The 144,179-nt window shown below is 41.3% G+C and overlaps 1 protein-coding gene and 1 non-coding gene across 3 annotated transcripts; one reads left to right on the top strand and one right to left on the bottom strand.

The window, feature by feature from the left end:
- The first annotated feature begins 36,557 nt into the window (after window positions 1-36,557).
- VRK1 (VRK serine/threonine kinase 1) lies at window positions 36,558-116,967 on the top strand. 2 transcript variants are annotated; one of them, XM_031454286.2, is made up of 13 exons: window positions 36,558-36,651; window positions 72,228-72,392; window positions 77,638-77,693; window positions 85,172-85,241; window positions 86,187-86,274; window positions 91,035-91,143; window positions 91,263-91,355; window positions 93,357-93,489; window positions 94,302-94,422; window positions 94,720-94,778; window positions 98,425-98,603; window positions 111,815-111,905; window positions 116,518-116,967. In XM_031454286.2, exons 2-13 carry the CDS (start codon window positions 72,233-72,235, stop codon window positions 116,547-116,549), a joined length of 1,191 nt encoding a protein of 396 aa, XP_031310146.1. In that variant the 5' UTR covers window positions 36,558-36,651; window positions 72,228-72,232; the 3' UTR covers window positions 116,550-116,967. The 2 variants fall into 2 exon arrangements, with proteins under 2 accessions (XP_031310146.1, XP_031310147.1); XM_031454287.2 differs by having other exon boundaries at window positions 111,818-111,905.
- On the bottom strand, window positions 73,180-73,281 carry LOC116153793 (U6 spliceosomal RNA). The gene has a single exon (XR_004137672.1). It is a non-coding gene; the product is annotated as a U6 spliceosomal RNA (small nuclear RNA).
- Window positions 116,968-144,179: the final 27,212 nt, after the last annotated feature.

Below are 144,179 nucleotides of genomic sequence, written 5' to 3' on the forward strand. Positions count from 1 at the left end.
GCCACTTATGCAAATGTCCCTGTGACAAATGCATTCTAGGGTGCTGGGCCAGGAAAAATTGGTTCTCCTGACGTACAGGCTGGATCCCACCTATGGACAGTAAGCACCCCGTGGGCGCCATCCTGCCCCCCGGACGCCAGGTGTTGGGAAGCTCAGAGCAAAGTTTCAGGCTTCAGTTCTGTATCATGACCTAGGCTGGCGTACCTTCCTGCTTGATCTGACTGTATTCTGCTTTTGTTGTAAGCTGCCTTTTCGGAAATGGAGTGGGGATAAAGCCCAGTGCTTAAGTCAATCTGTAAACGGCTTACAGTAGCTCCTGGCAGCCTTAAGTAGAGTTGGCCCACGTCTCCTGAACACCATTTCCCAAACTCTATTCCACGACATACGGAGGTCGCGTGAGATGTCCCAAAGCAGAGGCATGATCACAGCTGGGGGCATTTTTCTGTCTTCAACTCATTTTAAAGTATATGTTAGAAAAATACTAAGCTTTTTGGTAGCACGGTTCTAATAATCAAACAAGAGAGGTTGGTTGGGGTGGTTATGAGTCCCCAGGCGCAACTTGACCTGGGAAATGACTCCAGCTCTTTGCAGCTCAGTTTCTCCATCTGCGAAATGGTACTAACTGTAGTATCTGACCAAGAGGCTTAGAACAATTTCTGGCACTCGGGAAGTCTTTGACTGGTGGTAGCTTTCGTTTCTCAGTGAGCATCTCCCTTTGGGAGAAGCGCTCCTGCACCTGACCCTCGAGGAAGTCACGTGACGGCTCGCGTGTGTGTTTGCTAGCGGATCGGATCGTACATTTCGCCTTCCTGCTGTCAAGCTGTGTGTTTTCTATTTGAAAATTGCCGGTCTTTGTTATGCATTTTATCTCCAAATTTTAACATTTATTGGTGCAATTATTCACTGTTTATATTAAGCATATGGATCAAATTTTGATCATTTCTCATCAGAATTCTTTCAACTGTGAGACCGTTTTTTTTTTACTATCGACTTTAAGCGATACTGTGTGAGCCTCTACGGGCTCCCTGACAAGACAGTACAATTTACATAACATCCCGTGGTCAAACGTGTTTGGGAAGCACTGCCTGAGGTTATCCTTCAGTTGTGTATGGCCCCTTTGGGCAAGATTGTTATGTGAAAACTCAGATGAAGCACCAGCCAACTTGGTCCTTTGAAACGTCACCACCCCTTATGATGAAAATTTGATTTATATAAATTGTGGGTGTTTTTCACATGGGTAATAGTTCTGCCCATCAACACTAGCTTGAAAACAATGTTTGTGTCTGTATCATTAGTTCATTCATTCGGTGATAATTTACTGAGTCTCTCCTATGTGCCAGGTACCATGCTAAACACTGGCGGCGCTGGGTTCTAACTTCTGGGTTCTAGATCTGTGCTGTCCAATATGGTAGCCACGAGACGCCTGTGGCTAGTGAGCATTTGAAATTGTGGCTGGTCTGAAGTGAGCTGTGGGGCACATGCTAAATTCACACTGAACTTCAAAGACAGTATGAAAAGATAAGCAAAATATCTTTAAAATAATTTATTTATTTGTATTTACTATGTATCAGAAATATACAGGGGCGAGGGTGGTTGAGTGCGTGCACAAGGTCCTGGGTTGAATCCCCAGTACCTCCATTAAAACAAACAAACAAACAATAAATAAATAAATAAACCTCCCACTTCTCCCCAGAAAACACAAAAAAATTCTAAGAAAAAGAGATGCAAACACACAGACAAATAATAAACAAAAGATATATTATTATATATAATATATAGTTAAAATTAATATATATTTAGAAATTAATGTTGGTTACATGTTGAAATGATAGTAGTTTGGATACATTGGGTTTAATAAAATGTCTTATTAGAGAGAGTTCCATCTGCTTCTTTTCACTTTTTGTTTCAGCATGGCTACTGGAAAATTTAAGATCACAAATGTGGCTCATATCTTATTCCTATTGAACAACGCTGGTCTAGAAGATCCAGAGACAGGCAGTTGGTTCAGTACAACACAACAGGAGGAGTGCTATAATATTCCAGGTCCTTCTAGAGCTGGAGCCTGACATGGAGAGGCCTCTCTAAAGGCAGGATGGAGGGATCAGCAAAGGCTCTGAAATTGGGGTCAGGAGTCTGGAGTTGGGATTCTGGGAACTGAGAGTGAACACAAACATGTTGGGACCAGATGGTGGTTTGAGGGTGTATTTGTCAGCTTTTGCTGTGTAACAAACAACCACAAGACCACAGAGACATACAACAATATGCATTTGTTTCTCACTCACTCCTCTGCAGATTGGCTGGGGTGCAGCTGATTTAGGCTGGGCTTGGCTTCTCCCCAAAGACTGGGCTCAGATCTGCTCCAAGGGCATTCATGCCAGGGGCCCAGGCTGAAAAGTCCACAGCTACTTGGGGAAAGCTCTGACAAGATGGTATAGGAGCAAGAGGCAAATCTCACTTGTGCAGATGATTTGAAACCCTCAGCTCAGTCACATCTAATAACATCCCATTAGCCAAAGCAAGTCACATGGCAGGGACCAAAATTCAGGAGCAGGGAAGTACACCCTGCCCGTGTGGGCCATGAGGCCAAGGAGAGGATGATGGCCAAGCCCTACATCCACTGGACAGAGAAAAATATGCCCACGGAGAGGGGAGGTAAGGAGGCAGTGAATTTTGTTGAATAATAATCTAATCTATCAATGGGGTGGAGGCACGATTAGAAGTAGGGTAAGGTTCTAAACGCTTGTTACCAAAGAAATAGAAAACTCATGGTCCATGGGTGGGGTGACCATAAAATTTGCCATCTAAACTGAATACTTGTGAGAGTGAAGGGGAGGGGTGCTATTCATAATTATACTGGGACAATAGGGAGAAACTAGGACTGTCTCAGGAAACAGGACATATGGTCGCCCCAAGTACAAGTCAAATCCCCAACATTGATGTATTTTGTTTTACTGTCATCGCGTTTCATTTCAGCTTTCTTTTCTTTTTAAAAATAAATTTGAAGATAAATTAAAGCTTTCTTTTCTTTTTAAAGATAAATTCTCATGCTCAGCAGGGGCCCAGGCCCTGTCTTTGGTCTCACGCATGATCAGATCACCTGGCTGGCCTCTTGGGCATCGGGCGTCAGAGCTGCAGTTCTGGGAAAAACACGTGCAGCTTGCTTTTGACGCTCAGGTCCCTCATGGGTGGCGCAGCAGATGCCTCGGGCTGCTGTAACAATTACAGCACATCGCGTGGCTTAAACAGCAGAGATATGTTCTCTCTCAGTTCTTGGGGGCCAGAAATCTGAAATCAAGGTGTCGGCACGTTTGGTTCTTTTGGAAGGCTCTGAGTGAGAATCTCTCCTAGCTTCTGGTGGCTGCCCCCTAGTCCTTTGCGTTCCTTGGTTTGTCGCTGCTTCTCTGCAATCTCTACCTCCATCTTCACGGGATCTTCTCCATGTGTCTCCCCAAGTCTGTGTATCAAATCTCCCTCCCCTTTCTCTTATAAGGTCCTAAATCCCAGAGGAGGTCCCCTCGAGATTGACTTAAAGACCCCTGCAAAGACCCTATTCCCAAATACAGTGACATTTGCAGGTACTGAGGGGTTAGGACCCGGGCATATCTTTTCTGCGGAGCACAATTCAACGCTGTGCAGGTGGATTTCCAGGGAGGGCAGTGGGAGTGTGGGTGGGTGGAAGGCGTGTGAGGGCACACACAGCACAGCTGGCTGTCCCTTCGGGGAGCGGGGGCTGGGAGAGCCCTGCAGGGGAGAAGCCCCTGAAGTGGGTCTTGAAGGCTGAATGGAGTTTGGGGGAGGAGAGAGAAGGGAGGGTAGCAGGTGGAGGCCCGGCCAGGGAGGGGCTCACGTGTCTTGGCTCCCCTCCTCTTCCCCATCGGGGTCAGGTGAGCTGGCCTGATAAGGCCCAGCCCCCAGGGACCAGTGGGGCAGGCGCCCTTCCCAAGGAGGTGTGAAGTAGGAAGTCTGATGGGAATCCCAGCCAGAAGTCCTTCCCCGGGAACCAGAGCAGGAGGGAGGAAGAAGGAGCAGGTGCTACCAGGGTGAGAGCGAAGGTCAGGAGCGCAGCATGGGTCCCGGGCAGGATGGGGTCCTAAGAGGGTTCCTCCCACAGCCCCGCCCCAGAGCTGAGTGTGGAAACCAGCTCAATGGGAGCTCTCTGCTTTCTGTCCCCAGGCGGGGGCAGGGGATGGTGTGGAGCCCGAGAGCATGTAAGTCTCCTATTGGCACAGGATTAAAAGCACAGGAAGCCCTCCTGGGGACAGGAGGTGTTGCTCATTCATTCATTCATTCATTCGGCACCATTTCCTCAATAACCCCATGTGTACAGCCCTGAGAGAGGGAAGTCCTGACTCTCAGGGACTCTGGCGTTCGAGATGCTCCCACCCCAGCCTGGAGGCTCCCAGGCTGGCGCAGCTTTGTCAGCGGAGAGCCTGCCTGCTGCTCTCACCGGGAGGAGATGGGGGTAGAGGGTCCAAATGGCATCTTTCTGGAACCCCAGGGACAGGGTGGCTCTGTCCAGTGGCAGCCCTGACATGGACACTCCCGCACCCCCAGGGTGAGCGCGGGGGTGCTCACCAGCCACGGGGCTCTGCTTTTCCCATTGACCAGTGAACCTCTTTGCCCCTTGCCCTTGGGGAAGGACCATGTCCTGGTCTGGTCCTTTGTGCTGACGAGCCGGCAGGCTCTTGGTGGACGTTTAATGCGATGATACGCACTTAAAGCAGCAGCCTCTGCTTCGGGGCCCACTGACAGCACAAGGAGACACACATGCATGTACACACGCACACACACACACAGCCCACGGGGTCTGGCAGATGCAATTAGCCTCTGGGTCCCTCAGAATTAGATGCAGGTGGCTAATTGTCCATGCCAGGAGGCGACTGCGGGCACAATCAGTCATGTCTCTTTCCCCGCTCGGGGCTCATAATGGGTGGGGAATCTGAGGGGTGAGAGAAAATCCGACGGGGCCCGGCTTCTCCCTATGCCTGGGCGGGGACCGCCGGCTTTGGTGGCAGTGCTCACCCTTTGGGCCTGGGGAGAGCTAGGGGAAGGTGAGGGGGACCGTGGCAGCTCTTTGGAGGCTTGGGGTCCTGCAAGGTTCTGGCCCTCCTGTCCCCGTGCCACCAGCACACCAGAGTCCGTATGTCCCAATCCATAATTGTGCCAACCCCTTGCTTTGGTGACTCTCATTAGGGTCTTCAAAGCCCTTTTACACACGCGCTTGCATCCAACAGCCACACAGCTGGGGTGTGTGGTTATTACATCTCATTTTACTGATAAGGAAATGGAGGTTCACCTGGAAATTGGCAGAGCTGCTGTTCGAGCCCAGGCCTGGGATGCCCACCCGGGAGCTGCCTTCTACTTTATCTTGCTACCTTTTGTCCCCCATCCTTTCCTGGGGGGCCGGGGGAGCAGAGGGGTGGCTCCCCAGGGGCCATGTGGCAGCTTAATGCAGAGTAGGCCGGGGACATTCCCAGTGTGAAAGTGTAAGCATCGAAGGCCTTCCCTGTCCAAGGCCTGCTCAAGGAGCCACGGGAGATGGAGGTGGAGCAGGCGGTCTCTGCTGCTAAGGAGCTTGCCACCAGCAGAGACAGCAAGATACGTGCCTAGTGTCCATGACACCAGCGCGGGCTCGGAATGCTGCCCTACTCGGCCCCCTAACTTGTGCTGTGACTTTGGCAGCTTCTCATTGCTTGAGCTGCTAAACTAGGGGGTTAAGCCGCAGTGGGGTCTCAGGCTGTGTCCAGTTTTTCCAACTGATGTCCAACAGTGCAGTGATGGGGGAGGGTAAAAGCTGGGGGAGAGGGCGCACCAAGAAGTACGTTTGATGTGGGCTTGAGAGGCAGGATTTCAACAGAGAGGGGGGATCAGCCGTGCATCCTAATCCAGGCTCTGCTTGGAGTCGTCTTTGTGTCTTCAGGTGGCGGAAATGTCATCTAAGGGCTTCTACCTCTGGCCTTTCATGGTAGTTAGTCTGCAAAAACGTCCTCCTGATAAATCATGCCTCCTGGTATTCACGCCTTCAATGGGATCTTCCCCTTAAGTCTGGGTTGACCCTGAAACTCTCCTGTAACTAACAGAAGTGGCAGAAATGATCCTGCCTGACTTCTGAGGCTCAAGTGTTAGTGTCCACCTTCTCTTGAAATGTTCACTGTCAGGAAAACCAGACACTATGGGAAAAGGCCAACTGTCCTTGAGACCAAGCTAGTCACACTGAGAGGCTGCACGGAGAGAGGTGCCTGACCACCCTCAAGGTGGTCCAGCTACACCAACCCAGCCAACGGACACGTTAGTGAAGATGCCATCTTACACATCCAGTTTGGTTGACATCTGAACGCAACAAGTGAGACCCACCTAGCTGAGCCCATCAACCCACAGGACCAAGAGGATAATAATAAGTGACTATTTTAAGCCACTACATTTTGAGACAGTTTGTCATGCAGCAATAGATAACCAGAACACATGCAAGATGCAAAAGTCCGGGGAGGTCTAGTTTCAGGTCTGGCTGGATCCAGGGGCTCAAATAGTGTCTCTGGGTCTTGTGTTTTTTCTCTTCCTCATGTCTTGCTCTTTTATGTGCTGCTTCTTTCCTAAACCACTTCTTTCCACTGATATTTCTCAGAAATTCCAGGCTTGTGTCATCCCTGCCTGCTTCCATTCATATTAGTGGACAGACCTGCCCTTTCTCGGCTATTACAAAATTCCTGGAAATACATTCCATTGGCCTAGTCATGTGATCTTCCTTAAATTTCCCTAATGTGGCTGGAAGGGAGGGGTGTGGGAAGGACTTTCTTTGCCTCTAGAACTGGGGACTAGGCATCAACCTAACCCAAACTGTGGCCTGAACCCAGGGGGTGACACTTCCTAAGAGGACATTTAAGGGGGCTGTTGCCAAAGAAGGGAAAATGGACCCTGGGTAGACATAAATAGATGTCCATTCCTCTGACCTTGTGTAAGACACTTAACTTTCCTAAATCTTTGTTTCCTCTGATTTTAGAAAAATTCAGGAAACAATTCGTGTCCTGCCCAGCCCACTGAAGGGCTCAGGTTGGAGGACGGCATGGCAGAAAGCCTGTGAAAGCTGGCCCCAGTGTCCACCTCAATGAGTGGCCATCAGCCCTCTTAGCAACTTGCAGGTGACTTCAGAGCTGAGCAAAGCAGGACAAGCTGTGGTTCCCAAACCCAGATCCTGTCCACAGTGAGGAAAGACACCAAACACAAGTCTTCCAGGAGGCAGGAGGTTATGTCCTCAGACGCCCCTCTTGCAGGAGACCTTTATCCCGGGTCACGCATTTCTGTGCATTTGCAGAGTTTGGGTCATCTGTGAAGTCCCTGAGACCGAGGTCTCAGCTTGAGGTGAGTGGGGAGAGACTCTTAAAAAACCAAAATGTGTTCTGAGGATGTGAGGCTGCGGGACCTTCGCTGGGAGGAGGGGCTTTCCCCCGGAGCCAGCCAAGTGCTTGGAGACAACAAGGGGGTCCTAATCTAGGCTGTTCCACTTCACTTGGGGGTGTTTCTCTCTAGACACTGCTCTCAAAAGGCCCTGAACACATCTAAAGAAAAGGTACTGTTACATTTTAATTATATTTTACAGTATAAAAAATTAAAAAGATGAAATGCTGGGAGTTGAGATTACCAGCACTCGAAAGCAACGCAGCTCTTGAGCTTCTAAATCTTAAAGTCTGGTGGGCACCAAAATGGTATGCATTCATTAATCTACACGACACGCCTTCATTCATTCGCCCAGCTATGCGCCCACTTCTCCGTTCACTCAACCATCTGTCTGCTCATATCCATACAAGCCTCTGTCGGAGACAAGCTCCAAATGCATGGTAGAGGTAGAGAGAAGTTCTCAGGGCAAGGAAATGGTTAAAATAAATCAAAATAAATTCGGAGTCGGCTCTGGTGCTTATTCTTAATGACACACAGGAAACTATAAACCAGCCACGCTACGTAATTGACCACTAAGGATTTTTCGCTCTCAGTCAGTTTGAGATGTACCGAATCCAATATCATATCAGTGATTTGATTTGTTAATAATCAAATTGCAAATACCTTTTCATTTGGCTTCAAAAAGCCAACAGCCATTCGGAATAATTTTTATGGGTCTTGGAATGCAATATAAACTTAAAATACTGTGTTTGCAAGTCCTATTGGCATGACCGTATTATAATTTATATTGGCCTATTTTGATGTACAGTGGCATAATGAAACTTTAAAAAATATATTCTGCAAAGCTGCATCTAAACCCAAGCCGGCAGTGCAGATTCATGTAAGAACATCACTGGGATTCTTTGCATATTTTCTTAAGGAGATTTCTGGAGAATAACTATTTTACTCACTAAACCTTTTCCTTAAGCAGGGATTTCAAAGCTTTTCTGTCACCTTTCCGGGCCTGCTGTTTGATTCTCCTCCTCCTGCCCCTTCTCCTCCCTCCTACGCGCCCCCCACCCCCACCCTACTATTTGCAATTTTGGGGGCATGTTGTGTGCGTACCTTTCTGTATTCAGTTTTCTGTTCCCTCTGTCTGTAATGTCCTTCCTCTCTTCTTGGCTTAGGGAAGATCTCTCAGACATTCTTCAGCTCCTGGCTAAAATGCCGTTCCTGCTGGGGATTTCTCTGACACCCTATGAAGCTATCATTTCCATTCTCCCACAGCAGCTTAAAGAGGACTCTATTATAGCACTTGACACAGTGTGTTATTGTTGCTTACGCTCACTAGGCTTTTGAGTTCCTTGACATCCCAGCTGTGATGTGTTCAATACAAAAGCTCCAGTGTCTTCCACCCTGTCTGGTGTTTGTGGAATGGTGCTGCGGCTAGGTGGCTGAATGGATGGACAGATGGATGGATGGATGGATGGATGGTTGGGTGGATGGGTGGATGGGAGGGGTGGGTAGATGAATGGGTAGATGGGTGAGGTAGGTGGATGGATAGATGGGTGTATGTATGTATGGATGGATGGATGGTGAGTTGGATGAATGGATGGTGAGGTGGATGAATGGATGGATGAGGTAGGTGGATGGATGGATGAGTGAATGAGGTGGATGGGGTGGTGGATGGATTGATGGATGGATGGATGGATGAGGTGGATGAGGTGGGTGGATAGATGATGGATGGATGGGGTGGGTGGATAGATGGGTGGATGGATGGGTAGATGGATGAGGTAGGTAGATGGATAGATGGGTGGATGGATGGATGGATGGATGAGGTAGGTGGATGGATAGATGGATGGATGGATGGATGGGTGAATGAGGTAGGTGGGTGGGAGGGAGGGATGGGGTGGTAGGTGGATTGAAGGAGCAGATCCTCCTAGAGAATAATGCTTTCTCTGGCATTGGAAGCATTCAAGCACAGGTTATAGAGAGACTTTAGGACCTAGATAGGTTGTTTGTACAAACTAATCTGTTAGGTTTCTTCCAATCAGAGAGCCCCTTATTCCTTTATAATCCTGTAAGGCTTTGCCTCTCAGCACAGAAATGCTTATTTTACTTTTGGTGCCTTGGAAAAGAAATCTTTGTTTCTCTTGTAAGAGGGGTGTGAGGCTCCCAATTATAGCTGAATGAGACAGAGGGGAAGGAATGTATTTACTGAATGACTACTGTATGCCAAGCATGGTGCTTGGCATTTTCCAGTCATTTTCTCACTTAATCTTCATGATAACCCTATGAGGAACTGTTATCTCCATTTTGTAAATAAGGGGTTGAGGCTCAAAAAGGCTTGATAAGTGGTGGAAAAGTGACTTAAAACTGATGTCCTCCTGGCTCGGAAGCCTAAATCCTGTCCTCTGAAACATGATCTCCAGTGGCAGAAGGAACTGTAGATAAAGGGGCACGTTTAGAATGTCAGCTTCAGGAAGGTTGCTTGGACAACCTTGAAGAAGCATCATAGTTATTACAAGGAACTTATCTGGTGCGCAGGAAATACAGCTGGTCGTGTTTGGCACGTGATGCTTCTTGCCTATCCTATTATAGGTTTTGGGGGAAGGGTGTGGTATCTCATTTAGTCTTCTTATTAACACGGCTGTCCAGGTTGATATTCTGGAGGCACTGCAGAACAGGGGAACCTCCCTGGACTAAGACCCCAGGGACCTGAATTTTTGCTCCAGGTCCCACATGGATTAGCTGGATGATCACATGCACGTGAATTATTTGCCCAGGGCCACTGAACGAACAAGTAAAATTTCTAAACCTCCATCCATGCCCTCCCAGGACCACTGCCCCTCCCAGATGACTCTTCAGTTTCCCATGTATCTCTCTGGTCCTTTTTACTATTATTTACAGACATCTACGATGCATGTGAGAATATTTAAAATTTCTAAAAGCATAAGTAGGATCATATTTGTGTACGATTCTGTGACCCAGTTTTTGCAGCTGTCTTGAAAATCTGCTCTGTTAGCAATTTCAGTTTATCTCATTCTTTTTAACTTCCTTGTACTATTCCAACAGCACAGAGCTACGATCATTTATGCTCCCATGTGGATGGACCGACAGGCTGTTCCCAGTGCTATTGTGGACATGCTGATGATGCAGGCTCCCATGCACATGTGTACATATTTCTCTAGGATGGAGCGCTAGAAGTGGACCTACTTAGTTAAGGCTGATTACTCAAGAGTTTTGATGGATGACGTCCATAGGGTCCTTTCTCAGTCTTACCACGGACACTCCAGCCAACGGGAGAAGAGAGGACTTTCTCTTGCTCTCTGACCAACACAAAATACACACAAAAAATTAATATTAATTTTTGTTTTAGTTTTTTTAGGTGAAAAATGATGTTGCATTGTTTTAATTTTTACCTATTCTATAATAATGATGAGAATCTTTCATATATTTATTTAAGTGAATTACTTCATATTTCATCAGTGAATTACCTGTACACACATCCTATTTTCTGTCAGGCTTTCTGCTTTACTTTGTGGGAATTATCTTATAAATTCATTTATTTAACAGATATTTATGTATTTGACAGATATTCCTTGAGTAGCCACTACGAGTCGATGCTTGCCAGAGCCATAACTAGAAGACCCAAGACCCCTGCCCTCCAGGAGATTACATTTTGCTGGGGGGTGGGGGAGACAGGCAACGGGCAGATAAACAAGCATATGATACGGTATGTTCCAGAGCTGTGAACGTTATCCTAGAGAAAAACAAAGCAGGGAAGGAAGAGAAGGACGGCCAGCGTGGGATGGGGAAGGGTTGCTATTTTTTAAAAAAAAAAAAGAGTAGTCAGGAAAGGCCTCATCAATAAGATGACATTTAAACAGAGACCCGGCGGTGCGGGGAGAAGAACGTCCCAGAGAGAAGGAGCAGCACGTGCTGAGCCCTGAGGTGGAAGAGCGGCAGGGCTGCTCAGGAATGGCCAAGGCACCAGCGTGCTGGAGCCCAGGGAGCGAGGGGAGGGGCCACATCACTTAAGGCACTGCACTGGCTTCACCACAAACGGGGAGACTGAAAGAAACAGAAATGCATCCTTCCACAGTCTCAGAGGCTGCAAGCCTGAAATGAAGGTGTCGCAGGACCCCGCTCTCCCCAGAGGCTGCAAGGGGGAGTCCGTTCCGAGCCTTTCTCTTAGAGTCTGGTGGTGCTGCGGTCCTGGGCGTTATTTGGTGTGTAGGGACATCACTCCAGTCTCTGCCTCCATCATCACATGACCTTCTCCCTGTGTGTCTCTGGGTCTCTGTGCCTGTTTTCCCCTTCTAATGAGGGTACCAGTCATGTTGGATTGGGGCCATCCAAATGACCTCATCTTAAGGTCACATTTTGAGTATTGGGGGTTAGGACTTAAACCGATCCTTTTTTTTTTTTTTTTTTTTTTTAAATGGAGGCACTGGGGATTGAACCCAAGACCTCATGCATGCTAAGCATGCGCTCTACCACTGAGCTATACCCCACCCCTACCAACCAATCTTTTTAAGGGACACAATTCAGCCCGTAACAAGCACCATAGGTCAGGTATTAATTCACTGTCTATTATAATTTTGTAAATCTTTTCTTTAGCATATTACTTATATTATAAATTATAGTGCTTTTTCATCTTACAGAATTTTAAGATTTTTTTTGAGGGAGGGTATCAAGTTTGTTCATCTTTTCTTTTTTTTAACATTTTTTATTGATTTATAATAATTTTACAATGTTGTGTCAAATTCCAGTGTAGAGCATAATTTTTCAATTATGCATGAACATATATATATTCATTGTCACATTTTTTCCTCCGTGAGCTACCATAAGATCTTGTATATATTTCCCTGTGCTGTACTGTATAATCTTGTGTTCATCTTTTCTTTTATGTGATAATATAGCAGTTGCAAATTGACAACCAGTGGATTGCATTTGGGCCCCAAGAATTTTTTGATTAGCCTGCACAGTGCTTTAGGAGTTAAAATTTTGGATGCCTTTAGGTGGGTCATGCATCCTTTTATTCGCCTAGACTCCACTATCCTGTGACAACTTCACCCCCAATGGATTCATGACTCTATAATCTGCCAGACCCATGAAAGATGTGAGTTTGAGATCTATTCTTGGTGGCTCCTGGGTGTCATGCCTTGCTTAGGAAGGTTTCGCCCATTCGGCATTCTAAAAAATGTTCTCTGCTGTTTTATTTCTATGCTTTCATGTCTTAAAATTTCACTCTTAGCTGTTTGATTTATCTTAAATTGATTATTGCGTACAGTTTGAGGTAGGATTCTAAAACTAATTTCTAAGTGGGGAACCAGTTATCCCAAAGTCATTTATTGAATAGTCCATGGTTACCATTGATTTAAGATGCCATCTTTACCACAAGGGAAATTGTCATTTATACAGTGGTTCTTTTTTTGTGCTGTCTATCTTGTTTCATTAATATATTTGTTTATTTCTGTGTTGATGCCATATTGCTCTAGCTACTATAGCATCTTAAGATGTTTGATATTTTTGTTTTTCTTGGACACTCTTTTGTATTTTCTTTTACAGATGAACCTGGAAATCAGCTTACTAAGTTCTATAAAAATTTCATTGGGAATACATAACATTTACAAGTTAATTTAGGGAGTATTAACATCTTTATAGCAGAGTTCACCATCTTAAAATAGTATGTCATTAATGTTTTTAGTTTTTTTTTTCCACATGGGATATGCACATTGCTTGTAAAGTTTATTTTTGTGTATTTGTTGGTTTGTTTGTCCTTGTTTGGCTTTTGGTGAATGAAATTTTTTCCTATGTATTTTCTAATTGGTCATTGTTATGTATGGAAAATCTTTTCTTTCTATCTTCCAGCCACTTGTCAAAATATCTTAAAATTTATAGTACTTTTTTTAGTAAGAAAAAAAGATAATAATAATGCCTGCATGTAGTGAAAATTTTAGTCTTCCTTTCTAATATTTATTATTTTATTTTCACCTAATTTCTTTGGCTGATACATCCAGAAAAATGGAAAAATGTGGAGCATAACAGATGACAGCTATCCTTTTCTTGTTCCTGACTTTAATGGGGATGCTTCTCTGATTCATCATTGGAAATTATGTTTGTTGTGATTTCTGGTGAGTACTGTATGAGTGAGCCAGGGTAAGCAGCCCTGGGCTGGTTCTGCCAGTCTCCTTAGGTATCTTCCAGACTTGCTCTGGTCCTTATCACTTTCCAGCCAGCTGGAAGGGAGATATGGAAGTCTAGCAGAAACAGCTCCTCTTTAGAGCAATAACCTAGCAATTGTAGATGTCATTTCCACTCACATCCTATTGGCTTGAACTTAATCACCTGATCACACCTAACTGCAAGGAAGGCTGGGAAATGTAGTCTCTGGTTTAGTGGCCATATAATGGGTACATTACAAAAAGGGAGAAAGAGAGAATGGATATGGAGGGGGCTGGAACTATCTGTGTCACAATACTCTTTAACCACTTAAATAAATCTCCTTCTATTTCTAGTTAACAAGCAGTTTGTTCTATTTTTATATCCAGGATTTGGTGCTTGATTTCACCAGGTTATTTTTTAACAACCTTTGAGGTGACCATATGATTTTCTCCTTGAACCTGTTAATGAGGTGGACTTCCTAATGCTGAACCATATTTGCATTTCTGGGATCCCACCCTACTCCATCAAGTTGCATTATTCCCTTCACAGACCATCATTCATGTTTTATTTAGGATTTGCTTTTATATTTATAAACTATACTGGCCTACTTTTTTTTTTTTAATGTGTGCACTATTCTTGTTTTTAGGGTCATGCCAACCCACAAGGATGAACTAGGAAAATTTCTGTCCTTTCCCCCTCTAAGTAGTTGATCTGTGAAACTATTTTTTGAAGATTTGGGAGAATTAGCTCTTCACATCCTCTGGCTTGGTGGTTTTTTAGGGACAGATCCTCAGCTACTATGGCAGGGACTACTAATTGTCTCCAATATCTGTTCTCTCCTTTCTCTCAGATAAGAGAACCTTGGATTTGTAGCTGGGTATAAATGCCTGGAAGGAGACAACGTTTCCTAACCTCTCCTGTGGTTGGATGTGACTAAATGCCAACGTTCAGATTGTGAAGGATTTCAGAATTCCTGTCAAGGAAGTGATGCTGTGTGACCCTTCTGGCACGTGCCTTTACAGGTGGGAGTGTTCGCCTTCTTCCCTCAGTGTGCTGCCTAGAAGGGGGACCCAGGGAAGAGTCAGCCTGCTACGAGCTGGGATGGAGATCGATACAGCAGAAAGAGCCTGAGTCCTTCGCGCCGTGAGGCTGCCACACCAGCTCTGGACAGTTGTGCAAGTGGAAAGTTGACTTCTCCTTTGTTTAAGCTGCTTATTTTGGGTTCTTGCTGCAACCACTGCCTCACTTAATTAGTATAAACCACATTTTCAACAACTTCTCTTTTAAAAAACTGTTCTCTTCATAATTATGCTTTGTTCTCATTTCCATTATATATTTGTTCCCTCTTTTTCTGCCTCTCCCTCATCAGGATCTTTCTGGCCTCTTCTGCAAACCCACCAGGCATGATCCTCCCTCATGGTATTTGTACTTACTGTTCCCTCTGCCTGGAATGCTCATTTCTGAGTATCTGCTGCCTTCCTTCTTTCCTTTCTTCTTCCCTCTCTCCTTTTCTTTTTTCTTTTCTCCAGGTCCTATTATGTGAGACACCATATAATATGACCCTAGGAAACTATTTAAATGGTCACCGCTGGGGGTGGGAGGCCCCAGAAGGCACACTCATCTGCCTGCGTTCAATGACACAACATCTTCCAGCCCGAAAGCAGGTCAGCCTTGGCTAACCAGGAACGGAGGAGGGGCAGTGGGGAACGCAGTTTCGGTTAATTCGGCCATCTGCCTTACTGGGTGTATGGGTCTGCTGGGGCCAGCATAACAGAGCACCACACGCTGGGTGGCTTAAATAACAGGAACACATGCTCCCCTCATCCCGGTTCTGGACTCCGGAAGTCTGAGGATGTGGGCCCCAGAGGAGGTTTGCAGGTGCCCTGGCCTTGCTGAGAAAGGCTCAGGGCCCCGGGTGTGCCGGCAGCGCTTCGGTGTGTGAAGACATCTGAGGTCCAGTTGCCTCAGAGGCAGGCTGCTGAGCCCTAATCCTCTTTCCTAGACCCAGCTATCGTGCCACCTTCTGTTGGTCAAACACACCCAGTACATGTCCTGAAGGAGGAATGCTTCTAGAAAAAAGATCTGAGTGAGAACACTCTCTCCTCGGACCCCAGCACCAACTTCAGCACTTCAACTAAGTGCGTAAAATTCCTTCTCTTGAAGGACAAGAACTCTGAATGCAAAACAAACAAACAAAAAGGCCCTTCTCTGAACAATCTGCACATTTTCCCAGGGCTTCTCATACTCACTGTCGGGAATAAAGGCAAAGCTCTGGCTTGAAAAAAAGAGACCAAACGGGGGATGGTGGCGGGGTGGTCACGGCCCCACTACCTAGGAAGGTCGCACATCCAAATTTGCAGCGTCTCATGAACCTGTTCTGTCTTTTGAGAGTAGCTGACACGGATAAACTGACATACAGCAAGGAACTAATAAGTAAAATGAGGTAAATTAACATAAATAGCGATTCACAATAGGTCTCCGTTTCACAATACTGTCTACGCACAAAGGCCTCGGGTTAGAGCACTTATGTTGAATTTGTTACTTCAATGAGAATCACGCGTGCAAGGCTTGAATAATTGAAAATTCCCAGTGACAGTTCCGACGAGCAGGGTTTTCCAGCCTCTTGTGAGTGACGAGCGAGACAGTCTCGCTCAACCCCGTCCTCACGTGAGAGGGGGATGCTAGCCAGCCTACCTTTCTTCCTCCGAACAAAAGCTGTGATGGCTTTGTCAGGTCCCACTTGGAAACACAATATCAATCTTGCCTTACCCATATTGTTGATGGGTAGTGGATATTCTACTGTAATTATGTCAAAAATGAAATATTTCAAAATGTGATTGGCAGGCTGATTACAATAATGCATGTGATTAAACCCAGAGCCTGCTTGTGTCACGAAAAGGAGAATGTCAGTGGCAATTAACTATTTTCTTTAAAGTTTGCCAAGATTTCTCCTGTTTTTCACTGTGCTGTTGTGAAACAGCCCACCAAGGCTCGTGGTGGCGGGCATACTTAGCAGCCTTCCTTAGAGGACCCAGTGGTCCTCATCGGAGGTCCCGATGAAAGGAATCCTCAACTCCTGCCTCGTACAGGTGGACTTTGCCAGCCTCAGGGGCTGGAACCAAGGCCAAAGACCATTCAGATTCTCTCTCCCTCTCTCTCTCTTTCTGTCTCACTCTCTGTCTCAGGAGGTCTTGGTGTCCATTTCTCTCTCTTTCATCATCTCCCTTCCCCATCTTTCAATTCAGAATCCTCGGAGGAAGGGCCTTATTCGCCCCTCTTGGGTCAGCTACCCGATCAGACGCCCGGCAGGCTGCCATTCTGTAGGCTGCGGCCCCTGCCTCTCGCCTCCTGCCCGCGGCACTGGCCACAGAGGGGGCGCTTGGTGAGCAGGCCCCCTGCCAGATGCGAAGGAGCAGTGGTCGCAGCTGCCTACGTGCGACCTGGGGCCGGGCTGGGGTTCGGTCCTGCTCTCATTCAGTTCAACAAACACTTTCAGGGCCTGGGCCTCTCCGGGAGGGCCTGGCGAGGATGCTCACTCTAGGCATCCAGGACTCTCTTTCTCCCTCTGGGAATGGCTCCCCTCCCCAAGGCCTCTCAGCCCTGCCCCTTCCGCTCAGAAGGGGGAGGGGAGGCTGAGCTTTGGCTCTTCCAGGTGGACTCCTATCCTCTGGAGGAGACGAATGGCTCGCAGTTCCCCCAAGTGCCTTCCCCACAGGGAGGTTTCTGCAGGCATCACAGCGAGGGCTCAGATTTGACTCAGGAACACAACTTGCTGCAGAGATGATCGTGCCATGGGAGTGAGACACCGACTGACATGGTGTTGTTGCTAGGCTCCTGGAATTGCATTAAATTCTCATTAATTAACGAAACCCATCTACTAGTGATGTTCTTATTTATGCTGTGTTCTTCCCCAAATGGGCCACTGTCCGCATGACTTCAGAACTGTGGCTAAATGAAGCAACACCTGCTGGGGCAGGAGACAGGGTGAGAATGAACAATGAAATAGGAGATGTGCCTGAGAAGAGTGTGTGTGTGTGTGTGTGTGCGTGCAAGTGCACGTGTCTATGCACACTACTTCCTCTCTTTTAACAGGATATTTTAAAACGAGATGTGACTCTGAGCTTGTCCAGTGTTCTGGGTATCTCTTACTGCGTACTGAACCAGCTCTGAATTTAGTGGCATTAGCCAACAGCCGTTTCATCATATGCACAGTTTTGTGGGGTAGGAATGGGGGCAGGGGCGCAAGACAGCAGGTCCCTGCTCCACGATGGCTTGGCCTCAGCTGAGATGACTTGAACAGCTGGAGATGGCTGAGCAGCTCAACCAAGGCTGCGCTGCTAGAGCCTCAGTCCTGGCCCCTGGCTGTGTTTGCTAGGACTGGACTAACCACGTTGGCGTTTACACTCACATATCTGATGCCTGGGCTGGGACGACTAGCACAGCTGGGGCTGGCTGGGCATCTCGCTCTCAATACAGGCCTCTCCAAGTGGCTAGCTTGGGTTTCCTTCCAGCATGGTGGTCCTAGGAGAATTGGACAGCTGGCCCCCTTCCAAAATGAGTATTCCAAGGCTAGGTGGAAACTCCAAGTGGTTTTTTTTTTTTTTTTTCACAGAGAAAGTCTTGAAATTTAATTAGAACCCAAAAATTCAAAATGTCAATAACTTTTCATGCTGGAAATTGAGACAGCCATGCGATGCGGGAGCTGCAGAGGGATGGGCAGTGGCGCACGGAGCCTGGAGTCTTCCCTCTGTGATTCCAGACCCCTGGCTTCCCCGTAACTCAAAGAACTGAAGCTGACTGAACTGGCTTCTGATGGCAAATACAGCATCCCTTAGTCTTAGAATTTACGCAGTGGACCTTCTCCCACATTCTATTGGCCAAGCAAGTCACTAAGGCCAGTCCCAATTCAAGAGGAAGGGAAATTATCTCCCCCTCTCCATCAGAAGATTGATAGAATTTGCAGCCATTTTTAAGCTTTAAGACTCATCTAGCTTTCCAGCCATTATTTAATATTCTAAGTGGCTTCTCCAAGCCCTTCTCCATGGGGTCTCAGAACTAACATTCTTAACTACAAGTCTAACCATGTCACCCCCCTGCCCCTTACACATACGCACAAACACACACACACTCACAATCACAGAGGTCTTCAATTGTCTGCAAAGGATACCTAAGCTCCTCGGCATGCGGGGCTCAATACATTCTTCCTAGTCTGGCCTCTACTTACCTCTCTACTCCTCTCCACTCATCCCCTATTCTCCAGCATAATTTAATGACACTAGTTCATTCATATCCATGGGGGAATTGGTTCCGGGACCCCACCCCGTGGATACCAAAATCTGTGTATGCTCAAACCCCTTTTATATACTGCCCAGTCAGCCCTCCACATCCATGGGTTCTAGATCCAAGGATTCAACCATCTGGATGGATCCAGAATCTGCAGATGTGGAGACCCGACTGTACCTGTAATTCCAGAAGCCCTCTTGTCTTCCTCTGGGGCCTTGGCATGTGCTGCCTGTGCAGCATTCCTTCTCCTCTGACCACTTCCTCCAGCAGCAGCTCATCTTTCAACAAAGCCCCCTGACGTCTACCCAGCCCCATCCCACCCTACAGGGTGCACCTTTACCTTACGGACCTTGTCACTCTGCATGGTAATGACCTGTTCATGTCTCCTTCTTCCCTTATAGACAATGAGATCCTTGAAGCCAGGAGCTGTATTTTTTTGGGGGGTGGGGGTTGTCTTTGCCTAGGAGAGGACACGGAAGCAGAGTGCATTTTGTGAACGTGGAATGAATGTAGGAGCAAGTGCTTTGAGAACTGGTGGATGGCGTGGCCTGAGAATTCACATTACTCCTTGAGTGGAAGCATATGAGGTATTATCAGCAGGAATATCAGAGCTAAGAAATAACTGAAAATTCTGTTTCAGCATCTGGAAGCTTAACACCCTGCTCCCCAAGGGTGTTCTGCCTTCCCTTGGTGCTGTGAAATGGTGTTAGAGGTCGCTTGTGGGGAAGATGTTCTGTGGTGGAATATGTTTGGGAAACCCAAGACTGAACAAAATTTTAAAATTTCCATCTGACTGTAGGAGTTAAGTACACCGATGAGCATTGACAATCTCCTCATAGAAAGTACAGGATGCCATGTTTCCCAAACTTCACTCTGGAACTCTTCTAGGACCACTGGTCCATGGTCCCGTCTCTGGGAAACGTTGTTCTATTATTCTGGTCTGCCCTGTAGCCCCTCTCAGGGACTACTCCTGCCTTTACCCCCTGACCACCTGGCAGTGGAGCAAAGGCCCCTGGACTCCAGATATTGGCAACTGTCAATTACCAAGCGATGCTAATCATTTTTCTTTTCCATGTCAGGTGATTGGGCTAAAAGGTCACATGGAACCGGGGATGGAGGCAGCCATATGGGCTCACGCACAGCATAAAGGACAGTGACAGTTCTCCTGTTCCCTCATTTTTTCAAATTGAAGCACAACTGATGTATAACATTATGTAAGTTACAGGTGTACAATATAGTGATTCATAGTTTTTAAAGCTTTTACTTCATTTATAGTTATTACAAAATATTGGCTGTATTCCCGATGTTGTATGATATATCTTTGTAGCTTATTTTGTACATAATAGTTGGTATCTTTTAATCCCCTACCCTTATATTGCCCCTCCCTCCCTCTCTACACTGGTAACCATTAGTTTATTCTCTGTAACTGTGAGTCAGCTTCTTTTTTGTTATATTCACTAGTTTGTTGTATTTTCTAGATTCCACATATATGTGATATCATACAGCATTTGTCTTTCTCTGTCTGACTTATTTCACTTAGCATAATACCCTCCAAGTCTATTCATGTTGCTGCAAATAGCAAATGTTCCTTCTTTTTAATGGCTGAGTAGTATTCCATTGTGTGTGTGTGTGTGTGTGTGTGTGTGCGCACACACACACAATGGAATGAATGCATGTGATACACACACACACACCACATCTTCCTTATCCATTCATCTGTTAATGGACACTTACACTGCTTTCATATCTTGGCTATTGTAAATAATGCTGCTATGAACATTGGGGTGCATGTATCTTTTTGAATTAGTGTTCTTATTTTTTTAATTTTTTGGGGTATATACCCAGGCGTGGAATTGTGGGTCATATGGTAGTTCTATTTTTAGTTTTTTTGAGCAACCTCCAAACTGTTTTCCACAATGGCTGCATCAATTTACATCCCCACCAACAGCATATGAGGGTTTCCTTTTCTCCACATCCTCACTAACATTTGTTGTTTGTGTTCTTTTTGATGACAACCATTCTGACAGGTGTGTGATAGCTCATTATGGTTTTGATTTGCAGTTCCCTGATGCTTCATAATGTTGAGAATCTTATCATGACAGATCTGTGACATATTTGAATGCCCCTTTAAAATGAGGAAGTGGAGGCTTGAGAAGTGAATGACCTGCCCACGGTAAAGCTAAGAGATCGGTGGTCTCCACGCTCCAAGTTAGCTTCTTTCCACTGCACCTCTGCTCTCAATGAGACCCCAAATCCTTCAGTTATTAGAGAATCGGGTCAACCAGGGACAGGGAACCTACATTCTTCGAGCGCCTATATGTACCAGGCTTCTCAGCACCTGTAATAGACTGGCCCCTCCCAAGAACACTGGGAGCTGGTGTTATGGAACTTACATTACAGATGAGGTGACCCAGCCAAGGACACACACTGGAAATAACAAAGGAAGTTAGAATTAAGCTCCATGGGCTTAATTCTTAATTTTGGACGCCTTACATGTCTTGGCTTGAGCCACGTGCCTGAAGAAGCTCGTTGCTGTCCAACCAGACTGGTTTTGATACCTGCAGCTGGACCGAGAGAAAGAGCAGCCGTCTGAAACGGGTCTTACGCACTAGCTGGAGATCCAGGCCTGCCGTGGGATTAGCTGCTGCTTCCAGAGGAGCCCTCTGGGGAAAAGGATCAATGGCCAGACTGGCAGATCTAGTAGGGCTTTTGCAATAAAAGCTTTTCATGCCTCTTGTTCAAAGCGTTTAAGTGCCTTTTAGATCACAGACTGAACCATCGACATTATAAAGCGGAACCTTTTAATACCAAAACACACTTCCAGAGTAAAATTCCATTATGGGAAAAAGCATTTCACAGCACCAGGCTAGATGACAATTCTCTCACGTGTAATAGGATGTATGAAATGTTTGATGATAAACAGAGTTCCTCAGCATTGTAGTAAGACGATTTATACCACTGTGTGTGTGTGTGTGTGTGTGTGTGTCTGTGTGTGTGTGTGTGTGTGTGTACACATGAGAAGTTCCGTCTCATTTTGGACACCGGTTTCTTTATCTGCAAATAGTGGGAATTGGACCTGCTGGGCTCTGAGGAGCTTCCTGCTCTCAGATTATACGGAAAAGCCATTTTTCCATTCTTGGTTTCCGTTTCCTCATCCTTAAAATGAGGGCTTTTGAATCAATCTGGAAACGTAGTTGTAAGTGATAACTCAAAGTGGCTTAAGCAAAAAAAGAAAAAAAAAAGTGACTATAAGGGCTCATGTCACTGAAGATCTCAGGAGTGTTCTGGGTTCAGGCAAGGGTGCGGTCAGAGGCTCCAGCAGCGTTACCAGGACTCGATTCCCTTCTGTCTCTTGGCATCGGGGTCATTCAGGCTCCCCCTTTGTGCTCCCCTCCCTTTGCCCCAGGTTCATATGCTCCCTGTTCGGCCACGCCAGCAGAAGGAGAACTTCTTTCCCCCAATGTTTCCACCTAAACCTCTGGATTGAATCTCATGGGCCCAGATTGGATCACAGGGATAAATTGTCTATCCCTGAGCCAATCACCATTTTCAGGTACAAACTACATCAATTGGCCAGGCCTGTGCCACATGCCCGCCCAGAGTAGAAGCTGGGAGTGAGGTCAGCCCGTTCTGACTGTAAAGTGAAAGTCACACAGGATGTTTCCCCATTGGCCTTGCGGAAGTTGCTGATGGAGGAACGGCGGGAGGATGTCGAGAGAATGAAACAACAGATATCCGTCTGGGGTGGGAGCTAGCTCTAGCTGGCTCCCAGGCTCACTCAAGCTGTAGAAGCTTATGGATAATAAATACTCAGTGCCTGCAACACTTTTGAGGTTATTAAATCCAACTGTTTTTGCTTCAAGTTAAAGAGACTGAGGCTCAAAAGGGAGAAGTGACTTGCTCAAGGTCACCTAAGTCTTCAGTAGCAGGCCTACAAAGAAAATTCAGGTCTCTTACCCTCTTCTCCACGCTCCTGAGCCCTCCTCTTTGAGCTATGCAGCCAGGGAGGCCTCCTGGAAAGGGCGGATCCAGGGGAGTCTCTTCGCAGAGTCTGGTTAGGGCTTCGCTGTTTATACTTGCTTCCGCTGATAGCAACCCTTTGACACAGTCAATGCAGGCTGTTTCAAGTTGGCTGATGCCTTCCAAGTTTCCTTACACAGAGTCAGGAATCTCAGATGTGATTTCCGATTATGCTACTGATTTGCTGTGTACTCTTGGTCAAGTCACTTAACCTCTCTGGGCATCGATTCTCAATTTGTAAATTTACCTTATATCAGAGGTCCTGCTTCTCTCCCTACAGATACCTCTGGGATCTCTTGGGTTCCAGAAGGGGACCTAATACACTCTCCCACAATCAGGGTTTCCACGAAGGCTTGAGAATCCTCTCTCTGGAAAAGTTCGTATTTTAACAAAGGGGTTTAAGGATTACAATGGCTTTCTAATAATGGGAGTGTTTCCGGCAGTGTGGGAGGGCACATGCCTGGCTTTGGGGAAGACACATCTGGGTTCAGACCTTGACTCCTCACTGTGTGTGACCTTGAGCAGCTGGTTTAAACTTTTCAGTCTCTGTTTCCATCTCTGGAGAGTGGGGACCTTTGAGACTGGCTGTGCTTGGGCCAGAGCACTTCAATGTGGCAGCAGGGGACGTGCCTAGCAGCAGCTGGTGTCAGTGGGAAATTGTCAGCACAAATGACAGCCTGCTCTCTGTATTCCATCAAGATGAATCCTCATCTGTATTCCATGCTGAATTACGGCAGCGACGTCACCATGGTTGGTGTCGTGGGCTGAATCGTGTCCCCAACAAGATGTGTCCAAGTCCTAACCCTGTACCTGCGAATGTGACCTTATGAGGAAACAGGATCTGTGCATTTGTAATCAGGTTAAAGGTTTTGAGATGAGATCTTCCTGGGTTTAGGGTAGGCCCTAAATCCAAGGACTGGTGGTCCTTAAAAGAGGAAGGAGAGGGGGATTTGATGCACAAAGAAGTCCATGTGAAGACGGAGGCAGAGCCTGGAGTGATGCTGCTGAGGGCCAAGGAACCCTGAAAAATGCCTGGAGCCACCAGAAGCTGTAAGAGTCGAGGAAGTCTTCTCCCCTTGAGTTTTTGAGGGAGCGTGACTCTGTTGACACTTTGATTTTGGACTTCCGGCCTTCAGAGCTGTGAGAGAATATTCTTCTGTTCTTTTAAGTCACCATTTGTGGCAGTTCGTCGAGGCAGCCACAGGAAACTGATACAACTGCCAACCTAAGTTTATGATAAAAACAGAAACTTCTTAAGTCCTGTAGTGTTGACTCAAACTGCCCCTCTGACTATAAATTAAAAAACTCTGACTTCGGTCTTTCTCCCTCACTTTTCTCCCTCCCACCATTCATTCTCAGCATGTGCCCTGTCTCTCTGCTCAGGCTGATTACCCATGGACATTTCCCCTACTGAGCTGATTAATCAAAATACCGAGTCATTCATATCACACTTAGAAATTCCTGATCTGGCTTAAAAATAGTAACAGATACGCACACATAAACCCAGCTACAAACCAGAGTGATTATTGGTGATTTAATTCCCTCCCTGATCATAAGAGGAGGTGAAATTACACTGCAGGAATGCATTTTTAATGATATGTCTTTGCTAATAGAAAATATATTAATATACTATATGCGCATATGCTTTGGCAAGTCAGCCGCCCCAAACTATTCATTTATTCATTCAACACATTTTTATTGGGCTGTGTACCAGGCACTGTGCAAGCCCTCTGCTCTCAGGAATCTTTTGTCTGGTGCAGGAGAAAAACAGCTGAAAAATGCAATGACGCTGGATGTTGACTTTGGTGGCAAGTGCTTTATTTATGGTTCAAAATGGAAATGCTATATAAACAAAATTATAGAGATAGAAAAAGCTTACAACAAATATAATAATTAAAGTAAGGTAAAATAGGAAGGTGGATTCAAGAAAGTGGAGGAGAAGCAAGTATCTAACAGCTCACTTTCTCTCGTTTCCTGAGTCCATTAATTTTCAGATCCCACAATTCATCGATTCTGCTATGTTTTCTGTGTCCCTACATGCCTCATTTCTAGCCTAAATTCCATGGTCAGCCATTAAAATTATTACTTTATACAAATATTTAATTCTTCTGGTTATCTTAATAAAACGCTTTGACTGAGTACTGTTCTGATTTTATCCAAGCTTTATCCATTACATGTGTGCAACTGCTTAGCTGAATACGACTGGGGAAAAACACAAAACCACACTGATTGTTTTAATTTTACATTAGTGACCACTAACCTGAACAGTTATAATATCTTCCCTAAACCTACTGATGCTCTGATTCTCCTATTTATCACAGCCCTCTTCCCCATTTAAACCTATAAAACAGCTTTCATTTTTCTTTTTTTTAAATCGATTGCACTTCAATTAAAAAGCAAATAAGCAACCCATTTAAAATATGGGCAGAGGAACTGAACAGACATTTTTTCCAAAAGAGGAAATGCAGATGGCTCACAGGAATACTAAAAGTTGCTCAACATCACCAATACCAGGGAAGCACAAATCAAAGTCACATCATCTCACACCTGTCAGAATGGCCACCATCAAAAAGACCACAAATAACAAATGTTGGCAAGAGTGTGGAGAAAAGGGAACCCTTGTACACTGTTGGTGGGAATGTAAATTGGTGCAGCCACCATGGAAAACAACACGGAGGTTTCTCAAGGACCTGAAAATAGGATGAGTGCTTTAAAGGGAGGATGCTGGGTGCTGAGAGGGGGGAGGTTGAGGGCACGGGCTCTGGAGTCAGAGCCCTTGGGTTTGAACCCCAGCGCTGTCCCTCATTAGCTGCAGGTCTAAAATAAGCTACTGACATTGCTAGGTCTCCGTTTTGCAGGTCCCTGGTCCTCGGACAGATCCGTTCCTGTTCAGGCTTGGTACTTTTTGGGTTTCAATGGACAGCCTGAAATTAATCAAGCTCAAGTCTCCCTTGCAGTGGGCAGCAGCTGAAATCTCTGCCTCTCTTTCAGTCGTTCAATTGTAGCTTCCCTTTGGGCAGCTCAGAGCTTTGCTCATGCAGGTGCAATTCATTAATCACCCCAAGACTTCTGGGGCGTTTATATGGAGGTTTTAGGGCTGCGCCGGTGACTCCCTCCCTCCTGTGATCCCCGCCCCTCCGTCCCCAGTTTCCAACCACTCTGGCAGCTGAGACACCACCCTGATTCCTCCAGCTGAAAAGATTGTGGCTTTCTTCTGGAGTTCTAGCCACCAGGTGGCCTGTAGACTGGAGGGTGTCCTCAGTGGAAAAGTCAGATAAGCATGGATCTCCCGTGGTGGGGCTCCCTGCTTTCAGGGTTCAAATCCCCTTCCGTTTCTGCCTGCTGTGGGTTGCTGCCCTGCGGGAGGTGAGTATGACGGAGCCATTCTTTTTTTAATCTACATTCGCTCCTTGGGGTAATTCATCCGTTCTCACAGATAATCCATTGTAATTTCTAACAGGCCAACCACGTGCTCATGCTTCCCAAGTCTGTCTCTCCACCCTCTGAAATCTGTAGATATGGACATAAAGAAAAGGACCTTGGAGACCTAGAAGTTGGGGCCAGAGAAGTGGTGGCAGGAGACCCTGCGAAGGAGCTTTCAGAAAAGAAGAACAGAAACTAGGCAGAGTGGAGTTACAGAGACCAGGGGGAGGAAGCGGTTTAAGGCGAGCCAATGGGCAACAGCGTCGAATGCTGTGAGGAGGCCGGGTGAGATCAGAACCGAACAACGGTCATCGTAATTAGTAATGCGCGGTCACTGGGGACCAGAGCAAGGATGCTTTCGGTCGTGTGAAAGAGGCCGACAGCATACTGGAGAGGTCAAAGAGAGGGTCAAAGAGGAGACAGAGACTGGAAGACACAGATGTAGACGTTGGTGGCATGAGAGGGGCCGCAGCTAAAGAAGGTGCAGTCCGTGAAGGGTCACAAGACTAAGGTAGCCTTTTACAATTTCTCACGCGCCCCAAGCCACTTGCACCCTCCATGCCTTTGCATATGCCTTTCCCCCTGCCAGGAAGGTCCTTCCCATCCCTGTCTGCCCGATTCACATCCACTCATCCTTCAGAACTCCACTTGAAGGTCCAGCCTTACCCACAGCCACTCCCCTTGCTGGGTTGGGCATTTCTTCTTTCTTTCACACGCATACATATGTACGGTTCCTTCACGCCCTCCTCCTTTCCCTGTCACAGCTATGGGGGGTTCGGAATTCTATTAACTACCACTCCATCTCCTTTCCTCTGAGTTTTGCAAGAAACTGAAATATAGACACAGAATGAAACAGGTGAATATTAGAATGCAAACTTTATAATCAGTAAAGCTGGTTGGGAGAATATGGCTTGACCTGTGGATGAATGGGCTTCTTCAGACTCTGGCTTCAGATCTAAACTTTGGAGCAACTGCCCTCAGCCAAGCCATATGCAGTCAGATGCAGTGGGGTTCCCTGCCCCTTACATCTGTGGTCCTCAGCACAGTGCTTCTAGACCTGAGTCAGGAAGGCGGGGCGGGTCCTGACCTGAGCCTTCATATTCCTTGGAGGCAGGAGCAGGCAGGCAGGTCAGACAGAGAGACAGAGGATGAGAGAGGGAGAAGAAGGTACTCAGCCCCATGCTCGATTCCTTGTCTCAGTCTTACCAATCTCACAGGTCACTTCTAATTGGTGAGGAGTGGGTGGGAGAAGGGCTGAAATTCCTTTCTAACAGTGCTTCCCCTGGGATGCGGAATGGAATTTTCCTTAAGGGAAACTGAGGGTGGGAACAGCCATCCCCTCTCATAAGCAGCCACCCCCATCCTGTAACTGTCACTTCGTGTCCTTCTGTCCTGATAGAGTGTGGCCTCTTAGAGACAGCAGTCCTGTCTGGTTTATCCTCTCTGGAGATCCTCGCACAGCACCTGGGCCATAGTAGGTGCTCAGTAAACCTTTGTTAAACAGTAAATGAATAAACTTCAGTTAAACTACTGGATGTGCCAAAGGGCTCTGCACTATGTCCTGTAATCCTCTTAAAGCTGCTTCACAGATTTTTAAAACAGCCAAGGCCTTGCCTTATCTCTTTGCTAAGCTAAGACCAATGACAGTGAAAAGAATGATCAAGTTCACAAATTATCCTGTGGCTTACATTTTAATTCCCAAAGATAAATGTTCCCTTGGTTAGATCATGCTCTTTGCTGCTGTTGCAGGTGTTAGCTCATGAAAATACTGGCTGAGCTCAGCGACCTGGTGTGAAATGCAAATCCTGGGAAATTCAAGCATTCTGGTGAATTGCAGCCTGGGTTTCTTTGATCAGTGGTCACTAACGGTCTGCAAGCCAGCCACACCCATGAGAGGCAAAACAATTAATTTGTTTGCTAGACATGAGTATAATTTATCAGCAACCTGGTTATTCATTCTCTCTCAAGGTATTAACCAGAGCCATAGATGCAGAAAAAGAGGAGAGTGGAAAGTCCACTGATCTAGTTTTAGTAGGTGGTGTGGCGTTATCTTGGCCTTGGAGTCAGACCGTCCTGGGTATAAAACACCATTCTGTCATTAACGAGCTACAAATACAGTTAAAGGACCTGCTCTCACATGTTAGGTCATCATAATAAGACCTGGCTTTGGGTTGATGATAAGGATTAAATAAGTCAGCATCTTCTCAAGGCCTCCCATGACAGACGTGCAGTGATTTTTCATTCCTGTTCCCTTTCGCTGTGTTTTGGAATTCTGTTACTCTACACCCAAGCTTGACACTTATCTCAATGATCAGATTCCAGATTTCTGAAGATCCGGGGCCATGTGCTTTCTTCACCGTGTAATCCCACATCCCCTTTGACATGGAGGAAGAACACAATCTTTGACACCTTATAGTTTAGTTCAAATCCTGCCTCCATCACTTATTGGCTGTATGACTTTGGGTGAGTTGCCTAAATTCTCCAAGACTTAATTTCCTCACCTGTAAAATGGGCTAATAATGGTGCCTACTTCACAGAGCTCCTGGGAAAACCGAAGGAGATACTAGATATACAGTACTAGGGACCATGTCTGGCACTTGGTACCTGTTAAAATACATTAGCTGCTATTATTTTAAAATATTTGCCTATTAACTAATTGATAGGCTATGGTTTTAGCTAAAGCAAGGAGGTGGTGATGGTGATGATGTGTGGAAAAAAGGAAAAATGCATTTTCCATGCAATGACTATATTTGGCAACAAGTCTCTCCAATTCTCTTGTGATAAAAGGATTTTGTTTTGCTCAAAGCCCCTTTGAGTCTCATAATAATGCTTATATATAGTGCCTTTTGTCCTAGAATCTTGGAGCAGCCCTGAAATCAAAACATAACCAGAGTTGGATGGCTGCAAAGATAAAAGCAACAATTTGCTTTTGTTTTTGGAAAAGCTCTCATTCCTTTCCTAGTTTGCAACTTGGCAGCTGGATGTGAACATGTATGTGTATTTGACCTGGGTCTATGGCAAGCCACTGATGGTAAATGATGGTTGAGGCTTGGCTCCTGGAGATTGAGTGACGTGAGAGGTGGACCTCGTGATGTTTGGAAGGTGGGCAATAAGAGAGGGATGAGCTGAAGGAGGAGGAAACAACCTTTACTGAGTGCCTGCCAGGGGCCAGGAACTTTACACATGCTATCTCATTTAATCCCAACAGCTGCTAGTATTTGCAGATGAGGGAGGAAGCTCAGTGAGGTTAATAATTTATCCAAGGTCACACAGCAATTAAATGGCAGAGGGAGTTTCCAGACTTGGGTCTGCCTCCTTCACAAAACCCACACTCCTTTCGCATAACCACTTGCTTCTTTCTTTCTCTAAAGATGTTTGTCTTCACTTTCAAAAAGTGTGGAGTGGGAGAAAGGAGGAAAGCTGCATCGCTTGGGAGTTGGGCATGACAGATCCAGTGTGGCACGTGGGGAGTGGAATGAAAAGGAGCGATTATGTGGAGAGAAAGTCCGAGGATGCAAGCCCTAGATATCCTAGAATTCAATCCAATCTAAGACTCCATCAGTTCTAAAAGGCTCCATTATTTTATGTGCTACTAATTCAGAAAAAATAAAATCACCGCCAATTACAACTGGCATTGATTGTAAGATATACTCTGATTTCAGAGACATTAAAATGTGAAAAGCTTGCATGTTAGAACTGATACGGGATGCCATTGATCAGGGCAAGCCCTTCTCTTGTACTAGATGAAATTTAAAGCAGGACACAGGGACCGTTCTAGGTATTTTAAGCACAAAGGGATTTAATATAGGGGGTTTGGTACATATAAAATCGCTGAAGGGCTGGACTAGCAGGCAAAACTTGCCAGGGAAGCCACTAGCTCTGCCACAATCAAAAAGAGGAAGGATGAGGAAGTCACCACTGGTTCTGGAGAGTCTAGGAATTCTGAGAGAGTTCTAGCCACTTGCACAGTTAGAAGGCACACTGCCCACCACTCTCACTTCTGACACCAACTGCAAGTTTGGTGTGGAGTTCCCCAAACCACTCATAGGTTTTTTTTTTTTTTTTTAAATAGAGGTAGTGGGGATTGAGCCGAGGACCTCGTGCATGCTAAACATGTGCTCTACCACCAAACTATACCCTCCCCCTGCTCTCAGTTTTGATATTTTGCTAGAAGAACTCACAGAACTCACCAAAAGCTGTTATACTCAAGGATGCAGTTTATTGTGGGGAAAGGATGCAGGTTAAAATTGCAAGGGCAGAAGCAGAGGCCAGGAGGGTTCCAAATGCGGAGCTCCAGCTGTCCTCGCCCCATGGAGTTAGGACAGTGCTACTTTCCCAGTATCAGTGTGTGACAATCCACATGGAGTATTGCCATCTAGTCCAAACCTCAGTGTCCAGAGTTATTCCTGGGGCTCCGTCAAAAAGGTGTGATTCATTGCTCACATCCTGCTCTCAGACTCCAATCCCTCTGGAGGTTGACCAATACTGTGTGACCCAAAGTCCCCACCATAAATTGCATTGTTGGCCCTTCCAGCATGGCCAGCCACCACCATAAGTCATATTGTTGGACAATCTGGTGACTCAAGGCTCCCAGGCAAACAAAGACACCCCTATCAGGCACAGCATTCCAAGGTTTTAGAGATCACCTTGCAGAGGCTGAGGACAAAGGCCAGGGCTCTTTTTGGGCAAGGTGAAATTCTCTATCACACAAACTGACAACTGGACCTGCCACCCAAGGATCACAGAGCTCCTACTGCCACCAACACAACTGCCCTCTGGCCCTCACGGCATTGGACACATGGCACTGGAACCCATGTGTTCAATCCCAAGACTCCATGACCGTGTTGACACCTCACTTTGCCTCCATATCTTCTTTGAGGAATCTCACCTGGGGAACCTCATTTGCGTCCAGAGCCCTAAGACCTTGAGCACCTGGGAAATGTGGGTTTTGGCTGTGCAGTCCTGCAGCAGGAAGCGACAGTAGAAGGGGATAGAAAGGTGTGTGTCAGTAGACCACAGCTGCCACTCCCCCTGACAAGGGGGCAGAAAGCAACCCGACCACAGGCAGCACACATCATCCCCAGCTCGCAGAGTCTCCCCAACACCCTGTGAGACAATCCAGTCGTTCTTAGAGGCTCACACATTAAAATTTTCTGTACCACTAATCTCTCAGAACTTAGAGAAGACAAGCAGCTATGGCATCTTGAAAACCTGCTCAGGAGATGGAAACGTATGAAATGATGCCTGGTTGGTGCACTGGTGGCGAGTGGTTAAATGTTCGGTCTTCTGAATCAGTCTCAACCTTGGCTTAAAGCCCAGCTGTATCGCTTACTAGCTGTGTGACCTTGAGTCAGTTACTTATCTTCTCTGAGCTTCAATTTTCTCATCTCTGTAGCTGTGGGAGGGCTAATCTCACTCCAAGGGTTATTGTGACAATTTCTTGCTATGTTGCTTGTAAATTATTAGCACAATTCTTGGAAAGTGCTTAAAACTTAATAAATGTCTGTGAGTCCGTTTCTGTTTTGTAAAAAGTTCATTTGTACTGGGGGGGGGTGGAGGGATAAATTGGGAGTTCAGGATGTGCAGATACTAACTACTATATATAAAATAGATAAACAATAAGGTCCTACTGTACAGCAGAGGGAACTGTATTCAGTATCTTGTAATAGCCTATAATGAAAAGAATATGAAAAGGAATAAATATATATACACACACACACATACAACTGAATCACTATGTTGTGCACCAGAAATGAACACATAATAAGAAATCGACTACACTTAATAAAAGAGCTTAATAAATGGAAGCTGCTACCACCACCACCACCACCACCATCCTCCTCACCATTGATGCCATCATAATCAGGATGAAGGAAAGGAGAAGAGAACATTTTCCCAGGACTTTAAAACCTCATTCATCTACTTTTGACCTTAGACTTATCTATAATCATCAATTATTGTATCATTAAATCCAAAAGAACCTATTTCTTCTACTGTGGGCATCACTAGATTTGTTCAGCAGAGTGAGTAAGTCAGTGTTACCTTGTCTATGAGGCCTGGCAGAAAAATTTGCTTTTCTTACTGCCTTCTCACTGCATGGAGTCTGTGTGCTACCAGTTAGCTCTGGTCTCATTACATTTTCTGACACCAGCAGCTGCGATTGTCATCAGTATGGACTTGGAGTCAGCCAGATCGATTGGCCACTAGCAGTATGACCTTGAGCAAATAATTCCATTTCTCTGGGATTTTGTATCCTCCTCTGGACACTGGGGATTGTGTTACCCACCTCTCGGGGTTACATGAGATGGTTTTCCCAGCACATAATAAATGGTCATAGGAATCACAGTTACTAGGATCTGTGGACATGTCTGGCTCTCCCATTGGATTATAAATCTGTAAGGGCACCATGACTGGCACATGGTCAATGCAAAAAAGTCCTTGCTAAAATGGAACTAAGCACTCTGGGTCCCTGGGATGGGATGAGACATCAAAAGGGGATGGAGGAGTGGAAACCAGAGGCAGGGTACTCAGAGGACTTCCAAACATATTCTGCTCCGCGTCCCTCTCTTTCCCCTCCTCCCAGCAGGTAATAACTCCTTGGGTTGTTTTTAGGTGACCTACGCTGAGCAATGACACCCTAGCAGCTTTGTTCCAGGAAGATCAAAGTCCTTCTCAGACATTACCTCATTTACCGCCCATCAGCCTGGGGAGGCAGAGAACTTGTTGGCCCAGGATGATTGTTTCCATTCTACAGATGAAAACAACAAGGTCAAGGACGGGTGATCTGACTCATCCGTAGATCCAAGGTCTGCCGAAGCCAGCCGGGGAAGTACTGCTAGTGACTATCATGCTTGTCTGAACTTCACAGACTGGGTTTCTGCCATGGTCTTGCTACACCAACCTCCCCTCCTTTTCCCAAAGTGTCCCATACCATTGTTCCCTTTCTGTGCATTTATGCTTGGGTTACCGGGGTTGGAGGATTCTTGGAAATAAAAGAGTGCACATCTATATGGACCCCATGTATAGATGTTAAGCTAGTCTTCCCTTGCTAGGCAGCTGGAAAAATTTTTATTCATTGGGCTGAACCCACTCAGGGGTCACCTTGCTTCATCCACAATGACCCTTTGGCCAGGAATCCCTTTACCTGACTATGCCAGCATCTTGTACAAATCTCTATCACAGCACCAAAATTATTTCCCTAGAAGAATTATCCTCATGTACTGAGACTGAGCATAGAGGGGCAGTAAAAACCACATTTGGAAGTAGATTCAGGGGCCTAGAATCCCTTAAACTTTTTGATTTTTTTTCCTCTCTAAGAACTGAGATAGTGTATGTGGAAAAACACAGGACCTAACACATAGTAAGGTCTCCCCAAAATTAGTTAAACCAGACCCCCCGAGTTCCCATTGGTTAGCCCAATGCCTGGCTCACAGTAAGTGCTCAGTAAACATTTGTTTGCACTGTACAGATATTTTTGGAACATATGGCAGGACTGTACTCATGAACCTTTCCTCCCGACTGCAATTCTTTTTTTTTAATTGTTGAAAAATTATTTTTATTTTTATTTATTTACTTTTTAAATCGAAGTATAGTCAGTTTAGAATGTTGTGTCAATTTCTGGTGTATAGCATGTTTCAGTCACACATATACATACATATATTCCTTCTCATATTCTTTTCATCACAGGTTACTATAACATACTGAATATAGTTCCCTGTGCTATACGTCGGGACCTTGTTCTTTATTTTAAACTGGTAATCATATAGGCTCAAATATACTTTAAAAAAATCTACATTTTCCTAGTCCCCTCCCCCATATTTTATGATTTTTTCTTTTTTCTTTTATTAAATATAGTCAGTTCACAATGTTGTGTTAATTTCTTCTGTACAGCCTAGTGACTCAGTTACACACATACATATATTTCTTTTCATATTCTTTTTCACTATAGGCTATTACAAGGTATTGAATCTAATTCCTTGTGCTATACTGTAGGACATCGTTGTTTTATGATTTTGATGTCCTCTTTTACATCTTTTACATCTCTTGCTGTTCATTGTGGTTTTCATCACATTTCCAATTGTGATTATCTTTTTACTATAGATTCTTGTTCCTTTTCCAAGTTCAATTCTTCAATTCTGAAGCCCAGCTCTGGCAAGTCCTTACTGGTCAATCTTCTCCATAACCCTGATCTTGATACCAAGCTATCAGCACATAAAAATCCACTGAGGGCCTCCTATGACCCAGAGTTGTATCCCCACCTACAGCACCTCAGACAGGCAGCCTCTGGGATGGCAGCCTGGACTGATGTCCTGCCATGCTCTGCACTGGCAAGACATCTCAGCACATGTGAGTGATGTTGGAGCTGAAGTCAACTGCCTTAGAACATGGCTGCGTTTAAGTACAGTTTATCAGTAAGCCATCCGACTTGGGGGGAGGGGGCCATGAGTTCCAGAATAAATACACTCTGTTCTCATCTTGGGATACTCCAAGCATTTTTGCTGATTTAATTGTGCTTCAGGGCTGGCCAACTGTCAACCCAGCATGGATGCAGGGATATTTCTTCTGCATGAGGTTAGGGGAACACGGTCACAATATGACAGGTGAGCCCTGTTCCGAGTCTTCATAGTGTATGTATCTGTGTGTGTGTGTGTAGAATATCTTTCTTTCAGTGGATTATGGCCACAGATTCTTGTGGGAGAATTCCACACCCCTGAGATGTGTGACTCTTGAGACTTCGCTGCCGACAATCATTCACTGCACGCTCCCCTTGTGTGTGTGTTTCCGTCAGGGTCTCAATAAGAAGGAGATGACACATTGAAACAGGGTAATTCAAAGAGGGTTTATTTGCAACAAGAGTATTAGCAATGGTGTGAGGGTGGGATGGAGCAGTAATTTGTGGCACAGCAGCAGTCATTGTGTTATCAGCTGCGAGAGTCAGGCACAAAGAGAGGGAGCTGTCACTGCAAGCTGGAGGGGAGGGCCAGGAAGCAGTGGACTTCAGCTGAGGGCCCAGGCCAACGGGAGGTGATCTTGCCAACAAGGATCCAGCAGAATACTCACCTTCAGCAACAATTTTCTTTCCTTCCCTACTGGCCAAATCCTCCAGAAGCCAGGGGCACAAGAACCTAGAAGTAGTTTGTACAGCTCAGCCTCATGGGGCTGAGGGCAGACTAGAGGAGTATCTGGAGCACGTGAGGATATCTGGAGGGGCAAATGTGAGTCGTCAGACACAATACTGAACTGTCCAATGGACAGAGTCATTCCGGGTTTTGTGAGGACCAAAGGTCCCACAATCTGGGGGGTTCACTTTAAGAAAATTGTACAAAAATATCTTACCTTGGCAAATAAAAACAACCCCAAAACTGTCAACACAAAACTTTGAAAGAGACTTGTGCTCACGCTTCATTGATTCACTGTAAATCTCCCTCTGCCTATGGCTTTGGTGATTTTGACCTAGAACTGTGTCCACAAAAAGCTTACAGTCTCATGAGTGATGAAGGCTTAGACGATGCATGATAATTACAAAGCAAATGGTGGCAGGAGAAAATTACAGATGGAATACTATGGAAGGTTAGGCAGACATTGAAATAGGCTTTGACAGACATATAGGGCTTAGACACATGTCTGTGGAGGGACAGAATACTATTACTACTACTATTTATTGAGCATTAACTACGTACAAAGCACTGTCTCTAGGTTATCTCACTTAATTCTGACAGAAACAGGAAACGGAGACTCGTAGAGGTCAAGCAGTTTTGGTCACAAAGCTACAGAGTGGAAGAGCTAGAATCTGAACCGGGAGCTGTTGCTTCCACAGCCAGGCCATAGCGCACTGAACCAAGCTGCCGAGGGTTCCAGGGTGTGGACCAGAAGGTGGGAAAACGCAAGCATCAGCAGGCAGATACGCTCGGCCAAAGCGGAACATAGGACTTCTTTTGTATCCAGCTCTTTATCAACACACTTATTTAATTAATCAAGCTACTTTGAACAACAGCAATATTTATTTCGGTTCCTACGGCATTGACACGTACAGCATTTTACCAGAAGGATAGACTCAGGCTGTGGACCACATTTCCCAGAATCCCACGGGAGCACACGAACCGGGAGCGCCTTTTCCCTGTAAAAGACTCCACTTCCCAGCATGCAGTGGGAGCGCGGGATCGCGGCTCCCGGCATTCCTGGGGAGGCGGCGGGGGCCAGCGCAGGCTCCGCCCCGCCCCGCCCCGGGCGTTCCCGCTCGCTCCGCCTCTCCCGCTCGCCCGAGCCAATTGGAAGGCTCCATACTGCAGGGTGTGACGGGGCCGGCGTCGCAGCGAAGTTGCAAGTCGGCGAAAGCGGCGGGAAGTTCGTACTGGGCAGAAGGCGACGGGTCTGCGGCTCGGGGTAGGGCGCCCGCTCGCGAAGCGGTCCAAGGCGCCGGCTCCGAGCAGGGACCGCGGAGGGGGCGGCCGGGGGCTGGGCTGGCGCGGGGAGGTGGCCGGGGGTGGACTGGCGCGGGGAGGCCGGGCGGCCGTGACCTCGGGCGGCGCCCGGGGCTGCGGACTGCGCGGCTCGGGCGTCCTCTCTCGCCGGGTCTCCCTCAGGCCCCGCTGCGGCCCCGCGCTGTCTGCACCGGCCAGGCCGGTTCTCCGGGCTTAGTTCCCCCTTCTGACGGCCTGTAGGCGGGTCAGATTTGCGCGGCGCCCGGGGCGCTCGGCCCGGTCTGAGAGATGGCCTCTGTGGGCCGGCCTGGACTGCCGAGGTCCCTCCGCCGTCTCGGAGCTCACACTGTGCGGGGGAAACGGAATAGAAGCAAGCACGACAATTTGCAGATGCTGAAAAGCTCCCTTAAGATGAGGACAGGCGGCTGTGGGCCGGAGGGGTGGGGGCGAGGGAGGGCATCTCAGAGGAGGCAACGTCTGACTTGGACCTGAGATGGGGGAAGGAGCCTGCGCCCTTGGGGATAGCCTTCCAGGCCTGGGCATGGGGAGGAGGCCGGCCGGTTTCTAACCTGCCATTGTCCGCGGCAGGCCTGGTGGGAGCTTGCGCTTGAGGGCGAAGTTCAGGGCCGTCCAGCTCCGTGAGGAGTTTTATGAGGGGTATTCGCGCTCCTCTGACAGTTCCTCCTCTGTTCTCGCTCCCTGGCTGCAGGGTGGCACCCTACACTGGTGCAGCTGTAGTCAAGGGTAACAAGTAATTTTTCCTGCTGTCGACATAAGTTTAGGCTCTGGTCTCAAAACTCTCAGGTAATCTAAATTGACAGATAGCACCAGAGTAGGTGGGTTGAGAGAGAGGGAGGAGAGGTAGACACTTAGGTTCCTATTGAGGCCACCCATTTTTGTAACTTCTTTTCTACCAAGTTACCCCCCCCCCCCTTTTTTTTTTCCCTTGCTTTGTATTGCGTGTTCCTTTCCCTCCCCCATCTCCCCTTCTTGGAACAGCTTGGAAATACCAGTTGTGCTATTGGGAGGTAGTGGGTTTAGGGAGCTGCTGAAGAGCCTCATTAATTCTTTTTCTTTTTCTTAAACTGGAATTGCCCATCTGTTGACTCTGAAATTTGCAAGAATTAAAGTAGGGCAGCATTTATTTTTAAGAGTTCAGAATAATGGCACCTTACTTTTCACGATATGCTGAGCGTGATACTTTTGGGCAGAATTTAATCTACAATTTTAAAGCAGTTTCAGAGGGAGGCAAGGATTCGTTATATAATCATCTTATTCAGATTATGTTGATGCTTTCCGAAATGGCAAGTAGTAATTGGAATTAAGTTTCTGGACAGATAAGGTTGTGATCATCTGCTAGCTGTGGAAGGGAATGTAACTTAAGTGGTCACTTAACAAGGGCCTTCTCTACTCAAGTTACCATAGGTGCTGTTCTCTGTGCACCTCAACACTGCTAATCAGAGTCTGAGTTAGTGTAGTAAGACAGTTGAACTCGATAACAATAAACTTGTGTTAAGCATTACTGGCCATTTAATTCTAGTCTGTAGGACAAATACCAGGTTTAGAGTGTAATGGCTTCTTATGTTCAGTGCTGCAGAAATTATGAGAGGGTATTTGTTAAACAAATGAGAAAATGGAGGAATGTGTCAAGCCTAGAACCTGGCATATAGTGAGTTAGTAAGTGCCCAGGAAACGGTTATATGGAAAGCTTATGCTGAGTTTTATTCCAGGATGCAAGTGTATATTTTAAAAATAACAGTAATGCATTCAAAATGTTGACAGACCCTAAAATTAAATTTCTTAAATAGGCCAGCTTTTTTTTTTTTAAACTTGAGAACTAATGTGAAATAATAATAAATATATAAGTGAATGTCCCAGATGTCTAGGAAAGAAAAACAAGATTTTTATTTTGACAACTATGTTTTTTTTTTCCTTAAAGCCATCCCTAATAAGATATGTGCTATGAATAGAATTTTGATTTGAAAAATAAAACTTTGAAAGTATTTTTGATTTGATAAATAAAGCTTACTGAAAATGAAGCAAAGCTTAAAAACTTACCTTCTATCAAATGAAGGACGATTCATGAATTTATGCAAATGGGCAAATGCTGATATCTCCATATATCAGGCAGGGAACCTAATGGAAATTAAATGCTGCCTCTTTGTGTGTGCCGGTGAGGCTTTCATGGAAATTGGTCTTGATGGATTTTGAGAATGGATTGGTAACTGAGTAAGACTGGATAGTATATTTCAGATGGATAGGATATTTTCCATGCTTGCCAAGGTTATTTTGCAGAGTGAGCAGAAGTGGACTCACTTATTCACCAGACGTCATGTGCCTGCTGAACACCGGGAACTGTGCAGGGTGCAGTCTATTCTTGCTATTGTACTGTTTTGTCGAAGCAAGTTTTCTTTTAAATTAATAGAGATCGTTTTTTTTTTTACTTTGGTTATCTAGCATCCAGCACACAAGAGGTCAAGTATGTATGACACATTGGAAAAACTATACTCTTAGAGATAAAATGTAGAAAATACGAAATTTTTAATAAGGATGAAAGATTAATTTAGAAAGGTGATTGAATCTTGACAAAGCATTTAGCGTGGGGCTGCAACCAAGATGTGTTTATACTGTAGGATACGTTTGGCGCCTTTGACCAAAATTCCTGTGACTGTTCTTCCTTGCCATTATAAAGACATAAAGAGGGCCGTGCCCTTTGATACTTTTCCCCTTTAGCTTCTGAGGGATATTTAAATACCTAACATTCTGAGGTGGTGGTTTTGATGTAATTTCATACACTTACCCAATTATTCCTGCTCCATCTCTCCCAGTGTTTTAAATCTTTGCACTCAAACTCAAGTGCATTCCCTCATTCCTTTCTGGAAGACATATGGACAACACTTTAAGAAAGAAAAGCTCTCTAGAGAGCCCAGAGAAGTATGAAGTCTGACCTTCCCCCTGTAATCGGAGTTTGATTTTTAATATTCCCCGGTAAATACTGATGACAGGAAACTACTTGTAGTAACATTCTTCAGTACATTTATTAAGAATTTTGTTAGCCACAGCATTTTTTGTCAACTTTGTTTGAATTGTTTTATTTATTTAGTGTTCATGTAAGTTCATGGATTTTGATGATTCTTTGCAATAACTCTTCTCTCTCCATGGGTTCTTGCCCATAGGATAGGAACCAGTACTCTAAGATTTGAAAATTAGATGTTGTTCACACTGGAGGAGTATTAAACATATACAGACACTAAAGTGTTTATCAGTAGTAAGTGGGAAGATACACTAGACGGAAGTCATATAGTTAAACTGCAAGGTTAATTAATTTGAGATTTAGGAATGTTTTTATTTTGATCATATACTTTTTCAAAAATTGTGTACTTTATAGTAAGGACACATTTGTCTTATGGAGCTCAATATCCAGAAGGACATAGTGGGTCCCACAAGGGACTGAATGAGAACTGGACAGTCATTAGAAGCAAGGACAGCACCAACCCACTCTTTTTACAGCTCTGTAGTTTCTTTCTGTGTGTTTATGTCATTTGCTCTTTGCATACAGGCAGTCTTTCTGCTGGTTACATTTGGGTCTGCTCCAGATCTAGCTTCTTGTTTCAAGAACCCCAAAGAGACTTCATTATCTGATTATAAGTTGTAGCCAGAATTAAAAAAAAAAAAAAGTCATGAAGTTAGAAATCTTACAGCTGACTACAGCTTTATTTCAGATTAATTGCTTTTCTCAGATTGTTTTACCACCTAACAACTGAAGAAACGCCATTGATGATGATACTATGTATAAATGCGTTGTGATCACATTTCATAATACTAAGTTCTGGGAAGTGCTGTTAAGCTTTCAGTCTTCACAGACTGTGTGTGGAACATGGAGACACAGGAAGTTGCCGTTTCTACTGGCAAAGTTGCTTTTGTTTCACTTCTTATTGTAGTTTACTTCGATGTGGCAACAGAGATATCACAATACAGATTATATCTAGTTATAAATTCTTTGTTAGAGGTAATAAGACAAAAGAAGTATTTAGGAATCAGGAAAAAATTTTAAAAATTCATTTAAAAACTGGGAGGTTATATGTAAGAGTCTTAATCTTACTGGTTTTACAGGCTTTTAGAAAATATTGTAGAAAGTGTGAGATTTTCAAATTTACATTACCTCATATATTGCTGGTAGGAATGTAAAATGGTACAACTACTCTGGGAATTAGTTTTGCAGTTTCTTAAAAAGTTAATTGCACGTATGAACATATGACCCAGCAATTGCACTCCAGGGCGTTTATCCTGGGAAAATAAAAACTTACATTCACACAAAGACCTGTATGTGAGTGTTCATAGCGGCTTTGTTGATAATAACCAAAATCCAGAAACAGCCCCATGCGTCCTTCAGTGGGTAAATGGTCAAATAAAATGTGGCATAGCCCTGTAGTGGAACTCCAGTCATAACAAAAAGGAACAGACTGTTGGCACAAACAGCAATTTGAATGGGGCTTAAGGCCATAGTACTGAGTGAAAAAAAAAACAACAATCTCAAAAGGTTGTGTGATTAGGATTCCATTTACATAGCATTCTCGAAATAAAATTATGGAAATGGAGAACAGATTAGTTTAGGCTGAGGTGAGGGCCGGGTGAGTTGATGTGGCTAAAGGTGTAGCGTGATGGTGTTTCTCTGTGGTGACAGAACAGGACTGTATCTGGATTATTGTGATGGTAAGATGTATCTTCATCCATGATGAGCTGTCACAGAACCATATACACATGTACACACACACACACAGAATGTAAAAGCTGAAATTTGAGTGAGTTCGTGAATTACTAGCACTGTCTGTCAGTTTCCTGTTTGGTCGCTGCTGTGCTTGTGCACTGTGTGGCTCTGCCACGTTCTATACATGTTTTATTCACTCACGAGGGGCTGTAGGTTGTTTCTAGTAAAACATTTGGCTGTTGCACGTAAAGCTGCTGTAAACACTCATGTACAGGTTTTAGTGTGAATATAAGTTTTTAATTTTTTTTAGGATAAATACTCAAGAGTGCAACTGTTGGGTTGTAGGGTTAAGTATGTGTTTAACTTACTAAGAAACTACAGACTTTCCCAGACCTATACCGTTTTACAATCCTATCATCACTGTATGAGAGATTCATTTTCTCCACATCTTTACCAGCATTTGGTGATGGTGGCATTTTTTAAAGTCAGCCATTTTGATAGGTATGTAGTGGTATCTCGTGGTGGCTTTATGATGATGAACATCTTTACCTGTGTTTATTAGCCATTTCAAGGGGTTCAGAACGAGCCTCTCCAAAATGTGCCACTAGGGCATGTGGATTACCTTAAGCCAAAGACAGTGGAGACCCAAAAGACTCAGGAAGAGCTTTTTACCTCTCCCCTCAACTGCCTAAAAGAATTTAGGTAGGGGGCCTGGCTCAGAGAGACCTTGTTTCAGAGATAACTTTTATCTGAAAGACCTGTTTGGCCTCTGATTACCTGACATCTGATCTTACTGCCCCGTGAATTACCCTCCTCTCTTTTGAAGGCAGCTCCTGTCCCATTCCTTAGCTCAGGGTGGCATATAAGCCTCAAGTGCCAGACTTGCTCTTGGGTCTCATATTTTTACGGAAGTGTAATTAAATTTGTTTTTCTCCTGTTAATGCCTATTTAATATAATGAATACACCAGTCAAAAGAACCTGGGAAGTTAAAGGGAAACATTTTTCTCCCTACACATGCATAGCTTATTTGGTGATTTGTCTTTTCATATCTTTTGTCCATTTTCTAATTGATTATTTGTTTTCTCCTTGTTGAGTTGACTGTATCCTTTATATATTCTGAATGCAAGTTCTTTGCCAGATACGTGATTTGTAAATGCGTTCTCTCAGTTTGTGGCTTGTCTTTTTGTTCTCTTCCAGTGTCTTCTGCAGCACAGAAGTTTTTAATTTTGATGAAGTCCAACTTATTGATGTATGGATCCTGTTTTTGGTGTCATGCATGTCTAAGAACTCTTTACCAACCCCTAGGTCAGGAAGGTGTTCCAAGTTTTCTTCTAAATGTTTTACAATTTTATGTCTTACATTTATATCTATGAACCCATTTTGGGTTAATTTTTGCAGGGTATGTTGTTTATGTTTTGGTTTTTTTTGTGTGTGTGTCTGTGAATGTCCAGCTGTTCCACAACCATTTGTTGAAAAGACTATGCTTTCTCCATTGAATTTTTTTTACCTTTATCAAAAATCAATTGACCATACACTGTAAATTATATTCAAAATGAAGATAGGAGGAAGTGAATAATTAATTATGAAAATTAATACAGATTGGTGAAGGTATGACATGGCTTGTGTCTTGAAAAAATATGTGTAGATTTGAGAGGAAGTGAGAAAACATTTTTACATTTTAGAGAATAGCATGAGCAAAGCTAGGTCCTAGAGAAAGTAAGTAAGGACTGGCTGTTTGGGGGAGTCATGGGAGTGAGGGGGAGGAGAGAAGTAAAGCGGGGATAGTTGGCTCATGAGTGTAGAAAACTGCTGGCTAATTTATGGTTAGTTTCATTGGCCACTTGAGGTATTGTAGGTTCTTGAGCAGAAAACGGGTGGTAGAAATGGTCTTCAAGAGACGTTTTATGGCCATGTATGGCAGTAATAGGTTGGTAGGAAGACCAGGATATAGCCATGACCCTTAACTTGACTTAGCACTTTGTGTTACATCTACCAGAAAGCCAGAAAAAGTGGTGCCACTTCAGAGCATTAAGTCCTTAGTGTTTCCTAGAGAAATAATGGTAGATTTGCCACTGTCCTCAGTGACGGATACTGAGAACTCTGCTGGATTTTCAGATTCCCTCATATTAATGCTACTTTTAGTAATTTGTACATCTGGGAAGAAGAATAGTTTCTGTTAGCTCATTGTTGATGTGGGTGACGTTTCTTATCAGGCCTAAAAAGGGTCCATGATGTGAGCAACTGAAATGATAAAAACAAGGAGTTGACACATTGGTCCAATGAGGAAAAGTTAATGGCATCACTTTTATTTATCATGGCAAAGAAGAGACTCAGGGATTATGTAGTCAGTATCTGCTGATACTTGTATATGAAGAACTGTACAGAGAATGATGATGACCAGTTGTCCTTCAAAATCACCGAGGACTGAATGAGGACAAACGGATCAAATTGTAGCCAATGAGTTTTTAGTCTGAGGGAAGAATTTCCAGGCGATAAGAACATTAGATACTTCATGCCAGTGATCCAAAGGGTCTTAGATAGAATAGGAAACTAGATGCGGTTTAGGGACATTTTGTTTATAGTCAGGCAATGTGACAAGTGACAGCCCCCCAGTCCTAATTTATTAATTTGTGATAAAAAAAATACTCAGTTTCTGTTTTCTTAACACCCACTTCAGTTCTTGATTTCTTTCCCCGAACAAATTACAGTTTTTTTTCCCCTCTGTTCATCTTTGGGAATCTTATTTGGTTTCTGCTTTCTTTTTGTGCATTTAAAAGATTATCTTGGTTGTAGATTAGACTTAGGTCATTTAAAAAATAACCACTCAACAAAGAGAACTTACTTCATGTCAAACTACTAAATATCCATGCATTTCTGCCTTTAAATTTAGAACATGGAAAGGCATACCCCATTTTTACAAACATCAACGGTGACTTGTTGAGCAAGGGACTTTCCTGCATAGGTTACTATGATGTGTATTAATGAAAGAGTGGCAGCGTGAAAGTCTTTAGTGCCACCACTTCTTTGTCTTCACAGTACCTTTTCTATTTGATTTAATTTCTTTAGTCTGACTCTTTTCTACAAGTCTAGATCTTTTTTCCACTGAAATGTAGAGATTGACCAAGAATATTTCACTTGTGACTGCAACCCTTCAGTATTATCACGAAGGGTTTTTTTTTTTTTTTTTTTCTGCAGAAGAGCAAGCTCTTACAGTGCTGTGCAAGCTGCCCATTTAAAACTATCATTGCTTGGCACCTATGCCCTAGTGACAGTTTGACCAACATGTGAGCAGGCACACTGCCATCCTGACAGATGGGCGTGCGTAGAGGCAGCCAAGAAACCATGTATCTGCATCTAGTGTATTTGTTAAGGGCAGGATTCCCAGTCGGGGATGTTCAAACGTCTGTCCATCCTGAGCTTTCACGCCTATGGATAAAGGGATGTCATCATTAATCTCAGCTTCTGACTGAGATTCCATGGGTATATAAGAGCTTCTTGGCTCTTACAGAAGTAGGCAATTGGGGACAATCAGGATAATTGTTCTCTCCTTCATCATAGGACTACTTCAAATAATCCTGTCCTTTTTCTCCCAGCCAGCTAGGTTTGCAGTGAGTAAAAACCTGCTCAGACATTGTCCCACTACTTCTAGAATATGCGCTGTTTCATTTGTTTTCTCGAGTACAGAAGCTTTGAGGTATTTATGGTTTAGATAGTGATGTACGTACTTGGAGTCAGGTAGATCTGAGTTCAGAGATTGCTGTATGACAGGACAACCTAATTTTACCATCAACTCAAGGTAAAATAATAGCTATTTCATAAGGTGGTTGTGACAATTACCTTTGAAACATGAAGAGTGAATCACTTGGTATAATGTCTGGTCCACTGTAAGCATTCAGTAAATGTTTATCATTATCACCATTATCATCCTCACTGTAACATACCTGAGGACATTTTTCTCTGGAGAGTTATCTGAAACAGAAAAAAAAAATTGACTCACTTCCTACCATTCTTGAAAGTCATGTATTGGATATCATCATTCTCTGGTCTATAATGGAATACCTCCAACGACAGGGAGCTCACTACCTCTAGAAGAGGGTTTTTCAACCATGGGACTGTTGACATTTTAGACAGGTTGTTCTTTGTTGCAGGGGTTTGTTCTCTGGATCGTTGAGTGTTCAGTAGCATCCCTGGCCGGGGGGACAAAATTGTCCCTGTTTCAGAACTACTGCTCTAGAGACAGACAGTCCTGTTTTTAACAAAGTTTTGACTGTTAGTAAGTTCTTTCTTATATTGAGTGGAAGTCTACTTTCTTATTTCTCCTACCCAGCTCTGTCTTTTGGAGACTTGTTGAACAAGCTGAATTCCTGTTTCACATAACATTCTTTCAAGTACTCAAAGATGGTCCTCAAGTCTTCAGTCTTTTCGTGTTGAAACATCTCCATCAAATTCATTATTTGTTTCTTACAAGGCATGCTTTCCTGTCAGTTCATCACATTGGTGACTTTCCTTTGATTTAATTCCATTTTTAAACTGTAGTGCTTAAAATTGAATGCAGTACTCCAGGCAGGGCTTGAGTAATAAAAAAAAAATAGAATTACGTCTCTTGTTTTAGATACAACACTTTTTTCCTAAGTCATACGTTGAACCTAGAGTTGAATAAAAACCCTAGAACTATTTAAGCCATATCTTCTTCATCCTGTTTTTTTGGGGTCCAGTCATGAGAACTTATTTTTATCCTGTTAAATTCCTTTTATTGAATTTAGCTAACAGTAGTCCTCATTCTTGGTCAATTCTGAAGTTTCTACTTAAAAGAACAAGTAGGTGATGATTCTGTCAAGTGAGATTAAAAATACCAAAAAACTAGAAAATACAGGAGAAAAGGGTGTGTGTGTGTGCAAGCATGTGCATGCATGCCTATGTGCACATATATGAAAAGGGAGCTGGGGATGGAAGCCTGGGGAATCCCAATATACAGAAGTAGCTGGGCAGAAAGGAGGCAACAAAGATGACCAGGAAGGGGTAGACATGGTAAGATGGAAATATCTTTGGATTCCAGGATGTGGAGTATCTGGAAGCTGGAGTGATTATGTTAAGTACTGAGTCAGTATTTGAATATTTTGTATTCAGGTCGATACTTGAAAACAAAATGAAAAAGGCATAGTCTCTGCTTTCTGCCCCTGTTTTTATTTGCCTGATGGTTTAACTGTTCAGTTAATGACACGACCTAGTCAATTATGCCTGAAAACTTAGTCGTTCATTATTTCTCCTTCAGACCTATACATCTGTTAGGTTATCTACTTCTACTGATTGAAAAAAAAAATACATACTGGGAAGAGTGCACAGATCTTCAGTAGCTAGCTCAGTGATTTTGTTTTTCTTAACAAAGTGAACACACTATAATAACCACCACCAAGATCAAGGCGTTCACTGTTCTTGCACTCCAGAAGCCTCCACTGAGCCCTTTTCTAGTAATTATTCCCATTCAAAGTAACCACTGTTCTGACTTCTGTAACTATAGCCTCGTTTTACCTGGTTTTGAACTCATGTAAATGGAATTATACTCTGTATACTCCTTTTAACCAAGCTTCTTCTATTCAACATTGTGTCTGAGATTCATCCATGTTGTTGCATGTAGTACATTGTGTGTTTTTTTTAGTAGTTCTGTAGTTCTGGTTGTCTATTATTGCATAACACATTAGTTTTGACTGTTGATTAGTACATGACACACCACTCCAAACTTAGGGGGTAAAACAACAACCATTTTATTACGCCCATGGATTCTGTCAGTTAGGGATCTGGTGAGGATAGCTTGCCCTGCTCTATGATGGTTGGTGTCTAGAATCGTTTAGGGGGTTCCCTCACATGTATGGTACCTTGGCTGGGATGTCTTGAAGACCAGGATAATCTGGGATTGTTAACCAGAGCACCTACTTTTTTTTTTTGTTGAAAGTAGCTGTTTTATTTTTCCAGTGGTATATCTAAAACACAATTTCATTGTAGGCAGAAACATCTACTTGAAACTTGCTTTGCTTCTTTGCAACCTTTGAGTCCCAAGTGGACTGTTTAGATAGTGTTCTGCTGTTGCTGCTGAAAAGGCTATAATGGGGTTGAGGATCATATATGACCAGAGGAAGGTTAATGTCAGTGTCCAGAAACAGAGACTCCTTTGAGGGGGAGAGGAGGTTTAGGAAATGCCTAGTGAGCATAGCCTCTCTGGTAGTGGATAAAACCGCAACAGTCTGGAGATGGGAGCTCCTGCGTCCTCATTCTGGGCCCTTGTAGTGAGACATCAAGCTTAAATTGGATGTCGGCATGTGTGTAGGGGGCTTAGGTTGGTGTTTTATTTTCTTCAGTGCATATGCTTCCTCTTCTGTTCTGGGACTAAGTCTTATCACTTTATCACCAGCATAGTGGTTGCTATGAAGGTGGCTGTACCCTGGTTGCAGATTCTCCACTAGGCCTTGACTCTTCATAGCATGTTGTCTGGATTCCCAGAGGAAGCTTCCTGAGAGTGACTTAATCCTCAGAAGTCATATAGCATCACTTCCACTGCATCCTATTGGTTGAAATAGTCACAGGTGTGCCTAGACTAGAGGAGTAGGAACTTAGACCTCACATCTTTATGGGAGATGTGTCAAAAAAAATTCATGACCATTTTAAAAAACCACCACAAATTATATACCACAATTTATCCCTTCTATCGTGGGTAGATAATTTGAGTAGTTTCTCCTTTGGAACATAAATTATGAATAATGCTGCTTAAATCATTCTTGTTCCTATTTCTTAATTCACATATATATTCATTTTAGTTGAGTGTATATCAAAGAGTAGAATTGCTCCTTGTGGTACGTATGTATTTTCAGCTTTAATACATACTGCCAAGCAGTATTCCAGAGGGGTTGTGCCAGTTCATATTCCTACCAGCAAAGTGTGAGAGTTCCTGTTGCTCTGCAGCCTCCCCTCCACTTGGTGCTAAGGTTTACTTGTCTCTTCAGCACTTGGTGCTGGGAAACTGGACAGCTACTTGTAAAAAGACTGAGGTTAGAACACTTTCTACTATCATATACCAAAATAAACTCAAAGTGGACTAAAGACCTAAGTGTAAGAGAAGATACTATAAAACTCTTCGAGGAAAACATAGGCAGAATGCTCTTTGACGTAAATCACAGCAGTAATAAAAGCAAAAATAAACAGATAGGATCAAATTAAACTTAAAAACTTTGCACAGCTAAGGATACTGTCAACAAAATGAAAGACAACCTACAGAATGGGAGAAAATATTTGCAAATGATGTAACTGACAAGGGACTAATTTCCAAAATATACAAACAGCTCATATAGCTTAATATCAAAAAAAAAAACAACCTAATCAAAAGATGGGCAGAAGACCTAAATAGACATCTCTCCAAAGAAGACATCCAGATGGCCAACCAGCACATGAAAAGATGCTCAACATCACTAATTGTTAGAGAAATGTAAATCAAAACTATAATGAGATACCATGTCACACCAGTCAGAATGGCCATCATTAAAAAGTCCACAAATGATAAATGCTGGAGAGACTGTGGAGAAAAGGGAATCCTCCTACACTGTTGGTGGGAATATCAATTGGTGCAGCCGCTGGGGAGGACAGGATGGAAATTCCTTAAAAAACTAAAAATAAACTTGCCATATGATCCAGCAATCCCACTCCTGGGCATATATCTAGAGAAAAATATGATTTGAAAAGACATGTTTATAATAGCAAAGACATGGAAACAACCCAATGTCAATCGACAGAGGACTAGATAAAGAAGATGTGGTGTATATGTATGTGTGTGTGTCTATATATGTATTCCATATATATAATGGAATACTACTCAGCTATAAAAAAGACTGAAATAATGCCATTTGCAGCAACATGGATGGATCTGGAGATTGTCATTTTAAGTGAAGTAAACCAGAAAGAGAAAGAAAAATGTCATATGATATTGCTTGTATGTGGAATCTTGAAGGACACAAGTGAACCTACAAAACAGAAATAGACTCACAGACATAGAGAACAAATTAATGGTTGCCTGGGGGAAGGGGATGGGAAGAGATAAACCGGGAATTTAGAATTTGCCCCTCTTGGGGAGTGATGGAACTGTTAGCTATCTTGATTGTGGTGGTGGTTTCATTAGTGTATACAGCTATCAAAATTCATCAAATTGTACATCTGGAATATGTGTAGTTTACAGGTATCATACCACAATAAAGGTGCTAAAAAATAAAAACTTTTATTTAGAAAAAGTTAGAAAAATTAAAAATATTTTTAACCATTCTGTGGTTGTGTTGAAGATTGCAGTGTGGTAATTGACATTTCCCTAATAACTAGTGATTCGAGCACATTTTCATGTGCTTTAAACATTTTAGATGTCCTGTGTTGTGAAGTGCCTGTTCAAGTCTTTTGCCCATTTTAAACAAATTGGGTTGTTTGTCTTTTTTTCCTATAGAAATGTTGGAATTGTTGTATTTTCTGGATATGAATCCTTTGTTGACTGTATGAACTGTAAAAATTTCTTTCCATCCTATGGCTTGCAATTTCACTCTTGTAATGTGTTTTTTTTGGTGAGCTGAAATTCTAAATTTTAATCATTTCCAGTTTACCAGTCTTTTCTTTTATGGCTAGTGTTTTTTGTGTTTTATTTAAGAAGTTTTTGCTACCCTGTGGTAATGGATGTATTTTCTTATGTTATTGTCTAGAAGTTTTATTATTTTACTTGTCACATTTAGGCCTCAGTTTCGAGGAGTTGATTTTTGTGTTCTGAGGTAAGGATCGAGGTTCTTTTTCCCCCCATATGCTTATCTATACAAGTAATAGGTAGCACTGGGTCAGGTGGACACGAGTGTGGGAGTTAGGGTTCCTGTATTCTCAGCCTTAATCCATCTTTAATGTACCACTTTTAATCACTTGGGCATGATATTAAACCCCTCTGGCCTCAGCTTCACCTGTGAAATAAGGATTTAAATGAAATGCTTTCTGATTTTCATTTTGACTCTAGTTTGTTAGATCATTCTACTTAGTTTACAGTTTTCTTTAGGCTTATTAGAAGCTTCTTGGATCTGGTTTCTGTTATCTGATGTGTTCTTAATACCTCCCAGCTTTATGTTGTCACCAGATATGATGAGTATGCTAGATTTTCATCTAAGCTACTGGTGAAAGACAGCTTTCTTGATCACGTTGGCAAATCCTTGCACCCACATGTTCTCCTGAACTTGTCCTTTGTCACTTGCCAGGAGCTCATCATTCTGTTTTAGTAAGCCACAGTTCAGGACACCAGTTCCATTTGTAGATGTCATTTACATATACATATACTGTTCACTTTACTTGTCCCTTCCTTCAGTTTCCTACTTGAACTTCTAAGAATCATAGATACAATGTAGAGTTTCAGGAATCAGCAGAGGTCATTCATGATCAAGTGAGTTCTAGTCTGGGCAGGCTCTCTCTCCCATGTTACATGTGTGCTCCTGGAAAGTGGCATATCTTCCAAATAGCTACATTCTGCTTGTAGTCCGGAACCACACTGATGACGCAACGAAATCTACCATTTGCTGGTTCCTTTGTGTTCTTAGTAGTCTGCGTTGGGGTGATCTCTCCCCTTCTTTCAGAAAGTATAGTTTCGTTGACACAGAAAGTCATAACTCCAGTGTAGCTACTGTTACTTCCTTTGGCATTCTTGGTGTCACCTTTTTCCTCTCATTAACCTTTTTTTAAAAATCAGCTTTATTAAGATACAGTTCATTTATCATACAGTTCACTCATTTAAAAGGTATTGTTCAGTGGTGTTTAGTATAATCAGAGGACTGCAAGCAACCGTCACCATGATCTAATTTTAGAATATTTTCGTCAACCCTTAGAGAACTCCGCTACCAATTAGCAGTCACTTTCCATTCTCTCCTGTACCCCCCACAGCCCTAAGAAACTAGTAATCTGCTTTAGTCTATAAATTTACCTATTCTGGAAAGTTTACATAAAGAGAGTCATATAATATGTGGTCTTTTTGTGAATAGCTTCTTTCACTTCGCATGTTTCTAACGTTTGTCTATGTTGTAGCGTGAATCAGTGCTTTCTTTCTTTTTATTGCTGAGTAGTACCAATGTGTGAGTACATCACGTTTCATGTATCCATTCATCAGCCGAAGGATGTTAGAGTTGTTTCCACTTTTTGACTATTATGAATAATGCTACTGTGAACATTTATGCACAAGTTTTTGCCTGGACTGTGTTTTCCTTTCTCTTGAGCGTATACGTACCTTTAGAATTGCTGGGTCATATGGTAACTCTGTTTAATCTTTTTCAGGAACTGCCAAACTGTTTTCCAAAGTGACTGCACCGTTTTACCTTTTCACTAGCAGTGCATGAGGGTTCAGAACCTTCCAAATCCTCACCAGGACTTGTTATTTTCTGTCTTTTTTGAAATACCCTTCCTAGCATGTGTGAAGTGGTATCTCATTGTGATTTTGATTTTCATTTCTCTTAATGACTAATGAAGTTGAGCATCTTTTTGTGTGCTTATTGGCCAGTTGTTTGTTTTGGAGAAAGGTCTATTCAAATTTTTAAATTGTGTTGTCTTTATTATTGAGTTCATTAAACTTTTAATGTTCAATCTGATTTGTATTTAACTAGAAACATTTTTTCCCTGGTCTTCCTTCCTTTATTTTTCTTCCATTTTGCATTTTGTTCAGGGACATTCATTCTCTCTGTAGTGAGCAGGAGGGTTGAGAGGTTTCTCAAGCCATTTTGCATTGACAACTTGCACTAGCAAAATACATGGTCTGGTACTCTCAACACTACTCAATGCTGAGATTTTCACTTTTCTTTCTTTTGCATGTAGATAAAATTAGATTTTTGAGTAGTTGATTTTAGTCAGGACCACTTAGTAAGGAGTGGTAACAAAAATGCCGTCATCCAGATGCTAAAGTTGCAGAAGAAACTGACTTTAGAATCTTCAGGGTTTTTGCACTGGAATCTAGAAGGTAGTCTCATCATGGTACTATTTTTATGCATTATTGTCTTAACCACTTTTTCATATATTCTGCAGGAGTTTATCAAATCAAGTTTTTTTCGACTGGATTTGTGTCAGTATTTTATATTAATAAAACATAAGCTAAAAACATTCTTGTGAACAGCTTTAAATCAGTGATTTATTTTGTTTTATCATTTTGATCTTTGGAAGTCATCCTTTTTAACAGAGTTAGGCTGTGTATTTATAGTAACGTGAATATGTTTCTGTTTTCTCTTCTATACTATTTTTATGATATTTATGTTATTAGTCATTAAAGCAAATATTTTACCTTAAGACTTTTTGTTTTGCAAATTTCTGCAGTGTGCCCTCTCTCTCAATGCTTCTGCTAATTAGGGAAAAAAGACGTTTTTGCAGAAATTACCCTTTCCGTTCATATTTTTTGAATCTTGGCCCTGTTAATTTACCTGTCCATGATTGTAAGGGCATGGACAAATTATTTGACCCCTCTTACCCTCAGTTTCCTTGTATGTGTAGTCGATATAATAATACCTATTTTTTTGGTTGTTATTGTAAGAATTAGAGAGAATGCGTTTAGATTACCCAGCGTACAGCCCGCCACATGGGCTCTTAATAGTTGATGATAGCAGTTCTTGTTACATATTAGTTCATTTCATATGTAAGAGCAGTAAGTTATAAATAATAGTAATTGATTTTTCTGGTATAGATTTATTTATTTTTATCATTTATTCATATTTTTACTCATTTAGGATTAATTGGGCAAAAATAATTGATCATATTAATGTAACAACTGGATGTCAGTATTCACTTTCAGTTAATAATCTTTCAGAGACTTGTACTGCTCTCTAAAGACTAGAGGCTGAATTGCTCTTTAAAGACTGACCTAGTATTTACATCAAACATCAAAGTATAGTGGAGTCTGCAAGTGAAAGTATTGGGAGTGGGTTTTCTACATGGTTGGCTGCTGTGTTTTTCACTTGAGGCAGTTGGTAGGGCTCACTTAAGCCCATCCTGGTGTAAAGGAAGCCCTAGCAAATTCCAGATTAACAACACTGGAAAAAGTATTTTACTTAATAAAACTCTTTTATTGTTTATGAAGAATTCTTTAAAATGTTTTAACTGAAAAATTAGTATATGCACATAATAATAAATTTAAACAATATAAAAGCATAAAGAATGAAAAGAAAACTTCCACCCCAAAGGCATTTTCTGCTACCAACTGATTATGTAGCCTGCCAGTAATATGCTGTATATACACGCATGGTGGGTACATTGTTACACAGCTCCCGCGGTGCTGATCACATATGTTCAGGCACACGTAGCATGTGTGTAACAGGTCTTTTCATTTCATGTAAGTAGAAATGTTTTATACATGGTTCTTCCCATGCATTTTTCACTTAACTATGTCTTGGAGACCATATCAGTGTATATAGATCTACCTCATTTTTAAAATAGCATAATAGTCCATTCTGTGACTATGTCATCATTCATTTAATACTTTCTCTTGATATAAATTAAGGATATTTCTAGTCTTTTGTTATTATATACAGTTCTGCAGTGAGTATCCATGTACATTTGACAGGATGTGAATGTACCTATGGGATCAATTGCTGGAAGTGAACTTGCTGAGCCAGTTAAGTTTTTGATAGATAATGGTAAATTGATGTCTTTTTCCCCATACTCTTACCATCCCAGTGCATTTTCTGACTCTGAACTTGGCCAATCTGATAGCTGAAAAATGTGATTTTTAATTGTAAATTCTCACTGTAATTTTATTTTGCATTTTATTAATAAATGAAGCTGAGCCTGTTTGATCTCCAGGGTATAGTATTAGTGAAAGAAATAATGGTGAAGAACAAGGTGTATAATCCACCGATTATCTAAGAAGTAGGGGTTCCAGTTAATATATTTTAGTATTTAAAAAGGAAAAAGGAAGGATAAACTAAAAACTAATAAAAGCAGTTATGAGAAGGGAAAGACAAGAAGAACGGGAAGGAATGGAAGCTAGACTTCTGAAGTCTTGTGTGTTTGGAAACGTAAATATTTTACAAAATTATAAAAAATTCAAAGAAGAAAAAGACTTATCACTGAAATGTTTAGGTTCATGTTGTTAAGAACCAAGATTTTTTAACAAAAGAGAAACAAGTATGAAGTCAGAGAAGTTAAGCAAAAACTCTATAATCCTAAATTTGAACAAGAATATCAGTATAAACTTACGATATTTTTCTCTTAAAAAAAAATCTAGCTGTGTCCACTCAAAGACCTAGAAATAGTGACAGCCTGGGAGCAATGAATATCTAAGGCCCAGATTTTGGTCTCTAAATACCATTTTCCATTAAAAGGAGAGAGACCCTTTGTAGAAGTGATTGATTTTAGATTTAGGACAGGAAAATATACATGAGGGACCTGGAACATCTTGTACTAGAAAGCAAGGAAAATATCCAGCACTACTGGCGCCGTGTCAGAGGGACACGGTGGTCAACCCGAAGGGCTTCAGTGTCAAAAGAAACGAGTGAACAGCAGCCCTGGCACTCAGAAGCTGGCCTGGCATCACAGCGAGGCCACTCTGCTCTCCATTTAGACGTAGAAGTACCTCAGAGCCCTCTGAGAGCATGAGAGAAAGAGACAGAGCACAGACAGAACCAGGGCACTGCCACCCACAGACTTCCTGGCCAGAATGGGTGACCGCTGCTTCTTCACTGCTGTGTCCTGGTTCTAGCCTCCTTCCCTTAGGTTTTATTGAAGTACCCAACATAGAATTAGCCCACTTTCCAACTGCATCCCTAGACCCTACCCCAATATACAACCGAAGCCCAAATCCGATCATAGATTCTTCACAGTGCTCTCTTACTGAGATGCCCCACTGTTACCACGGCATGTGTTCTCCCAGCTTCTTTAACTGCAGGTGTGTTTGCTGAAAGGTGGAAAGATACAGGACATTTGAGCAACCACAGTAACAAAAAATACAGAGAAACAGGTTAAGTGACAATTTTAGGATAATTAGCAAAACTCAAAATGTGGGAAATTTTGCAGGACAAATGACAAGGGGGAAAGGAAAGTAATAAAAGAGAGAGGTGACACTTGTCCATTAAAGAGATTCAAAGACCCATCATCAACCAGTTTTAGTGACTGAAAAATCAACTATAAGACAATTTTTTTTTTGAGACAGGAGATTTAAACACTTAGGTAATATTAAGGAATTGTTAATTTCATTAGATATGACAATGATATATGTGGGGGCTGTATTTTTAAAAAGTCCCTGTTAGGAGTATTTACATATGGAATGATGTGGTGTTTGAGGTACGCTTTAAAATAATCTTGGGAGGGGCTAGTGAGTTGGGTAGCAATTGGCAGTGTGTGGACATTGTTAAAACTGGGTGATGTGTGTGTGGGAGTTCATTAGATCACTTCTCTACTTTGTATTTATTTGAAAATTCTCCCAGTAAGTTCTTTTTTCCTTTTTAGGTCATTTGTATTTATTTTTCTATGAATTCCTTCCCATGTCAGTTTTCTATTATTATTCTGGGCTTTTTGTCTTTTTTCTTGTAATTTCAAGGTTCTTTAATATGCCGTGAGAAAATTAGCCTTTTGTCGTATGTTCTGTAGGTACTTTTCATTTGTCTTTTGAATTTGTTTATGGTGTTTTTTAACCTGTGGAGAATTTTTATTTTTATTTTTGTCAAATGTATCAATTTTCTTTATGCCTTGTGTGTTTTATTTTGTGTGCTGGCTAGAAAACCCTTTTTATCTCTCAGATTCTGAAAAGGTTTTTTTTATGGTTTCATGAGTTTTTTTTCATGGTTTTTAATGATGGTTGTACTCTTCCAATATAGTCTGACTATTTGGTCATCCTAATTTCTTTCAGAATATTTAGAAATAATCTTTTGAGCCCTGCTGCAAGAATATATAAGGAAGGATGTTTGGTAGCAATCCTGTGGAGATTTAATAGTGAACACCCAGACAATTAACCATAACCATAAACAAAATTTGGTAGTTAATTTTTCCCCCCAAATAGAATAAATGGGAAAGCTGACATTTACAAGACTATCATAATGTACTAAATGTTATATGAAAATATTAGCAATATAATTCAAAATGTCTAATGTTAGAGAAGTGTCAGTGTTGGCTTTACATGAAAAAGCATTCCTTTTAGCCGTTTTCCTAGGGCTCATGGGTCGAGGAGCCCGATGTCACCTCTCTTTGAAGTCGGCATCTTCAGGCTTGCTCCTCTCTCAGATTTGATGCTTTTGTCTGGCCAGAGCAGGAAGTTTCTAGTTTCTACTCGAAGACATTGATGGAGGAATATTACTGGGTCATTTCACCACTACATCAGAAGTCAGAAAGGAATACACAGCAGAGACTTCACGGAATCGTTCCTTTTCTGGGGAAGTGGTGGCAATGCGGTATCTTGGTCTTGTGTTTGAAATTGTACCACACTGCGTGTTCTCAGTTAAAAATTAATTCTACAGTCAGTGTTCCTCTTTTAGAACTTTTGGAAATCATTTAAAGGAAATAAAAGTTGGAGAAGTACATCTGATACTGTATTTTAAACATTTTACTTACTATACCAAAACATTTTGGAATTTAACATTAATCACTTTTCTAATACAAGTTAGAAAATCTGACTAGGGAGACATTTTTCTTCTCTGAAGATATCCACTTAAGTTTTCAAAGTTAGAAGCATGTCTTCACCTAGTTCTTTCCAGCTTAGGTGTGAAAACATGACTGGTATGACAATTGCTTCTAAAGATTGTATCACAGTTGGAGTTTAGCTTAATGTTTTTCAGGAATAAACCTGTGAATTTATGGGATCATTATCTCTGGAGGTTCACATCTAAATTCTCATGGTTTGTTGTGTCGTATTTGAGTCCTATTTTGTTAATGTTACTAAAGGTGCTATATAGCCGTGACTGTTTTTTCATACTTTTATTGGTACGTGTGTTCCTGTGAGTGAAACCAGGGGACTGAGTGGGTGTCCCTAAAAGGAACTTAGAGTTAACCTTTCTGTGTCTCAGTTGTGTGTGTTAAATGGTACGGGCAGTAACTCTGCTTTTACTCCTGTGGTCATCCTTACAGTTCTGTCTCAACTGTAGAATTTGTAGGGACAAAATGATGTAAATATATGAAGAAGACTCTGTATTGTTGAGAAGTGTCTATCTAAGCTCAAGATTCTGTATTTTATTTTTCAGAGGATTTCTTAGCACCAATCAAATGCATTAATAAACTTCTGGTTAGCTGGCTTGTTTTTAAGAGAACTGTCTTTAGAGATACTGCTTTCAAGTTGTTCTTAATGTAATTTAGCAAAAGAGGTGGTGAAGTTCCTTGTTGACCGATTATCTCCTGTTTGATTTTATTCTTTGACTTAACAGTACATTGACAGGAAGTCATTTACACCAAAATATGTAGTTATTTCTTAATCTCAAACAAGTTTGAAATACAAATGAGTGGTTTTGGCCTGGGATATGATGGGATGGGAAAGGAGCAACTTTGAGGGGCTCCTCCTGAATCATTCATTGACTAATTTTTTTACCCAACTTCTAAAATGAACTGGTGGGAGCTTTTATTAAAATCCTCTAGTAAAACAGAGTTGTATGTAATAGGGCCCTTACATTGAAAATGAATGATTTAATGAAGAAAGGAAATGTACCAGAATACGGTTGGCCTCCATATCCACGGGTTCTGCATCCACAAATTCAGTCGACTGCAAATTCGGCTAACTGTGGATCAGAAATATTTGAAAAATTTTTTTCTAGAAAGTTCCAAAAAGCAAAATTTGAATTTGCCACATGGACAGCTATTTATGTAGCATTTACGTTGTGTAATGTATTCTAAGTAATCTAGATATGATTTAAAGTGTATGGGAGGATGTGCATAGATTATGTGCAAATGTTGTGCCATTTTATGTAAAGGACTTGAGCATCTGCAGATTTTGGTGTCTGGAGGGTCCAGGACCCAGTTCCCAGGGATACTGAGGGGTGACTCTGTCTAGACCATGTTCCAGTCCGTGCATTACAACCCCCTGTGCAGCGTTAAGATACACAGATGCTGGGACTCTTGTGAAGGAGGGCCTTTATCGTTTCAAAGTTCCATTGGTGATTATGATGTGGAGCCAGCATTGAGAATTACTGACTCACACAGTGGGTCACTATGTAATTGAGTGTATACTTTTGCTCTGAAATTCCTGGCACTCTCTAAAAGAGGAAGCAGGAGTTTCATAGCTCTTAAAACCTTGAACACTTGCATCACTGGGAGAGGCACTTTTTTCCCACCATGAAACTGATAGCGTTTGATATTGTAGATGTCAACAACTGCTCACTGTCTTTAATAAATATTAGTTTTATCAAAGGATTCAGAAACATTGTTTACCTGGAGGGCTCTTTATTGATCCTTGTTTGAAGCTGATGGTATAATATTAAATCGTAATTGTGTGATGGCGTTTCTGCATGAAGCTAAGTGCAACTTCTTGAAGCCAAACATTGCATTTTATTTGTGTTTGTATTTCCAGCCCCTAGCACATTTTCCAGCACATATTCTGGAGGTGTTTTATAAATGCCTTTGGAATAAATGAGTTCAAATGTTTAATTTCCTGATGAACTAAACTGCCATAAAGATAGAGCTCAGAAAATCTCAAGTAAGAGATGATTAGCATGTTTCCTAGACCATCTGTCACTAATACCGATTGTTTCTACTTGGCACTGAAGACTTCTTTTTTAGGGGTGGGTAGCTTGTGTTAAGTTAAAAAACATTTTTAAAACCTCCTAGGGTTTTTCTGTACCCCTCTCTTTAGTGGCTTAAAATCAGTTTTTAAAAAACTGACATTCTTACTATTCAGTGAGGATTAGTGTTGTCATTGGTTATTCCAATAGCCACACCTTTGTAATAACAGGTAGCTGTTTCTGCCTTGCCCCCCAGTCTATTTGATGCATCAGCCGGAGTGATCCTTTGAAAACCTGAGTCAGAGCATGCCGCTTCTCTGCTCGAAACCTTCCTGTGATTCCCCACCTCACTGGGATGTAAGGTCAGGGTACTTGGAGTGGCCTGCATGTTGGGCGTGATGGCCACACCTTGCCCTTTTACGTCTTGGACATCAGCCAGTGCTCTTCCCCGTGCTAACTCTGTGCCAGCTGCACCAGCCTCCTTGCTGCTGCCAGAACAGGCTGGCGTGCTCTTGCCTTTGGCCTTTGCACTTGCTGCTCCCTTGATGTGGGAGGCTCTTCCTCTGGATGCCTGCATGGTTAGCTTCCCTCACGTGATTTTCAGGTCTTTTCTTAAATGTCACTTTTTTGTAGGCTTTACCAGATCATCTTTTCAATTTCATCATTAGTCCCACCGCCCACACCTTGTCCCTACTTTATGATTTTTTCCCTTAGCACTTGTTTCCATTGGACATAGCACATGTTTTAATTTTGAGAAAAAATGATCTGTCTCTCCTAAACAAAATATAACCTCAGTGAGAGCAGGTATTTTTGTCTGGTTTATTCACTGCTTTATTCCCATCTTCTAGAACAGTTTCTGGCACAGAGTATATGCTCCATAAATACTTGTTGAGCAAATGAATTAATGAAGCAGACACTATGCATTGTAATAATAAAAGATTCCATGGGATTCGGTGTTGTTTTTATTTTAAATTTAAAAGGAGGTGTAGCATGGTAAAAGCTTTTATATTTCCTGTCCAAAAGTTGCACACCATTTACTCTAGTAACACTACCCAGTAACTCACATTTAAGTTAAAGGGAGAGTAGAGCCTAGTCCTGTCCGCTGCTTCTTAGAAGTGGAATTTGATCCATTATAAAACCATTCCTACCTTGAGGTAACTTTAATGACAAAGGCCCTTAAAATTTTGCATTTATATCAAGTTCAGGCTATACATGGAATGGATTTTGAGGGTGTAATAATACAAGTTAGCCAGAAATACAAAAAATATAAAAACTTTAGTGAGAAATTGGTCAATGGGAGAATTCTTGACTCGAGCTTTCAGAGTAGGATTTTTATTTTGCTTGAAGGGTTGTGAATTAAAATGCAAGTATAACACACGTCCCAGGTGGTGTTTACCCTTTGTCTGAAGCCAGAGTCCCTGCCACGGCCCCTGGGGCTCCCTTGAGCTGCTGCTGCCGCGCTCCCTCTGTGTCTTCTCTGCCTGCGTCCCCCTTGCTCACTGCACACCAGCCACGCTGGCGTCACTCTTCCGTGGTTGCCTGGCCTTCTCCTGACGCAAGATCTTTGTACCACCCACTGCTCTGCCTGGAGTATCTGCTGCAGGTACTCACATGGCTGACTTCCTCACCTCCTTCCAGTCTTTGCTCAGATCTTACCTTCTGAAGGGGACCGATCGTGACCCCTCTTATTAATACTGTGTGCTGCTCCTGGCCACCGTGCCCTCCCTGTCCTCTAGCCCCCCGACCTGCTCTGCTTCCTTATTTTTTTAAACATAGCATCTATATTCTCTAAAATATTAGATATTTGCCCGTGATGTTTGTTTTTATCACCTAGCTCTTTCTGCTAGAATATAAATATCAAAAGGTAGGACCTTTATTTTGTTCCTTGAAGGATAGCAAGTGCCTACAACAGTGCTTGGCACCTGGCAGATTATCAATAAATGTTTGTTGAGTGAATGAACAAACCGTTACTCTTCTTCATAAGTGCACGTAATTCACAGTTAACCTTTATTTACTGCTGTGGTAACTAGTAGGTTTATGTAATTAGCATCTATAAGAACAGCCGTTGAAATAATACGACTTGTATTTGTGCATCCCTGTTGTAACGTGTGTCAGAATTTTCTTCCTTTTTAAGGCTGCATAATATTTGTTGTACGTATACCCGCGTTTTGTTTACTCACCCATCCGCGACTGGATAGTTAGGTTGCTTCCGCCTTTCGGTTACCGTGACTAGGGCTGCCGTGAACATGGGTGTGCAGGTATCTCTTTGAGACTGTGAACTCTTTTGAGATCTGTTAGCCTAAAGGAGTAATCACATCCATCGGTTATATTTTCTTATATAATCTACTCTTACAAAATTTATATTTTGGTGTAAGCTGTGGAAATGTAGTTGGTCTGCTTTTTCAGCATGAAACAATCTTGGAGAACTGTATATCAAAAAGTGGAACAAACTCCTTGGAAGAAAGAGCTAGTTCTCACTGTTGTGTCCCCTGGATTACCTATGCTGTGAGTGGCCTAGAGCAGCGGGGTGAACACCAGGAGAGTGTTGTATGGTGAAAGCAAGAGGATGAGATGCTCCAGGAAGGGAAGAGTGCGCTGCGGTGTCGCAGGCCCCTGGGCAGCGAGCTGAACCAATGAGATGACCCATCTGGGCTGGAGTGGGCGTGTGAAGGTGGAGTCCAGGTGAGTGCGCTGTGGGGAGATGAGGAGAAAGGAAGGGTTAGTAAGTACACACACGTTTAAGACACTTAGTACTGATGGGGAGAAGGCAGTTGGAATCATAGTGCAGGGGAATTAAAAAGCTTTTTTCTTTCTTTTTTTCTTTTTTCAATGGAAGAGCCTCAAGTATATTTAAAAGCTGTTGGGCAGAATCTAGTTGAGGGAGAATATTTGAAAGAAGCGTTAATTAATAGTTTAAGTCCTGAGGATGCTGAGGGGATGAAATACTGGCAAAGAAGGGCCTGACGTTTGATAGAGAAGGAGAGCTTCCCTAAGTTGTGCTAAGAGGAGGAAGATAGGATGGATGTGAAGCTGGGCCTGAAGGGGGTGCAGGTGGTTTGTAGGTTTGAGTCTTGGAAAGATACAGGAGTTCCCATTTGTTTCTGGCTGTTTTCTCTAAACTGGGAGATGAGGTCATCTATTGAGAATTGTGAGTTAGGAAGGGAAGTTATAGTTTTGAGGAGAATAAATTGGGTTGGATGTGGTCATTGGTAGGCAGTGGGAAGAGATTTCAGTTCCTGGGCTTTTCAAAGGAGTGGCATCTTCACTGCATTTGGATATATATTAAGCACAAAGTTAGATATCAGATACTTGAGGGGAAAAAAAGCTTAATCTCTTTGCTGTACAGTTTTACACATTCATTGAATTCCTACCAAATGCAGTGTATTGTAAGACAGTTCTGGTACCTAGGGAGCTTATAAACTTACAGGGAACATTTATCAAATGTAATAAGAGGCAAGACCAGTACTGAAACGTCAGAGGTCACGTCTGACTGAAGAAGAGCTAGATCTCTGCGTATGGAAATGATGTCAGCAAATGTAGACGGGGAGGGTGAGAGAAAGCTTTCTACTGCAAAAACTGGAGCTAGGAATACGTTGGTACCATGTTAATGGCATGGTGAGTACGAGCTTGTTCAAAATTACCCTTGAACCAGTGTGTCTCTGTTCAGTTTAAAAACATTAGCAAAGCTTATGACTTTAAAGAAAGTTTCATAAAAATATATGACCCACCCAGAGGAACTGACATGCATACCTATTTTAGAGAAAATTTATCACTAGTCATCAGGTGTGTGACAAGCTTTATACAGACAGCACTGTGATTTCCCAGTTTAGGCATGATGAATTCAGAGAGCTTATTAATGTGAGTGGGTGGCATTGTTTGATTCATTCAAGCTCTTTTCTCTGCTCAGCAAAAGATTAAAAAAAAAATTTCCAAATTTGAATCCAGGACTTGAAAAATGCCAGTTGTCTAAATACAGTACCATATTGTGATAAATATAGCTATTGAAATTTTAAGAATCTCTTCACAAAACTTTATTTTAATATTCATAGCAGAACTTTTTTTGGAATGTTATCTGGAAAACAGAGGACCATTTTATTATAAGAGCTGACTATTAATTAGGGTATTGTTTCAGATGTAAAAGTTGATCTGCCACTGAAATTCTATTTGAATATGTATAGTTCCAAGCTTGCTTTGTGTATTTAATAACTTTAGTCCCATAATTACTCTGTTTACAATTAAATTTTGGTGGATATGCTAATATGGAATATACCAGTGAGTGATTTTAGCAAAGGGCAGTGTTGATTTGCATTTTGATGTGCTTTTCACTTGCATCTGAGTTTCATTTAATATCAGTGGAAAAAGAGGTGGTCAGATTATGTAATAGGACGATAAACTTTCTTTTCTTTGAAACTTCTCTGTTGGGTTGGCTATGTAACAGTGGATTAGCTTTGCTCCAAGTGGGTAGAAATTATGCAGAGAGATTTAGTTTGGTTGGGGTTTGTGCCCTCCAGTTTATTCTTTTAATAGAAACCTCAGTGGAGTTATTGGTTTCATTATACAGAAGCAACCTGTAATGTACTAAAGCAATTGTTTAATTCAAATAGATATTTTAAGTTCTTTTAAAATCCACTAACTTACTGAGGCAAATGCTTATGGTCAAGTTATTTATTACAGTTTTTGAGTAAGGACTTCTGGTTTTAAATACTTCTCCTTTTCAGAAACCCCCTGAAAGGGAGATTGTGACACACAGAGTTCATATTCTTTGAAACCAGGAGCCTTCTTTAACTCTGAACCGGAAAATAAGTGGGGCTGCCAAGTGCAGTGAGGGTCAGCTGGGGGCATGGTAAGATGCTGACAGGGGACACTCAGGTCTGAGACTCAACCTCAGACGAAGCTGGCAGAGTAGTGATCTTCAGAGTAAGTGGCCCACCCTGAGGGGCACAACTGGTGCCTTTGTTAGGAAGAACAGGGATGGGTGTTGGCAGGAAAGGGCACTAGGAAACTTGATGGCATGATGAAAATGTTCTTGAACTTGAGCAGGGTGGTTGTGGGTGGAGTGTGTATGCACGTGTAAACATATGTCAACTTGTGTGTACATTTGCAGGTTATCAATTTATTGCCTCAACTCGAAGTACACCTTTTTCTTTGCTCTGTGATCCTTGAGCTAGACCCTGTAATTTTCCTTTCCAGCACAATGTTAGATATTTATTGTCAATAGAGGAAGAGAGAGGGACACTGCTAGGCACACTGGGAAAGGGGCTTCTCTTGCTGTTGTAGTGTGCCTGCTGACTTTTTTTTGTTCTGTTTTGTTTTTTTGGGTTTTTTTCACCCTCTCTTAAGGTGTGGCTGCCAGTGTGCTTACTCTCTGTGATTCTTTAGCGCCCTGTAGGCAGTATCTTGATTCCACCAGTGCCCCAGTGGGCGGATTCCTGTGGACCAGCTCTAGCCCGCTGGCAGTCCCCCAGTGGCCTGGAGCTGCAGCCTGTCCAGTGCAGAGTTCCTCTCTGTGGGCTCTCCTGTAACCTGCAGACAGTAACTGCTCCCTGCGTTTGCTCTGTCTGTACTCCTTAGAGTTCTCTTTTACCCTTTTTAGTAGTCAACCACCTTTTACAAATAAATAAGTTTCATATGAAATTTTCTTGTTTAAGTTACTTGTGTATTTTTTATCTCCTGATTGGACCCTAACTCTCATCACACTTACGGTTTGTGTAATTTACTATGTTAATTTTATGTAAATAAAAAAGTAGAATGAGATAAATCATAAGTGTACAACTTGATTAATTTTCATGAAGTGAACATACAGTTTAGATATCACTCAGATTGGGTATGGAGCATGACCCAGGTCCCCAGAAACCTTCCAACTCTTAGTCTTTTCCTCCCCTAAATGGTACCCACAGTTTGACTTCTTTGGTCACAGATTAGTGAAATGGAATCATAAAGTGTGTCATCTGGGGTCTGGCTTCTTTTTTTCAACATAGTGTTTGGGAGGTTCATGTCTTTTACTGTATCCATTTTCCTGTTGATGGACATGTGGGTTTCCAGTGTTTGGCTATTTTGAGTAAAGCTGCTGTTACCATTCTTTAACATGTCTTGTGGAGGACCTGTTTTCATTTCTCTTAGGTATATACATAGGAGAGGAATTGTTGGGTTGATTAGCAGCCAATGCCAAACAGATTTTCAGAGTGGTTCAAACATTTACAGTGTATGAGGACTCCATTTGCTTCACATCCTTACCAACACTTGGTACTGTCAGGCTTTCACAGTTGAGATCTTCAAAACCTTTAAGGAATAGATAGATGACTCAAAGGCTGTTTAAACTCTTTATATTGTGGTAAGAGAAGAAAAGCTTCTAAAGTCTTTTTATGAAATGAGCATAATATTGATATCAAAACATAACTCTGGTAGAAAAAAGAAAACTACAGACCAATCTTACTTGTGAATATCAATTTATTCCTAAATAAAATGTTAGCAAATAGAATCAAGCATCATGCTGTAAGAATCATAACTGTAATCAGGTGTTTTTTTTTTTTTTTAAACAAATGGTTGTCATGTGAAATTGCCCTGCACAAGCATGTGATATACTAGCTGCATTTGTTGAAGTCTTTTTGATGTGAACTTTTTTTGTACTTAGTTTACTTGGGTTAGTTTGATAATGTTTAAGTTCCTCAAACACTGTGGATGTCCTATTATGCATGCATGACTAACTAAAAAATAAAAACTAGATAGCCAATTGGAAGAAGCTAGATTCCAACCTCATATCTTATACCAGTATAAGCGTAGACAGATAAAAAATTTACCAGGAAATTTTGTGATACCATAAAGTAACTAAAAACATGGGAGATAGAAAAAAAAAACTTTTTGACTGGGAGAGGTCTTTCTAAGGATGATATGAAATCCAAAAGCTGAAAATAACAATATCAAAAGACAAATAAATTGAGAAGACTCTTTGCAAATACAAAAGCTAATTTTTTTAATACATGTAAAATATGTAAGAACTGCCTAAATAAAAAAGTGAAAGTCTACCAGTAGTTCACGGGAAATGACGTACATATTTTACTTAGAAATCTTTCTTTCTTTCTTTCTTTCTTTCTTTCTTTCTTTCTTTCTTTCTTTCTTTCTTTCTTTCTTTCTTTCTTTCTTTCTTTCTTTCTTTCTTTCTTTCTTTCTTTCTTTCTTTCTTTCTTTCTTTCTTTCTTTCTTTCTTTCTTTCTTTCTTTCTTCCTTCCTTCCTTCCTTCCTTCCTTCCTTCCTTCCTTCCTTCCTTTCTTTCTCTTTCTTTTTCTTTCTTTCTTTCTTTCTTTCTTTCTTTCTTTCTTTCTTTCTTTCTTTCTTTCTTTCTTTCTTCCTTCCTTCCTTCCTTCCTTCCTTCCTTCCTTCCTTCCTTCCTTTTTCTTTCTTTCTTTCTTTCTTTCTTTCTTTCTTTCTTTCTTTCTTTCTTTCTTCCTTCCTTCCTTCCTTCCTTCCTTCCTTCCTTCCTTCCTTCCTTCCTTTCTTTCTTTCTTTCTTTCTTTCTTTCTTTCTTTCTTTCTTTCTTTCTTTCTTTCTTTCTTTCTTTCTTTCTTTCTTTCTTTCTCTTTCTCTCTTTCTCTCTTTCCTTTCTTTCCTTTCTTTCTTTCCTTTCTTTCTTTCCTTTCTTTCTTTTGTGTGTGTGATTGAACAAGCTCATGGAGTCTGAAAAGATTTCCAGTTTTGGTCCCTTAGTGATTGTTAATTATAGGAACAGGGATTTTTTTTTTAATGTTTAAAAATCATAAAATATTTCACAATACAGAAAACCTTATTAAACAAATATATAGACTTAATGAATTATAAGGTACTCTTATGACCACCACCTGTGTCTAGAAATACTGCTGTACCCTCCATGTGTCCTAGTCACAACTTCCTTGTGCATCTCCAAAGTAACTTGTAGCTTTTATGGTAATTGTTTTCTTTTCTTTATAGTTTTATCACTCTTATGTGCATCCCGGAACACTGGTTTAGATTTACCAGATACTTTTAGATATGTTGTTTTAAGTCTTTTTAAATCTAGTTTTCTTCTCTCCTCTCTCTTCTTTTTCGCCCTTTGTCTGTTGAAGAAATGGGATTATATGCATGGTAGGGTTTCCCACAGTTAAGATTCTGCTGATGGCATTCCTGTGTTGTAGTTTATCCTGTTCTGCTCCCTTCATATCCTGTGAATTGGTAGACTTGATGGGACTCAGGGTCTATTTATTTTTTATTTCTTTCTTTTTTGGCAGGATTACTTCATGGGTAGTGGTGTATTCTTTCATCAGGAGGCATATGTCTGGGTATCTCTCATATTTTGATATTAGTAGCTATCAGTGCTCAATGTCTAGATCCAGTAATTCATTAGGAGGGGAAAATGGTGTTAAGTTAAACCATTCTTACTCATTTATTAGCTGGAATTTTTCTATAAGGAGAAATTTCTCTTCATCTTCTATTTGGTTACCCAGTGGTATGATTCATATAAGAAAGAAAGGATAGATGCTTGATTTCTTCCCTTTATTCACCGGTTTTCAAAATTGAGTGGTTTCCTATTATCCTCTAGAGGTGACCACTTAGGTTTTCATAGTGTTATAAACTCTTGGATTTATCCACTTTGTGTGTTTTGATCCATTGTGGTTATTATCTGTATTGACTGAAATTGGCTCATCTTTGGTCAGTGGGAACATCTTCCAAGTTGGCTTCTTACACGTATTTGACATAACTAGCGGTTTTTGATAGCTTCCTTGACGTCTGGAAATGACGAGATGTTCCAAGTTTATCGTGTACATTTCCGGCTCCAGACCGGGAATCAGTCATTTCCTCTAGGAACCTGGTTCTGTTTAACAGGAAATGTATTTCAAGAATACATTTTCTATACTAGGGTTGCTCATTACTACTGGGTTGTTTATTATTTCTATGCTTTTTTGTGTGTGAAGGGCGAAGGGTGTGTGTGTGTGTATGTGCTTCTGTGAAAGATAAAATATCCTCTGAATTAAAAAAAAATACTTGCAAGTACAATTCTGTCTCTCCTATCATCTGCATCCTTTTCCATATTTGAATCCTGATTTTTAAGGCTAGAAGGGATGACAGTTAAAATATTATATAATTATTCACTTGCATTTTCCACATCTCTGCCTACAATAGCCTCAGTTAACAAAACCAACTATCACCACAATATGATTACTGAAAAGTTGCTTTTTTTTTGCATGCTTTCCCATTTTTACTATGTTGTACTGTGTCCGTATTGTCAGAACATGTACCCATCACATATTCTATCCTCTCCTTTGTAACCCTCATTGAGACTCAGTTCTACAAATAAATATTACTTACTGCTCACTGTCAGTTCTTATAGTGACATTTCTCTGGTGATTCTGGGTATCTGAGATGTGTTCTCTAGCAGATTCTTACCCATTTTTCCACTTCCATGCTGATAACACTTTGAAGTCTTTAGACTTGAAGTTTAACTGAGCATAGAACCTTTGGTTCATGTTTTCTTTCCTTGGGTCTTAAATATGTTACCTTTTTTTTTCTGGCATAAAGTGGTGCTGTCAAAGTGATGACAATATGATTTTATATTCCTTACAAAATATCCTTTTTGTAGTGTGCATATACAAAGAATATTTTCTTTTACTGTTAAGTTCAGTAATTCTACTAGACTAGCCTCTTTCTTAGTGTTGGTTGATTAGTGTGTGATGTGATCTTTCACTTTGTAGTTTCACGTTTTGTTTTTAAGTGCAGGGACGTCTTTTTGAATTAAAGCATTTTTAGTGTTCTGTTCCCATGCTTTGATTTCCTTTGTTATATGTTTACTGGTTTTTCTTTTCCCACGCTTTAAAGTTGTGATTTTTCTCTTGAAACTTTAAGAATCTTTTCCATGCTTTTCAATTTTTTAAAAAATTTATTGTTATCATTTAATTATTATTTTTGAATGGATGTAGTGGGGATTGAACTCAGGACACTGTGTATGCTGAGCATGCCCTCTGCCACTGAGCTATACCCACCCCCCTTACCCTTTTTAATTTTTAAAGTTTATTCCTTTTCACTTTCTATTTCTCTTAAGTTATTATTTTTAAATTTCATTCAGTATGATGATCCTTCTCGTTTAGTCTTCATTTCTGAAATTATTTTGACTTTTATTTTTAATTATTTTCTTCTATCACTTGCTTTCTGAGTTTTTCTAATTCCCATGTATCTTAGTCTTTTTATATAAGATTTTGGGTGGCTTGATTTGAAATATTGGTTTATAGTTCTCAACTTTTTGAGAGTATGCTTTTCTTATGTGTTTTTCTGAAGGGATGTTTTCTTTTTTCTCTTTTTTCAATATCAACTTGTGTAGGACTAGGTCCTGATTTTTTTCTGTTGCTGAGTTTTATGTGCAGTTAGTTTAGCTCAGTTTTGTTTTTTTAATGTGCGGTTAGTTCTAGATGGTATGTCATTCTCTAGAGCCTCCTTTTCTTTTTTTTTTTTTTTTTCTTTTTTTGGATGTGGTGGTCGAAATATGGAGGCTAACTCCTAAATCCACTTTTATTTGAAGCTGCTTTTTCATTTCTACGTGTTATCTTTGTGATACTGAGTTTGGATTTTGTTCCCAGCAGTTTCTCCTCGCACAAGTCTTTGATCTAGAGGAGAACTTCTGCTGGTTAGTTTTGAGAATTGTGGAGTCCAGCCTGCGAGAGCCGCTCCAGCCCCCACCACAGACCCGCACTCCCCCACGGTGGGAGTGTGCACAGCCCTTCCCAGTTTCAGCCGCTGTTCTCACATTGTCTCTGTGTGTCTGAGAAGTACCTGTGGGTAAATTGGGGGTTCTCAGGTTCATCAGAGGTGCCATACTCTCCTCTGCTTCTGCCTTTACAGCTGCTGGTACCACGTAGATCTTGGTGCTGTCTGTGGTGTCTTCACCCACTCGAATTTTGGACTTTGTGAAGATAGGGCCTGCTGTCACCTAGTTTTGTCATAGATGTTGTCTGTGGACTTTGAGTTACACTCTTTAATGTCCTGTCTGGTTTTATGGGAAAACTTAGGGAGATTCAACTGTGCTGCTGCCCCCGCTGTCTCAGTAGCAGAGAACCTTTGGAAGCAGTGGTCTGTACAGGTGTTGAGTAGCCTGACTGTGATGACAGCCATTCTGTGGGCTGTTGTTAGGAAAGAAATAAAGTCTTTTCAGTCTTTATTAATTATTACAGTTAGACTATAGGAATAAGACTAATAATAAGAGCTAACCACTTAATTTAGAGGGAAAACTTTTTATTGACCACAATTTATATTGAGTAGAAGCTGAGCCATAATACTTTGTTTAAAATATAATATTTTTGTCTCTTTTGGAAAGGAAGTCCAGAAAAACACAAAAGATAGTCTAGTTCCTATTTTGAGTTACAGAGAGATAAAACAGGTTTTTTTTTTTTAAACTCATTTTAAACTGTCTTGACTACTATAAGGAAATCATCAAATGGGAGATTGCTCTGGTGACTTGATAGAGTTGGATAAAATTTAGAAGGTATTCACTTTAGTATTTGGAAGTACTGTGTGTCTTATTTTACTCAATTTAGTACTGTAGCTGTAAAAGTCACCTTTTTTGGTGTTTTGAGTCTGGGCTGTCATTGTTTATACTGAACTTCCATTCAGGAAAATTCTACAATGATTACAAACACATTAAGATTGAAGGATTTTGATATGAAGAAATAACAGGCACATTCATTTATTTTGAAGATTTTTTGTTAAGTTAGAGAAGATTTAGACAATGAAGGTGTATCAGTATTCTGTAGAAAAAAGTTAAATAAAATATCCCCAATAAATTAATAAAGAGCATTTGCATAAATGGAGTTTGTGTATGTGGATTGGTAGTAGGTGGGTAGTTGCTAAAAAAAATTTCCAATCGAACGTAGCGTGTACATATTTAGACTATCTAGGCTCAAAACCAAACTTCTTACTTTGTACATTGTCAGGTATCTTTGATCTGAATAGCCGTTTCAGGTGTTGCAGACCACCTGACGTCTCTTATCACTCTTTATTCTTTACTGTATCTCTAATACAGTTTTAGGGAACTACAGGATCCTAAAAACTATTTGTTTTAAATCTTTTTCAATTAATAGGTGTAGAACTGAGTGTTTGAAATCACATACCACACACATACTTATCAAGTTCCTTCACCCAGTGAAGTAAGTTACATCTGAGGGCCCTTAAAGCCCAGAGAGAAGTGACTTGATCAGGTTCACCCAAAACTGGCATCATACCTAGACTGGAATCTAGATCTTTTCATTGTTGTCCAGTGTTCTTTTCACAGTGAAACACTACTTTCCCTGAATATTACACTCAACTTGTCTGTTAGTGATAAAAAGTGAGTGGAGACTGACCTCCAGAAGGATAGTTGATGAGAAGCGTAGACATGCTGGAGGTCCCCAGCTTTGCCTTTTTGGTGAACCCAAATGACTAAACAGCCGCAGTTTCTCCTTGTCACTCTATTGAAAGGTCTGCTCCTTTGTTATGGTGACTTTCCTAGTTGTGGGGCATGTTGGGGAGGCTTTGGAGCCAGGGTGCAGAAATCTCAGTGCAGATTTCTGTTGATCTACCACTTATTAGGTATCTAACCTTGGACACTTTGTTTAACTTTGCTGAACCTTAATTTCCTCATCTGTAGAATGGGGATGATAATGTGATTTTTCACAGCGTTGTGAGAGTGGATGGGGGCCCATGTGTGTCATCTGCTATCATGCCATAAATGCTTTCCCTTTCCCCTCATGTTAAGTGTCCTTTGTTTTCAGTTCCTATACTGTGTTCTTATCACCTCAGTATTAACCTTTATAAATTTCTCATTGTGTTACTATAAAGTATGCATTCTAAATGGATGCACTTTTCTCCCTCAACTTCATAGAGCAATTCTTTTTTTTGTTGTTGTTGTTAAATAGCATTTTTAGTCATAGATGATATTATACCACTGGAACTTTAAATATTTTCTTGACAGTAATTGCATAGATCATTTATGTATTGCTTCCTCTCCTAAGTTAAGAGATAAAATCAAGTAAGATTGAGCACTTATAAATCAGAATAAACAGATGTCCTTTGCTTAAGTTTTCGGAGTAAGTAGAAATTTGAACAGCATCTTTGTTGCACAGGAGCTTTCCTTAGTGAAAATGTTTTCAACACTTCTAGGATTATGATTTTGAATGTTGCTTTATTTTATGTTGTAGTGAAAATGCCTCGTGTAAAAGCAGCTCAAGCTGGAAGACAGGGCCCTGCAAAGAGACATCTTGCAGAACATTTTGCAGCTGGGGAGATAATCACTGACATGGCAAAAAAGGAATGGAAACTGGGATCACCCATTGGCCAAGGTGGTTTTGGCTGTATATATCTTGGTAAGTGTATGACCACTTCCAGTTGTCAATCCAAAGATTTATATGCTTTGTTATCAAAATAGTTTCTTAATTGTGAACTTTTACAGGATCAGTTCCTAGTAATCTACAGTCAACATAATATTGTATGGTTAGGCAAAAAGGCATCTCCAATGTAGAATGGAGAGGATGGCTATTTTTTAATTTTTTTAATCATGATAGAAACAGAGGATAAACTATCTGTAATATTGTCATTAGTGAGCATATGACTAGATCTTTTAAGATTATATAATCTTCTTTGAGACCCAAAGAAGCCATACCTTTCTTTCCCCACCTCCACCCAATTAGGATGTATTCCCTTTATTTTGGTTTAATTTGGAGATTTTCAGATCTTTAATAGTTATGGATTTTTTTTTTCTCTCTGTACAACCCTAATAGTCATTATAGTGGAATTTAGGATAATGACCTAGAAATGGCATGTTAGGCCTGAAATGTACTATTTAATTAGCATATTTACTCTGAAATTTTGGGGGACCCATTGTGGAACCCTGAGCTTCTATAGGCTAACTAATTTGTTTTTGTTTTTGTTTTCATTTTTTAACTGAAGTGCAGTCAGTTATAACGCATCAGTTTTTGGTGTACAGCCTAATGTTTCAGTCACACATATACACGTATATATTCGTTTTCATGTTCTTTTTCATTATAGGTTACTACAAAATATTGAATATAGTTTCCTATGCTATACAGAGGAAATGTTTTTAATCTGTTTTATATATAGTAGTTAATATTTGCAAATCTCGAACTCCCAGTTTAAAATATGGAACGCTTCACGAATTTGCTTGTCATCCTTGCGCAAGGGCCATGCTAATCTCTGTATCGTTCCAGTTTTAGTATTTTAGTATATGTGCTGCCAAAGCGAGCACTAATTTGTTGATTTAAAAAATATTTTCCCTGATTGCTTCTAAAGGTGTCTGCTTCACTAAGAATATTAGTAGCGATACAATGCATTTCATGGTTGCTTTTGATATTTCTCTCAGCTTTTCCACTGTATATTCTTACTCCACTTCTGATTTTGATTTAATTATTTAATTTCTGCCATGAGGCTTATAAAATCATTTTTAGCAGTGAACCCTTTTTTTCTTTCAAGCAATGTCTTACTCAGAATACTAATATTAATGCTAGATGAGCGTCGCTGTTAGAACTGCGTGTCCTCGGGTCCCACCCCAGACCTGCGAATCAGCAGCTCTAGGGAGAGGGCCCAGCAGTGTGACTGGACAAGCCCTCCGGGGGAGTGAGGCGCATGCGAAAGTCTGAGAACCACTGACACAGATAAAAGCGGGTGCACTTACTCAGGAGGGGTCCGACTCAGCTTCCAGGACCAGTAGTTGGTTAGCCAGTCTCTGGAGGTATGTTCAAGAAGCAGTTTAAAGACCAGTACTTCACGATATTTTATAAATGTAATCTCTAGTTCAGTGGCACCTGTCTTTGGGGAAATAGGTATTAATTCTTTAGTTTTGTTCAGAACCAAACCCATTCCAGTGAACTAGGCTGAGTTAAGCTGAAAATCCTCATAGGTCATGAATGATTAGTTAGTAGCCATATCAGCCAGGTATGTATTTTTGACCTTATGATTTAGAGATGGCAGATTATATAAGCTGTCTCTGCTGCAGAACGTGTGGGCCTAAGACATCCCATGTTAGGAATGGGAACTTGTCTTAAAACAAGTAAATTCTTCATTTTATACTAGTTAGTTTGCTTTTGTAACCTTTGGCAAATCTGCAACTTGCTTAGCCTGTGTGCTAGCTGTTTTATCTGTATTTGTATTTATCATCAGAAAGTTTCATCTAATAGTAAGTATTTTTAATATCCAATGGTTTGACAGATTTCTGTAATAAAACTTTGCTTTTTTAAAACTGGATTGATCAATCTGGGAAGGGGTTTGCTTTAACATTGCTGTCTCCTCTTTATCTCTCTGTGCCCATTGATACCAAAACAGCTGTATTCATGATCATCAGCAGTTTCTGCTAATGATAATTTTCTGCTAAAAAGGTTGCTTTTGAATTTTGTTTAGATATTTTCTGCAGCATTTGATACTGTTTTATCTTTCCTTCCTATAAAAATTGCTTCCGTTGTCTTCCATGATAGCACTCCTTCACCTCCCGTTTTCCTCCCCTCTCCGGATGTGCTAATTCCTCTTCTAGGTACTTCTGTGCTGTCCAGCTTTCCCTCCTCGGCTCCCCTTTCCTTCTGTGGCCTCTGTGTGCTCTCGTCGTCTCTCAGCCCCTGTTATTACCCCTGGGCTGTTGATCCCCGTATCTTCTATCTGCAGCCTAGTGATCCCTGAGCCCAAGCCCATAGGCAGTGGCCTTCAGGGGATCCCTGGATGACCCACAGGCGTGTCTGAAATTTATATCACCGTCTTTCATCTCCTGACTCTGTCATGATCAGGAGAGGATTGTCTGAATGACTGACACCCCTCAAGCCAGACTCTGGGAAGGCATTCTCAAGTGGTGCTTCCCTGATATTCCCAGTTCTTCGTCTGGTCTTCATTGCTTTAACTGTGTGGCTTCTCAGATCCATTCGTTTCTCTCTGTCTCTGCTGATACTCCCTTAGTGCAGGTTGTTTTCCGTCTTGTCTGGATCCTCAGCATAGCAGTGAATTTTCTCTGCTCAGTCTTGCCCCCTGCATCCTGTTACTCCCATTGTGGTTTGAGTGATCTAGTCTATTTAAACTTCTTTAAGGCTCCCCAGCGCCCTGAGGATAAAGTGCCAAATTTTTGGCATTGGCATACAGAGACCCTTCATGTCGACTGGTCCCTGCGTAACTTTTATCTTCATCCCTTTAATTTTCTCAAAATCTGTTCTTTGACCATCATACTGCCCTTTGCCTCTTGATCTTTGTATGTGATGCTTCTTTTGCTTCATTTTTACAAAGCTGAGCTTAGGGCAGGTACTGTTTTTAACACCCCTGTGTTAACCCTTTCGTAGTGCTTTCTTGCCTCTTTGAAGCTTCTTTTCTTTCTTCCAGAATAAACGTGTGCTTCTTGGCAATGCGACAACGGTTGCTTATTGTTTTCCTGGTGCCTGGCCTATTTTACAGTATACGTTGTTTGAATGAATTATTGAACTTCCTTTTTCTCCCTTTCCTCATTTGAATCATGCAGTATTATTGGGATGCTATCTTCATTTTAATATTTTGTACAGTAAATACTTACTTAAAAATAACTTAACCTTGCTTTATTATTAATTCAGTATCTAAGCGGTGTGTTCCTTTAGGAGCTCAGACTTACTCATTTGCCCACTTAGCCGTTTTTATGACGTGGTGTTCCTTCTATAGTCTGAAGTTGCAGCCGGTTCAAAATACTGCTGCTTCCCAGCTGATTGGTGGTTCCTTGACTTCCTTTGCCTGCCCCTCTTCGTCTCTTGAGCGTCTAATGCGAGAATGCCTTCGGTCTCAGTCCCAGGATTTCTTCTTTTCTCTGTCTGCACTCTCTCCCTGGGGCACTTCCAGTTTCATGGCTTTAAGTGAATAGTGTTTCTCTGTTGATGACTCAGATTTATTTCTCTACCTTGGACCACTCTTCTGAATTCAAGACTTGTATATTAGCTGCCTGAGATGTTTAGTAAGCATCTCAAACTTAAGGCCCCCAGCACACCAGCTCCTCCTGCGGTTTTCTCCATCTTAGTAACTAGCAACTTTCTCTTTCCTGTTGCTCAGACCAAAAGCTTGGAGTTATCCTTATCTCTTTTCCCCTCCTTTTCTCCTCTGTGTCTAATTCATAAATAAATCTTGTTAACTCTTCTTTGAAAATTCATTCACCAGGGTTAGCTCAGTGGTAGAGTGCATGCTTACCATGAACTGGGTCCTGGGTTCAGTCCCTGGTATCACCACTTTAAATAAATAAATGAGTAAATAAATAAATCTAACTACCTTCCCCCTCAAAACACACACACACACCCACACACACACACAACACACACAAAATACATTCATTGGCTGACCACTTATCACGACCTTGTCTGCTACAACTCTGGTTCCAGCCACCACCGTTTCTCACCCGGAGCATTGTAACAGCCTGACTGCCCTCCCTCCCTCTGCCCTTGCCCTCCACACCCCGTCCTCCATGAAGCAGCTGGAGAGTTCTTCAGAAAATCGAAGTCTGAGCAGACTGTTCCTCTTCTCGAAAGCTTCTAGTGGCTTGCCACCTCACTCATAGTAATAGCTCTATGTTACCTGTCAAGCTTATTGCACGTGTTCCCTGCTGCTTTTCTGATCTGCCCCCCATTACCTGCCACCTCACGTCTTCCTCTCCAGCTACATCAGGGCCTTTGTCTGCCTGGAATGTTATTCCCCCAGGTGTTCACATGGCTTCTTCCCTCGCCGTCTGCCGACCGCTGCTCCGACGACACACTGTCAGCAAGGTTTCTCTTTCTTACTAACTTGCAATACTCTCTGCCTTCCTTTCCTGCTGAATTTTTCCTCGGTAGCACTTCCCACCATCAAACATACTTTCTGTTTTAGTTGTTGTCTCTCCTACCACTGAAATGTTGGTTTCATAAGTGTAGAGATTGTTTTTTCCTGTTCACTGCTAAATCAGTTTCCTAGAAACTGGCATATAGTAGGTACATGGTAAAAATATTTGTTTAGTGAATCTGGATACCCTTATAGTCCTCACTCAGCATTTCAAGGCAGCTGTGCTTCTTATTTTTATGAAACAAAATGACAGCCACATTAAAATTACTCTGGGTGGCGGTTTAAAGTTCTAATGTCAATATCTGAACTGTTGAGCTACATGAATTTTTTCCCCCCAAACGAGTGCTTTTTAGAGCTTTTGCTCCCTCTTTTCTTACCTTCCTGATGCTCCTTTTTAAAAGGATTCCCTAGTTTGTTAAATTTAAGAAATTGCATCAGTTATGATCCTCTTGGGAATTCACAACATACATTAGCATATCAAAGGCCATGAGTACTTTTGAATTAAAGAAATCTTTAACTCAGTTTTCCATACTTAATTGATGATCATATTGAAGATAGCAGCAATTGTAAGATGCATTTCAATTTCAGACGTGTTAAATTGTGGGGGAAAAAAGGTCTTAAAATTGATGAAATGTACAGTAATGATATCCTGAAACACATATTTGGGAACTGAAATTAATTCTATCAAGAGGTTATAGATATACAGACCTAAATGTTAATAAAGAGTTAGTAACAAACTATTTATAATAATGCTACTTCTTGTTCTGATATTACATATGTCACTTTTTCTAACAGCTGATAAGAATTCTTCAAAATCGGTGGGCAGCGATGCACCCTGTGTTGTAAAAGTGGTAAGAAAATGTTTCAACTGATTTTTTCTGTTTAGTGTAGTATTTATTTTATAAAACATTCTTTTTGGTAACTAGAATTAATTAAACCATTAAGTACTATATTTTAAGTAATGCTTCATAAATATTAAATGAGACACAAAAGTAGCTTTATAGTTTTAAATAATTGGGTTCAAAAGTTCTCCTCTCTTTTGAGTTAGAGGGGCACTGGTATTTGTGGAAAATGAATGAAAGCCTGGAGATTTGCAGATGTGGAGTAAAAATATTCACCTCCTTTTAAAAATTTCAGCTATATTTGCAATAGATGAGATGCTTTTTATATTTGTATCCTACAAAGCTATACTGCTTCAGTGAAATTTTATTGTATTTTATCTTGCATTTGCTTCTGAATTTGCACTTGGTCAGTTTTTTCTTTTTATTTCCAATTGTCTTTCCTTCCCCTCTCATTTTAGTAAATGAAATTATTTGTCATCACTTGGAAACTTCTTTTTGGTATTCTGACATTGAAATTAGTTTGTAATGAGTGAAGGTGGACAACATCTTGTCTGACATAGACATTCTTTGAATAGCCAGGTCAGTTTATATATTGGTGCACTAAAAGGTATTTTAACTACTATTTTTTGTTATCAAGATAGTATGCATCTTTTTTGCTTACGCACGTTTGTAACTCTGCTCTCTCAAAGTTCTTTAGTACCTGGGAAGAACAAGTTTTTGTTAAATAGAAGAGTAACAGAGTCTGTTATTTGGGCAAAGTTACCACATAAGTCCCACACCCTGCCTTTTTTCCCTAAAGGCTACAGAATTCTAGAATTAGAATTACCCCAAGGTTTTTTGTTTTGTTTTGTTTTGTTTTACTCTCTTTTCAAAAAGGACTATATTTGATCCCTCATGAGTTAATGGCTCTTTTGGACCTGAACTGTTTTAGTGATTGTTTTCATCACGTTTTTATTCAGGCCATAGTTTTCACAAGAAAATAAATAGATATTAAATAAACAATTGAACACTTTTGACAAGTGCATATGTGTGTGTAAGCCTAACCCTATTAAATTATAGAGCATTTCCATCACCCCGAAAATATTCCTTGCGTCCTTTTCTGGTCAAACCCCTATTTCCCACACCCTTGGAGGAAACCACTTGTCTAATTGTTTTTTTTTTTTGCTGTAGGTTAGTTACTCCTGTTCCAGAATGTCCTATAAATGGTATTTATACAGTATGTACTGTTTTGTCTCTGACTTCGTATGCTCAGCATAGCGTTTAAAGGCTCATCCATACTGTTGGCGTCTCAGTTGCTTGCTCAGACTCACTGCTTAGCAGTACTACATCGTGCAGCCACATTAGAGTTCGTTTTCCATTTCCTGTTGATGGACATTTGGATTGTTTCCAGTTTTTGGCTATTATGAATAAAGTGTCCATAAACGCTCTTGTACATGTATTTTTGTTTTTCCTGGATCAATACCTAGAAGTGCAATTGCTGTTTTATAGGAAAGATGTATATATAAATTTATAAAAAAGTACCACACGGATTTCCAAAGTGGTTTTACCATCTTATGCACTCGCTAGTGTGTATGAGAGTTCTGGTTGCTCCACATCCTCTTCAACACCTGGAGTTGTCGCGTGTATGTGTTTTCTTGGCTGTGATATCAGGAATATAGCCGTGTCTCATAGTTTTAGTTTATATTTACTTGATGACAATTTTGAGCACTTTTTCATTGTGCGTATAGGCCATTCATATGTTTTCCTGTGTGGAGTGCCGCCTCAGTCTTTTGTGGTCCTCCCCCTCCCACTTTTTAAAATAACTAGGTTGTTTTGCTTTTTTATAATTGGTAGTAAGAGAGTTGTTCTGGAGACAAGTCCTTTCTTAGATATATGTGTTGTAAATATTTTCTCCCAGTTTACAGTTTGCCTGTTTATTTTCTGAATACCTTTCCTGCATCTGTTGAGATAGACCATAGGATTCTCCTTTATTCTGTTAACGTGGCAGTTATATTGATCGGTATTTGAGCATTGAACTAACGTATTTTTAACATACACTCCAGTTATGGTGCATTATGCTTTTTACGTAATGCTGGAATTGATTTGCTAATATTTTGTTAAGAATTTTTATGTCTTCGTTCACGAGGCATATTGATCTTTATTTTTTTCTCTAATTTTTCTAAAATTAAAACGTTTCTCATCTTGTTTCATTTTGGTGTCAGGTCTCCCCTTCTGGCCCCACAGTATCCTAAATGTCCTTTTCCTCCTGATGTCTCTGTGAAGAAAGCTGGGGCTGTCATGGGTCAGGTCACTTGTTTGCTTTCTGTCTTTTAGAAGTCACAGTCCTATACTGTCTATTTTGTCTGATGTCTGAGAACAGTAATTTCCCGTGTTTTGTCCAATTTTTATATTTGTTTGCTCTGGGGGCGCTAATTGGGTAGAAGTAGAAGTGACATTGATGACTTCACGGTGTGTGTCATTGGTTTGTTTCCCCTACCATTTCACTTTTCTTCATGCCTTTTCATGTTGGATTTTTCTTCATGCCTTTTCATGTTGGATTTTTCTTCTTTCTCATTTGTGGGATAACATTCCTTTTGAAATATTTAGTTTGCTGCTGTATCAGAGAAACAAAAGTTTTTATTATTAAACTGGGTCATTTACATGGAATTTGCATGGAATATTATCTGCATTTGTCTTTGATATGACAAATTAGAATATTAAAATCTATGGATAAGATTAGTTTCTTCTTAGGATCTTTAAATAGTTTCCATTGTGAGAAGAAAGCAAGTCCCCTGATGACTTCTCATAATCTTGAGGTTCAGAAAATAACTGTTACCTCTGAGCACTTTGCAGCTGGCTGCCCTGTACAGTTGGTTCCATGTCTTGGAAGGAAAGTGAGCCAATGCTGAATATCATAGGTGGGGCTGGTGGGTAACTGTGTCTTTTCTTCTATATAACCTGAGCTTTTAAAAATTGTGTTTTATTTTAAAATTATGATATTCTTCTTCCCTATGGGTTAATTCTAAGTATGTTAGTTGTCATTCAGTATGAGTTTACTTTTACTACCTTTTTTACTTAACAGAAAGAAAATGGGTGGAAACAAATATTTCCTAACTGCTTAAGGTAGCAAATTACATTACTAAGTTTAAAGCCATTTGTTTACAGCCCTAGTTCAGTGCTCTGTGTCTCCTGTCTCCTAATTTAGTTCTGTTTCCATTAGCCTATGTTACGCCTTCCCTTTGTAATTAGGACAGTGATAAATATTCAGTTGATGTCCCTTTTGCATTTAATATTTCAGTAACATTTTCAAAGTCGTAATTTGTCTGTGATCCTGGAAAAGTGCCATAAACAAAACAATGTTGACTTTTTCTTTCCTTTCTAAGGGACAGTTTAATAACTGCTGTTTGCTTGTTTTTTTCCTAATACCTGTCTTTTCTCAGCTCCTTTAAGCCTCTGTAGCACTCACTCTATTTCCATTTATTTTATAATTCATTTTCTAATGTCCTTCTCATGCCACTAGCTGTTTTAGTTTTTTATGTGTTTATTAAATCTCCCTAACTGGATTTTAAGTTTTTGATGATAAGGACCTGTTTTAAATTTTGTTTTCTTTATGCCACCCTTAAATGCCTCTTTTATTCCTTTGAAGACTTTTTAGCCATAATTTCTTACCACCTTGTAACTTCCTGATGCCACCTTCCCCATCTCTTGTCTCTGAGGCCTTTTAGGGCAGCCTCTTCATGATTCACCTTCACTTGTGAGATGCTGGCCGTAACTCTGTCCCTTACTCTTTGCATTTCTTACTCTCAGAGCTTTGTAGTGTTAAAAGTGAAATGGTTCATCAAACATAACGTATAAAATGATTATCACATCTTTCCAGTATTAAAACCAGAACTATTGATGAACATTTGCCATTTAAACACCAGGGGCTATGAAATATCATATTTTCAAACAAGTATTATTATTTGGGGAAATTTTGTAATTAATTACCAAAAAAAGCAAGATGCAAAACTATATGGTATAGAGGTAATTTTATAAAATAGCTATTTATATGAAGAAAATATATCAAAATATTTCCAGATTTCCTAAAAAGATATTTTATCTTTAGAGAAAGAAAAAAAAAAACCTCAGCAGAAGTTATAAAAGAAATAATCAAGGGCAAATTGATTTTTAATGGAAATTAGACTTAATAATGTGACACTATATCAGGTTGAACAGTGGTTCTCAGCTCCGGTTGTGCAGGACAGTTAGAATCTCTGGGTGCAGGGCCTGGTTATTGGTATTTTTAGTAAGTCTCTCAGGGCATTCTTTTGTGCATCTAAGTTGAGAACCACTGGTGCAGTCTGGCGTCCAGAGCATCTTAATTATTTTCAGTGGAGTCCTATGTGCATGCTTATGTTTACCTTTGCTTGGGGATCCTTTTATTCAGTAGGGCACGCAGGTACCCTGTGCTTCTGGTAGGGCTTCCCCGTGATGTGGAAGACTTGTTAAAAATTTGGTTGCTGCTGATACAGGTATCTGCTCTAGGAAAGAGCTCCAGTTAGTTAGTCCCAAATTTCTTACATTTGGTCTTGAAATGAAGTTAAGACTAACATTTAAGATAGTTGTTTAGGTAAGATAGATTCTAAAGATATTCTCTCTCCTACCAGATGGCTATGTCTGGTTTTGTTTAGGGCCTTAGTCCTTACTGACGTAGGGAAGCAGCCTTGGAGTCGTGGTGGGCTCCCCAGAGGTGGAGAACTTGTGATCTCTGCCTCTAAATAACTGAGAGACACTCTCTATATTTCATTTCAAGAAAGTAAGTGTGCAGAGAGAACTGGTAAATTGATAATTAAAAAGTTAGGTAATACCAGGAGAAAAATATCCCTTTGTGTTTTCTTACTACCAGACTTTATAATGAATTAGTTCTTCAGTTACCCTTTGCCGTCATGTCAGTGAGCTCACAGCAGAGCTAGGGGTGGCGGTCAGGCTCTGGGGTCTTGTTTCCCAGCAGCTGTTTATTTCATAGCCATTTCCCAGTATGTACTAATAAAAATCTGGACTCTGAAGTTGTATGGAAAGAAGTTTGCAGACTGATGTTTAATTTCCCTCACTGATGTTATGAGAAGTGACCTGAATTTTCAATTCACATGTAATTTTTTGGTAGGAAGAAGAAACTTTATACAGATTCATTTTTAAATGGCAGCCAGTTGCTTTTAGATGGTGCCATTGAAATATATCACATTTTAATTTTTTTTCTGTTGTCATCTTCATTTTGACACTTAGAAGTCTTAAAGAAACGTTTAGTGATATTCTAGTTAAAATGTCAGTCCCAATTTCTTTTCTAAATCTTGGCTATTATAGAGTTGGCAAAGTAGTTTAGATTTGAAATATGTTAATAAAATTTTAGTTATGAGTTAAGGTATTTTCTTCAACAGAAGTAGCTAGCTTTGGCTAGAATGCAATGCCAAGGAAGTAGTTCCTTTATTTTGTTATAATGGAATCTTACTGGGTTAGAAAAAGTGAAATGAGCTCAAAGAGCCTTCATTGTAATTGGGCTTTCTTTATAATAGCCTGATTTATATAGGTTGATTTTCATTATAAGTTTAATAAATTACTGCCTGAAGGAAAGCTTGAAAATTAAAGTTGATGTGACATAGGTTGAAAGTGAATAAATCAGAATTTTGTACTGATGGTAGTAATAGGCCAGGGTTTGTCTTAGGAAAATCCCTTTCAAACCTGAGTTATATTAATGAGCTATTGTAAAAGTTAGCCTTCGGAGAGTAACTTTGCCAAAATTCCTCCCTTGAATTTCTGTTTCTTTCTTCATTTCTTACACTGAATCTCTTACTCCTATAGAAGGCCTGTTATCGGCCACGTGCTCTAAACCTTCACAAATGTCTGTCTAGCTACCATTGCTGAGAGGAAAGGAACCACAGGCTATGGTGACACTTGAGGCGATGAGTCCACAAGTTGGGGATTTGGCACACCTTGGTGCATTGGTTAGTTTCTACTTCTTAAGAGGCGATGACGTGCCCAGCCCTCGAATACCATTCTCTTCCGAGGCTGGGCTGGAAAGTAAACTTACCTGTAACAAGTAAGGCAAGCTCATTTTCTGGTTATGTATGTTGCCTGTTTGCTGCTGAATACTTAACCAGCTACTGCCTCACTCTTTGTAGATTGCCTAATCATTATTCCTGTAAGTACTTTAACTGAAGACTCCTGTTTTTCTGAATTACAAGAAATCTGCACTATTAGAACTGTGTGTTTTGAGAGTTAAGTTTTATTTAAATCTTAAGGAGAAAAATTAGCTTCTATGACAGTGGGGTATCTTGAATGAAAAAAATGAACATATTTTTAAGTCTCTGTAAAAGGCATCTCTAGTAGCAGAAATCTACATATTATCACAAATTTTCTCTCAGATAAGGTAGTGGACCTCATCACTTCTAATGCTCGACTGACCTTTGAACTCCAGTTACACGGGTATTCTGTCCAAAATAGCTTTCCTCCCATACTGGCTAACAGAAGGGCAGCCCTAAAATCCATTTAGGAATGTTAGCTTCTTCATTTGAAGTTTTCACTACTTTTCACATTTTTTCGCAGATTCTTAATAAACAAGAAAATATCAATGCAAAATGTCAAACATTAAATAAATAGTAATCAATTTTAGTTTGACAAAATTTATTAAGTCCACAAAATTATAAGATTGTTTTCACTCTTCCAAATTTATTTAACAAGGCAAAACTCCCAACAGGCTGATATTTCTTGTGTGTCAAATACCTTTTTGTGAATATAAGCCTCTTTACAAATAATTTTAACTGCTAATTTCCCTTAAAATAGGAAATGAATGTAGTTCAGTAAAGTTGGTGGAAAACAGTTCTTATTGAGCCTCATTTTCCTCTTGACTCTAAATTATCACGTGGGAAGTAAATTGTAGGGCTCCTTAGTTTGAAAAACGTGGGAATCAGGGCCAGAAAGGAAAAGATGAAGTTAAATGGACAGCACTTGCTCTCTCTGGAGTCCCAGAACACTTCTTCGTGGTAAGGTTGGGTTTCTGCCAGTTCTGATAAGCTAGATATAGCAGAAATGAGAAACAGGAAAGGAATGGGGTTTTGCCACTGATTACTTAAATCAAGTATTGAAATTTTATTAAATCTGAGAAGCACATTGTAGCCCCTTGGGGAAACAGTAAACATGGTTGCTGATCTTGCTTAAGAGGAAGCTTAAAAAATGTGAGAATGAGTTTAACAATTTTCCTAAACTTCTGCCAAGACTGAGCTGCATATCTGATTCTGTATAGTTCATCACTTACAGAGGTGGAACTTGAGAGAAATGTAAAACTTCTGGACTTTTCTGAGACTATATGAAACATTTTTGAAGAGTTTTACTTAATCTTAAATATAGTTTATAAAGTTAAATATCAAAATCATATTGTTTAGAAAGAAAAATTGACATGTCTTTTTTGAAAGTTTATTGACAGTAACTCAGTAATTTTAACTACTGCTAGTACTAATTAACTCTTATGTTTTGAGGAACCCAGTGACAATGGACCTCTTTTTACTGAACTAAAGTTCTACCAGCGAGCTGCCAAACCAGAACAAAGTAAGAAACACGTACACATGTTTATGCTTTTAAGATGACCACTATTTTTGTTTTGTTTAAGCCAAGACTGGAGCATTGGATCTTACATTATGACATTTTGTTATGTTTTACTTTATAGGTAAATTCCACTTAAATGAGAATTATATGTAAGAATTTTGATCTCTTAATAGATTGGTTATGATAAGATTTCACTTATATTGATATTAACCTAGTTAACAAATAATATATGATTTAGGAAATATTGTTAAAAATTGAGAATTTATTGAGTATGGCTCAAGGATCTCCAAGTCTTGTTGAGTATTTTTCTAAACTCTGGAGAACGCAGCCTGCAGGGCTGCAGTAACTGATGGACTAGAACAGACTACGAGGGAAGAGAACTGGGCCTCTTTTAGCTGCCCTGGTCCTTTCTGTCCTCCGGTCCCCTCCCCTCGCCCCCTTCCCACCCCCTCTAAAGATCCAGGGAGTCTCCTGGGAGGATGGTCTCAGGCTTGGCAATCTCTCAAGAGAGCCTTCTGACTCTCCTAGAACTTGACTTTCTGGTTGAGGATTTTTAGATTGGGGTGCAAAGTAAGTCTTTCTGTGGAAGGAACTAAACATTCACAGAACTGGAGATACTAATTGCAATTGCAGTACTGTGGTTTGATTTTTTTAAAATGATTTTTCAAAAAATATTTTCTTTTGCAGATTTTTCATATGTTTAGGGCAGGATAACAAAGTTTTCTGAGTTAATAAAAATGTTTTGATTATAAAGTACTTTTCATTTACTGGGTATAATGTTCTGTTCACTTCTTTTTTTTATGAATACAGGTGAAATCTTATTGCATGTATAAGTACATTCTGTTCTTAGTGATTTATTTATTTACTTACTTATTTTTCTTAATGATTTTTTGAAAACTACTTATGTATCACAGAATTGAAATCACAAGCATGTGTTCTAACTTACAGTTCAGAAATGGATTCGTACCCACAAGCTGAAGTACCTGGGTGTTCCTAAGTATTGGGGGTCTGGTCTACATGATAAAAATGGAAAAAGGTAAAAATATGCAGATTTTGTTTTTCTTCTCCATTTCTGAGCATTTACTGTTCAGTTTGTTCAGTCAGGTATCGGGTACTAAGCACCTGTCTACAGTACTGCTTGGCCTTCACCTGGGCTGCGTGGAATGTATTCAACAGAGATGAACAAGGTGTTATCTCTCGTCTAGGAGACTTGAACCAAGTGGTAGCAGCTGCCTGGAACCCAGCTGACAAGTAGGAACAAAGCCAGACATGCCTGCATTATTTTTTTCCCTTAAAAATGAATAAATAAACAGACAAAAATCTCCATGCTGTTTATGTAAAAGGAAGCCCTCAGGCTTCAATTTGGCATTTCACGTTAGATACATAATCTGCCCATCTTTACGAGGTTTCAGTCTAACTGGTGAGAAAAAGCAAACCTGTATGAAACAATCAGAGACCAGTTAAGTGCTGAATTGTGAGATTCTGACTCATACGTGTCTTAGGAGTTCAGAGTGGAGAGGATATTGCTGGCATTGTTGAGTTGGAGAAAACCTCCGGTACTTTGATGCATAATTGGCACTAAAAATACCTGAATTAATGAATGGAATGTCACAGAGTTTTGTTGGTAGCTGAGAGCTGAAGAGTAGATTTAGCTGGAGCGGGGGCTGCGTTGGTAAGCATGCTTTTAGCTGCAGGGAGGGGTAAAGCTGACTCGGCTCTCTTTAGTGGTCATCAGGAGCCCAGCGTCCTCACCGTGCCCTTTGGCCCTCTTCATCTTAGCTTTGCTATTGGTTCTCCATGGTGCGGTCCCAAGGTGACTGTCCGTCTCTGGGCTTCTCGTGCAGACACACCCAACAGCAGAAAAGGGGGCTGCTGCTTCTGAGTCTCAGTTTCCTGGCAGGGAAACCTTTCCCAGGGGTTTTGTGGCAGACTTTCCCTGGTTTTCTTGGTCAGGGTTTTATCACAGCTGATTCTTAAACCAGCCACTGGCAGGGTCAAAGTGGTCACAGTGATGAGCGTGTGAGGCACTTGGGTAAGAGGATGGTGAGCTTGAGACAAATTGGTGCTGTCAGACGAGGCGGAGAGGAGAGCAGAGGAGCCGTCGGGTGGCAGTCGTTGTTCACGGGGAGTCCTTACCCTGGAACCCAGGCATCTCTTAGGGAGCACAGGAATCCCCTGGAATAACGAGGTAACATTTTGTTATATATGGTTTTGCTGAGACAAGTTTCTATAGTTTTTGTGAAATTTTCTGGAGAAACAGCATGGAGCAAGGATTCTGGAGCCAGACACTTGATTTCAAATCTTTGTTTTGCCCCTTAAAATGTGTATGGCTGGATAAGTTACTCCTTTTTGCCTCAGTTTTTCATCTGTGAGATAGAGTAACACCTGCCCACGTAAGAAGGGGTACTAAGTGTAAAGCTGTTGGAACACATGCAAGTGTTAGCTTTTACTCTCAAAGGGACCGTCGATCCCTTAGAAAGTCATTGTAGAGAAGGGGTAGCATCTCAAGGGGAGAGCGCCGTGAACCCCTGGGCAGAGTAGGCTTCTGGCCTGCTGGGTGGCCTCCTGGCTACCTTGCTTTAACAAGGGGAGGAGGCATGCATGCGGAAGAGAAGGAAATAACTTGGAGAAAGAAAGAGGCTGAAGCAGATAATGAAGACCTGGAGGGAAGGGCTGTTGGGAGCCCGTGTGCAGGAGGTGACCGGGAGCTACTGCACGCTGTCCAGCTAAGGACAGCGACATGCGGGGTGAATGCGGCATTTGGGGATTGGTTTACATGGCGAATTGGAGCCTCGCTGTGGGGAACTTGGGCAGGAAAATTCCTTACAGATGACTTGTTCAAAAGCAGACACGTTTGTACCCTGGTATACAGTCGTGTTCCTAAGAAGCGGTACGTTATCAAAACCTGCGTTTTATAGAGATAATTGGAAGTGTGGCTGGGGCTAGGTCACTTTAGACTTGGAATAACCAAGTTTTTTTTCCCCTTCCTTCTAGAATTTCAGTACAAACTTTTCTTTAAAAAAAAAAACAACAACAGCAAAAGTGTATCACAATGAAACCTAAACCTCACTGAACTTGAATGTACTTGCCTTCTTCAGGGGTAGTCCTAGGCTAGTCTCTTTGTTTCCCATGTTTCCTCACCCGTCAGATGGGGGTAACAGTGCTTACTTTACGGAGTTATTGTGATGGGACGAGAACATGTGACTCATAAGCGGGGTTTTCTGGCACATAGTATGTGCTCAGTAAATGTTAATTGAAATCATTATCGTTGTTATTATTGGATTTGCTTATTTATTTTTCTTTGGGATGATGACTTTAAAGTTGTCAACACTGTGATAGCACACTTTATACATTCTTATCACTGATTTTGTGATAAATCAAAGGGCCAATTAAACAGGGCTGTGAGTGTGGCTCCTGTGAAGTGATCAGGGCCTGGGAGATGGTGGGGCGGAAAGCTGATTGTGAACTGACAGGAGCGCTGCAGGACAGAACTCCCCCGTGTGGACCAGAGGATGCTGTGGAGTGCAGGGACTCGAGCCACATCTGACTCACCACAGCCCAGTGGTGGCTGTACCGCTCAGCCTGTTTCTTCTGTAACATTGGAGTTGCTAGAATGAGCTCCTAAAAGGGAACACTAAGCACCTGTAAAGTATTTGTTTACTTTTTAGGTTGATGCTCTTAAAAATAATCATTTTAGTTCTTACAAAAGTAAAAAAAATAGAAAGTAAGATTGTCTTTCCAGCTGCCAGAAATCTGTACTTGGCCCTGTAACTCATGTGAAGTGATATGAATATAGTGTTGAGAACAGTGTTAGGCTCGTGGAAATGTTAGCTACTGTCATTATTAAATCATTTACACTGGTTTGTATATTCCCATTATTTGCATTGTTTTATTCAAGTCCCCAGGAAATTATACATCGATGGTTTTACTTTAGAAGAGTTATTTAAAAGTAGCTTTCTGTTTAGTACTCAGTGGCAGAACTATCCTTGCAGAATATGGTAAAAATTTCTGTGCAATACGTAGAATCATGCTTTAGTTGATGTGTATAATTTAGAGATGGTGAGGTTAGAACTGTGGTGGCATGATCTGTGAATAAAAACAAAGTACTTCATGTGATATATTAACAGATCCCAGGTTGAATTAAGCAATTGTGTTTTTGCTCCGTTTCAGAGTGTCAGCAGAGGTTGTATTTTTGTTACTCACCTATTATTTTATAATAATTACACACACATCACTTATTTGTAGAAACAAACATGTACCTGTGAACTTGGCCTCATCCCTCAACCTTTCAAACCTGTTGTACAGGGGACTCAGGAAGTCAAAATTGCTGTTCCCTCTTTATCATCGTAGAGGTCAGGGTACCAAGGGTCTGACATGAATGAATACCTTTTGCCACTGACTAATTACATGGCTTTGGACAAATCACTTTACCTCTATAGACATTAATTATTTTATTAAAAGATGTTTAGAAAGATGATCTCTAATTCTCTTCCAGTTCAAGAATAAGTAGAATCCTGAATTTTTAGTTCGGCGTGTTGTGTTTTAATGTTAGCTCTTCCTTCCCTGTTGAACTTGTTGTATTGTATTTTTATCTTAGAAGCCTACACCATATAAATTGGCTTTTGTGTCCTACTTAACATTTATTTATTTTGGTGTTTAGTTTGGTGGTCAAAAGCATGGATCCACCACTTCCTAGAGGACAAATTACTAATGATCAGTTTTCTTCTGCTGTAAAATGGGGCTGAAGGACCACCTACCTATAAGGGTGATGTGAGGTTTAAATGCACTGGTACATCCAAGTGCTCAGGACAGTGCCGTGAACATACCAAGGCTTCAGTAAATGCCAGCTTTTGTTGTGATGATGATTAACCTTGTCCCTATTAGAAGATACTTCGATACATTTTGAGTGTGGTCTTGGTTTTTATTGATTTATTGAGCGATTTAATCAGACAACTCCGAACCTAGAAAACTATAAAGATGAAAGCGGTCCTCAGAGCATGTGCTGAGCCGTGTTACCGCAGCTGGGTGATGCCTTTCTGTACGCACTGAAATGTGACATGGTTATTGAATCTTAGAATTTGGGTGCTGGAAAAGAGCTCTGAAAGCACAAGGCTCTACTCTCACATTTGACACCTGTGGAAATTGGGGCCCAAACAAGAAATACGACTTGACCAAGGTGACAGAGTCGGTTTGTGGCAAAACCAAAAATCTTCACATTTTTGCAGGACATCTATTCTTCCTCCAATCTTGGCTATTGAGTACTTAGTATGTAATTCTTTTACACCATTTAAGCCGTTTTATTGTATTTAGCTGTTGTTACAGCATCTCTTGACAGTCTTGATTTTATCAGAATGTTAATAATACTGCTAAAATGTGCCTTAAAACAGAAGAACAGCCACAAGCAGGAAGCTAATATTCAGAAATAAAAATTAACTTAATGACAGAAATCAGTGCTGTCAGTCTTACTCAGAGGATTTTGTCTTCGCCGTGACTGGATCTGCTGTGTTCTCTCTGTGGGTGTTGTTGAATGTTGTCTCCTGTAACCTGCTGAGATCCGGAGGCCCCAAGGCGTAAGTCAGGACAGGAAAGCTCTTGCAACTCTTGAGATTTCTGGTTGGGAGAACTTGTTTCACATGTTTATCTTTCCTTCCTTCCTTCCTTTCCTTGTCTTTTCTTTCTGTCTACTTTCTTACTAAACATTGCCTTGAAAAAATTCCTTTGAAAGGAGAGTACTCATTGCAAAGTAGGTGTTCCTGAGGTGCAGTTTGTTCATTGGCTTTTCTTGTTTGTCTTCAGTTACAGGTTTATGATAATGGATCGCTTTGGGAGTGACCTTCAGAAAATATATGAAGCAAATGCCAAAAGGTTTTCTCGGAAAACTGTCTTGCAGCTAAGCTTAAGAATTGTATGTGAGCTACATTCTTCTCCTTTTTAATCCAGTAAAGGCTAGTTGTGTTGAAGCTCGGTCCTCTGCTGGTTGGTGTCAGGTACTGCATTAATTTATTCTATATGATGCTTTCATAGCTGGATATTCTGGAGTATATTCATGAGCATGAATACGTGCACGGAGATATCAAGGCCTCAAATCTTCTTCTCAGCTACAAGAATCCTGACCAGGTAGCTTTATACCTTTAATTTCTACCATTTAAAACCTGTTGTTTGAAAACAAATATGGTTGCTATGAACTTCTGAACCCATGCAGAAGTTTTACTTTTTGAAGTAGATATGGTAATAATAATATTTCTTCTTGACACTTTTATCTAGTTAACATTCTACATTTTTGAAGCGATTTGTTGGCACTTTATCAAGTTGGCTATTTTGCCCTAAATAATATTCAGAAGAAGTACTTGTGATACAAAATGGATTTCAAATAGCTATTTGGGGGTGGATACTTAAAATTATATAGTGCACCAGTGAATTATGTTTGCCTGTCTGCTTTGTCATTTTTAAAAAATTTCCTTTGTTCAAGAAATCCATCAATGTTAAGTGTTCTGTTACTTGTAAAATTTGGTCTTTAACATGTTGATTATTCAAATCAATTGGTTTACAGAAATATCTTAGCTGTCTAAGTTTGTATACCCATAGTGTTTGGAATTCAAATGAGCATTTTTTAAGTTTATTACATTTTCTTTATAATTTTTACTTCTTAAGGAAAGGAGAAAAGCTAATGTTACTATACTTTTATTTGGGTCAGTTTAGTTGGAGTAGAGGGATTTATAATTTTCTTGAAGCTGATGCCTTGATGTTGCTAAAGGTAGGGTTTCGGAGACACAGTTGGGTCACGGCTTAATCCCTTTCACATGTGCTCTTACTTGATCTTGTATAAGAAAGGAATATTTTAGAATTTTAAGTGTGTTTATGTTGAATGTCATACTTTATTTTTCTTTTTCTGAAGGATTCCATTAATTAATTGAAGTAGACTGGACTTGTATAATATAATAAAAATACAATTTATTTCCATTTGTAGTTGAGTAAAACATGCTGCCTTTTGTTTAGATGGAAATATGTTTGCAGCTCTGTTACCCTTTGGGCACATGTTTCAGGTGGGGTTATTTTTCTAGTGTTAGATGTGTGGTCTCGACCCATCCCCTAGTTCTAGTCCAGTTCTCTCCTGTGACTAGATGCCTGCATGTGTGAGACCATTACTGGGAGTTAGAGGTGCACTGTGTGGTTCTGGATTAGAGGAAAGCCACATTTACTAGCTTTGCACGCTAGTCAGATACACACACACATGCCTGCAGATATGTGTATATGTTATATCAGAATTTAGGTTTTAATTATGAAGACTTGACATTAATATATATAATATTTAAAGGTAGATAAGAGCCTCATCTAAACGTTCTTCAGATTATTATTATAATCTATGAAATGTTTTTATGGAATGAATTGATATTTGATTATTTTTTAAGTGAAGAAGGAGAGGAATAACTAATACAGCATGTGTCAGCTGAGTTAGCCGTCCTACACCCAGTGTGTGGCAGCTGTAGTGCAACAGGTATTAATGGTTTACTCTGTGCTCAGTTTTGTTCTGGGTGCTGTAAGAAGTAGTGTAAGATTATAATCTTTTAGATTAGGAGTTTGGGATTAATAGACACACACTACTATATATAAAATAGATAAACAACGAGGACCTACTGTAGAGCACAGGGAACTATACTCAATTTCTTGTAATGAGCTGTAATGGAAAAGAATCTGAAAAGAAAATAAATATGTATGTGTATGTATAACCGAATCACTTTGCTGTACACCTGAAACTAACGTTGTAAATCAACTACACTTCAATAAAAAATAAGAATTAAAAAAAAGATTTACAATCCTTGCTCAAGTTGAAGAGACAAGATTATTTACAAGTGTAACACCTACTTGTCTAAAAAAATCCAGTGGTTATTATCTGCACTATAGCTACATGGTCATTTAATGTTTTTCTTTAAATAAAAAGTCTTTCGGAATTGAGTTTTCGCTGCTGTTTGCGTACTGGACCTAACTTGTCTGGGGCACTGTGGCACGTCCTTGTAGATGAGTCTACCCTCGAATGACAGAATTTTGTTTCTGGGCTTTAAAGGAGTGTATATGCCATCACCTTGGCTTTAATTTGTCTTGGTGCTTGGACATTTTTAGGTGTACTTGGTAGATTATGGCCTTGCTTATCGGTACTGCCCAGAAGGGATTCACAAAGAATACAAAGAAGACCCCAAAAGATGTCACGATGGCACGATTGAATTCACCAGCATCGACGCGCACAATGGCGTGGGTACGTCAGTGGCACCTGAGCAAGAAGTACCCTGCTGACGTTTCCAGCTAGACTCCTGCACTGTTCTTCATTCTGCATCATAGATAAGTAGATAAATCAGTCAGAACTTAAGAGGCAAGGCAGGGTGGGGGGATAAGGGAGTGCTAAGCTCCTGCAGTTGTGCAGCAGGGCCGCCTGTGTGCGTGCGTGCGTGCGTGCGTGCGTGTGTCCGTGTCCCGTCTCCTCCCACCCTTCAAAGATCGCCAGGGTTTCAGGCGTGAAGGCGGGTCAGTCAGCTACAATGATGACTTCTGCTTTTATTTAGCTCAGCTGGAATGTTGGATCTTTTCCTCCCTAAAAGTCTTCACCTTTCTTATGCAGCTACAACTTGGTAACCGATAAACTGTTACTTGTCACCTATCAAGTTGGCCTGTTTCTTCAGCAGTCATTTCTTTTCTGTGCCCAACACTGGAGGAGCTAAACCCCCCAGTTCTCTGGGCCTCTTAATAGCTTGTAGCACTTTTACTGTCTTCACATTTTCCAAGGACAGTATGAAATGTGTCATTGTTTTATAACTTACTTCCTAGACTGATACTCTCGGTTTGAAAATTTAAAGTTTACCAGTTGGGTTTTAAAGTAAATTATTGATTGGAGGTAAATTATTTTTGTATACTGCCCCAGGTAACAGTGCTTTTTAAAAAACTGAGTCAAGATTTTATGATGAGGAACAAGACTGTAGAGTTGACTCTTTTCCCTTATTGTTTTAGATACACCTGAGGTTCTGCCGCAGACACTGTGTCAGTGTGCTTAATCTGCTCCTTTTGTGTTCGTAGCCCCCTCAAGACGTGGTGATTTGGAAATCCTTGGCTATTGCATGATCCAGTGGCTTAGTGGCCATCTTCCTTGGGAGGATAATTTGAAAGATCCTAACTATGTTAGAGATTCCAAAATTAGGTAAAGGAAAACTTTTAATAAATTATTTTGGGCAAAATCATGATAAGACAAATGTATTTAGTCAGAACTTCGTGACAGGAACTATAGTTTTAACTGATACTTACGAAGAAATAAGAAAGTACTTATGAAACGGTAAAATTCCTTAGTCTTTTGCTCATTTTATTTTAGAAGAATGTCCATAAGCATGTTTAGGGTGTAGCACAATGCTGCTTAATGTGCTATTTACTGGTATTAAATATTAATAACTCTTCATGGCATCAAGCTTCAAACAATGACTCATTCTTTAATTTTTAACAGATACAGAGAAAACATTGCGGGTTTGATGGACAAATGTTTTCCTGAGAAAAACAAGCCAGGTAGGAAAAGACTTCTTAATTGTTTGTAGGGATTTTGTTTTCTTGGAGAAAGAGGAGTCATGAGGTGCCTGGACTATCCCTTAATATAAGAGTGTAGGTTTTGTTAAGTGTAGTCATTGCACTGGGGCCAGCTCTCATGACAGACTGCGTCCCTTCCACAGGCGGGCCTCGCTCAGTTATTAGTCAGTGCTTTCAGTAAAGAAATCAAATTTCATTCATTAATTCAACTTTTTTTTTTTTTTTTTTTGACACTTCATTGTGTGCCGAGGACTGTTCCAGGCACTAGGGAGCCCCTAGTGAACAAAGCAAGCAAGAGTCCCTGTCCTCGTGAAGCTGGGGCGCTAGTTGGGAAAAGTAACAGTAAACTAATGAGTGAATGGCCTCGCTGAGGAGACGACACCTGAGTGGTTGTAGGAAGGAGACAGGGAGGGACATGTGGACGTCTGGGGAAGAGCGTTTCTAGGCAGAAGGAGCGGAAGTGCTGGGGTGTTTGAGGAATGCCTTCCCATAGGCCATCACGAGGGCTTTGGCTTTTACTTTGAGCGAGACCTTAAGGTTTAGGTGAAGAGAGGCATGAATTGTCTGTTTAGAGAAATCTTTCCAGCTTCTGTTTTAAAGACAGACAGACAGCTAAGGAAACAAGGCGGGGTGTAAGCAGGAGCCAGTCAGGAGGCTACTGCAATAATCCAAGCAAAAATGCAGCAGTGGCGGTAGTGAGGAGTGGTCCATTTGGGTATGTTTAGAAGTCTTGTCAAGCCTTTGCTCTGTTGTCTCCGTTTTAAGGAGGTCTACCCTGACCTTATCCATTTAAAATTTCAGCCTACCAACCACCTCAAGAAATGGGATGTTATAGGTTTCTCAGAATCCAGCCCCCACCCCTCCCACCACCCCCAGTGCCTCATGCCAGTCACGAGCCTCTCCTTCTGGTCTGATGAATCACCAGCCTAACTTCCAACACCAAGGCTTTGTTTTTGAACTATATAGAAATGGAATCAGGTGAACAACATACATCACTTCAGGAGCACAGGGATTTTTAATGTTCTGGTTCTGTTAGGGTCCCTTTTCTTTCAGTATTGCATTTGTGACATTCATTCCCACTGTTGCATTTTTGGACGTTTTAATTTATTTTCTAACTATTGAGGAGTAATTGACAAATACAGTTGTCCAGCGTGATGATTGGATGTGCAGGCAGAGCCCTGCTGTTATGCTTTGCTTTATTGTGCTTCATAGTTATTTCTTTTTCTTTTTCCACAAATTGAAGGTTTTTGGCAACCTTGTGTTGAGCGAGTCCATATTGCTGCCATTTTCCCAGCAGCAGTTGCTCACTCCATGGTCTGTGTCACGTTTTGGTAATTCTCACATTATTTCACACTTTTTCATTGTATTTGGTTTGATGATCTGTGATCAGTTTGCTTTGATATTACTATTGCCTAAAGGTTATGACTCACTGAAAGCTCAGACAGTGGTTGGCATCTTTTTAGCAATAAAATATTTTTTAATTAAGGTATGTACATTTTTTTAAACATAATGCTATTACACACTTAATAAACTATGGTATAACTTTTATATGCACTAGGAAGCCAAAAAATTCTTGTGACTTTATTGTGATATTTGCTTTATTGTCAGTCTGGAACTGAACCCATGGTCTCTCCGAGGTCTGCCTGAACCTATACAGTGTAGAATGATTACCAAGATCAAGACAATCCAACACATCTCTCACCTCGAATAGTTAAGAGGGTTAACAGCGGCCTTTCTTGGAAGGACCATTCTTTCCTTGTGATGCCACCTTTGTCTTAAATCAGGTGTGCATCTGTGGATCTGTTTCTGGAGTCTTCTCTTTCATTGTTCTGTTTGTCTGTTCTTGAGCCACACTGTCTTAATTACCATAGTAATAAGTAATTAATCTTAAATCCTAATATCTGGTAGTTCAAGTTCTGTAGCCCTGTTTCTGCTTTAAACTTGACTTTGCTATTTTGCTTGACCCTTTGTATATCTGTGTATATTTTAAAGTCACCTTGTCAATTCCACACACATCCCCTTCTCCAGTTTGCTGGAATTTTGAGTGAGACTGCATTGACTCTGGACTAATGGGGAGCACTGACATCTTTATACTGTTGATACTTTATATCTTCCATTTAATTTGGGGTCACTTAATTTCTCTCACCTGTATCTTAGAGTTTTAATCTGGAAAAAAATCTTTCCCATCTTTCATTATACTTGTTGCTATGTATTTGATGCTTTTTGATGCTATTATAAGTGATATATTTTTATTAAATTTTATTTTTCCAGTTGCTTTTGGCTAGGATATAGAAGTAGAATAAAATTTTAAATAGTTATCTTATATCCTGTGACCTTGTTAAATTTACAGATTGGTTCTAGAAGTTTTTTATAGATTCCTTAGGATTTTCTGTATACACTGTCCTATTTGTGAATAAACTGTTTCACGTCTTCCAATCTACTCTTTATGCCTTCTGATTCTTTTCTTGCCTCACTGTACTGGCTAAAAACGTACATGACTTTTGTGCTGAATAGAAGTTGTGCAAGAGGACTTCCTTGCCATCTTCCTCTCTCAGAGAGAAAATTTTCAGTATTTTGCCTTATTTGGTGATGTTTGCTTTAGGTTTTCTATAGATTCCCCTTTAATAGTTGAAAGAGGGGATTTTTTGGTTCTTTTTTCTCGTGTACCTGAATATTTAGAATCATGCCTGGTGTGTAGTGGGTGCTCAATGAATATGTGAATGAATGACTATGTATGTACGTACGTGTGGATGTAGCATTGAAGATTTCCTGATTTATTGGGTGTGGAAAGAGAGAATTCTCGGCTTGAGGATCTGAAAGGATGGAAGTTTCAGAGAAGGGCAAAGTGCAGGGGGAGCAGGTTTTAGGGGTTGGTCAGGAGTTTGGATTTGCACTTGTTGGGATTTGAGAAGACGGAGAGCAGGTGTATGAGTCAGTGGATATACACGTCTGGAGGTCAGTGGAAAGGCTAGGCTGGGGATAGACATGCATGAGCCATTAGCCTAAAGTGGATTTTTAGATGGATGTTGAGAATTGTTGGTCTTAACTAGGAAGATTTCTTTTTATGCATTTGTTTCTGCCTCAGTGTACAGTAAACCCTTTATTATTCAGAAGTCGATTTTTCTCTTTTATAGGAAATCCAGGCCATGCTTCTTTTTTTTTTAACCTGTTTTTCATGTTTTATTTCTCATTTGCACAAAGAATGCAGCTGTCTTCTATAGAACTAGTGGCTTCCATGGCAAAAAAAAATACTGGCTATGATATTTATTGTACTTAAGCACCTTTTGCTTCATAATCTTTATTTTAGGTCCTTTTTTAAAAAAGCTTTGAACCTACAGCAGTTATTTTTGTATATATTTAAATTTTAGGCATGTCTTCTATCTTACTGTCTCTCACAATTAAAAAATGTTTTTCACATTGTATCTCAAAATCCTTTTTTTATTTGACTTATCTGACAATTCCTGAATTCAAAAGCATACTTTCCATTGAAGAAGTGATTGAAAAAAAATGTTTAACGAGATAATACATTTGCTTTCTAATTTTACTCTTAAAAATCTATTATTTTCTTAGAAGAGACAAGTATGTGGTATATATGACAAAAATTTACAGAATAGTTATGTTCTTTTAGATGAAATTGCTAAATACATGGAAACAGTGAAATTACTGGACTATGCTGAAAAACCTCTTTATGAGAAGTTACGAGATATTCTTTTGCAAGGACTAAAAGCTGTAGGAAGTAAGGACGATGGCAAACTGGACCTCAGTGTTGTGGAGAATGGAGGTTTGAAAACAAAAACAAAAGCAAAGGTGAGTTTTGTTGTTGAGTTTTCCTTTGGGCTTCCTGTGACTGTAACTGCAGCAAATACTAATTTTAGGCAAGTAAATCAGTAGCTCAGTAAAGAGAACAATAACAGATTGCTTCACCATCAAGGGTTTATCAGTGTTATGTAAGTGCAAACTGTTTATGCTACGGAAAAACATGTAGAGGGTTGTAGAAAGATGTCCAGTAGTGAATTAGGAAATTCGTACGAAGATCCTAGCCTGGGCTACTGGTACCTGGCCGAGGGATGTGGGCGGGGCACTCAGCTCGTAGTCTGTGTGTTCTTTTCTCCCAGCTCACCCCTCAGAGTTGATTTTGTCTTTCACTTTTTCCTTGTCTGTTGGTGTGGTCCAAGTATTTATCTTTTTAGAATTGGTATTTGAAAAATTACCATTTGAAAATTTCCTGGTTTGTGGTGTGTTTACCATTTGAACATTATTTTGGTCTTTACAGAAATGTCATTATATAAAGCTGTGTATCTGCATATAAGGGAATTAATTTTTTGGAAAGAAATGTTAAATAATAAACTTTATTGGAGAAGTATTGTATAAGCAGGTAAATAACACCTGGTTATCACTTTAAAATTTAGATTTTATAGGTAAGCGTTCACTTATTGGTTATTTTTAATAATTATTGATCAACTTACTTATTTCCTTTATAATATAAAATTATGTAGTAAAATGTTAGCTACTTTTAAATGGAAAACTACTTTTAGAAGAAAAATAATTTTTATATTATTGGCCATCTTTACTGTTATTAATTCTGTAAATTCCAGTACATTCCTTTGGAAATCTCATATTCCAAGCTATGAGAAAAAGAGTTAAAAACAAATTTTCTCTCTTTAAAATAATAAGCAGCATATTAAAAGATTTTTGTAATTCTTTTTAACTCACAAAGGAGATAGGAACTTTGAAATTGGATCATGAATTTGAGTTTTTTTGGCAAATAAATAGTAGGTCTCCTTGTAATTTCATCACAGAACCTGAAATTATACATATGCATCTACATATACATTTTTTTGTCTTTTGTAAGTTTTGTTTTAATTGCATCTGCTCCATTTTTGTGGTCAACAACTGTGCAGAAAGCACATCCAGCTTTGAAGTGAAGAGGATAAATGGAAGGCTGAGTGGAATTTTTCAGTAAGGAAGTACACTTAGAGTTTGCAGACATGTAAACATACAGCATCTTCTTGCTTAGGACAGATTAATATTTATAGCTGGCTTCTGTAGGGTTTTTCTCTAAAATTCTGCTGATTGAGAAGCCAAGAGCTCTGTTGCAGTGAGATCTCTTCCAGGACAATTCCCCTCTCCTTTGCAGATCACTGTTGTTTGGACCCACGTGCTAGAGAAAATTTGGTTTCTGCAGGTTGGCTGACTTTACAGCTGAATAGGTCAGTCTGCTGCAGAGCTAACATCTGCGACCTTATAATTCTCCTGTGTCCTTGGGTAGTTCAGAAAGCTGGAAATTTCTTGTTGGATCATCCCCTACGTGTATAAAGCTTCATTTAGGAGGTAAAAAAAGAATGAAAAGTTGAACTATTAGATTTCCTTCATTAGTCTATTGCTTGTCTTTCCCTCAGAGCTGGCACAGGACTGTTTTTGTACTAAAAAGAAATTAATGAAAGTTAAGATTAGGTAAGGTCATGAAGCTGCCTGATAGCTGTGTAACAGTAGCTGAATTGTCAGTTTTGTTGGCCTTTTTCTTTCTGTTTGTAAAAGTGGGAGAGTTGGACCAGAGCAGTTCTTTTTTTAAACCTCAAAAGGTTTTCTTCAAATAAATTGTAAATAACCCACATCTAAAACACACAAACTCAGAGCACCAGTGACTGAAAAGTTGGGGGCTTCCATCAAGGAAAAGCTTTCTTCTTTGAGAAATTAGTAGTCATCTCTTTTTTGGGAAGGAATAAATAATCGAGATGTCTTTTTTTGCTCCGGTTACCAGGAAGTTCAGAGCTGAATATAACGTTTCATCATTCAAACTGAATTAATCCTTGTAGTTGTATATTTGCTGCTGCTTCTTTTCCTCTGTCATAATTTTTTAAAACTTAAAAAAAGTATATGTTCTTTGTTTTTATAAGGCTCAAATCTCTTTTGGAAAGGGGTAGGTTTAATCAATTCAATATATATTTCTCTTTATAGTCCTAAGAGCTATCTGTTATGGTAAAAAAAAAAACCTGTAAGAATTGATCAACAGTAGAATGAAACAAGATTTCGATCCATTTTTTTTACAGCTATGCTTGATTATGGTATAGTAAATTTGGAAATTATAGTGAAATATGAATTTATCCACTTGGAAAAGTTTTTAGCTTTAATAACCTAGGAGTATTATTTAAAGCACAGAATTTTGGGATGAGATGAAGCTGAAATAGAAAGACACTAAGTATCAATCTGCTCTTAAAAAGTATGGCAGCCAAGGATTTTTATTGTTGGTTAGAACTAGGCACCTTGATTAGAACCTGAAAGTATGGATCCAACAGTTACTGGTTTCAGTGTGTATTCTTACAATTACATATAAGGTCTAGTTTATGTCCCTGGTCTAGGTTAGGTCCCTGGGGCTACAAAGATCAATAATATGTAGTTCCATCCTTAAAGAATTTCTTCCTGTCCCATCTGGGTTAGGAACAGCTTAATTTACTGGAGAGAACTCAGCAAGTTAAAAGGGCATTAATACTTCCATTAGCTATTTTCTTGTAAGGTTTTGATTAAGTTACTTGCCCAAGCCAGCAAAAAGCTCTGTTCATTAGAATCTCTCAAGTCTCATTCCTGGAGATTCAACTGAGTAGGTCTAGAGCATGGCCCTGCAATTGTCAATTTTTCTGTTTTCAATTTTTCTGTTTTCTGGCAATATATATGGTTGCTTCCTATGAATGATGTATACATACTCTTCTTTCCACTTCCCAGTTTTTTTTTTCCTAAGTTATGCTAGTTGGCCTTTCTAGAATTTCTCTGAAAAATCATTACCCATTGTTAAATATGTAATGAATTCCTGCTGGTACTCATCCTGGAACATGGTACAAAGAGCAAAGAAAGGTCTTCCTTCCAGTGCAAATCAGTGGCCTGCAGCTTCTCTGGTGGCTGGCTTCCTGTCTCTCTGAGGTGATCACAGCTCGTGCAATATTAAATTTATACTATGTAGCCTATAGTTTAAATCAAATTGCCCCAAATATACCACCTAAACTTGGTGAAGATCTGTCTAGCAGCTTTAGCATGATAAAATGATAGAAACCATGTTTTCATTATATAAATTTAACTTGTGGACGTTGATATGTTTCTTTGTTTTCTCATGGTAATTTAACCATAGCTGTGTATTTCAGTGTTTATTGGCAATTCCTTTCCTTAGGTACCCCATTATTGAGCTCTTCATTTTGAGTCTTGTCTTATTTGGTTGGATTTGGTCAAGTATTTTTTTCCCTAAATTTTTAAGAGAGATTACGATATATGTACAGAAAAGTACACAAGTAACTGTGGAATTTGAACTTTACAAAGTGATCATATGCATTTAAACATCACCCAAATCAAGATACGGATCATTGCAAGAACCCCAGAAAGCTCTGTCATGTCCCGTCCCCAGCCATTTATCCCTTCATTAAGAGTAACCCCAGCCATTATCCCTTCATTAAGAGACTTCTAACGCTGTAATTAGTTTTGCTATTAAAATAGCAGTAGTACCATACATTTTGTATACTTTTGGGTCTGTCTTTTATTCATTTGTATATCTGTATTTTCATGCTGTTGCATGTGACGAAAGTTTTTTGCTTTTCCTGTGTAGTACTCCATTATATGACTATATCATAATTCACTTATCCCTTCTGCTGTTTATGGATGTTTGTATTGTTTCCAGTTTTTGGCGATTGCAATAATGCTGTTAAGAACGCTCATAATTTCTTTTGGGAAGCATATGTTTATTTCGAGTTAGTTATATATGTAGAATTACTGGGGTGTAGCCCTTATGTATGCTTAGCTTTTGTAGATGCTGCAAGCAGTTTTCCCAGTCTTCTCTCCCACCTGCAGCTTAGCTCTGGTTGCTCACTGACTCTAGCTATTACATTATGTTTAATTTTATCTATTTGGTAAGTGTTTACTTGTGTTTCTGTATAGCTTATTTATAGTTTTAATTTAATCTCCTTGAGAATATTGATTTTGATCTTTTTATATGCCCGTGAGCCTTGATTATCCTTTTTTAGTGAGGTGCATTTCGGATCTTTTGTCCATTAAAAAAAATTAGGTTGTCTGCTTTCTTTTGATTTGCAGGGGTAAGTCCTTTGTGTGTATACAATATATGTATTGTACATTTTTTTAAAAGTCTGTGCTTTATCTTTTCCTTCTCTTAATAAGTGCTACCTTTTGATTTTGAAGAACATTAAGTTCTTCACTTTAGTGAAGCCTAATTTATCAGTCTTTTTGACTATGGCTAGTGTTTTGTGTATTCTATTTTAGGAAAATTTTGTCTACCTCAAGATCATGAAGATATTTTTTCATTAAGAAATTTTATCTTATGTTTTTCATTTAAGTCTATAATTTAACAGGAGTTGATTTTGCTCATGGTGTGAGTCAGTGTTTATTTACCCTCTATGGATATCTAGTTGATCTAAACCATTTATTGAAAAGACCATAATGTCTCCACAGCATGTAGCTGTAACTGTATGTGTTGGGTCTGTTTCTGGATACACTATTCTGTGCCACTGACCTGCTCATCCATCCATCAATGCCACATTGTTTGAAGTACTGGCTTCATAGTGATACTTGACAGTGTAAGTCCTCCAACTTTGTTCTTTAAGATTGTCTTTGATACCCAAAGTTAATAGAAGGAAATAAATCAATGATCAGAGCAGAAATAAATGAAATAGAGACTTAAAAAAAAACAACAATGAAAAAGATCAATGAAACTAAAAGCTTATTTTTTGAAAAGATAAATAAAACTGATAAACCTTTAACCAGACACATGAAGAGAAAAAAGGAGAGGGCCCAAATCAATAAAATCAGAAATGAAAAAGAAGTTACAGCTGACACCACAGAAAACTACTACGAGCAACTATACACCAATAAAATAGACAACCTAGAAGAAATGGACAAATTCTTGGGAAGATATGATCTTCAAAGACTGAACCAGGAAGAAATAGAAAATATGAACAGACCAGTTACTAGTACTGCAATTGAAGCAGTAATTTAAAAACTCCCAGCAAACAAAAGACCAGGACCAGACGGCTTCACAGGTGAATTCTAGCAACCATTTAGAGAAGTTAATGCCTTCTGAAGCTATTCCAAAAAAATTGCAAAGGAAAGACCATTTCCAAACTCATTCTGTGAGGCCACCATCACCCTATTGTTTTGGGAAAAACTTAACATCTTCTCAATATTCTTTTCTGTACCATGAATATGGTATACCTCTATATTTATTTATTTAGGTGTTCTTTAATTTATCTCAGTGATGTTTACAGTTGTCTCTGATTATGTAGAAATCATACACATCTTCCATATCTGTTTTCTTCTAACTCCTTAATTCTTAGTATGTTTCTTTTGCATCACCTGTGATTATTCCAAATGTTTCCTTCATTCAGTTGTCAGCTCTGTCTGCTGTTTTTTGATGTTTCTAATATACTTATAAGTTTTTTAATGATTATCATTCTGTTTATTAGCTATGTAGTTTCCTTGTTATCTCTTGTTTCTTTTAAAATTATTTCTCATTGTCTCAGTCTTTAAAATCTTTTCATTCTAAACTTCCAATGCATTTTATGAAATTTTCTTATGGGGGGAAGAATATATTTTCTTTCAGAGTGGTGTCTTTAGCTATTTTTTGCATGCTATAGTCATTTATTTCATTTTCTCCTTTGCCCCAACTACTGTAACTCTGTTGGCGTGCTTTTTCTCTTCATCTTATTAATATTGAATAGGGATAGCTTTATCTGGACTCACCACGTTGTATTTGTGAATCCTTGGCTTTCCTGTTTTATGAAACTATTTTTATTTTCTTCGTATTTGGGATTTGGGGGCTCAGTATTGTTAATTGATTTTCTTTGCCTACAGGTGCACACTTGGGGAAGAGCTGGAGAACCATGGCTCAGCTGGTACTATAGGCCAGATTATCTGTCTTTCCCCAGTAGCTGCTTCAATTCTCTTCCTACCCAGAAAAGGCAAAACTGTGGTGAAATCCACTGATGTGCTAATGCGTTGTTAGTTAATCCGCAGTGGAAGAGAGACTTCATCGGAGATCTCTTCTCCATGGCTTTAGCTCTTTATATTTACTTATTTCTTTTTCTTTCTCTGTATATTATGATAAATCCTTGTTTATTGTTAGAGGTAATTAATCCTGAATGATTTGATTGTTCTGCCCTTTTTCTCCAGGCTTCTTCCCAGCTAGGGAAGAATCAGAATTGTAGGTTCTGCTTTTGATGAGTTTCTGTGGAGTAAGGAATGTCTCTTCTTTTTAAGGGGCTTTTCCAGTCTTGTCTTCTAAGATTCCTACTTATATTTTGTAAATTGGAGGCTATTGGTGAAGATATCAGGATAGTGTTCACTCATGTTCTTTTCCACAAAATTGTCGGGGTGTGTAAGAGCTCGTTGCTCCTGAAGTGCCGACTCTCTTCTTGGCCACCCTTCCCAGAGGTTATGGTGTGAGGCTCTGCCACTATTTGCTGCTGAAATATTTTTTAATTGTTATTTTGGGTTTATTTCTTCAGATTTTGGGGTGGTGAAATACTACCAGGTTGTGAAATATTACCCTCCAAATATCCCACCCTTGTTTTTTTTTGTTTTTTTTAAACACATTTTAACTTGTGTGTGTGAACATTGAGTTAACTAGAACATGTGTCCTTCCTCCATAAGAGTAAACCAAACATGTTTTACTTTTACCCTCTCAGCGCCTCGCAAACCATCTCCCGTATTACAGTCAGTTACGATTTTAGTTCAGGTTTTTGTTTTTGTAGACTGCGTTGTCATTAGTTCTTTAGAATTAATCATGAGTCTTAACTGATTTGTTGTTGTTGTTGTTACCACTTTTTTCTTGGGTCCATGTTTTTTTTTTTTCTTGGATTCATTTTTCAAAGTATGCCCAAGTAATTTTTTAAAAGAGGGTTCATGAATGGTAAAATTTTGAATTTTGGAAAGCCCAAATCAGTTTATATTTTGCTCTAGTTGAAGAATAATTTAGCTGTATGGAGAGTTTTAAAAACATGACTGTTGTCTTCTAGCATCCAGTTGTGTTAATTTTTATTTCTTGTTAGAGTTACATGTTTTACACTCTTGAAGCTTCTTGCTTTTTTCTTTATCTTTGGAATTCTGATTTCCCAATAAGTATGTGTGTGGTTTTTTGTTCTGTTTTGTTTTTTAAACCTCATTCATCCTTCTCAGTACTTGATGTGGACCCTTTTCATCTGAATATTTAATGCCCATTGAAAAATTTATCCTTTACGTATGTATTTCATTTCCATCTGTTTCCATTCTTTCCCTTGGGAACTTACTCCACGAATCTGGGAACTTAATAATCGAGCATCTCTTCTTTGTGTCTCCTAACTCATCCACCAGATTTTCTTTCTTTGTCCTTGACACTTGGTGGGTCTGTGGGCTTCTTCAAGCTCACTAGTTTCATCTGTTCTGTTTTTCAGTCATGTTTTAAAAGAAATGTTACCTTATTTCTACGTCAGCTTATTCTTATCTTATTGATGTGACAGCCTCTTAAACCTTTTTGGGAATAATAATTATAATAACTTTTTCCTGTTAACTTTTGGCAAAGAGATTAGTTCTTCTGTTTGAGTTTAGTGTCTTTCTTTTTTGATTCTGTGATTTTCCTTAGATTTTGGTGGTCTTTATTATATGTTCATATTTTTCGTTGATTGGCTAATTTTCATTTTAATTATTTCCTCTGCCAAAATTGGAATGCCTATTTACCTGTTAGTTTAATGTAGTTTTCATTGCCTGTGGTTGATTTCTGTCAATTCAGAGGATGAGAGACCTTTGGCCAGATAGCTCATTTTTTGGGGTATCAGGAATCCCTGCTTCTCCACTATGTTTGTCTCGTCTGGGAGGGCACTGTACCACAGGTGCCTCAGGTGATTCTACTGCAGATGAAGGACAGGGGGTAGCATTCTTGGCTGTGTACTGAAATCACCTGGGAGCTTTTAAAAATCTTACTGCTTGGGTTGCACCCCAGGCCAAATAAATTAAAAGCTATGGGGATGGACCTAGGCCTCAGGATCTTTAAAAAATTTCCTAGGTGACTGCATTGTGCTCATATAGTTGAGAACCACTGCAGACCAAAATCTGGGTATCTGAAGTCCAGCTTCTATGTGGAAGGCAGCCCTTTTGCAAATAGACAAAGGAGATTTGGTGCATTTAAGTCTAAGAGATTTTAAAGAATAGCATTTACCAGCCATATGACCAGTTTGTATATTTGGGCAGTTATTCACACATGCCATTTTTTTCGTCTTTGCTGTAAGAGATATAGAAGGAAGTTTGGCATCATGTAAGTGCCTTGAATGGTGCCCAGGGGATTTATTTTTTGACATAACAAAAGGATATGCTTATAAGATGTGTTCAAAACTTAGATCTCAAAGGACAGTTATTAGGCCAATATTCTATTTTTCTTTGGTATCATGATTAGTTTTTAGGAATTAAGTTAAACATTTGTGTGAATTTCTTTTTAATAAGAGATGAATTTTTTAAAGCTCTTTTATTTATTTATTTATTTATTTATTTATTTATTTATTTATTTATTTATTTATTTTACTTTTTTGAAGGGGGAGGTAATTAGGTTTATTAATTTTACTTTTTAGAGGAGGTACTGGGGACTGAACTCAGGGCCTTTGCATGCTATGCGTGCGCTCTACTACTTGAGCTATACCCTCCCCACTAAAGCTGTCTTTCTGTGGAAATAATAATGTTATCTGTCTTGCTTATAAGATTGTTATGTGGATTAAATTAGATTTATAAAGTGCTTAGAACAGTGCTGGACACATAACAAGTAATCAGTAAACATTAACTGCAGTATTATTAATGCTGTTGTTTCCCTGATTATTTAAATTTTCTTAAGTCTCTCTTGTTTCTTGATGTCGAGAATAGAACAGAATGTTTTCATTTGAATCTTATAACATCTTTTGAACTAAGATCATACATCTTTAAAAGTTCAGCTTATGAAATAGAGTATATTGGGCAGATGTGAATGAAGACAGGCTTACATTTCACTTGGTGAGTATGTGTGTTAAAATAGGTTGTTCTGAATAGTAAATGATGGGGAATTGGTAAAAGTTGGTTTTGCAAAAAAGATAAGGTGGTAATTACTGTGAAATAAAGGCTTCAAAATTTAGCTCTCTAACTTATATTAGAAATAATATAAATCAAATTAATTAGTTTGAAGTTAACTTTTTCTCCTGAAGCTATTGATTGATACTAAAAAAACCATCAGGAATTGCCACGAAGCAGAGGACTTCCGAGTGCCAGGGCAGCCTAGGTCTGCCATTTTCTGGCTGTGTTTAGCAGTTAGGTGTTTTGTGGACATAGCTTTGTTGAGGGGAGGTCAGGCAGTCTGTTTTTAATAAGAACTCTAATGTAGCCTAATTTATTTTGTAAAAAACTTGTTCATGTTTGGCTTGAGATCATTTAATTCCTCACTAGTACATACATTTTCATTGAAATGTGTATCTTTATAAATATCTGCCTCTTTAGTTTGAGCAAGGTGGAAGGGATGCGGGGGTGGGTGGGCACAGGCTGACTCTGCAGGAAGGGACACGTTAAGGGACACGTTAAGGTGACAACAGCTAGGACCTGCTTTTCACACTGAAGGGCCATGTGGGGAGGCAGTGTGGTTCTGTGGAAGGAAATTGTGGTAAGAACCAAGAGCTCTGAGTTCTTGACTTCTCACTGCTGCCAGCAGACACGGAGCAGCTTCTCCTAGCTGTCTTCTCTCAGCCTCAGGAGGCTGTCTGTGTGCGTAGTGAACTTTAACTAAAACCCACTGGTTTGGTAAATATTGTGGCATAACACAGGCACTTGCTTTGCCTTCATAGATGATATGTCCTGTCTTGTTCCTCTTAGTCCTCGCTGAGTAGTGTATTCTATTTGGGGTTACTGTTAAGTAATATAATAGTAATTTATAACATGTATACATTGCATGAGAATTTCAAGTGGCCTTAATTAAATGAGTAAAATAAGACTACATGAGTTTTGCAGTCTTATATTTGTGTTGAGAGTTCTTTGTTCTTTGACACATGTGCAATCCCAAACATTTAAAAGTTTTAGACTGTCTATTGCAAGTCTCTATAATAAACATTTATGATTTTTGTAATACGGGGGCAAAACCCAACAACAGTCCTTGAGTACTCAGCTCCTTTGATAAGCCAGTGAATCTGATTGGCTTTTTTAGAGGCCGTTGAAAGCATCTAGGGATGATCTTTGACATTTGAGTTAGAATGCAAAGAATTGGTCTATGGTTTTTGTCTCTGATTGGTATTCTGTTTTCAATTAAAACAGTTTTACATCTATAACTAGTCTCCCATCAGTATTTAGGTTATTAGGAAATTATCAGTCCAAATGCATCTAGCTGATTTGTCTTCCTGTTTCTAAATTAGAAGTGAGAAGCTGCTAATTAACTAAATTTTACACCAGCATATCTGAGCACTTCAAATATACAGTGTGTAATATATACACACTAAAGCCCTGTGAAATAAACTTAATTTTTAAAAGATAATTCAGCTATGTTGAATTAAAAGAAAACTCTACCCTAAGTCTGTAAGTTCTTCTTGTGTTGTACAGTATTTTTGTTTCATTTATAAAGGCAAATAAAGGCGCCTGTGAGACTTGGTATGGAATACGAGAAAAGTCAGAGATTATTAGCACACTTTGTGAAGCCATTTTCTCTTCAGAGAGAAGCAAAATGTGCACCGTCTGAAGCCTTAGATGTCAAATAACGAAGTGAAGTGTTTGGAGATAATCGGGAGAAAGAAACTAGCAGCAAGTTGTTTGGAATTTTACTCATTGCATTATAAACAAATAACATACTTAAATACTATTAAGCTGGCAGGGTTTGTTGTTGTTGTTGTTGTTATTCATTTCTTAGTCTGTAGACCATCGGCCCTTTTTATCCAAATTGTATACATTGTCAGAAAAGTTGGGCAAGAGATACCCAACCGAAGTGTGGTTTAATGAAATTCAGCGCTTTACCCAGTATTTACTGCTTAAAACACAGGTGTTCTTTTGTTGGTTGAATACTGTCTGCTTTTCATTCCTATGTAATTTACCTGCACGGAGATTAAGAAAGTTTTTTTTTTTTTATTTAATAAGCTTGAAAACAAGATGAATGCACTAGGTTCTTGGGTAGAATGTATTGGATAGCTCCCTTTATAATGAGCATTTAGAAATCTGCCCTCCTAAAACTGGAAAATGCATCCTCTCCTATATGGAAAGCAATATAGTACTGAAATATTCCTCCTTAATTTTGGTCCGAACGAACAAAAGTGTCTGTGTTTATTCCTGCCTAATGCATCACAAATCTGCTGACATGCTAACCTTGGAGTCTTGGCTGGCGTTAATCAGGCCTGTGCACCGGCAGGAAAGATGTACCTAATGCACTCCATCAGTGCAGTTTGCATATGGAAGTTCTCACAGGGGAGCTGCCCCGTGCCAGCTGAGGGTTACCTGCCCACTGCAGTTATTGTATGTAATTATCGAACCAATCTGTTCAGCCCAGCAGGGTTTAGATGGTAATCATGAAGCAACACTTTGGAAAAGAAAGATGTAAGGCACTCTCCCCTTCTCTCATCAGTTATATGAAGTTACTGCCACTCTTACAGCTATTTTTGAGAAGCAATACCTCCATGTACAAATCCGCTAAATGAATGCCTTTTAAAGTTTCTTAAGTCAAGATGTTATTTTTGTATATGTGAAGCATTTCCTTTAGGAACATGGTGGGTATCTCTGAGTTCTAATCTTTCCACAGCTACCTTAAGAATATTTTGAACCAGTGGGATTAATTTTAATACCTAGATAATAACAGTCCTGACCGTTTGGAGGTTTTCAGATAATGTGGCTTGAATAGAGTCGAGCCTTCCGTGTAGTTCTCTTTAGAACAGAACCCATGGTTGCTGTTAGGGAAGAGAGCAGTGCGCTGTCAGCAGGCCTTACACCTTCTGTAGCCGCACACAAGATGGCCGAAGCGAGGAAAATTCTCAGGCAGAGTTACACTTAATATTAATTGTTAGAGAGTATAAACGAGGACATCCTGATGCATCCTGCATCCGTGAAATGTGGGAAGGATCAGATGGTTTCCTAAATGCCACAAACTTATTTTAGTCAACCTAGAGAAGCTATGGGTTCTGATGTGGATTGTGACACATTTAAATGGGATAAAGTTTATGAAAAATATAAAGCTTTAAATTTATTACTAATGTCCTTTTAGAGTTATACCTACAGAGGTGTTAAGTATTTTCAAAAAAACTTTACACAGGACTGAACTAGTTAGAAATGTTGTAGTGATAGAAAATAATAAAAAGAAATTGAACATTTGGGAAGAATGAGTGGTGACAGAATATAGAATATAATTCCTAAGTAACACAGCTAGAAAAATACATAGAAAATAGGAAAGGCCTGAGAGAGTGGTGGAAAATCCAGCCTGTTTTTGAGATCTTAGGAGAGCTGAGTACTTTTAAGACTCTTCCTTAACAGTAAGGTTTGTGGCTCTTTTAATCTTTACGTTATAAAAACATTTACTGGAAGTTTGCCATTATTGATTAATGAATAGAATTTTCACCAATTTATAGGGTGTGACCACTGATACAATATGTCAGCCAGGCATATATTTTCCTATTCAAGTAGATTTTTCTCCCTGCTCCCGTACACATATAAAAGTGGGATCACTGGCCTGAGTCATAATCTCAAATGTGTAAAACACTCTGCTTTAAAAGAGAATATCTGTGTAATCAGTCCTGATGGTTAGAACACGGCTATCAATGATAAACTGTAAGAAGCACGAAAGGCTAGAGGTGGGTATAACAGATACGCCCACCTCCCAGCTGACTGTGTAATCGGAGGTCCCCTCAATTCCGTCTTCTCTCACCCCCCACCTCTTTCTGTCCGTGACGCCCGCCCTGAAGTTGTTCTGACACACCCAGACCTGCATAGATTCATACATATACTACTATTTGGTAAGTTTATATATTTGTTTATTTGACCATCCCGCCATCTCTCTCTTTTTTAAAATTTTTGTATGTAAGAAGAGAAAGAAAGAAATTGAGGAAAGCATGGAATCTAGTGTTGAAGATATGGAATGCTCAGATACACGGACAGAAGAGGCCACACAAACCCGTAAGTGAACAGTCTTGCCTGTTAGCTGTTTTCTTATATAAAGGCAAATTTCATTTCCTCCCACTAAATAAGGAGTTAACTGTTTGCGTCATAACATTCTGATGTTATAACTGAAAAAACATAGAAGAAGGTCTTACATTTGTACAGTACATATCACAGTGACTTCTGTTCACACATTGTGTTACTTAGTGCTCACAACAGTCATGAAGCTGGGACCAGAATTCCCTCTCATTTTGCAGATATGGAGCCCAAGACACGGAGCATTTAAGTGGCAGAGCTGTTGTGAAAAGGTTAGATGTGGAGACTGGAGCTCTCACCTCTCAGGCCACTGTCGGTTTCCTCTCACTGACCCCCCGACTCTGGGCGTGCGAGTGAGGTCAGGAGTCAGTGTTCGTGCAGGACTTATCGCAGCTGCCCAGTCCCACTTGCCCAACCTCCTGGTTGTTCCCCACCAAGTCTGCCAGCTCTTCTTCTCTCTCCGCAAGTAGGGGTGTAAGGTTTTAAAGCCTTGAATCATCACTTTTCAAAGTTGTTGAAGCAAAAAGCAAGGGATAAAGTCATCTCTTCGGTGGCTCATAAACTGGTGCTGAAGGCACTTCAGTGTGGAGTAGTTCCAGAACGACGTTAGCTAGGGCAGCATCTGCAGAGGGCAAGACTAGGCTGGACTTTGGTCCGATTAGTAAGTGGCCGGTCTGCAGTGTGCAGGCACTCCCGTGGGACCCAGTGAAGGAAAAATGCATTCCAGGTTGCATGAGAGCTGGTTTACTTGCCTCAATGAAGAGAGACTCTGCTGTCTACAGTACCATCCCCCCACCCCCCAGATTTCTCTCTTACCTGCCTTTTGTTTGTTTATTAGCTTATTGGTCCTGAAATGTTTCTGATTTCTAACAAAAAAGGCTTATTTTTGGTAGAAATTTCACTAAAGGGTAAGTGCCTTATTGAGTCAGGCCAGTGACGGATTTTTACCTTCCCTTTGACAGCGGCACGGCACGTGTTTGTGGAAGGCAAAAATTGACTTTCAAAGAAAATCGTCTTCACCCTGATTTTATTAACATTTTCTTCATTATGTATTATGGACAGTATATCCTTAGGTTTATCTGAAATATACCCGAGAGGATACTTGGCCCATCTGAAGAGGGAGTATACAGCTTCGCTCTGGAAGCCAAAGGCTTTAAAATAGTTAGTCCCTCTCACTTCTGTGCTGTCATCTTCCATTCCCTCCTGTTCCCCCGCTCCCCTGCCTTGTTCATTTTGTTATTAGGGAGTGAGGCGTCCCACGCAGCAGTACGTCGAAGCATGTCTCGGCCAGAGGCTAGCAGCAGCAGCTGTGACGGGGTGGGAGCAACGTTAAGGAGCATTTATAAAGATAGAGTGATGTTCTTACTTAAAAGAAAAAAATCCCTTAAATTTAAAAACGGACAATTTCAGTTTAGGGAAGGGCCTGCGTTGTTACAGAAAGGTTGATACCCATTTGGACCGGAGCGAATTCCCAGCCGAGCCGGGGAAGACTCAGGCTTCTCTTCACTGCCCAGAGGCCACTGTTGACTGAACTTTCTTAATGAGCCTCAGAGGTACTTGTTTTGATACATAAATGATTTTAAATTCGCCTGTTTTTTATGTCTAACATTTTAATTTAAGGTCCTTATACTGATGGTTTTTATTGTGAGAAAATATATTAGTATTTTTGTTTTATTTATTAATGACAAAAGAAGAGAGTAGACCCCACCATTAATTTAAGGAGAACAATCTAAATTTTTTTAATATTAAAAAAAGGTAACAAATAATCAAATTCTCTTTTTATTCAGATAAACTCTGAATTGCTTTAATTAAATGCTAATTTTTCCTATTCTAATTCTTTTCTTTCCCCCTAAAGTATAAGGCTAGTTAAGGTATTTTACTATCTGAATATTCATAAATGAGAGAAATATTGCTTGAGATGGTAAAATGTTACTGCTTCTATCAAAAAAGAAAAAAAAAAGCAAGCCAAGGGTTCATGAAAATATATGTATTTGTATTCATCAACTTGAAGTAACTTGAAGGAGAAGGCACATTATTACATTTGAATTTTTTTAAAGAAATATATAATACAATTCAGTGAGTTCTGTGTTTTAGAGCTTTAAGATTTTGTGTCATAAACATGTTTCAGAATGGTTACCTCTAACAGCTGCTTTAGAAATGTCAGTTTCTTCATTAACAATTTTATTTTCAAACACAATTTATGGTTTACAATATGGTAAGAGATTTTTCTCACTGTGTGATCTTTCAGAATGCTGTGCGTAGCAAAATGGGAGCAACTTTCCTTTAATATCTATTTAGACCATTTTAAAAACGTGTGTAATTTTCTTGATACACCTGAACTCATTTTGACTAGCTGGGGGTCTATTGTGTACGAACACATTCTGAAAGCTTTCAAAATGTGTATTGTGTAGGTTTTCTCAAAGAAAGAGAGGGGGTGACAGGGTGGTTTTCAAGAAGAACAGAGGCCTCTAATCCTTTTATTTTTATGCAAGGCATAATTTTTACCAATTGAGAAAATTTGGTAATTTACTGCAGGTAATTTTTTCCCCCACAAAAATGATAAACCTTTAAAAACCATGCATATTCTGGCATTTCAAAATCATGCCAATATTTGAGAATTATATTAAAAATTAGTTAATATAGCCATGATATTTATGGCTGGTGTACATTGTCCCTACTGTTCAAAAAATGGACAGAACTCAACAACCTGCTTTTGCTGGTGTTATTTTTGAAGTACCTTGGATTTTGGACCATTCTTGAGAATTCTTTGGGGAAAGCATGATTTGTGTTTACCCCTTGAGTATCTGTGGTCTAATCGAGAAAGAGATATTTTTAAGGTGCCCTACAAGGAAACTCCCCATTTGTTTTTCCTTTCTGCGTTATAAGGGCATCCCACCTTGTATATTTCATGTTTCAAATGCTAGATTTTATACGTTAGTTATGATTGGACCTTTTACTAGCAGTAAAGAATTATGAAAATGAGTGTATATTTTAAAGAGATGAGAAGAGTAATAGTTTTTTTGCAACAGTCAGAACTGGTTATTGGGAAAAGTACTGGATTGATACTGGGAGCAAGGTCTCTTAAGTTGCATAAAATTGACTGTGTAATAAATTCCAGGCAGTGATGGCATTTTCAGTTGCAATGAGAAACTTTAAATCTAGATTGGGGATAAGCAGCAATAGTATTTAATCTAAGAGTAAAATGTCCAGTGAGGACATTAATGAGAATACTACTACTTGAATATAGTGAAAATCGTTAACTTCCATGTCCTCTGTCATGCGACTGTAGACTCAAAATTTATTGAAAGGGATTGTGATACTCTTTATGCCAATCTCACAATCACAACGTTCTCAGTTGTCTGTGCAAAATTAATTTCAAAATTGTTGAAGTAAAAATTTAAAAATCTATCATGGGATATTTTTAAAAGAAGGCTATCTCAAAAATTGAAGAAAAAGCTCAGAAGTTTAAACCAGCTATAGAGACCGAGAAAAAAAGTACTCGTGTAAGTTTGAAGTTTGCGTGAATTGAACAATTGAATAAAAATTAGAACTTGGAAAAATGAAAAACAGACCAATCTTCCAGTTAAGTAATTAAATAAACCTATAATCGGAAAACCTTTAGAAACTATTTATAATTCAGCATGTGTGGTAGATATTTTTGTCCTAGATTCAAAAAATGTCTTGTATGTTTCAGAAAAGAAGTATTGATCTCTTGTTCTTGTTGCTCAGTGCGTTCGTTGATGAATTGTGGGCTGCGCGCTGCCCTCAGCCCGACACTGTTGCTCCTTCCTGGCAGAGGGCAGCCCGGGCGTGGGAGGCACGCCTCTTGCCAGCACAGCACAGGCAGCTGTGATCGGCCTTCAGCTTGTCCCTCTGCCTCTGCTGTGCTGGAGGTGGAGGTGGGTTGGGAGTGGGAGCTGGGGATGGAGTCTCTTGGTGAGGTGGGATCCTCATGCCCCCAGTAAAGAAGCACTGGTTTCTTCTAGCCCAGGAACAGTTGGAGAGGAACTGCCATAAGGTAGACAGTTCAGATGTAACACTTTTCTAGAAGGGCACTCAGCTGGTGTGTGGAAATTCCTAGTGGAAAGGACTTTGCATTTTGGAATCACCCAGCCCTCCTACCTAAAGGGTAGAGGGGACAGGCTTTAAAAAGCAACACATTTAGAATAAAATTCCTTGGTTTTTGTAATATGTAGAACCTCAGTGTTGCCCCCAAAGAGTACTATCCTGTTGCTATAGTTTACATTAGGAGTCAATGTTGTAAATTGTATAAGAAGAATTTGGGGGGAAGTATTTCAGTACCAGTGTAAAATGGGATATGTTTTAACATTGAAAGCATTCTGATACAACTTCAAACTGGAATGTAGACTTGGTTAGCGTATGTTTTGACAAAACTAAAAAGTTGACACCATTTCCTGAGATTTTCAGGATATTAACAGTTACAACTTTGTTATGAATTTCATCTCCACAAATCATCATAGTTAATTAGATTTTTAAACATTAATAGCCATGTATGGAAATACTTACATTTCTGTTCTTTTGCTTTTATAAATTAGTGATTAATGATGTAAATCTTTTTTGTTTTCTCTTCAAGGTTCGAAAACCAGAAAGAGAGTCCAGAAGTAAATCAAATGCTGTGAACCAGTTTTTCTTTTCTTCCTTTCATTTGACCTTTTCCTCTTTTTCTTTATTAAGTGTCTTCTTTTCATGTGAGTCTTGTTGGGAGGGAGATAGCAGTAGAGTACCTATGTCTTTGAAAAACAAACTTTTTTAATTAAAATAAATACTTTGTACATTTTATTAAAGCCTAATTTATAAAAGTTTGCAATCTTAAGGTTATACCCTGTAAGCTATTCCATGCTTTGTGTGTTTGAGGTTCTGGAGTACATATAAGAAAAATTACTATGACATGCACTTTTCTAATCATTGTATATTTTCCAGAGTGTATAAAATCTGGCAAAATCCTTACTTTTAAGGAAATACACAACTTAAAATAAAGGTCTCCTTTTGCTTAATACAAATACACAATTTGTTGTGGCCATAAGATTTGGTTTGTATTGACTTTATTCAATGCCGCAAGCATTTATTAAGTACCTGCTGTATGAAATGAGAAGTACAAAGATGGGAAAAGATTATGAAGGAAAAAAATGGAGCAGTAAGTACATCTGTGAGGGATGAAATATGTGTATTTGAAAGATTATATGAGAATTACGTAAGTATGTAAACTGTATGGTAAGAAATCAGGCAGTTAAATCCAGCGGTGGCGTGATCAAAGATTTTATAGACTGGTTTCCTTTAAGGATATCGTGTCAAATAAATATATATATACGGCTTATTGTTCATTCACAGGAGATTATTTTTCTTACCAGTTTTTTTTTTTTTGTAGCATATAATATGTGTACACTAAACCAAGCATTTTAGAGTTTTAGTGATTAGAAATTTTAAGATGTGGACTGTTTATGGTTACCTTGGGAACAAAATCTTGGAATTTCAACGTGAACAATTTAAAGATTTACTTTGTTAGAGAAATTGGGGTTGGGTTGTATTTTCTACGGGTGGCACACCTTACACTTGTAACCTGCACGGTGTTTTAGACAGTGTATAGACATGCTTTTATTTAAATACTTAAGCACTCTTTTACTATGTATTCACAAAATGAATAGCGCATTAAACTGGTGGTCTCCCTAGTGCTGAGGAGAAGCCTCAAGTAGATATTTCAGTTTTTAAAAAACAAGTTGATTTGAAGAAAATATTAAGTAAATAATAGTACAGGTGGATGTAGACTATCAGAAGCTGTCGAGGTTGCACCGCGTTTGAGCAGCTCTGAGCCATCACGCGGGCTAAGTTTCGGCTCTCTGACGTGGATGGTCAGTTGTCACTTGAGGCCTGTATCACTGCTGTGGTCAGACGCTGAAAAATGCGAAGCAGATCTGCCGACTTTCTTTAAAGGTTAATCTTTTAAATGCCTCCTGAGGTTCTAGGGCTCTGTGTCTTTATGGAATAGAGAACTAGATTTGGGGCAGAGCCACCTCCTGTTTCCTGTGGAACGTTGGATTTTCGTGCTCATCAGTGTTACGGTCCCAAGCTTATTTGTTACACCTAAATCAACTCTTAAGTTCTGTTTCAAACACATTGACGCTTAAAATAGGGTAAAATGTGTGTGGTGTGTTTTTGTGTACATGCCTTAGCCTTTTTTTATTTTTCAAAACACAAAAACATAGCAAAACCTGTTGGTTAAATATTAAGAAAACAGATATTTCCTCACATATTGTTTTTAACAAGTGCTGGCACTTTCTCGAACGTTTCTCTACTGGCAGGGCTGCGGAAAGGAGAACTGGTAGCCTTCGTAGCCAGTTTGATCCGTCAGCTGTGCACCCTTGTTGTGCTGTTCTTCTGTTCCCCACCTTTCTCTGGTTCTCCTTTCCCCCTTCATTTAAAAGTGGTTAAATAGCTTCCTTGTCATTGGGAGTTGGGCTTTTCTCCTTGCCCTTTCAGTTCTGTGCTTACTGTTTTTGTCGTGTATTGTCATTGCTGTCTGTCTCCTGCGCCCAGTGGCTTTTGCCGTTCCCTGTCATCCCTTCACAGTCCTGCTTCCACGTTGACATGTGCTCCTGGCCACCTCGCGGCCTGCCTTCCCTGCGCTTCCGTAGGTCCTTAGTGAGCTGAGGTTTCCTGGTCTGTCGAGGACCCACAGCTGCACCAGCCCTTGTCCTTCACACAGTGGGAGCTGCATGTCCTCTGCATTTTCTAGAAAGCAACTGCTAAGTCTTTGGTAACCGTCTAAGCTCTGATGTAAAGTAGTTTCTGGCGTTCTTCAGTAGTGATCTTTTAAGATAAATCAAACACTAACAGGCCAGAGCAACAAAACCCCAATTATTTGAGTTACCAGCTTAGATGTGTGCATCAAGACCTGGTAGCTTAGCAGTAAATTGCTGGTGGAAATACAGATACATTGCATGTATTTGTGTGTGTACATATGTGCTTGTTTATCCTTTAAAGTTCTGTGTTTAGTGCTCTGTGTTCTTCTGGTTATCGAGGTATGTTAATAATACATGATCATTGTAGAAAACTTAGAATTTAGGCAGAAAAGTATCAAAAGACAAAGTAGCCATATTAGTACCACCCACAGGTGACTGCTGTTAACATTTTTTCCAGCCTTTTCTATGCATTTTTATCTTTAAATACCATACTTTATGTAAAGCTTTATGTTTTGCTTTTGAAAGCTAACATTAAATTTTTCCATGTTATTATAGATACTTTATAAATACAGTTTTTATGTTTGTATATCTTTTATTATGGGTTTATGATACTTTCATGACCATTTTCGTAACATTGGACATTTAAGTTTTCAGTGTAGGGATGTTATAAACAATATTCTGGAATAAAATTGGACAGAAGTCTTCATCCACATGTGCAAATATTTCCTTAGATTTTCAAAAGGGAACCACTGGTGAAAGACTATGAAAGTGGAAGATTATTGATGCATTTAATTAGCTCGCTTTGCAGAACTTCGTCAGTTGACACTTTGCCAAGTAAATCAGTGCTCAGCTTGCATTTTTGTCATCCTACTAATTTTTATAATTTGGTAAGGTAAATTTTTTTAATTGCTAGTGAACCTGAGCAGTTTTTTATCTGTAAGCTAATCATTCTATTTTCTTTTCGATGTGTTTGTACTGTTTGTATAGTAATGATCTTAACCTTTGTCATGTTTGTTGCTGACTTTTTCCAATTTATTTTTTGTTGGTTTAATGTTTATGGCTTTAATCTATTGATCTTTTTCATTACAATTCCTGCCACTGTTTTAAAATATTTCCCATCCTGAAATTAGAAATATTTACCATGGCTTTTTCTAGATTTTTTGTTTTAATGCTTCTGCATTTTTAATCCATACAAAATTCGGTGTGTGTGTGCCGTCGGGCAAGGGTCACAGTGGAGTCTTTTCCGGGGAGCTAACCAGTAGCTTCAGGACCAGTTGTCAGATAATTCTCTTCCCCACCCCCTCTCCACGGTGGGTTGTGAGGCCTGCTTTATTGCATATTAAGTTCTTATACCAGGGTCTGTTTCTGGACTGTTGGTTTGATTTCATTGATCTGTCGTCTGTTCTTATGCCAACACCACGCTGATTTAATTAGTGCCATTTTACTTATTAATTCTTATTTACTGCCCAAACCACATTAACAGAAATTGAAATGAAAGAAAAAAAATTCATTTATGATCTCACCACCACCACAGAAATCAAAGCTCTTGTCCTTTGGCTGTGTTATGTTTTGGTCCATTTTAATTGCTTACATAATGTTTCCTTATTGTAATAGCTGCTTTGGTGAAGTTTTGTGTGTGTGTTTTAAAGTTCCACAGGTTAGTCTATGTACCCCTCATTCATTAAGCTCTGCTGGTACAAAGAATACAAGACACACTGAAGAAGTAATACTGGAAAAGGGTCTTTAGAGAAAGACAGTCTCACGCTGTATTAGTGATTCCATCCAGGGTGCTGCTGACCAGATGGCTTCAGCCGCTCTGTCACGTGAGTGCTGTGTTACAAATAAAATGCTTACTATCTCCACTGTACTAAGGATGTTATTCATACACTGGCGAGTTTTCTTTTACTATAGTGGTAACACTTTGCAACTTAAGAGTTATATTCCTGATTTTTGTAGTTTTGGCTCATCATGAAATTACCTATAAAATTTCTTCATTGAGCAAATTACAGTTTTATTTATGAACCACTGCAAAAGATCTTCAAAAAACTCTTTTCCTGTTTTTGATTTAGTTAAGTCCAACATGTGTTAGCAGTCTGAGTTACCAGTGGAGATGATCTATAAGATAATCTTTGGGCCTGGAGTTCAGAGGCAGGAAGGAGTTTTGAAGGCATGAATCCAGGGTTTGGGGGTCGGGGGTGGGAGGCGGGACAGTAGCCTGAAATCTGTTTCCATTTTCCTGTAGGTTGTCCTGCTTCTGATACCTCTCAGAAGCAAAAAGTCATCACAGTTACGTAAATGATCACCTTATCTAACACCTGGGCTACAGCTGATTTAATAACTGAGAAATCGCTGTATTTAAAATTCTTTCTGATCTTCACAGAAAAATCGTACAGAAGTTCATGGTGGGCCTTCTTGGTATAACTTCCAAATGTGAGAGATTCCCCTACACACGTTCTCAAACTTTCTTCACGAGGGTGGAATGTGTACTTAAAAGTCAGAGTAAAGCAACTGATTAACTTACACTGGGAAGTTCCAGGGCAGTCTGTCACAGGGCAAGTTACAATTAGAAGTACATGTTGATTCTATCAGATTGCCTGGCCAGGAGAGAAACAGTTTATTTCTTGAACTTTTCTAGAGAGAAAAATGTGCCTTTAAGATCCTTAAGAAGGCTTTTATGTTCTGGGCAGGTTACTCCCCCACCCTCCGAAAAAAAAGAACTTTGTTTTTTGTCTTCATTTTATTACCTCTTACAGAACATTTTGGTGCTAAGTCAATCTGACTAGGGAAATGTGCCCACCCTGATCTGTTTGTAGTTGCAAAGGTGTGTGATCTGGTCCTTGTGTAACACGCCACTGCCTCCTGTCACCCCCCTGAAGTTTTTTTTCCAGCTTTATTGAGAAACAATTGACAAACATCACTGTATAAGTTTAATAAGGTGTAAAGCACCCTTCAAATTTGTAGCCCAAAGCCTTCACAGACGTTTAGAAGCGTGAGACAAATACGTAACTTACCCTGCCATCTACAATTTTAAGAAGGATCATTAAGACATTTCTTAAGATATACATGCAGTCACAATGGGTCTGACCCCCCCCCCCCCTTTTTTAGAGTTCCTAACTAGGCTTTTGAAAGAGAAGTCTGTATTCCAGGTGCTGCAGGCCCCAGATAAGTTCGATGTGTCATGCAAAGTGTTGAGAAAGCAAAGGTGGCAGAAATTACATCAAAATGGTTTCCAAGGCCCTGCCTGTTCCTGTAGAGGTCGGAGAAACCACAGCCAGCCGGCACAAACACAATTTCAGGTCAAGAATCTGGAACCCCTGCTGTTCCCAGTGAACTGTATGATGCACGTAGAAGATGTTCCGAAGGGAGGGTCGAGCTAAGTGCACAGTCACGCTAATACCTGGTTGGTCTTTTAGCAGCAAAATTGGGTGGGGGAAGAGCAGAGTATGAAACTTTATAAATCGGTGGGGGTTTTTTTGGTGGTGGTGTTGGTATCTCTATTTGAATGTAAAGTCCCTAACAAAAGCAGCAAGCCGCCTTTAGACTGCATTTACTGCTCCTGATGGCTCCAGTTGTGTGTAAATATTAGAAAACAGCAGGGTCCTGCATTCCAAGAATCTCTTGAGCAGTGCCACGGAGACAAGTGTCCTGACTGGTATTGTAGTCATACTCCCAAGCTCTCCTGCTGTTTCTAATCTGTGCGCACAGCCGTGAAAAAACTGGACTGACATTTACAGGCACAGCAGGGAGACACTTGACTAGGGAATGTTAAAGACTCCAGCACCTCCGATTCAAAGTGGCCACCGCACATGGTAAATGTTCACAGGAGAGCCGCCCGCACTTGAGCTGAGGCCGTGAGGAGGGCGTCTGTAACGAGACAGAGTGGAAGGCTGCCCCCGCACCCCCTCAAGCTCAACTTTTTTGCGGTCAGATGTTTACTGTTGTCTTTTTCAGACCTACATATCTAACGGGGAATCTAATTCTGTGTCCGTGAAGAATCTGTTCCTTTTGAGCTGCTTTTTGGTGCCTGTTTCCCATCGTCCTCACTGCTCGGTCCCTGCTAGGCTTTGACTGGGAGGTTCCTCGGGAAGGAACACTTCCCCATCAACTGTGAATAAAGCTGAAATTTCTTGGAACCTGCTATAACTGGGATGTAAAAGAGGGTCAGTTGCTTTCTGCCTCGCGTTTGACAGACTTGACTCCCTGTCTTGTCCCAGCGAGCTGCCAGATTTGTACGCCATAATACCAGTAATGCAATTAGGTTTGCTGCGCATTGTCTGGCTGACTTCTCAGTTAAGAGTTTCTTTCCCTATGGGAATAAGACTAGACAGACTGTCATTTGCTATTACTAATTCTGCTTAGCATTATCACTGGAGCTTTTTTTGTAATTAGCTATCTTAGTTGGCTCTTAAATTTTAATAGCCAATTGAAGCTACGTTTTAGCCAAGTTCCATATCTAAATTGCATTCAGTCCATTAACAAAGTTGGTTAAAAGGCTATTAAAACAAAAGCCAATATACGGTGGTTCGCGCTCCATCTCTGCAGCAGGAGCAGCTCCAGCCTCTCCTGACTTCTCTAAAGGAACCTCCTCTCCTCAAAGTTACCTGTAAGCTGGACGCCACTTCCAAGGGATGAGAAATTAATGTCAGCAAGATTTTTAGTACGTTAACATGTTCGAAAATGTCACTGCTGACCCCCTTTTCCTTTTTGAGAGGGTCCTCTTGGGGTTTGGTAGTGTTTGGTTGAAGGTGATGGAGGGAGGAAGAAAGGGGCATTTAATATTCCAAGTTAACATTGACAGGTTTTGAAAAATGAATAATTGAAATGATGTTTTTCTCCATTTCAGCTGATCAAAATTATTAGCAAAACCATCTGAGGCACCTTCTGGTAGAATTGTAGTCTTGCTGGGTTTAGTTTGTAAAACATTCTGCCAGACATTAAAAAAAATTGTAGATGAGCCAGCATACAGGCTCAGAGCCCTCGTGCCTAATTGATAGTCCCCATTGTTCGTGTTTTAAAATTCCGACCATTTTAAACACTGACACCTGCCCCCAACCCTTTGTAAATTGGTTTAACCATGATTTTACTTTCTACATTGAATGCCCCCTCCCTCCACGTTGGGACAGTGGGTCTGTTTTCCGTTTTCAAAGATACTTAATTTCAAAATTTTTTATAATTTGTGAAGCAGGCTGTCAAAAGAAACTAGACTAGTCCAGGCACGTTCAGTTGACCTTTTGTCTATGAGTCATCAGGACCCTGGGAATGAAGATGCGGAGAGCTAGCGGTAGGCGAAGAGGTCCTGTCACCCTGACTCAGCTGAGTGCATCTGAGCACGTCCCCACTCCCATCGTGACGATGTTGCCCATGGTCTGCTTTGAAATGAATAGTTTATCTGCTTCAAAAATATACAGGTTTTTTTCTAACTCCAAATGGTGGCTTCTTCTATTTCCCCATTCAGAAGGGACTAGAAATTGTAGTTTAATCTTAGTTTTTAAAGCAGTAAACAAGTTTGGATACGTCCCACTTCCCGGGTTTCTCTGACTCCCCAGAGCTGCCGTCAGGCTTTAGCTCTGATGGCGCTGTCCTCCCTCCTGAAGGCCACCTGGCAGGCCAATTCCAGTGCAGCCCACGTTGTTTATAATCAGGCTTCCGTTTCAAGTGCGTGCAGTAGCCCACGTCCACATGCGATCTTTCCTCCGGATTGGCTTCTTTAGCCTCTGGCCAGGTGGCCAAGGTGCCATCAGTAGGTGTGGCCTCCCTGACAGAGGTGAAGAGCAAAGGACCAGAAACGCCAGCGGGCCTTCTGCCGGTTTTTGTCCTTTGCCGGAAGCTGAAGGAAGAGGGCAAGGAAGCCATCTACCCGTGTTAGGTTATATACAATAAAGTAAATATGCTGTTAAAATATACATATAAAGAATTGGCCTTTGATAAAAATAGAACTGGCTTTGAAAATCGGCTCACAGACTCTTAAGAGGTTACGGCTTGGCGCTTTTTCTCCCATGAAGGCTGAAGCTTGGCTGTAGTCTTTCAAGGGACCTTCTAGCTGTTGACGGAGGGGCTTTGCGCGCTTTAAGTGAATGTTAGGCCTCCCCGACATGCACACCGTTTTAAACTAATTTTTAGGAAATAGTCACTCTTTGAATAATTAAGTAATACATGTATGGTTACGTGATATACAAATCAGTAGGCATAGAGGTAAACGGTGATTTTATTGTTCACCTGTAACTTCTGTAATATTGTACACCAACTATACTTCAAAAAAAGCTAACTACTATGTATAAAATAGACAAACAACCAGTTTATACTGTACAGCACAGGGAACTACATTCAATATCTTGTAGTAACTTACAATGAAAAAATATGAAGCGGAATATATGCATGTATATGTATGACTGAAACATGCTGTGCACCAGAAGTTGATACAACATTGTAAACTGACTGTACTTCAATAAAGACATTGCTCTGAATCCCCACATAGCACCCACCAAGCATTATCTGTAAGATGAGTATCTCACACGTATGCTGTTACTATTATTTAAAAATACACGTGGCCACTTAAAAAAATCCATTTAAAGAGGGAAAAAGGCTATATAGAGAGGATGACAGAGAAAAAGTAACTGGTAGAAATTTTAAAATAGCAAATCATATATTTGGAAGCCTATTGTATTTTAAATATACGTGCTAAAATTAACTTTCAGCATCAAGAATATATAAAAATGCTTTCATTTAAGAGAAAAATTATTTATCTTTTATAAATTATTTAAAAGATAAATAATGAAGTCTTAAATTGAAGATTATGGACCTCCAAGGAGTCTGGATAGAAAATAATCTTGTTTTTATTGCATTAAAAACTGAAAGAATCCATGACCAAAATAAATAATTTGAGAAACTTTCTTTTTCCCTAGCCTTAGGTTCCCTCTCCAGAAATAACAACTGTTGTAGGTTTGGACAACCTTCCAAAGCCACTGTCTGCGAATCCATTTGTGTGTGTTTGTGTGTGTGTGTGTGAGAGAGAGACAGACAGACAGACAGACAGGAAAGGGGAAAGAATGAAAACCTCCTAATTTGCAATTTATTGGGATAGAGGCTGTAGCCAAGCTATGAGGTCAGATGCCTGACTGTAATGTGACTACTCATGATGTCTGGGGGTGTGTTGTCTCGTCAGTCAGTCTCGGTTTTGCACCATCATCTGTGAAGGTCTGCTAGCGCTCCCGTCAGTGAGAGAGGCTGGCTTTGCCTGTCTACACTGGAGGCAAGTGGTTGGCTCTGGAGCCTAGTGCGGTCCTGGGGCACAGATGTCCAAACCTTCGCTGGTCTGCACAGTGGTCTTCCTGGGCCGCTCCTTCTCCCTCACCGTGGGGCTTCCTCTTTGCATCTTTTCTGTGTTGGATCATCTGTTTCCTGGCCCAGTGTGGCCCTCCTCTTTGGTTTCCTCCTCTTGTCTGGCAGAGCACACCCTCCACTAGCTCCCTGAGAAGAAGATGTGTGGGAGGTAAAGTTTTTGAAATCTTGCATGTCTGGAAGTGCTTTTGTTCTGCCTTTCCTCTTGGCTGGTAGTTTGACTTGTTTAGCGTTACAGATGGGATATAATTTCCCTTCAGCATTTTAAAGCCATTACTCCGATATCTTCTAGGGTCTAGCGTTGCTGTTGAGCACACTTGAAGCCATTCTGTTCTCTCTGAACTTCTGTTCAGATGTTGGGACCATGGGTTGATCCTCTAAGCATTTTTCCTTCTCCCCTCACCTACTTTCTTTTGTCTTTTTCCCTCTACTTGCTGGGTGATTTCTCAATATTTTGTTCTAACTCTTCTGATTTTTAGAATTTTCTACTGTCATGTTTTTAATTTCCACGAGCTCTTTGTTCTCCAAATGTCCTTTCTCATGGATGCAGGATCTTCTTATATCTGTGAGAGTTTTAATTATAGTGTTTGGAAGCTGTCTCGTCCCTTCATGACCTCTGCAAGCTCTGCAAGTGCCCACTGCCCCATCCTGTTTGTTTTGATCTTTGTCCTTTATTTTAGATGGTTTCCTCAAATGCCTGGCACTTCCTCAGCTGTCTGTTTATATAGAAGTGTGGGCCACTAAAAGGTGATTGGGACTTCTGAGTCTGTGTGTGTGAAGGAGAGGGGTTTAGAGCTGTCTTTTGGGGGGCTTCCCTGTAAAGTGACTTGGGGGGGCCATTTTTAGAAGGGCCTCATCCTTAACCTGGGATCTTCAGAAAACTGCCTGAGGTGAAGGCTTATGTGCAGAGCGTATATTTGTGAACGTGATCTCGGCAGAGGTGAGGGACAAGGGAATGGAAATAGGGAGGAAGGGAGAGCGGTCACGCGGATACATCATCAGGCAGGCTACAGCTGAGAGTGACAGGCACTCACATCTTGCAGGACCTTCCAGGGAGCCCGCAGCAATGCATCTCACAGTCTCCACCCCATCTCTCTTTCTCTGGGTGCTAAGTTTCCCACACTATTGAGTCATACGTGTGGAACGTCCACTGTTCCTGGCAGGCCTCTCATACAGACCCCAGAGAAGGAAGTATAGGAGTGGCCATCAGGTTACACGCAGCAGCTGGGGGAAGCCATGTGGAGTCTGTCACTGCAGCTTGGGCTGGAGCGAGACAGGATTTGAAGCGATGCACTGCCAGGTAATTATCCTAAGATTTTCCCTCTGGGACTAGCCAATTTCCATAGAGAAGACTCTTGCCCGGAGAGTTGAATTATGAATACTAAAGTTAAGAGAGCTCTATTGTCTTAGCTCGGGCTGCTTGTAACAAAGTCATCATAGACTGGGTGGCTGATTTCTCAGGGTTCTGGAGAAATAGGGTGGAAGTCAGGTTAGAGTGCCAGCGTGGTCTGGTTCTGGTGAGGGCCTTCTTCCGGCTGCAGACCACCAGCTTTTTGTAACCTCACTTAGAGGGGGCAGAGAGGGGAAGCACGCTTTCTTGGACTCATAAGGGCTCCATCCTCATGACTTCATATAATTCTAATTACCTTCCTAAGGCCCCGCCTCCTAATACCGTCACACTGAGGGGATGAACTGAACATGATGCGTCTGAGGGGACGCAGGCATTCAGTCTGTGAGGCCCACCTGGCGTGTGGGTTTTGCCTTGTCCAGATCATGCTTTTAGCGTCAAATCTAAGAACTCAGCCTCGCTCTAAATTTTCAGGATTTTCCATTTTTCCCCAAAAGTTTTATTTTTGTGTTTTACATTTAAGCCTGTCATCCATTTTGAGTTAATTTTTGCATAAAGTCTGAGTTTTAAGTCAAGATTCAGTTTTTTGCCTATAGATACCCAGTTGTTTTAGGACCATTTGTTGAAAAACTATCCTTCTTCCATTGAATTGCTTTTGCATCTTTGTCAAAAATAAGTTGGACATGTTTGTAAGGGGTTTTTTTCCTCCTTTTTCAGTTTTATGAGGTAGAATTATTACAGTTCGACTGCACATTCACATTATGTTGCATGTAAATACATATACACAGTAGACTGCAGATTTTTTTAGTTTACATATTGTAAGTGGGTTTATTTCTGGATTTTCTGTTCTGTTCCGTTGATCTCTGTGTTCATCCCTCTGCCAACCCAGGGTGCTGTTTTGATTATTGTAGTGATGTAGTAAGCCTTAATATTAAGTAGAAGGACTCCTCCCACTTTGCCCATTTTTAAGATTGTTTTGGTTATTCTAGAACCTTTGCCTTTCTGAATAAGTTTTATTATAAATTGGTTTATGTTTATAAAACATTTGCTGGAATTTTGATAGAAATGGCATTAAAGCATATCAATTTTGGGAGAATTGACATCTTTACTATTTGAGTCCTCCTATCTGTGAACGCAAATCTCTTTCCATTTATTTAAATCTTTGATTTCTTTCATCAGCGTCTTGTAAGTTTCAGCGTGCCAGTCCTTTACTTATTTTGTTAAGTGTATACCTAAGTATTTAATTTCCTTTGGAGTAACTGTAAATGGTGTTGTGTTTTTAATTTTGGTTTCCACAGGTTCACTGTTAGTATAAAGAAATGTAATTAAGCTTTGTGTGTTGATCTTGTGTCATGTGACATCAGTGAACTCACTAGTTATCAATTTTAAAACTCAAGTATTGAGTTCTTATTATGGTAGAAAGGATGAAAGATCTTGTGGCAGCTCACAGTGAAAAAGAATGTGAAAATGAATATATGTGTATTCATGTATGACTGAAAAATTGTGCTCTACACTGGAAATGTACACAACATTGTAAACTGACTATGACTCAATAAAAAAATTAAAGATCTTAGCTCTCTTCTACTCTTTCCTCTCCTATCGTTTCAATAAAGTTACATATTTTTAGAGAAATTGGTAGTCACTATTTACATTATTTTGACTAGGTAGGTATTGTTTATTTCCATGTACTGTGATACTGTTTCCTTTTTTTGGAAAACTTTTTGTTTCTCCTGGAATTAAGAAAGACCTCACTTTTAAAAATTACTTGTAAAGTTTTCTACATATTTTTGATTCTTCACAGTTACTCTATCAGACTCATTATCATATCCATCCGTAGCCTTTTTCTTTTACATACTCAGCCGTATCAGAAAATCTGTCAATTTAGTTTTCTTTTTGTAATTAGAGGCATCCCTTCTGGAGCCTTCCTCCTTGCTCCATTGAATGTCAATTATTCCCTGGGTCCCTGCACAGCCCTTCACCTAGGGCGCCCCCTCCGTGTAATGCTGAACGTTTCTTTACCACTTGGCTGTCTTCTAGCTCCTACTCCTGGCTTCTGTTGCTTCTTTCTTGGTTTTCTCCCTTGCTTTGCACTCATACACCCTCCAGAAGCTTCTTTAAAAATATACATGGGAGGTTATTGTTAATTTTCTTAATCCTTTCATGTCTGAAAAATATCTTTATCTTCACATCTGATAATTTGGCTAGGTATAGAAACCTAGGTTGAAAATTCTTTTCCTTCAGATTTTTTAAGAGTGTTGTCAAATATTGAGCATTCACTTTGTCCCAGGCGCTGTTCTAAACTCTGGACATTCTGCATGAATAAGACAGATAAGGTTTTCACTCTTACAGACCTTGCAATCTGGTAGGGAGAAAAGATAAGAACTATGCAAATAACTACAATAATTTCAGGTGAAGACTATGAAAGAGGAAAATGAATTTGAAGAACGTCTGAGGACAGCGGGTGCTGTGTTAGGGTGGCCAGGGACCATCCCTCTGATGAGGTGATGTTAGAGCTGGGGCCTGGGGGACGAGAAGGAGGGAACTGCCTGGAGAAGACAGTTCTAGATAGAGGTAAAAGCAAGTGTCAAGGTTCTGAGCTCATCATGTCTGGGGAGTAGGGTGTGGCTGGAGTGGTGGACAAAAGGAGTGGCAGAGGGTGAAGCCAGAGAGCTCAGCAGACACCACATCACGCAGGGCTATGGAAAGGAGTTTGGATTTTATTCTATTTGAAATGAAAAGCTTTAGTGGGGAGGGTATAGCTCAGTGGTAGAGCGTGTGCTTAGCAAGCACAAGGTCATGGGGTCAATCCCCAGTCCCTCCACTAAAAACAAAAAATGTGAAAAGCCCTTGGAAAGTTACACACAGAGGAGCGATGGGCTCCACTTCCCCCTTTTAGGAGACCGCCCGAGCTGCTGTGGGAGGATGGGCTGCAAAGGAGCAAGGGTGCAAGCCAGGGGTGACCACTGCGGAGGCCGGTTCAACTGTCATGGGATGTGGCTTGGGCTCCGTGGCCCTTTCAGACCGGAGGACTTTGTTCTCAGTTCTGAGAAATGTTCTTGTATTCTTAGGTTATTTCCTTTCCTCCAACTTCTGTTTTATGTTTCTGGACCTCTTAGAAATTACTTGTTAGACCTCCGTCCTATTTTTTTCTCTAATCTTTTATTTCATTTTTTGAGCTGTTTTCTTCATTTTGTCCTTTTACCCGCCTATCCAAGGAAGGCTAAGGTCCAAGTAAGCTGCCTAGTTTTCAACCCTGCACCTCTCTTCCCAGCTCCCCGAGGAACTCAGGGTCCTATGCTGCTCAGGGGAGCCCTCCAGGGGCTCCTTCTGCTCTGCCAGGTCAGTGGGTACCCACAGGCACTATGCAAGTGCAGGCGGAGGAAAGGACAAGCAGAACTGTTAGAGGACAATACTTCTCTAAGGGATGCTCAGCGCTCAGGATGCACATCCAGAGAATCCAGCTGTCCATCAGGCACTGATGGCTTGCAGCCTGGGGGACAGCTGGAGTGTGCTGGTGTGTGGTGGTGGAAACTCTTGGTGATTTTTGAGTAATCACAGAAAAACTAAAAAATGCCAGCAACCCAGAGTGGGCCTGTCTCCAAATGTGAGTGTCATACTATATTCTGGATTTAGTTATGTAAGTATGATGCTAACCTAAATCTTTTTCTTTTCTTCATGTTTTAAAGTTTCCTTCCCTCCCTTCCTCCCTTGTGTATTTACTTTGCCAGGAGTTAGGAAGAATAAAAAGAGTGAAACTTTATTTTAACAAGGCAAAATGTCCTGCAAAAAGTGCAAAAATACGGGCGCTGTGCCGTCAGGTGGAGTCGTAGCTGGCTGGCGGAGCTCACCCAGAGGAGGCCCCGCTGCCCTGCCGCCACGCGCAGCCTGCCTTTGCACACTTCAGTCGCCTTGTGTAAAGACCTAGACACCTGCTTATCGTGCTTACAGATGAAATCATTTACTAGGAATAGCAGTTTATACTTTGGATGCTAAGTGGATGACTCTTGATATTATTAAATTATCAGTCCGATCACCAGTCCATTTCCCTCAGTAGCCTGTGGCCCTCTTGTCTTGGTCTTTGTAGCCTCAGAACTAAGCCCAGTGTCTGGCACATGGTTGATGTGGGATAAATGTTTGCTGAATGAATGACAGGTCAGAAGATGAGGAGAGCTGGGAAGTGAAATTAATCTGCCAGTTCAGGCAAAAAGTCCCAGTTACCCAAGAATAGGACGAAGAAGACATGGTCCGGCAGCAGGTCCCGGGAGGGGAAGGAGGCCCGGGTTGCGCACCATCTCCCGGGCTCGGTCAGCGGAAGGGTGACGGCGGATGGAGGCGCCTTGGCTGGCTTGCTCTTCTCTGCAGGCGATAGCCCACTTCTCGGTGCCCCGTTTGCGTGGACCTGGACAGAGTGAGGTGCTTCCAAAGGAGGGTGGGAGGGCTGGAGAGCGGTTAAGAAACCACGTCACATGAGGAGACACTGGAAAAACTGGGACCATTTGGTTTGGAGAAGAGGACAGAAGCGGTCGTGGGGAGCGTGTGGTGAAGGGCAGTGTCTACAAGTATTTGCAAGTCTGTTGTGTGAAAGAAGAATAGGTCTTTCCTGAGACCCTGGAGGAGGCAGGAGCCTGAAGAGGTGGGAGTTCAAGGAGTGGGCACAACACAGAGAAGTGACTGAGTCCAGGAGAACCAGCAGCCCCAGTGAGCCAGGAAGCTCCTTCCTCAGCCCGGAAACTTCAAGCAGAGAGTGCCAGGCAGTACTGTTGTGGGAGTCTCGTATTAGCGCCTCCACCTTGTAATAATAATACATACAAGATGTTGTTAATAGCATTAACTTTCTGAGCACGCGCTGCGTCCCAGGCCCTGGGCTCTCCTACACGCACTATCTCACTCATCTTCACAGTGACCCTGCGACAAGGCTGCGATGATTTCCTGGGAGTCTGATGCTCAGAAGATTTCAAATGATTTCCCCGAAGTCACACGGTTCATGAGCGGTACAACAGGCTCTGAGACCAAACCTGCCCGGCTCCCAAACCACCCTTTCTGCTACTGTCCCCTGCAACCACAATCTCCGTAACTAGGGCACCATGCTCAGCCATTGCAACCTGGCCCTTGCACCCCCTAAATGTTTTCAACCCTGGCTGTATCGGGTACTGTGGGCTAGGTCATACTGCCGTGACACACGGTTCTAAAATCTCAGTGGCTTAAAAATCACACGCATTTATTCTTTCTGAAATTTCCATGACCCAGGCTGCCCTGGGAAGAAGAACTGGGAATACTTGGTGACCAACATGAATGGCTTTCACACCTATGCAGTAGGAAGTTAAAAATAGCAATAAATTGTCGGGGAGGGTATAGCTCAGTCGCAGAGTGCATGCTTCACATGCGTGAGGTCCTGGTTCAATTCCCAGTACCTCCATTAAAACATATATACTAATTACCTTCCCCCCAAAATAAATAAAACTTAAAAAATAAATAAAAATTTTAAAAATAGCAATAAATTATTGGTGTCCAATCATGACCTGAATGGCAGGGATGTTAAGTAATGAGCCTTGAATTTTCTTGTAACTCATGGAAGGTGATCTTTTATAATTTCATAATTTTATAGTTTTATAATTAACAACAGACCGTGAGGACATCTCAGTCATTCACTCCCTCGGGTGCCGCCTTGGTGGCAGAATGTGAGCCCTGGTAGCCCTGCTCTGATAGGCCACAGGCGTGTGGAGAATTTTGGATGCGTCCCATCCCTTTCTTCGGGGGTTTGGTCCTGGAATGCAGGTGGGAATCTATCACACACCTTCCGTCCACAGCCGAGGGTGGGTCCTGCGCTGCAGTTTCAGATCTCCATCCGTCTCTCTCTGTCTCTCCCCATCTCTCTCTCCCCCAGCTCCATCTCTTTCTGATTCCAGCTCTCGCTCTCCGCTGCCCACCCGTCCCACCCCTTCGCCAGCTTCTCAGGCATAATGTAGCACTCTGTCCTTGTTTGGAAAGTCAGGCTCCAAATCCAGACATTAGCCAACATAAAAGGGCAGAGGTTCTTATCTTAACTCGCAGATCTCCTCTGTTTCCAGAAGAATGTGGAGGTGATGGACCGAGGGGCAGGAACTGCTCACAGGGCAGAGATGAAAACCAATTAGAAGGCACTCTATCTGTGTGGCCAAAGCTGTGTTCAGTGTGTGTGGAGTTTGGGGGGACTCCTGCCTCTGCATTCCCCCCACCCACTACTCCAGCAGTACCTCTAAAAGTCATGATGTTTCTAAGCTAGGAAGTTCTCACTTCAGGTCACTGGAATGTTGCCATGTCTCGTCTTCCCTCATAGATGGCCTTCCTGCAGCCACGACGCACGAGGAGTTAGAGTTGGTGGGGAGACAGCTGACGTGACACCTGTCTTCCATGACTCAGATCAGGGAGACTCCCTGAAGCTGCGTCAACTTGAACCTCACGGATTTCTCTCTGGTTTCTGCAAGTTCCCTGACCTTAGGGTTGCCAGATAAAACCTAGGCTGTCCAGTTACACTTGAATTTCAGAGAGCACGCAATTTCTTCATATAAATATCTCCCAACCTTGCCTGGAACATGCTTATCCTAAAACTATGATTCATTATGTATCTGAAGTTCGAATGGAACTGGATGTCCTGTATTTGTACTTGCTAAACCCCACCTGACAGGCACCTGCCGCTAGTTTTCAATTAATGTGAGACAGAGCTCAGGAAAGCACGTTGCCAAACGGCACACAGAAGCAGCGTCTCAGACTGCATCTCGAACACATAATTGGGGAATCAGCGAGGTGCACCGCAGAACGCTAAGGACAAGTGGCTTTCGTCTGCTTCCAGGAAAGGCATGATGCTGCGTCGTCGGTTACTAGAAATCCTCCACAAGGAAAGAACCACACAGCAAACGTGCTCCGAGCTGACCGTTAGCCCTCCACCGTAGCCGGACGGAGGCAGGTGGGGAAAACTAAGCCAGTCCATGAAGCAGGAGTGTGATGCCGAAACCCAAGACAGACCTTCCTCGTGCGCTAGCCAGTCGCCTGGCAGTGGGAAGCAAAACTGAGTGGTTCTAAAGAGGTGGTTTAATTTAACTCTTTGGCCATTAAAGGCCTCTCCTAGAATTCTCTAACTGTCTTCTGTTTACAGTGACAACAGAAGAAAAAATGTGAGTGAAAGATCTTGCGTTTGGGTCGGTTGGTTACCGTGTCTCTTCAGTGCCGGGGGCTGCTCCATCTAATCGCTGCCTGTGTTTTTGAGCCACTGGGTTCTGGGGGAGAAACGCATCCAGTGCTCAGGGCACCGCCGTCCGGGAGCCTTTCATTCAGGTGCAGAGAGATGGTCCCAGGCTGGGCGCTGGTCTCCTCTAGTCCTCGTAACCACCTGAGGGCCTTGTCCCCATTTTACAGATGGGGACACTAGGAGTTAGGTCCCAGGCCCCGTTGGGGGTTAGGTATCCTTTCCACCACCTTGCAGGTGCCCTGGGCATCCCGGGCTCTCATTTGAGAAGTGGAAAGAAGGCTCAGTGAGATTAGGTGAAGGGCCCGAGGTCCCAGGGTCGAGGCAGGTTGCTGTGCAGAGCTGCCCACCTAAGATCACCTGGCAGCCTAAGCCAGGGCCCCGGGGAAGGGACCCTGAGCTGAGAGCGGGTCTTGGTGCAGGGAGTTCACTGAGTGTCCCAGGACTGCCCGTGGGGCACAGCGAGCAGGTGCAAGTTTAACAACAGCTTCCTGGAGGGGAGGAGCCCTGATGTGTAGTTTCCAGTTTCCATGGCAATTCCACCCCCCCAGCCATGGCCAATTTCTAGCTGCCACGGTGATGTGACTGGATGCAGAGTTGGGAAGAGGTGCTCTGTTGCTAGATGCGGCTGCCCGGGGTCGGGGCGGGTCAGCGCCCTTCTTCCTCTAGGTTCCCACAGCACCGCAGGTGCAGCCCCCCTAAGCCCCCACCCGACACGGCAGTCACGTCTTCTCCTCACGTCTTGCTCCTCATCGGCAAGAAGCGCTTGGCCTCTGCTCCACCCCTGTGTTCCCCATGGTTCTTGGCACCTGGAAGGTGCTTGGCGGACATCAGATGATGCAGAGGTGATGAACCGCTGATGGAATGAACGTTCAATAAAGGTCTGGTGACCACAGCCCCAGTTCAGCATGTGTTTCAGGCTCCTGGCTGCATTCTGCCGTGTGCTGCCATTTCCTATGTGAAATCTTCCTTCCCCACCTGGGAAGTTGTGAGTTCATTTGCACCGGGGCCATGCCCTCTGTTTCTCCTGCGATCCGCACAGCAGCTAGCCTTGCTAGAGCTCTGCACTGGGAAAGATCGGTTGAGCAGGGTAACTGGTGTGTTGCGTAATTAATGCATTCCATAAGGAATTTCCCTGGGGTAGTTGACTTTCCAGAATAGTTCCGGTTGTAATACTTCTCTTTTCTTTAGGAAAATGGAAATAGTAGAAATTTAGAAAACAGTTCAAATTTACCCCAAGGTTAAGGAGTTGCAGTGAATGGAAAGCATTGGAGGACATTTGCATGACACATTCTGTGGGTGGGCTTCCCAGAGTCCGCATTTCTGGGAGTCCTCAAGAGGTCAGGCCGTCCCCGCTCTCATAACCACCCTTTCTTTTCTGAGTGGACAGATGGGATCTTGGGGATGCCCTTGACTCTGTGACTAGGATGCTGGTGACTCCTGGCATGTATGCAACCCACTCTCTGCTCTGCAGGTATTCCTTTCTGATGGAATAGCCCTTGTTTCCGGGGTTTCTTCCCCAGGCACGCAATCACTGTTGCTGGTCTGATCCACCCTCTACCTGAATAAATGACCCAGGAGCCATCCCAGATGACCCCTAGGGGGGTGTGTGTGTGTGTGTGTGTGTGTGTGTGTGTGTGTGTTCACACATGCATACGGGGAGATGGGATTGCAGAACCCAGCCCCTTTTCATGGTTGATTTTGCATCTGCCATATGTCCTGTGATGATCAGAGAGTTGCTTCCTGTCGCCCCTGGATCCTCGTTTCACAAGACTTTTTTTTCCCAGAGCCTCACTGCCCCCTCAGTCCTCTAACTCCCGCCTGTCTGCCTAGAAATCTCTGTTACCCTGGCTGATGCATTCTCTCTAATAGTGGCTATTTTCTTTTGAAAAAAAAAAAAAATGGTGTGGACTTTTGACACTGATTCACAATCATACCCTGAGGGGAGAAAGAAGGATGACTTGAGAAGGAACTCTATTTATTGCACAGAAAAACTAATTGAAAATAGTTTGCCACTCATGGTTCATGGTGGTGTCATGTGTCTCAAACAACTGGCAGTTTTTCAAATGAGCTGCTCCATCAAACCTCTGTGTCTTTGCACGGGGCATTCCCACTGCCCCCAAAGCCCTTTCTCCTTTTTTCCCAATTAATTAATTCCCATTAATTCTTTAAGAGTCTGGCTTCACTTCCTCCAGGAAGCCTTCCCTGATTCCATCAGCCTAGCTTAGGTATCCCTCCTATTGGCTCCCTGCTTTACATTTATAAACAACTATTTTTATAATTACATATCTATATGTTGTTTTTTTCCCAAAAGCTCACAGAAATATTGGAACAATACACATCTGCTGACCTAATCCTTCATGTCCAATGTCTAGAAAATAAGAGACACATAATAAATGATTTTTTGGTGGGATAAATGAATCATGAAGTTATCTTTAAAAGGAGAATTGTATTGCTTCAGAAGGGATTTGATCTTTGAATGATACAGAGCCCCTATTTGCTGAGTTTGGGGCACAGAGAGATTGGGTACCCAGCAAAATAGAGGAGATGGGGAACACTATGTTCACCCATCTTATTTCAAACTCTGATTGAAATAGAAGTCAACAAAATTTAATTCATTCAAATAACGTTATGCATGCTTCCAAACCTAACGGGTGAAATTTATACCTTTTGAATCTTCATAATGAAAATCCAAGAGCAAAGAGTAAAAAGCGATGATCAGTCACATTATTTAAGTATGAAATGAATACAAAAGATTTAAATGTATATGGTGTTTTCATGCTGTTTGGACAGAGATTGCTTTCCTGGCGGGGGTGGGGCAGAAAGGATTCTGGCATTTTCTGTGCAGCGGGCGCGAGCCTGAGGTCTGAAGTTCTAGGCGGCCCGAGATGCGCTCCCCTCGTGCGGAGCCCCGAGGGTCAGCTGCTCTGAGTAATATGTGCTCTTCCATGTCCTCCCAGTAATTAGGCAATTTTTATGTACGAGACGGTTTATAGCACGCACACGTCCACCGTGCTGACCTTTCTTCCGTTTACCTGCAGCGTGTGGTATTTTGGGAAGTGAACTTTTCTCGGTGAGTGACGGTGTCACCGGGCCCGTCAGCGCGGGTGGAAAGCCGGGCAGCCAGCTGCCCCGGTTGCCCTCAGGAGCGGGGACCGCAGGCCCCACCCAGGCGCCTCAATCTCCAAGTCCCAGCCTAGAAATGCCAGTGCTCCTCCCGGATGCCCTGTGTGGTCCCGGGGTTTTATTTTCAATAGTTCACAGCATGTACTCCCGAGAGCCAGGGTGGGAGTCCCGGCACCGCAGTGCCCTCCTCGAGGTGATGGTTCTGGGCTGGGGGCTTACACCCCAGCCTGGGTGCTGGGCGGCACCTCCACGCGCGACGAGAGAGGGAGGGGGGTCCTGCAACTAGCACTCTGGTCTAGAAATGGGCTCTTGGTTCCCACCGTCATTCTGGGTTCAGGATCGCGTTCCCTTCAAAAAGATTTTATCGATCTTTTTAATGGAAAATGCGTTGCTGCCCTCCCCAGCATCGTCTGCCTGCGAGGTGTGGCTTTGCATTACTCACCAGACTTCTTGAAACAAACACTCCGTATTGTTGGTACCTTAACAAGTATGTCGTCTATCAAAGCAAGCAGAGCCTCCTTCAGTGCTTTAGCCCCCCGTCCAGATCTTGTTATCTTGGGCTCCTCTGACTGATTTTGTGCTTCAAGAATCCGAAATGAAAGTGAGCGCGTTTGGATGAGAATGAGTTGGCTGAACTCCCTACATGGCGGCGAGGACAGGGCCAGCTTAATAACCCCACAAATGAAGGACAAGTGCCACCTATGGACGCTCAGGGGCCTCAGCCTTTGGGCACCAGGTCCCCTGCCCGCAGTAGCCCAAATGGGGGTCCTGGCAGCTACTGATCAGATGGTTCCTCCCCCAGGCAGGGGTGGAAAAGGCAGCAGGCTGAGGTGCACGCTTCCCCCAGAGCGTATTTCTTCGAGCATGCGCGGGGCAGAGGCCATCATCAACCTTTGAGGCTAGATTTAATGTTTGGAGATAGTTCCAAATTCTTTGCCGCCAAATCCAGCAACAAAATGGGTAGTCGTGCTGTGGAATATAGCATTTGGGATCAAAAACATTGTATTGCTATAAAAACAAACCCGTTATGTGGCCGACGAATGGACTCCAGTGGCAATTCTAAAATAAGAATCCAAATGAGGTTGGAGTTGTGACAGCCCCAGTGAAATGAGTATGTGGCTTCCCACGGGGACGTCAGGAAAGGTTCCAGGCAAGCCCGGAAGCGGATGGATTTGCAAAGCAGTCGGATAGCACACGCCAACAAAACCCGTGGGCGTTGTCAAGGCCAAGGACATGAGGTCAGTCCACACTCGGCCACGCTCTTGGCACGCGGGTCCTGGGGAACGCTCCCCTTCCCCACATTTGTTTGCTGCTCCAACTGGGGTGCCTGAACCCCTCCTCCACCAGGTTGATTCCTGGACATCCTTCAAGGCCTGACTTGACTTTTCCATCCTCAGTCCCCACAGAGAGTTACTCTCCTCTCTGCCCCACTTTGCGTTTGTGTAAATCTCTATCACGCAGGCTTTCTCGCTGCATCATGACCGTTTGTCTGCCTGTTCTCTTCCCCGCACCCCTGCACCCCCGCCCCCAGGCTGAGAACATCCTAACTTATGCACGTCCATGTTCCCGATGCTGGGCGTGCAGTAGGTGTGCAATAAAATTCATTGTGAAGGGCTGGTCCAACTTTGATGAGCTTCGGTTTCCTTGTTTATCATTAGTCCTTCTAAAGCCACCAGATCTTGTTAAGTGAGAGAAAAAACATAGGGATTCTGGGATCACGTGCGTGGTTGCTCTGCATACCTGTGGGTGAAGCCGTGACTTCTGTACACTGATACTTGTGTGAACGTACCTGGTGGGCTCGAGTGTTGGCCTGTGTGGGCATGTTGGGGGTGCCCCAGACCTGTAGGGCTGGCTCCCCTGATGAAATCCCCTTTGAGAGCCATCGTGCAGCTCAGCCCTGCCAGGAATATTCCTGGTTCAGTGCGCCATGTAACAAATAGTATTTGAAAGTCAGTTATCAAAAGGATCCCACTGCAGAATGAAAAGGAACTAACTGTAGAAAATTAGAAAGCTTTGCAGAACAGTTGTGAGTCTCAATTACCCACGTTTCCCCGTCTCCCAGCCGCTGGATTCAGGGCGTCATTTGAGTGGGAGCCCGGACCTGGCCGCTTGGGGCCCTCCATTGCTTCCGATGTCCCCAGTTATGCAATAATGGTCATTACTGATGGAGGACTCAGTTGAAATGTCTGCTTCCCCAGGTCTAAAGCTCAGTAATCATGGGGAGGAGTTGGAGCAGAATTTTTTTATTTCAAATGATTTTTTGAGAAGGCGAAGAGTAAGACTGGGCTTTTAGAGGCTGGATTGTACAGACTGAGGATGAGAACGCCACCCTCAGAAGGATGCCTCAGACAGAGGCTGACCACTCTCTGAAAGAGAGGCTGCTCTGAGCCCATCCCCACTCCACCCCTGTCCGCATCACCCAGAGTGTCAGGACCGTGTGAGACAGAGCAGAAGTCAATCTCTGGCATTAGCTCTTACCACTCAAAATAACTGTTTTTCATTCAAAACAATTTTTGAAAATTCAAGTATAGCTGATTTATAATGTTGTGTTAGTTTCAAGTGTACAGCATAGTGATTCAATCATACATACACATATATACATATTCTTTTCCAGATTCTCCTCCATTATAGGTTATTACAAGATATTGAATATAGCTCCCTGTGCTATAAAGTAGGTCCTTGTTGTTTATCAAAACAAACTATGGTTACCAAAGGGGAAAGGGGTGGATAGGGAGGGATAAATTACAAGTTTGAGATTAACATATATACACTACCATATACCAAATAACTGGTTTTTATGACAGAGGACTGGGAAGTAGGGTTAAAGGGTAGGGCAGGCTGCTCTCCCACTGCTCATGCCAGGAGAGCGCTCAGTCTTCTATCAAACCTGGCTGTTGGCAAGGGCTTTCTGGGTCTCTTTAGATGTCTTTGGCTTTTCTGAAAATATAAAGGCAGCCCAGGATGGTAAAAACAGCCACAGATTCTTCCCCTCCCATCAAGAGGAGGAATCTATTTCTCTACTCCTTAAAGTTGGGGTGGCTACGGGATACATTTTGGCCAGTGGGTTATTAGCAAAATGATGCAAACGGGAGCTTGGAAAGTGCTTGCACGTCTCTTTCTGCTCCTGGGAACACCATGGCTGCCACCACGTGACAATGCCCAAGATGGCCTGCCAGAAGATGAGAGAGACACATGCTTGGGTCCCCCTGTAAATGACAAATGAGTGAAGTCACTAATTGCCAACACACACACCAGTAAGCCCAGCCAGGACAGCAGAGCAAACTTGGTCCACTCAAATCACCAAATGACAGAATCGCGAGTTAAATAAGTAATTGCCATTTTAAGTCATGAACTTTGGTGAGTTTCTTACACAGCAAACACTGACAGATACATGGCTAACACTTCCATAGTGTCAACTAAGTGCCGGGCACTGTTTTGGGCACCATGTGTATTAACTCATTTCTTGCTCACAAAACACTGCAGAGGATATATTGTTTTCATCTGCATTTTGCACATGAGGAAGCTAAGATTCAGTGACCTGCACACAATTACAAGGCTGGCCCGTTGTAGGTTCAGGAGTCATGCCCTGGCAGCCTGGCTCCTAACCATTACCTACTCCAGCAGATCTGAGCACGTCCCAGCCCTGCTCAGATTCCCCGGTGGCCACCCCAGTACCTTGGGAAAGGAGCTACTATGCACCTTGGCATGGATGTAAGACATGCAAGATTTCATTCATTCAGCAAAGCTTTTACTGAGGCTGGCTATCTACAAACATCGTTCTAAATAAGGAAGATGTAGCAAAGAAGAAAGCAAACCAAAATCCCTGCCCTCGTGGAGGCTACAGTCTACTAGGAGAGAAATGGAACAAGTAAAGTAACGAGGATGTTGGGAGGAGAGAATGATCACTCTTTCTGCTTTCAGCTTCAGTTACCGGGAGCTGTTTGAGGTCCCCCCAGTCTGCTTCCCTTTTGACAGGCACATCTGTGCCCTGTTGGTTATTTTGCCTTGAGTATCTGCAGGGCATTGGGATAGAGCAGAAAGGATGCAGGGTTTAAAGCAAACCTACCTGAGTGAGTTCTCGTGTCTTCAAGGCTCAGAACTTCCATCAGTGCAACGCAGGCCACGCCCTTCCCTGCGGCACAGCGCTGTCCTCTGCAGCCCGTTCAGTCTGGCGTTCACTCTCCATCCACGTCCCTTGGTGAGCTGCTGTCATTCTTCTTTCTGGCCAGCTCAAAGATCACCTCTTCCGAGAAGCCTCCCTGACTTCCAACTTGCATATAATTTAATACTAACCCTGCTGCATCAGAACCATCCCTTGGGCATCAGTCTCCCCCAACCTGCCCCTCTTAACCCCAAGACTGGGTGTGAAAGTGTGTCTTGGCAGTTGGAAGGAAGGATGGATTGGGCTCAGGCACGATGCTCTGAGCCCTGCCTGGAGGTCTGGGCAGAGCATGGATGTGGCAAGGACACCTGTGCAGGGTGGTCTGTCCACCAAGACTGTCCCTGTGGCTGCGGCCCTCCTCTGCCATGCATGTTTGTCAGAGCGTTAACCTGTGTGAGTGAGACCATCTGATCACACAGTTTCATGGTGTGAGATGGGATTTGTCTCCTTCACTGGCTGCAGCTCCCCGTGCCCATCCTCTCTCAACACGCAGAGCCCTTCTACTCCCTGCAGGTACGGTCTTGGGCTCCAGTTCCTCCGAGTTTCTTCTGCCACCCTCTCCTGGCCTGAGCCTTTAATGGGCATGCGGTGAAATAGGCAACTTGTGGAGAGATGGACGTTTTGGAGTCTCATTCCCAGGCTCAAATCTCAGCCTGGTCCAGATGAGCTGTGTGTCCCCAGGCAAGAGCACTCCCCTCTCAGTTTGTGCATCTACAAAGTCAGGGCAGTCATGCCTGCCCGGCACACTGTCAGGACACTAAATGAGCTTCTGGCAACAGGTGCTCAATAAATGGGAGTTTTCCGGCTCCTGGACCTGGTTATCCGTCCATCCAAGGTCTCAGAGCCTGAGGTTCACCATCTGTGTTCTGGGGGACAGTGGGGAGTGGGTGGTTACAGCTGTGAGGATTGAATGAACTGAACACGTGACCTCTTTTAATATCATCAAGACCCCGCTCTCGTTTGCGTCACTCTTGTTCTTGCTGTTAATTACTTAATTAGTTTCCTGCTTTCTCCCCACGCCCCTCTTTTCTTTATCTTTCCCTCTACATTGAGGACCATCTCAATAGGTTTCGTGATGTTCTGATTTACGTAGAGTCCCATGTGCGCGCCCTGCCCAATGCATTTCCAACCACAGCATAACCTCACTGGTATCTCCGCCTCATGTCCCCCATCATTCCCAGGTGACCTCCAAATCCACAAATACCATGTCTCAGGGATTCTAAAGTGCACGTTTTTTGTTATTTTAACATCTCTGAAATCAAGTGGTCCCTATGCTTGCTACTGGCAGTTGTGACGGAGTTGCTGCAGCCTGCCCCCACCCAGACATCACCAGTACCAGGGCTGGAACTCATGCAAGGGGGACTGTGCCTAAACGGCGGCAGGAGGAGACAGCAGAGCCCTCTGTTAAGAGACGGTTCGTGATGAATTCTCTGAAGGCCATGCAGTTTAGAAAAAGATGGGTCCCGATGACTCCGGTCATAGGTGGTTCGGAAGAGCTGGGCTCTGGACACGGAGGAGCAGTAGGAAGACACCATTCAATCTGTCTCATGTACATTTTTCTCTTTCTGTGCGTCTAAGAGTGGAAAATAAGTTTTGAAAACAGTCATGTCTAAACAAGTCTAAAAGACCCCCTTCAACCAGTATAAAAATTCTAAGTTTCAAGAAAGCATTTGGTCATGGTTTCACTGGCAGAGGATTCTTCCTTTTTCAGATGTACATAATACATTGGCGCTTCTCACAGTGGACTGAGCCTTCGTTTCAGTGAAACATTGCGATGACTTTGTGGTGCTGCAGTGAGCACCCTCGTGGTCCCTGCTCGGTCCCTTCCTCGGGGCTGCAAACCCACAAGTGGGGTCGTTTGAGTCCCCGGCATCTGATTTGACTGAGTGATGCCAAAGCCCACGTCGTGGCCAGCACTCGGCATAACTCGGCTTCCTGATAGTCTCCAGTCTCCTGCACGCACCGCACGATCTTTGTTTTAAGTAGCGTTTCCCTGGTTACTCACACCACGCACCTCTCTGTTACCTGTTGGTCTTTCGTTTTCTTCCTCTCTACGTTGCCAGTTCTTTTCTTCTGTTCACTTTTCTGTTAGATCTGCTCTCCTTCCTTTACTGATTGGCAGGAGCTTCTTGCCCATTCAAGATACTAACCCAGCGCTGGGGCAGACGTTCCAAATACGTTTCCCCTTCCCGTCCCCAGAGCTCTTTGTAGATGGCAACGTGCCTTCCAGGTGCTGGCTAGTTTCAGGCGCTCCACGTGACGTGGAAATGACGAGATTCAGCTTTCCAAACCATGCCTCGGCCGTGACCCGGGCCCTGGATGGGCCTTGCCTCCCCTACGGCTTGGCTCCAAGGAGCTGCGT

Source organism: Camelus dromedarius, chromosome 5 (assembly GCF_036321535.1).
Source record: "Camelus dromedarius isolate mCamDro1 chromosome 5, mCamDro1.pat, whole genome shotgun sequence".
NCBI lineage: Eukaryota > Metazoa > Chordata > Mammalia > Artiodactyla > Camelidae > Camelus > Camelus dromedarius.

Excerpts from the sequence above, each read along its gene's own strand:
- VRK1 (XM_031454286.2), top strand. The coding sequence starts at position 72,233 with ATGCCTCGTGTAAAAGCAGCTCAAGCTGGAAGACAGGGCCCTGCAAAG. Across the intron at positions 85,242-86,186 it reads AGCTGCCAAACCAGAACAAA|TTCAGAAATGGATTCGTACC; the intron begins GTAAGAAACACG and ends TCTAACTTACAG. Across the intron at positions 111,906-116,517 it reads AGAAGAGGCCACACAAACCC|GTTCGAAAACCAGAAAGAGA; the intron begins GTAAGTGAACAG and ends TTTCTCTTCAAG.